Here is a 117,632-nt window from a genome sequence, read left to right as displayed (position 1 = left end):
GTAAATGTTTGAGTGAGTGTCATTACAAGAGTAAAGTTTTTATCATCAAAATAGCTTAACTAAAAGCACTCATTGTGTAGAATAGCTCTTTTTAAACTGTATTGTGTTACTGGGTTATAATTAGGGTCATTAATGTGTAAATCAATTTATTTTTGCACTAGATAAACCAGTAAAGTTTTCAGTTGCTTATATGGTAAATGGTAAATGGCCTGTATTTGTATAGCGCTTTACTAGTCCCTGAGGACCCCAAAGCGCTTTACACATTCAGTCATTCACCCATTCACACACACATTCACACACTGGTGATGGCAAGCTACATTGTAGCCACAGCTGCCCTGGGGCGCACTGACAGAGGCGCCCCAGGGCGCCCCCTATATGCCGAGGGGGAGCTTTAGCAGTAATAATACAACACAAATAAAAGGAAAAAGAAAAAACAATTTTCAAACAATAGAAACTAAACTGAAAAAAGGTAAACCCAGCCTCAAAAGGGACACAAAATGTAAAAAAATAAAATAAAAATAAATATGAATGGATAAAAAAAAAAAACCAAAAGTCAGAGCCTCTTATCTTTTTGTGAATCTACACCTCAGTTTATTTATGAAAAAGGGACTACATAATACCTGAGCGGATTAGATCAGTGTGCAATCCAACTTTAGAGGTCTCTTTGGCGGACAGCTGTCAAACGAGGCAGTCCAAAAACAAGCTGACCAATCACAGCCTCTTTGGAAAAGTCATTTCACTCCTCAGACCAATCAGGGCGTTCTAAATCCAAACGGGAAACCACGCGCGATCCATGTAAAGATTTTTTTTTGTCTCCGCCCACAATTTCCAAAAATAATAAATTAATAAAAGTGTGTCCTAAGGTTATCCTGACCCTATTATTCTTCCATACACTTTATGTGTTTCAAACGTCTCACGTATACATGCGTGGGCTGTTTACATACCAAGCCGGCCGGTGTTTGGGCTCAGTGACTCAAAACTTACATTAGAGTTTTTACTATTTATGTTTATCAGCGTTGATTGATTAATTTCATTGCGCTTTGTGTGCGTTTGGGTATGGATTTGTTGCGATATAAATCGCTTTGCGGTTCGGCATACTAAAAAATGTTTATTTTATAGTTTAATTTGTGTAGAAAAGTGATTTTTACCAAAATGCTAGGCGATGGATTCACCTTGTGAAAGTCGCTTGAACGCATGAAGCAGCTTCAGAAATTAGTATTTTTAGCGCGAAAAAATGTTGTTTTCTGTGTATTATTCATGCCGAATCAAAGAAGTTGCACCAACGACAGGAAACAACTCTGACTCATGCTTTGTGAGTCACCTTTTCAGACTGATAAGGACCGGCCAGCTTAAATCTTCATTATTGTATGCGGAGTACGTCACGGGGCTGAGCCAGACTGTGGTCTACACTCATCTTTCCCCCAGGAGGCTCTCCTTCCCAGCCCCTTTGTTCAGTCTAGCCGGTGGGTTGAGTCAGTCAGAAGAAGGCTGTGCTAACCCAACAAATCCAAATCACTGTGGGAACACCGACAAGAGAAAGAAGAGGCCGAAAAATACATCCACCGGATGACGTTTTTAGTTAGAGGCACAGCAGAAAGAAAAAGGAAAAAGTTGGTTTTGAGTGTTGCTGATGCTGCGTTTAATGCCGGGAACCGTCTGGACCTGCGTGCAAGCGTTCGGCTCATTTAAGTCCGTTATCTTCGCTCCAGTATAGCCGCCTGAGCTAACACGCTGTTAGAGATGAACCGGCAGGCTAAATGCTAACCCATCACCGGTATATTGCTGACAGTGTGCAGTTGTTGCCACCATCCATCCAGTGATCCACGCTGACTCTCCCTTTCAGTTTCTGCTCAGCATCCATATTTGCATCCCAGGGAGTGGCAGCCACTAATCCCCTCTTTTTCCACCCGTGGCTAGGAAATCAAAGTTGGACACCCCCTGAATTTTCTCACAGGATGGTGAGTATTTTCCTGCATTTTTACGCGCTTTTGTGCCATTTTGTGCTTTTATTTCCTCCCTGGGAGGGGACTCGGGGTGTGAAGTGAAGGACAGTCTAGACCACGTTGCCGCAGTAGCTACAACAATGGATCAAACCGGCGTTGTGTTAGATTTTGTTGAGGTGCGCATTATCAGCACATTGCTGCCCTCCTGTTTGCACTGAAATCAAGGTGTGGATTGGGAAATGAATCTGTGCTTTAATGTGGAAGAGCTGAGGAAAAATCACAGACAGAGGCCTTTATTTGTGTCTCCACTCAGATCAAAACCATCATCCCCGGCTGGTTTGCTCTGACTGATTGATCCAAAAATGAATATCCTCTCCATTTTTTTTTTATTATCTGGATGAGTGTAAATAAAATGGAGAATGATTAGGCAACGCCTGGAATGTGCTCCCCGTCCCTCCTAATGCCCAGTGTCTAGTTTAAAAGCCTCAGCCAGATGTGTGTTGTTTATTGTTGGCTATAACGGCATTATATCTTCTTAATGGGCTCTGGGCCATGATTTGTAGGCCATGTTCTACTTGGGCAAAGGCCTGCATTGGTTTTCACTCTTGTTATGACTCTGCTGAAACTGCTAAGTTGATCATGGATGATTTTATGAAGCAGTGGGGCGTAGATGACAGTAATTTACCGTGACACATGTAAATGTGTGTGGATTGCTATGCAGGTGCCAAATAGTTCAACAGATCGACAAAAACACGATGCTCGTGGAAGTTCTCTCAGTGCTGCTTCAGTGTTTGGCTCATGATTAATCATGTCTTGCTCAGTGGCACCCCAGCAGTAGTGTAGCATGAGTAATAACAGTGGAACACATGCATTTCAGTCTCTACTTCAGTGTTTTTTCTGCTGTTGTTAATCAAAGAAGAATCCCACATTGCCAGTGCCAAATTGGAAAAATAAAGCACTGTGCTCTGGATAGAGTTGGAGAAGCAGGTCTACCCTTCTTAAAATGCACAAAAATACATGTGCAAGCTCACCAGGTAAACAAACTCTTAAAAAGTTGCTCTAAACATATTTTAAAGAAGCTTTTTTTAAATTGGAAGTTAAACTTCTAACATCTTTACTATTGCAGTTCAGGTTTCTTTGAGTGCAATGCCTCTCTCTTATGACATAACAAGGCTGACACAATACCAGATTTTATTTACGTAAGTTTATATCAATATCTTTGTCATATCTCCAAAAATGAACTCAAATGATTATTAAACTTAATATTTCTCTTTTTATTTGGCCACTGAATTGCACCCATAATAAATGCTTAAGGAGGTGGAGAAAGTCTAAGTAATTATAAAGACATGCAAAAAGAATGACCACACGGTACTAATAAGCTTTGGAAACACTATATGGACAAAGGTATTGGGCCACACCTCTTCATCTTTGAATTCAGGTGTTTTCAGTCACAGCTGTGTAAAATAAAGTACCGTTTCACCATTTGTGGAAAAAATGGGTCAATCCAGAGAGGTATGATGTGTCAGTGGTCCGGTCTGACTGTACAGCGTGCAGTTCCTTACCATCATTTGTACTCAGAGATGCAATTAAGATCTTATTCTAAAAATTTCTGACCTAAATACTTAAGGAATGGTTCGTTGCACTCTGAGTGAAGTGAATAATTTTATTAGAGAGTAACGTCATGTGTCGCAGTTGTATTTTTTTGAATTGACATAAATAATCCACATTTACAGATGTACACTTTTGAAGTGATAAAGCAGTTTTATGATTTATAGCAAATTATTTTGTGGACCTTTTGACTATGGACTTCTGGGGTCACAGAATTCCCACACTGAGAACCACTGATATAAAGGAAAATGTCCTGATAAACAAAAACACCCACAAGGCCTAAAATCTGCCATCAGCTGACATCAGTGTGTCAACCTGAGAGCTGCTGTCTCCGGGCGTGTATTAATAAACACTATCCATTTATTATTTATAACTACTACCAGTTCTTTAGATTCTTAAAAGTCATCAACTCCCAGTGTGACTCCTGAGGAGGAAGGAAGACCACATATATAGATGGAAGCTGCATAAAAGAAAATCACATTTAGGCACTAAGGCTTTTGGTAAGTTGGAGAAGCTGTTAGGTTAGATTTTCACCCTGTGTGAGCTGGGATTGGCTCCAGCCTCCCGGGGCTGTAAGTTGGATGAGCAGTTAAGAGAAATGATAGATGGATTGTTAGGTTATGGCTTTGTGTGGGCACAACTAGTCCAAACCCAGAAGTGATCTTTGCTTTTCAGATTGTTCGATTTTCAGTGGATTGTAGGGACACAAAAAGAAGAAGAAGTTGAAAAAAGGAAATTTCTGATCTCTTTCAATCCCTGTGTTTCTGCACTGAGCCAGTGTTTTGCATGCAAAATGTTAGGAAAACCTTACAGTGTGTTGGAGAGCAGTACAACAATAACACCCACTATGACCTCAGAAATAAAGGTCAAGTAGAATTATGACCGCTTGGCCAAAAACAACAAAAATCAGTGTGCGCAAAACTTAATTGTTGGTATAAAGCAGCTTCCCTGTGCTGTGTGAGGGCATTAAATTGCAGAGGTGTTCCTGATAAACTTGTTGTCAAACCAGTTTCCATTTGTTCTGCTTCAACAATCTGATCCATTCACTCAGGGTTGGACATCTGATGTCACACTGTGTTTGTTTAGCTGTCGTGCTGTCAGCCGTTCCTGTATTTATCCCATATATTTGTCATCCCCACAGCTAAAACATGGAGAGTGACAGCCACCACTCCCACATCTAGTGCCTGATCCAAAAGCCTTCATCACCCAGGGAGGAGGAACTCTCAGGTCTCCCTGCTAACGTAGAATGAACATGCTCAAGTCCAGTGGACTGAAAATCCCTGGGCGCGGGGCCAAGCATTCCAGCCCAGTGGGAAGGACCTCAGCGGGTGGAACGTCCAGCCCCGTTGCCCCTAAAGACAGTAAGTCACTTCCTTCTCCTGACCCCGTGGAAAATAAAAGGAGCGTCTTTTCCCCCAGTTATTTCTTTTCATCGCCGGAAGTGGCTCAGACCATTTATTTGTGTTGCTGACTCAGAAACGCACAGCTGCATTAGATTACATCCTCATGGTTCTTTATGATAGAAAAAAACATGGAAGGACGATTGGTTTGTGTCTCCCACTTCTTTAAAACATCTTCCAAAGTGTTCCAGGGCAAATGTTGTGTAGCCTTCAGCAGTTTGGAAAGTGATTTGTATTTATCTATCAATGAATGTTTAATTTAGGCCTAGGTGATCATGGGGAAAAAAAGCAGGCTCACAGGCGTCAGGTGACCTGCATGGCAGCCACGTAGAGACCAAAGGAGAGCCGACAGCTCGCCAGCCAACGCCTCAGTCGCACACTGCCAAAAACACACGGGGTGAGAAACCCTCAGTAATCCAGAGAGAAAGTAATCAGCTGTCCTTATTGATCCTTCCACAGATCCACCTGTCAAAACCTTTTGCAACTTTTACCTCTGCTGGGCATCTTGCTGACCAAAGGCCTCCCCATCAGCTTGGCTCAAACTGAAGTAAACGTCGGTAAACTTGAGCTTTTAGGGAGGGCCAAAAACACTGCAGTGTAAAGTAAAGAGGTTATATTGATCTGTAACACAAAAAAAAAACACAGGTTGTAGCAAAAATAATGACAAAAAGTAACCATATTATCCCAAAGACCTCGTTTTTATAAGATAGCCAAGATACCCATGGAGTGATCTGTTCTCGAAACCATATTTAGTCTGGCTAAAAGATTTGAATTGCACTCTTCTGCTCTGAGTGCTGTAACGCTTCATTTCGTTATTACTCACATATTCATTTCTTTCTTTTGTATAGTTACACATGTATTAAAGATTAGCTAGTAAGTGCTAGTGTTTTTCAGCTTAATGTTTTGATTTGACCTCCCACAGGTTTAGAGCTGGTTGAGTTACTCTTATTAACCTGTCTCCAGGCGGCTATCTCCAGTGCTGAGCAGAACTATTTAGCCAAAAAAGTGGAGTATTTGGAGGCTACATAGTCAGATTTCCAATCAGGAGATGGTTGAGACCAAAAATGGAGCAAAAAATGGTGTAAATATTGGATTTGCACCAAAAAACGTAACCAAAAATCAATGATAGTATATTACTCAGTCTGCAGGATGTTTACATTATCATGTTTGTTCAATGCTTAACATGGTAACATGTCAGTGTTACCACACTTTTGCTTTAAAACACTGAGGTCTTACTTTAAATGTAAAAGAGAAGGAACCAAAACACAGCAGCTCTTAAGAGCATGATGCTCCACATGCAGGCAATATTAGGATGCAATAATGCAGCTTTATAATACTGAAGATATAAAGCTGTTAGCTGCACTAACAGCTATTGTTTATGTATCAAATGCATGATAATTGTCATTCTTGTTTACAATAAAGTTCAGTTCCTGTCCAAAAAAAGTATGAAAAATGTGCTTGTGAGCCACACTGTTACATTAGTTGACGTTTTTCTACTTAAATATGACTCGTTTTCTATAGTTTACATCAACTGCAAATCTGCAAAGACCACACAGTTGACGATTCATCTCCTGACGAAAAAAAAGGACTACTAACCTGTACGAACACTCAGAATTACAACCCTTGTTTACTCAAAGTAATCACAGCTGTTTGCACTCTAAAATGCAAACCACACTGTTTATCTGCCCACCTTCAGCTCACACGACTGTCTCGTCTCACCAGCTTTGCACGCAGGTTTGTTCAGTTTCTGCTGAATTACAGCTCCACACCCAGCGGTGAACAGGGCAAAAGAATTCGCCGACCCGATGGTGGGGAGGCCTTTTATGATCAGTGTGTCACAGTTCATGCTGAAAGGAGGAAAAGTTGGTCCGACACTTTTAACGTTACGTGATAACCATTAGTTATAGTTATAGTCATTGTTAGTAGCTTATTACCAAATAATGAGTTAATAAAAATAAGTTAATGAGTGTTCATTCGTCTGTTATGTCACTGTTAATTTTCCTAAGCTTCCTTTTGTTTCTTTAGGCAATAAGTGCATATTAAACTGCTATTAAATACATGTCCTTAACAGAGTATCAAAGTAAGCTTTAGTAAAGGCATAACAATGATATAATAGTAAGTTAAACATTGACGTGTCTTATTAAATTCATTGTATCATGTTAACAAGCATGAGGACTTGTGTGTGTGTTACAGGGACATTATTGTTAATCATCACTGTGGGATTTTATGCAAGTCATTTTCCTGGTTTTACTACAAGTTGCTATTTTATACCATACTCTGTGCCTCCCAGCATATCACAATAATCACTAAACATTAAGAGCTCTAAGATTCCTGTGACAGCTGAATATATCCGGCTCTAATGAAGCTGAAGCGTTACAAATGCCAATCCAGAGCTGTTGATGCCTGTAAGTCTGTGAGAAATCTAAACAACAGAAGCATTTCGGGAGAAAATAAACAAGTCTTTCATTTATCTGCTCGACTTTATGTTTAACCCGGGGCGGTTCTTTTTTGTTCATCTCTGTGTCGGAGCTACGGCGGCTCAGATTTTTGCCTATAATTATCCCGAACGTGTTCATTAGCAGCTCAGAAAGCGATCTCTTAGCGTTGCGCGTGGGACTGAAGCCTGTTGCCCAGGGCTCGTCAGCTGTTACCGTAGGTCGCTGCGACTTCGAAATTCCTGCCTGCGGTTTTAAACTGGTTGGTTCTGCCATATGCGAAGTCATTAGCTTGCTCACATCCTGTTTATGCACAAAATACACAAGCGTGATGGATGTGGCAGTGATTTATTTTCCCACTGCTGCACTTCAACCATGTAAACTTTAGTGTGTGAATGCTGCACGGGCAGCTAACACATTTCTAACAGTCTGACTTCTGATACTAGTGCTAATTGGATTTTGGTGATCTGTAATAAATGTAATTAGATTAATGAGAAAGTAATTCATTTGTGATAAGTGGCAGTATTTTTAGACATACCTTTGATAAGATGGCCTAAGTCTCAGTTCTTACTTGTGCCACATGGTCACTGTTCGTGTCTCCCTGTCGTGCTCCTGCGGTTTTATGTTGGACTTATTATTAAATTTAGGATTTGTCCATTATTTTTCTCATCATTATTTCTGGTTCTTGTTTGATTTCAGTGTCATTCTAGTGGTGTTTAGTGTGTGATTTATGGGCTCCTGTGAAATTAGTGACCCCAGGTTCTGTTATTATTTTCTGTCTCTTCCTTCCTCTGTTATCATGTTTAGTATACATCTTCTGTTTATTTCCTGTTTTACTTTGATGGTTGGTTTTCTCGTGGGTCTTGTCGTCACCTATCCTGATTGTCTTGTCCCTGTTCTGTCCCTAATCCCCAGTTCATCCCCCACATGTCATATATTTGTTTCAGTCCTTCATTTTCTTTGCCTCCTTCTGCTTCTTTGGAGATGTGTAGATTTTTGCCTTTCACTGGTTTTCATCTTTTTGTGCTCTTTTTTGGATTTATTTAAATAAAACAAAACAAAAAAAACATAGATTTTTTTAATGTTTTAAAATGTTTTTAAATATGAAAGCACTGGTCCTGGACTAGCATCCATATTGAAAGTGATGCATGTCTTAATGCATCTTTAGCCATGACGTTGTGTGTTGCAGCACCAACACCCTGTTTATGTCTGCGATATCAGCGGTTTTATGAAATAACTGTACTCAACACCCCGGGAATGACAGCTGTCTGGTTTTAGGTAGGCGGGTACACCCTGTGCAGGTCACCAGACTATCACAGGACCAGTCAGAGTCAAAACTAGTCAAAATACATGACGACACCAGTCAAAACCAGATAAGATTGCTCCCCTTCTCCTGTCAGCATGGTAAAATCACAAAGCTAGCTCTGTAGCTTAGCATGAAGATTGGATGAGGGGAAGATTGTCTGGTAATGAATTGCAGATTATTTAATGTATACGATGCTAGTGTTTATGCTAAATGTGACTGTGGGAATCTATCGATCTGCAGCAGCGATCTGCAAAAATCAGCCAGAGTCCCTGAGAATAAGTCAGCCTAATACTTACAGAGCGCTTGGGTCATATAGGATCTGTTGTAGTTTTTCATATGTAAATATTTCTGCTGGTCACTTGAATGTTTTGTCAAGAAGATGATTGGTATCTTGGATTAAATTGTTCTTATTACCCAAAGGAGGCTATAAAACACATTAATGAGAAATCCCTGGGAGAATATCTGTGCCTCACCGAGGACGTGGAGGGATTACTTTCCTGTCCCAGATAGTTTTATCACTGACCTGCCCTCATACTCCAAATCTCAACCCGCTGTTTGTTGGTTTTAGTCTGGAAGACTGCGAGAGGGGGCCGCTGTGTTGGAAGCTGGCACAGTTTACTTTGCTAAATTTAATGAAGGAAACTGCAGTAAAAGGAGTGAATAGAGGAAAGTATCCAAGCCTTCATCTAGAAACTTTAGATGTGGAAATAACGGAGCTGTGCCACCTCTTGCGATGCAGCATCTCCTGTGACCTTGGAAGCAACAGTAATATCTTGTGTAGACTGCCTAAGTGGAGACAAGCAGCATTTTTTTTCTCTTGGTTTAATTCTCTGAAAGGCTCTGTTCAAGGTTTCCCCCTGCTTACCCACATGGAAAAGAAATAGTAAAAACTTATAAAAGACTTGCATAAGATGTGGCCTACTTCATATAGTGAATCATATAAGGCTTATATGATTCACTCATGAAAGTGGCCACTTTCATATATTGTTTTAGTAAGTATCCAAAACATACAAGTTTCATTTATAGAATTTTTCAAGGGATTTTATATCTGTTTTCACTCTTGTATGCTTTTCATTCAAGTTTCACACAAGACAGATACAAACTTTATAAGATTTATATATATCTTTTCCATATGGGAACTGCTAATCAAAATGTTAATTATGCACTTTAATTGTAGAAGTTATTATAATTAACATTTTATATCTTTGTTTTTCTGGATTTTTCGTTGATATTTTCTCTCCATAAAACTGGAACGACCATAACTTTCCTTATTTTAAATTTTCATTTATGAGCCGAAAATACCAATACTGACATAGGAAAATAGCTAATTATCGGCCAATACATCAACCTCCCTGATATATTGGTCAAAGGTACAAAGGTTAGCTAATAACTTTCTCAAAATATGGAAAATACTGGGCCCAAAAAACAAACTGGTGGCAGGCAAAATGCCAAACTGTGGCTTTAAAATGTGGAAACATTAAGTAGCCTTTAGATTAACAAAAAATGTCTCTTTCAGTATCCCTTGACACTGTCCATTAGAGGGTATTTAGCCATGTGCTGCAGCAAGCCCAAGATTCCCTGTGGTCTGTTGCATGAGGCTAAATAAAGCAAATCTGCTCATTTGTCCTTTAAGTCACAGTTATGACATCTCCCAAAGTTCATATAAAAGCAACAAGTTGATTAAAAAGTCAGGAAACAGGCCCAGGGTCAGCCCCCTCCATCTGTCACATTATGTGCTGCTCAGCCTTACCCAGCTGCCACAGACACCGCTGAAGATGACCACACAGAGTCAACCTTGACTAACTGATTATCGTCCTTTTAAAAGGGACAAAAATAAAGCACAAGTTAGATACTGGAGGTAATAGCCACTGTGCAAGACGATCATAAAGAGGCAGAGTTAAAGAGGCCACGGAAAGCAGGGAGAGATGGGGGGATAATTGGGAGGAGGAGGGGGAGGGACGGGAGGAAGCTGTGGAGGTCTCATTGTGTGCAGCTGATGAATAGTGGGATTCAGATGGTGGTGGGAGGTGGCCAAGCACAATAGTGAAAGTAAGGGCTGTGTTTCCAGTTTTCCTTCTGCCGAGGATCCTTTTACCCTCACTGTGCTGTTGCCCCAGCAACCCAAATCATGGGTTAGCTCAGGTTTTAAACACCACCTTGGGTTTGCTGGCTTAGATCACATGTTGCATTGTTTGGATCTGTGTATCCTGTGATTATTACACTATGATTAGTCACGCTTTTCTTTAAGAAGTGGGGGTTTTCATGCCCTCGCAAAGTTGCCCATCCACGTAGAAGGTTGTAATGTAGATATAGGCTAGCCATTTTTATGGTATGTGTAGGAAGAAACAGCAGGAGAGCAGCATCATAGAGGTTTGCACTCTATTACGTAACGTTACGCTAACAGGGTTCAGTTTATTTTTAACTGCAACGTGTCCCGTGTAGTACTTGGCTTGATCACAGGTCTTTAATTTTTGCACAAAATGAAAATGAAAAGTGAAATTAGTGACTTTTTAAAATCTGTAATAGTCGGCATTGATGTCTGCATAAAAAAAATCCAGGCTATAGATGCTGGATTTTTTAAGATTCAAAATTCAAGATTCGTTATTCGTCACATGCATAGCAGTGAAATGTAACCTGACACGCTCCTCGACTTGTGCAAAAGGGGGAGAGAAGAAGAACATTATATATTATATACATTAGGTGAATGTGCAGTAGCAGCATTGTATGCAGCAGGCAGGTGAGTTTTGTACTTTTTAAAAATGTCTTAACCTCCATGAATATTAACCTTACTTTTTTCAGTCCAGTGAGGTCATGTGATTGTTAAAGACAGATGACTTTTCAAGACTGACCTTATGGACGTTTGTTTCACCACTGAATAAAATAAAAACTGCCATTTATGAGTCAAAATTTCGACTTACTAACTTTCAGAAAATAACTCAGAATTGAGAATCTCCTCAGAATAACCTAAAAATGATCTGGATTGGGTCACAAATTTTAGAAGAACTTTTATCCATCCATCTATTTTCTTCCTCTTATCGAGTTGGGGTGTTGCTGCGGGAGGCAGGGAACACCCTAGACCCTCCCAAATTATGGAATTTGTTGCCTTTGCACCTCTTTCATTTTAAAGACCCACCTCTTCTGCTTTTCTTTAACCCAGTTTGATACATTGATGCAATTTTTACGCTTTTATTCTTTCATTCTTTTACTCATGGTTATTTGCGTTTTTGTTCTGCATTGTTTTATTTTATTTTGTCATTTTTATGTATTTGATATTAATTTTACTTTATTCTGATATATTTTTATTTTATGATCAGCACGTTGTTCAGTGCTTATTGTTTCTAAAGTTCTGTATAAATAAAGTTGGCTTGAGAGATTGACATCATCACAGGGATAACAGAGAGACAGATAACCATTCACTCTCACAGTCATACTTATGGTCAATTCAGAACCACTGAGATAACCTAACACATGCATGACTTTAGACTGTGGGATAAAGCTGGAGTACCCTGAGATAACCCACACGAGCACGGATAGCGTGCACAGAAACTGTTGCCTCAGAATTTCTGTGAGGTAACAGTGCCAACCACAGCATCACCGTGCCGTCCCCATTCTGTCTCATACCTTCCAAAAAACATATCCAGTTAAAACAGGACGTCATCGTGAAGTTCTCACAAAAATGTCACATACTAATTTGGATCCAAATATCCTTTTGGATCATGTCACGCACGCTGAGGAGGGAATTTTCTGCCTCGCAGAGGTACACAGTCTCAGACAGCCCACAAGTTCATGAAAATGCAATAAAGAATCACTGGAATAATCCTGTGCTGTGAGATGAAAGGTTCAATTTCTTATTAAAACCTTTTTAAGAAATTGAAAATCAGAGAGAGTGTCGTGAATCACAGAGTTTAGGAACAAAATTCAGAAACGTAGCGCCGTCCAAATAAACCAAAAGCAAACCTTAATGTTGGCTGGTGAAAATAACAAGAACCATAAAGACAAGCCAGAACATTGTGCAAGCACACAGGCTCTGCAACAAAGGACAGAGGAAGAGTGGGGCTTAAAAAAACACACAAGTCATTAGAGGAAGTGGACACAGGAGGGTAACGGGGGGGGAAAGACCAAAGGAAAAGAGGGAAATACAAGCTGTAACTGAACCAAAGGATTAAAGGCCCACGTTATTAAGCATTAATAACGTGGGCTCCTTGTACCTGACCATTTTCAGATGGTTTGGTTTTTAAGCTATAGGACGCTTACCTGTGAATCAATAAGCATAAAAAGGCAATGAGCTAAAGGGATGAACTGGTGTTGTGTCTACACATAACAGACAGCTTAGCAAAGAACCCATTTTAAATGGTAACTTTGGGCCGTTTGTTACTAGCAGCCTGTTCCACAAGCACACAATTGTTTGCATTTCTTTAATTAAAGATAAGAAAAATGCTAAAGATAACAAAGTTTGACAGAGATTAAAAAAAGAAGTTTTAAGTACCTCCTTGAAACTTTGAGGACTCTGGACAGTGATAATGATCCCAACACACTGTAAAGCATACATAAATAGAAAGAGCACACAGTTGAACACTATCAGTCGTGGACCGGCTTTGGCAGAGCCCGGACGTCAACATTATTGAAGCAGACAGCATCCAAAAAAAGAGCCTTGAATGTCCTTCGGGAAGCCTGGAGAACTGTTCCTGAGACTACTTAAAGAAGTTACTGGAAAGCTTGCCTGAGAGAGTTCAGGTTGTGTTGAACAATAAAGGTGGTGATACCACATCTTGACATTTGAGCTTGTTAGAATCTTATTTTATTTGGAATAAGGAGGCTGGACTGCAAGTGTTTCTCAACTATCTTTGCTGTTCTGGATGTGCTGGGCTTCACAGTTCAAATGGGATAAAACACTATACCAGGAGTGTCCAACTCCAGTCCTCGAGAGCTGCTGTCCTGCAGCTTTTAGATGCATCCCTACTCCAACACAGCTGAATCAAATGAATGGCTTGTTACTGGGCCTTTAATTAACTTGATTGCATGCTGAAGAGGTAATCCAACCATTTGATTCAGCTGTGTTGGAGTAGGGATGCATCTAAAAGCTGAGGGACAGTAGCTCTCGAGGACTGGAGTTGGACACCCCAGGACTATACAATCAGAAATGTGGGTCAAACACAGACTGACTGATGGTTGATGCTGATGCTAAATGTCAGTTTACCCTGGGCCACATCCATTTTGACACATAATTGATTAATGACCATCGTCTGGTCAATACTTTCAGTTCAGCTGGTATATTTGTGTGAAATGGTAAATGGTGCTAGATGCCTCGAAGCCTAAAGTTTGTCCACGGTCAGAGAAAAAAGTAACTTTTTGAAAGGCATCCATCTTCAAGATGATCACTTCTTGACACTGAACAAAATTATCAGTCAGTCATCAGTTTTCCCCAGAACAGCAATTTACCAGAAGCAGCACATTCCTAAAAGCTTCTAAACTCTATAATCAAGTTAAATCCCCTTTGAAGTTGTACCCATTTTCATTTGCGGCTCACATAGCAGCATATGGAAGCAATTGGGGCATAACACGCATAGAGCACAGCCACTGGAGCCCACAAAGCCCCGGGCCTGCTCTCAGGGTGTCGGGGAGACCGTCCTGGCACCAACCACTCCTGCACACAGACATAGATAAACACGCTTTTACCGGCAGCGCGGTGCACCAGACCGCGTGCCAACGGTGTCCCTCCCGGTTTACAGGCTGTGCGGATAAGAACAGACATCCAGCTCTTCTATGTGTCAAATAGGCGATATCACAGGGCTGATGGCAGGGTTAATCACCGGCACATCACAGATACCGTCTCTCTGACCCACTTTTCAGAAGGAATTAGACTATCGCCTAATCTTGCACAAACTGCTCTGTTGTGCTAGATGCTGCCACACAAGCTTTTTTTTCTGCTGGCATGGCACGGTCAAACAGGATGAATAGTGTGAAGGCGATTCTGCTGGACTGTGAATGAGGATGGCCTCACAATGTACACAGTGTTCGCAACTTAAATCAGAGAGGAGTGTAATGACTGTAAGAAGAAATGACACAGTTTCCATGCACCTTTTAGTTTTAATGCATTTAAGCACATTCTGCTTTTGTTATATGAATCCTTGTGCTGCTCTGCAACATGGCAGATAACTGTGTTTCTGTGTTTTTTCCAGGTGCTGCGCTGAAGCCCACCACTCCAACTAAAATCTCGGAAGAGGGCGACGATGTTTTGGGGGATTACACCGTTGGCGAACAGGTTTGGGTCAACGGTGTGAAACCAGGAGTTATCGCCTACCTAGGGGAGACCCAGTTTGCTCCAGGACAGTGGGCAGGCGTCATACTGAATGACCTAGTTGGCAAAAACGATGGTTCAGTGGGTGGCGTGCGCTACTTTGAGTGCCAGCCCCTCCAGGGAATCTTTACGCGACCCTCAAAGCTCACCCGACAGCCAGTCGGAGAGGGGAGCGACAGCCACTCCACCGACTCAACCCAGAATCAGACTCAGCAGGGTGGCGGCGGCGCCCCCGCCGGCCAGCGGGTGGTGGTACCGCTCAGAGAGGGCCTGCTCAACAGCGCCGTGAAAACGGGAAATGAGTCTGGGTCCAACATGTCTGACAGTGGTTCGGTTAAAAAAGCAGGTGATAAGGATCTTCGAGTTGGAGATCGAGTTTTGGTAAGTAGACCACATGTAACACTACCATTATAGCATGCAGATCATGGGGGTCAAACATAAGACCCAGGGCCCAGAATAGGCCCAATAAAGACTAGTCCGAGCCTACCAGAAAACTGGAAAACACAAAAGAAGGTATAAATTTTGGACTTTTAACTATTTGAACAAGTTTTAAAGCTTTATTTTAATCTTTATTCGGTAATTTACATTTTAATTCTTCCAATTAAAGCCAAAGAGACATGCAATTTCTTTCATTTGCTGTAGAAGCATTTCATTATCAGGTAGAAAATGAAATGTGTAGTTGTATTTGCACTTATTCTTTTATTAAGGTGCTCAGTGTGTAATCAAACTTCTTTAGACCCACAGAAAGGCGAGCGTCACTGGTCTGGCCCACAATGTAAAATGAGTTTAAGATCCCTGATGTACATGATGGTTTGCAAAGCTCTGTTGGCGCCACCATTGCACAAACATGTCGGGTGCTTTACAAGCCACAGACAGAACTGTGTTGACCTTCCCGTGTAACCACGTTCCCATTTGCCGTGTCTTTAACAAATACGAAGATAAATAATTTCCCTGCCCTTTTAAATGTGGACGGTTTTAACTTGATTATATGTAAACATTTGAAATTAACACAATTCCCAGTAGAAACTGAGCAGTGACTTCCTAATTAGTATTTCATGCAGGCCTCAGTAAAACTGGATTGATGCAGTGTAATGTGAGACATTGACTGATTCTCTGGGGAAGTTCAGTTTTTCCTTATTTGGTCTTAGTGCTAGGATTTAACCTTCACCCAACCTCTCTTGCATCTTTTTCCTTTTCCATCATCCTTTTCCATTCTCATCAGCACCGAAGCTGGTGAGAATGTCACTAAACCTCAACAGGAAGAATATGTTTATCTGCTTCTTGCATTTTCTTCCCACTGGCTCCTGTTAGTCTATACACTGCCTACTGTATGGGATTATCGGGTCACGTGGATTTCCATTAAGTGATGGACACAGGGGATAGCTACATCAGATCCTGCGCCGTCAGAAACGGGGAGCCCGAAAGCCTTCCTCCTGGTCAATATTGTAAATCACTCCAGATTACTTTCAGCACTTAAGAGAGGAGATACCACTGCTGACACATTGATCTGTGAATCCATCATTTTCCTAAGCCTCTCCTGTGTAATCCATCTGACTGCGGCGGCTCGGATGTGCTGCCATGCAGTTGTGTCACATTTGGAAGTACAACACCGCCTCCAAAATTTTGTGAAATGAGCAAAAACTATGAGCTGTATAATACACAGTGGGCCAAAATTCAGATTACACACTGTGGACAAAAAGTCTATTTTTCTCCATTAGGTATTGAGTTATGTGATAGTAGCAGTCGACACTCTGGGGGCGTCTTTGCCAGAGAGCAGGGCAAGGCCCTGACAGAACGCTAGAGTAATACTGAACTAAGGGCAGACTTTGCTGATGTGTGTTTGAAAGTTTGCCTCAAGAGAATGTCACACAGATTTTTATATATATATATAAAAAGATGAATTAAAGAAGTGTTTCCCAAAAGAGGGGACAGCCTCAGACCCTTGGCACCTTCGAAATCCGAGCACCCATGGGAAGTTCAGAACTGCCTCTCCTTTGTTAGCTTTAGTATTTAACCAGAGGCTGTCCCCAGAGGCCATCTCTGCTACTGGAGAGATCAGCAGAAGTTAAATGAGCCTTTTCTTCCAGTGGAACTGCATGTGATGTGGCTGCTGTTTATTTGAATAACTCCAAAGCCACTCAAAGGCATGCTAGTCACTGAACTTCTTCCTGTTGCACAATCGCAAAACCACTATGGTATTAGTAACTGGGCGTATATGGCTTCTTATTACTATGGTTTTGAGATTTTAGTGGATTATAGTCCATTGGTGTATACGCATTCACTTTTGACTCTTTATCTCTTTGAAGTCTACTAGGCGTAACTTTTGAAGCTGTTTTCTGAACTGAGCGGTTTCTGTCATAGCTACCTTGGAAAAACCTAGAAACTTCTCTAATGGTTGTTAAGACTCATCATTAAAGGTACAGGGCAGGTCGTCAGATGTCAACCTTAAAAGAGGGTAAAGAGTTTAAACCTTCATTCAAAACAGAAAAAAAATAATTCAGCGTTAGCTCCACCGATTGTTTAGCTGCTGTCTTTAGCTTATATTCCAGGCTTGGTCATAGACTGTAAATAAAAGATGGATGTTGGCACTGTGGATCTACACACTGCTTTTGAATCAGGTGTTCTGAAGCCTTCATGTTAGTACTTTGGCCTTTGCCATGTTGCTTTTTTGGATCTAGAAGCGACCACATTTTTGGCATATGGTTGGTGCTAGAATATCAGGAAAGGTTAGCAAGCTTGGTTAGCTAGCTAAATTCATAAACACACACACACACACACACATATACTAATTAAGTCACAACCTAACAAAATACTGTCGGCCTTATAAAGGCTCTGAACTGACAAACACAGGTTCGAGGTCCAGTTCAGTGAATTGAATTAGAGGCCTAGCAGACAGTTGCAGACTACAGCTTGACACAGTGTGTGCAGGCTAATGATAGGTTAATAAGTAGTGCATTAGCCATGAAATGAATAATCTAAAATTAGGACTTTAAATCCTGGAGCCAGCAGACGTAGATGAGAGGGGTTCTTTAAAGTAAAGCACTTATAATCCTCTCTGCAAGCTTGTATCCAGAGAAAGTAGAGATAAAAGGTGCAATATCTAAAAAGGCTTTTTTTATGATATAAAGTTTATGTTTTTACATGTTTTTACAAAAACTGCTGTTCTTGCATGGCCTTTTGAGACCCTGCTACAGGATAGAAATCATCCAGTAACCAGCTTGTATGATGATCTAGATGTAAGGCTATATGATAACCTGACGGGCGGGGCTGAGATAGATTTTGGTCACCCGACCGGAGATATCGCTAGCTCCGACTAGCGATTTTGCAAGCCCTGATACTTAAAACTAGCAAATCTGACACAGTGCACTTTTACACTCTCTGATTTACTTTCATGTTGAAAAGGTTAGCAGGTGTGCTCTAGGTGTGAATATATGTATGCTAATCGGAATGCGCAGGTGCCAGGTTGCTATTGTTGCTGCAAATTGGCAGCTAAGGGTGGGTGATACAGCCTCGAAACTATATCTTGATATTTCAAGGAAATTTGCAAAATTAGAGTTACTGTCACTGATGACAGATTACCTGAGTCAAAGTGTGAATATATGGCTACAAGGTGTTGGCTGCAGTATGCAAAAGTAGTGACGCAGAACTATACACAGTGTATTGACTCACCAGGACTCAAAGGTGAGAACAAGAGCAGCCTAGGTAGTGTTTTCCCTGCAACTTTTGAGTAAAAGTATAACTTTTAAGTATAGCTGCGTAATGGTCATGTTCACGTATGGCTTCTTCTTTGTATGGTAGACAGCCAGTGATAGACAGTGAATTCTGGAAGCATTCTGGAGTCCATGCACTGACTTCCATGACATAATCACTCCTGGTTTTAACGTAGCGCTGCCTGCAGGGCCTAAAGATTACAGACATTCAGTACAGATGCTCAGCTTTGTCGCTTGCACTCAGGGATTTCTCTAGATTCTCTGAATCACTGATGAAAAATATTTGTTTAATTGTTGCAGTTTCTTTCCAAAACTGGTGAAACTCTGCCTCTCTAAGATGCTCTTTTTATACTCAGTCATGTTACTGACCTGCTGCCAATTGCCAATTTGTTTACTTTTCCACTCTTTTGTTGCTGCAGTCCCAACTTAAAGCATGTTGCTGCCATCAAATTAAAAGTGAACTTTTTCTTAAATTGGCACATTTTTCAGCTCATTAATGAATCTTGGGATAATTTTGGCCTTTGCTAACCCTGATGCTAATTTCTGCTCCCAAAGTTCTATAAACCTGCTGCGGTCAAGTATACGTTTATTGTACCATTTATTATGTTTTAACAAGTTGTTCCTGCGGCTGCTTGAGGTTTGGCGTAAATGGATTCTTTTCGTGTCGCATCATGATGTGGCATAAAAAAAGTAAGACTAGTTCCTCGTTGATGTTGGGATTTAGTCGTGTAGAACGGTTTTATCTCGAATACCTTGGAGTGAAGCTTTCAGATGACTTTGAAAATAAGAGGAGCCAAGATTGGGGCTTATGCTGATTGGCTGCTTTAGCCCTGCTGGCATTTTAACACAGAGTCACTGAGACATCACGCACCCCAGCAGACAGCAAACCATCTCGGTTTAATAACTTGTGACACCACAGTGTTTCTTGGCACAGCTTCCTCTTTGGCCTCAGTGGTTTAAGAGAAGGACAGAGTCAGCTCAGGAGTGGAATATTAATTTGACAATAGCGGAGTGACTCACCACGCCTTATTTTAGTCTGTCCTTGTCTTCTGTTTCATGCTGAATCCAGCCATGTGTAAAAATATTTTATAAGAGACTCTGATGGACTCCAAAACAACAATTATGGTTCTTAAAATGTAGATAAATACAGAAGCATCTGTTGCTCTAAGCATTTTTCCACCTGTTCAGTGCACTGGGAATGGGAGTATTGTAATTGAATAATAGGTAAATAGATACAGATGGAGATTCAGGTAAATGAAATTAACACAAAGGAGATGAATAAAATGTAACCATGTTGCTTTTGTCATCTCTGACTGTAGCGTGCTTTCTCTTTAAAGGCTCTCCTAAATGCTGAGTATCTGTGCACGTCTGTGATGGTTTTTGTCATAAATGTGGTCACCAACTGTGAAGGACAGTCCTCAGCCATCGGTTTAGATCATCTTCCTCACAGGAAACCTACTTTTTTCTGACTGGAAAATACAGAATTGAGAGAAGTGAGTGAAGCAGAGTTCACATGTATTGAGTTAGCCTAGTCAAATATCTCATTTCTAGAGTAAGTTCAAACAGCTGATTAGCCGAATGATTGAAAGTGAATAAATAACAAGGTTAGGTGCTGATGGAAGCAGAAAGGAAACGTTTCTGTTTTGACTTCTATAATTACAAACTGGATTCCTGGAGGATTTTTGTGTTGAGTGTTGTCTTTGAACTTTTTTAATATATTTATAATGACAGGAGAGTGAAAATTCTATGCAAACAAAAGCGTAAAAGCATGTTCACTTACTGTACACATCCAGAAATATCTGCAACAGACACATCATGTTACAGATCGATCAGAGTGAACAGATTCTGGCTTACAGATGTAGGTCCAGTACTGGTGTATGCTGGCAAATAATGACCCCCCAAAAAGTAGGTTGAGGTAGTGGAGTGTCACAGCTGTGCAGATAGAAAGACTTTGTGTACTTTTCTTCTGCTTTAACTTTGTTTTGGGTTATTTATGTGCCTTTGTTTCTACAGCAGACATTTTCGCTTATTAGAATATACATGTCCCCCAAAAGCATACCACTTCTCTATATTCAAGTGTCCAGGTAAGACAGTTTGACAGGGAGCTTAATGTTATTGTGTGCACCTCTACGTTAGAGAAACAGAGACTCTGCTTATGCCCACACCCACATATTTACCGTCTCGACCGCAGGAAGGAACATCTTGAACAGAAAATGCTAAAATTACACCGTCATGGCCATAACTGCTGACATTTCTCATTAGAAGAGCATCCTGTGTTTGTGATGTGGAGCCTGACCAGCACTGGAGTTCAAGGCCATCATTAGAAAAGAGATATTTGAGAGAAAAAAGTACACCTCGACCAGTCTGTTTAGAAGCTTTTAAAGTTAAACCTGAGCACAAAATTCAAGAAACAGGGCACTGCTTTCATCTTCACGTCTAAAACATCTTCAAACACAAATATAAATATTCTCTTTCGCTCTGTTCATTGTACCAGCTCGATGGCTGTGAATGAAACTTGTAGCAAAATACTCAATAGCTGTGTGTCCCTCCACTGGCGCGGGGTTTTCGCTGTTTTAGATGCTTGTTTGATGCGATAACATGTTTTTTGTTCGTTAAGTTGACGCTTTTCCTGAAGCCTTCGTTACCGTGTTTACTGGACACTTAACGATAAGCAATGTCTTAATGATTGCATGAACGTGTTCAGTGGATCTTTGCAGACTTCTGAGGTGACTTTGTAAAATTCACGTTAGCAACTAGTGCATCGTTTTTCTTTTCCTCGATGCGTTTGTTGTCCTGCAGTTTATGGTGTGTTTTCAGGCAGTTGAGTAAAATAGTTGTGTTGGACTGTTGCACATGCTGTAAATCCAAAGTGTTCCCAAACAACAGTTGATGATCCGCTTTTAAAAGAAACATTGTTTCATAAATGACTCATTTATTGATTGATTGATTTGTGATTGTGAAATGAAGCAAGTTCAGTGGAGTCGGGCTTTCTTTGCATTAGCTGGCTTGACAAAACCTAAACCCCCAGTCAGAGATAACGGGTATCTCAATGATTGTTTTTAACTTTCTTTGTTAATCCAGGATCTCTGCTTACTGTGACTCTTCTTCTCTCCTTCTAGGTGTCCTCTTTCCATAAGTGTAACTTAATGAAAGTCTGCATGTGCTGTGTTTAGGGGAAGTCTGTAAATTGTAGCACCAGTTACTCACGTCACATATTAGAATTTACAATGAAAGCTCCATTACAGTAAAGTCTGAAAAAAGTAAAGGATCCATATATTTCCTGACTCAACTGCATCTTAAATAAGTTAATAGTAAGGAGAGCGCATCAGTAGCAACGGTCTCTATCTTACAGAGGCAAAAGGGATTATGGGAACTGATGTGTGAAATTACATAGAGTCAGATTTGATAATGATGTTAAAGACAGTGTAAAACTCAACAATTTGACACTTTGTATTGAATTGTTTGTATTTAAGTGTAACTGATTTCTTCCCTTTGTTGTTGTTGTCAGGTTGGAGGCTCGAAGATGGGAGTCATACGCTATATGGGGGAGACAGACTTCGCCAAGGGCGAATGGTGTGGGGTCGAGCTGGATGAGCCTCTGGGGAAGAATGATGGGGCAGTAGCTGGTACAAGGTATATACAAACACTATGCATGCCTCAAGATCCCCAAATTCCTGCTCTCTTCTTACCCTAAAAGGAAATCAAGGGGAGGGATGTGGATCCGTCCGCTCGGAAGTTTGTGCTCTCATCTGTTTTTCAACGAAACAGTTTGACATTCTCGCTCAGAGCTGCTCTGGACTGTTTTTTATCCTCATATTTACTCCTTCAGACTCTTGCTTAGCCCGCATAGCACACATCATTCCCCTTTCAATCATGGGAAATGTCTTAAAACATTTGAAATGTAGTTCCAGGCATTTTGAGGTGCTGGTGGAATTTTAGAGCCAAGCAACAAGAATGTAAAACTAACATTTTTTTAATGATACTCAGGATCCAGTAGCACACATTCTGCATCTATGCTAGATTTTTCTGGATAGGTTATTAGTTTGTTGAGTTATAAATATTATACAATAATACTTATATCATTATACCCAATATCAAATATAGATGGACAGTGAGGCGATAAAACCAAAACCACGTGTTCCATTAAACTTTAGTTAGAGGGGAAAATAACACTACAGCATGAAATAAAAACACAACAAAGGCGTGTTTGTCTTGTTTCTTAAATCTGTCATAATTTTATAATTTTTGGACCCAAAGATCAGACTGTGACCAATATAAAGTCTATAAGTCTATAAAGTTTTGTTTGTGAGTGAGTGTTGAGCAGTGACAGACTGTGAGGAAATGGGGCGTCCTGAACACTGCTGGTGAATCTGGGTGGTGTCTGTAGAGAGGGAGAGCTTACAAGTGAGGGGTTTTTTTTACAGGTAAGGTCTGACTTGAGAATGCAGGAGAAAAGAGATTGGGACAGGGTACCTGAGGGCGGGCGCGTGAGTGGCAGGGTGGTCCCTGAATCCACTGGGAGCCTGGTTGTGAGCTCATGACTCCTCAGGGATACACTTTTCAAGGGATGACTTTTCAAAGACGAGGTAAAAGGCTTCAGGCAGACAAGTTACCACCATTGTGGATGCAATGAACTGGCAGAGAATAACGTAGTCACAGCAGGCGTGGAAGTTCAAACCCAGGAAGACCAGCTCCACTCAAGGGAACAACACAGGGCAGCGCAGTTCTCCATCTGAAAGAACAAAAAACCTAAAGCCTTATAAATTCTTAGCTAGAGATACTTAAAGAAAGGTTAGAAAAGTCTTTGCATTCCTGTAACTTAATGTTCTTTTCCTTGTTAGTTAATGAGCAGGTAAATGAAAATATACTCACTGTCCTCTATATATGACAAAGAAATCCAACAGATACTTTGCAGCTGTCACCATGTTGGCCTTTTGAATCTAGAAGAAGTTATTAGCTTAGCTTGAATTCTAGCTAGTTTTGTTAGCAAACTGCAGATACCAGCTAGTTAGCGTAAAACAGTAACAGAGACAAAATACTAGGATTTAAATAACCAGACCCATTTGTTATCTTTCAGTACAATTAATCCTAAAGCAGGTCATATTATCTATAATTCAAACAGATAATCTCATAAAAATACCATAAACATATTTTAGATTGACTAAAGTTAGCGGAGGCCTAGCTCATAGCTAGCTGGCGCCACTTCAAATGGTTTTTTTTAAACTTTACACACTAAAGAAATGTAAAGGGGTAATTATATAAAAAAAAAATCCCTCTTTGTGTAATATTAAAATTATGATGATCTGATAATCTGAAACATGTAAGCGTGACAAATATGCAAGCCACTAGGAAATCAGGAAGGGGGCAAACACTTTTTCACACCACAGTACTTGTCATGTAGGGGAATTGGCTATAGAGAACAAAACTGCTTCTGGTACCTGGCTATAAGTGTATTTATTTATGCTATAGATGCGGGCCTTAAAACACGGGAGGCCATGTTAACATGAGTCACTTTTGGATTGAGCCTCAAGTGGCCGCTTCAGGAACTGCAGTGTTTGTCATTCATGCGTCTTCATTTTTCACCCTGGGAGGTTGTTATGATGTACTGTATGATGCAGCTGGCCTCCCGACTCTTTATTTTATTATTTTATTTCTGTTTTTATTCACAAACCAATTAAATGATGTTGCAGGAGCTGTAAGACAAATTTCCAATGTATCAATATTAAAATATATTCAAATACTGTTACTATTTATCAAAAATTCCCTTCTCTACATTGAGAAATGTAAATCCATGTGCCTAATACACTTATTTATATTCCAAAACTGAAAACCTATTGCAGATACATGACTGTAAAGCTGCTCTGTGACTTCTAAATAATATCCTCGTCCTCTTGCATCTCCCCCTTCTTCTCTTCCTGCAGATACTTTCAGTGTCTCCCTAAGTTTGGCTTGTTTGCTCCAGTCCACAAAGTGATCCGCATCGGCTTCCCCTCCACCAGCCCGGCGAAGGCTAAGAAGAGCAAGCGGGTGGCAATGGGAGTTTCCTCTCTGGCCCACAGCCCCAGCAGTTCCTCCATCAGTTCAGTCAGCTCGGTGGCCTCCTCTGTAGGTGGACGTCCGAGCCGTGCTGGACTGGTAAGACGACTGCAGCGCGCCTCAAATCCGCCCTTAGAGTGGGTGGATTTGAGGGCGGGAAATGCACTTATTTTCTTTCTCGCTGTTAGATAAGAAGGTCGACACCACTCTCATGTCTCTAAGATTCCTTTGAGGTCTCAGCCAGTCCTGATGTCTTGTCGTCTTTATAGTTTAAAGTGGACCTAATCGGCTGATTTTCAGCTTCATGTTTCTTTTGAGACACAAGTGGCTTAAGGTGAAAATTCAGATTTAAAAACTTGCAGAGCAGAAAAATTATCATATTTTGCATGTGTGTGGGGCTGTCGCTTCCTGAAATGACCATATAAGGAAATCCCTGCCAGCTGACATCAGCCAGAGCCAAGAGTAGAAAAAATGGTGAAGGATTTATATTTATATACTCATGCTGTTTGAAACATGTTTAATTCACATATGTTTAACAGTTTGGATATATTGTAACAGTATATATGGATATAGTTATGTAAATCTCTAGATTGATTGATAGATAGATGAGAGAAAGTGTATCGCTAAAATGCCAGTCGGGGGCTGTTGTATTGATACTTACCCTAATCAACGCATGCTTCAGTGAATGATCCCATTTGTCGATTTTTGGCTATAATTCAGCTTGCACTGCTGACTCAAATAACTGTCCTCATTGAGGCAACAAAATGAAATAGCCGTAACTATTGCACAGTAGCTAATACAAACCACGAGTTTTCATTGCAGGTCCACTTTAAGCAAAACAAAACTTGTAGCAAGTGAGTTTAGAGGAGGTGGGCACATTTTTTGTTACCTTTGGACAGAGCCAGGCTAATTACATGCTCCTGAGCTGAGCTAAGCTAACTGACTGCTATCTATGGAGTAATCTTTACCATACAGACATGAGAGAGGCAGAAATCTTCTCATCTAAGTGTTAGCAGGCAAGCAAATGAGAATATTCCCTAAAATGATCCCTTTAAAAGTCAGTAAGTAAACATGACCTCAGGGTTCATATGTATATGCATATAAAACCCATATCCCTGTTAGGCTTGGCAAAGCATCTCACTTCTCAGCTGCAAAATATTTTTATCCAAATATTAAAAACATCCCTATATTTTGAATTTTGTCATTGTCCAAAAACCTGCTTGACCTAACTGCAAAACCCCCCCCCCAAATAATTCACAGGAATGATTATTAAGATTAGGAACATCTGTTTATTAGTTGCTCATAATTCTGTACATTACAATGTCTGAAAGTCTTTAAATCTAATGAAATATCGTGGCCGCAGATTCAAACAGTAGGATGATGAAGTAGTTTATTGTACTGACACTCGCTGATCTGCCAAGTGGTTTATGTTTTCACTTCGCTGCTGTGCAGTGGGAGACTCTGAATGTCTGACTGTGCAGCTGAAAGTGAAGTCAGACATCTTGTTTCACGCACTGCGTCTTTAAGACTAATATCCTCAGCAACAGCTGGCAACTGACTGAAATGAATGGGACATCAGGGTATCTCGCATCGATTTTAGCATCTGGGTACGGGCCAGGTCCTGATGGCGAACACTACCCTTTACTTTCCTTAATTGTTGGCAGCACTCAATGGAACCTTTGTGAATTATCAGTCTGATGGCACAGCACAAAATTGTCTTTCCTAAAGACGCTTCGTCCCGCACAGTTTTAATTTTCTTAAGTGGTTAGAAAGCAGGCGCCGTTTTTAATTTGGATGGTGAATTATGGGCACAAATTTGCACAAGGATCTCTGATTCACTGTGAACGTATGAAGCTTACTGTGAGTCTATGTGCTACATAATAGTGTTGCCATCATAAAAGCATGAATTTGTTACCTTACAGGTTGTCAAATACACAGGTATATGACATTAAATTGAGCCTGACTGACACCTTTTATATAAAATATCTACACATAAACGTGCAGATGTAATGTTTTATGTGCAGAATGCTTCAATCTAGCTTGTTATTAAAGAAAGTTCCATAAATGCTGCTGAAATGAGATGAGGTATAGAGGGCTGGTAGAAATCCTGTCAAAGAGCATCCTCTAGTGGCCAAAGAGAATACTGCAGCATTCAGTGTGATTAAATGGTTGTTTTTGGTCTCCCTGTTGCAGATATTCCCAACCAGCCAGATATTTCCTCAGAGAAGAAGGACGTATATTTTTTTAAAGCCTTATGTAGCTAACAATTTAGAAAATAAGTTTAAAGTTTGCTATTATTTTTTTAATATGACTTATTATGAAAAAGCAAAGACCTGTCATGTCACAGACAGCTGATTTCCTGTGATCACAAAGCAGACGATGAAAACGATGAAAGTCTGATGTCAGAAGCATCAAGATGTTGGATTCTGTTGGATCTGAAAGGGACCTGTGCGGCTAACAGGATAAACGATGTTTCTGAATGCATCAAGCCCAATCTGCATTTCCTTTCTGTTCACACTTTCATCCTCTTCTTAAAGTCTTATCTCCTTTGTCCCCCTCCTCCCCGCCTTTAAAGCTGACGGAGACATCATCGCGCTACGCACGGAAGATCTCGGGCACCACCGCGCTGCAGGAAGCCCTGAAGGAGAAGCAGCAGCACATCGAGCAGCTGTTGGCCGAGAGGGACTTGGAGCGGGCGGAGATGGCCAAGGCCACGAGCCACATCTGCGAGGTGGAGAAAGAGCTGAGCGCCCTCAAGGCTCAGCACATGCAGGTACGAGGAAGTAGGGAAAACACAGCTCGACACTTACTTGGTCAGGCACAACGTCATGTCTTAGAAAAGAGAGGCCCGAATACAGGACACTGGCAAATGTAATAGTAACGGTAAACAGTACTTAAGGAAATAACTTAAGGAAACATATGAAAAAAATCATAGAACAAGAAGTAGAAACACAAGGATAAATCCTTGTCTTATTTCACTTGTGCATCCTCAGTTTCTTTCCTCACCTCCTCTCCTCCTGCCTAACAAAGTGGACAAAGTGAGGAAGGGATGAGGAGAGAGGAGACATGACAAAAACCCTCGCCTTGGATCTTCATTTTAAGAGATTTTATCAAATTTCAGGTGTGGTTCATGTTCCACGTGTGATTGCAGATGTTACATGAGCCGGTTTAGTGGTCATTATATTTAGGGCTAGCTTTAATTAAATTCACAGCCTAGCGCAGCGTGACAAGATACACAAACTCCTACAGTTAGTTAACTAAAAATCACATAAATGCTTTTAATCAGTTGATAAACACTTGTTTGCAGAGACAAATATTTCTTCCTCTATTCTCACAGCTTTCGTATCCAGATGCATTCTAGGATTTTAGGCCTCCATCACGGCACACTGAGGTTTAGGGCTGACTGAGGGGTTCAAGGAGCAGAACAGAAGATAAAGACAGGAAGTAAAACTGTGAGGCATGGATTCAGAAAATTAGGCAGAAATGTGAGGAAAAAAAACTGCACAACACAATGAAAACTAAAGAGACTATAACCATTTTAATACAAGGAATGTAGTTATATAGCTATTTTACAACTGGAGATAGAACAAAAACAAAAACCTACAATAGTCTGTGTCAGAAGGGGCAGGTGGGGTGGTTATACTTGAATTTTACTTAAAATTTATTTATGTTAATGTTGCTGTCTGGTTGATTTCATGGGAAACAAAAGCACAGTTTGGGTTTAAAAAAAAAATCACCATTTCACACACTTTTAAAGGCAGTCGCCCATTTACAGCCAGCTTCTCTGACCACAATTAAGCACATAGTAATGGTCACAAAAACCGACCCCGCATCATCTCGTTTCACGCTGCCCACACTGTGAAAAACGACGCCAAAGGGGCTTTTACAACGTGACGCCTGCGTGTCCTGACTGAGCGTCTGTATGTGACGACTTGAGAGGGAGAACGGGTGGAAAAGGAAAAACCTTTGTGGGTGTGAAAAAATTTAATTTGTGTCTCCTGTTTGCAGTATGTGACAGAGAACGAGAATGGTCTCCAGCAAGTCAAAGCCATGCTGGCCAGCACACAGAAGGATAAGCTGGAACTGGCCAATCAGCTCGAAGAAGAAAAAAGGTAATCGCTCACACATCATTCAATTCAGTTTTATTTATATAGCACCATATCACAACAACAGTCGCCCCAAGGCGCTTTATATTGTAAGGTCGACCCTACAATAATACATACAGAGAAAAACCCAACAATCATATGACCCCCTATGAGCAAGCACTTTGGCGACAGTGGGAAGGAAAAACCTTTTAACAGGAAGAAACCTCCAGCAGAACCAGGCTCAGGGAGGGGCGGGGCCATCTGCCACGACATCATGGGCTCACTTTCACACAACAGTGTTGCCACATAGTTGAAATATTCATTATTGGTAAGTGTTATAGAGTGATCTCACATGATGCTCTTTTAGCTAATAATCTGGGATTTGCTTTCATTTTTATAAATATTATGAGATGATTGAGTTGCTTAGCTTAGCATTAAGCCTAGAAGCAGGAGTAGATATCCTGGCCACAAAACCCTCTCCCTGCGCACTCTCCCTCTAAACAGCACCTTAAAAAAAACCTTAAGTGGAAGTGGATTACGAAATTCCAACACTGAGTTTTGTGTCCAATATGGAGAAAGCTCCACACGCCTAGTAAAATATTTCTTTCGCATTTAGTTTTAGTTTTCAAATTCACTTTTTGGTGATCAAAATATCTATTCTTGATTCCTTTGGATAGAGGCGATACTGTCCCAAAGCTTCCTGATGTGTTTTTATCGTACTCCTGAATTAGTCGCCCTCATCAGCCCCAAGTGGGACTCCTCGTTGTCACGGAGACACAAAGTTTAGGGTTTTGATCCATATCTCAAAGCTCAGGAAATGACTTAGCTTCCTGAGGTTACCAAGCAGAAACTGTTTCTGCTCCTAAAGTCAGATATTATGCATACATGCATGTGACGTGTACAGAGGACAAAAAGCAGGTAAATGCAGGCTAATCTTAGCTTCCTTTTAAATATGAATAAAAACAAATTGCTTAGAATGTTTGAACTTTTCCCGGGAGACGAATCTGTCTGGTCCGTCTCAACCAATATGACAAAAATTGTTCTCTCTCTTCAGCAAACTGCTGTGATTGTCTGCAGTGCCGGTCGCTCCCTGGACACTGTGTGAGACTCGAATACTGCTCAGCTAATTGCCCCTTCTTTATTTCCCATAACTCTTTTACAGGAAAGTGGAGGACCTGCAGTTCAGAGTAGAAGAGGAATCCATCACCAAAGGAGACCTGGAGGTATTTATCAGAATTAATAGCTGAATGAAAAAAGCGTATGTGCCTCACAATGTGAATCACCGTAATATTACAGGTCCGTGTTAGTCACAGGAGACTCTGTTTTCATGCTTTGCAACCCTGAAAGCTCTGTCAGCGTAACGCACATCCTGGACATCGGGACAGAAAGGAAGAGGAAAGGGAAGAAAAAAAGCATCTGGGTGCACAAAAGAAACCTTGATGTGATAATGTGCAGAGTTCCTGAATTCCACATACGCGGCTATATAAATACAGAGAGGTCAGACTGGGTTTCTAGTTTAACAGGGTGTGCGGGTCGGGATGTCCTCAGCTGATGTCTCATGAGTGGTGATAGCACAGAAAGACAATATTTTAAAACTGATATAAAACACGAGACACACAAGCTTTGTGTAAAACAGGAGTTATTTTTAGTCAAATACTTTGATACTTGATTAGCGTGTGTGTAACAACTCCACACGAATCCAAAGCTCAGACGGCTTTTTTCCCTCCACATGTATATGCATAGTGTCATAGACAGCAGATATTCTTAATATCCGCTGTTTTGAGCACAGCTGCTGTTCAAACCTTTTGTTTGTGAGGCACAGCCAATCAGAGGACAGCTGGCTTAAAGTAAGGAGAAGCTAAAACAGCTTGATTCAGGCAGAAAACAAACTTAGAGGCTGAACCAAGGTGCAGAATAAGATAAATAAGGGAAAGTTATGTGCAAAATGATTTAATAGAGTTCAAGAATAAAACTATGTAGTTGGATGATGATAATAATAATAATAATAATAATAATAATAATAATAATAATAACAATAACAGGCTCAAAAAGGTGAACATATTTGTTCACTTCAGGACTGAAAGTTTTATTCCAAACAATTTTATCTCTTAAAAAAAATGCAGATCACATTTCAAAAATTATGCGGGTCTTTGTTGTCACATTTAGAAAATACCATAATGTTTCCACAGTGAGTGGAAGCCATGTTTATTTGCCAGTCACCATTAATAGGCTTAGACATGCTCAAAGTGCAATTAAGACGTTATCTCCTGTAACAGGGGAAAAGAAACTGTGAATACCATTGTACCGATTGGTTAAAGGATGAGGAACCTACAGGGATAAGTTGTATTTTTTCCCCACTCTTTGGATAAAGTACTTGTTTTTTTAATATATTTGCCTTTCATTCTTTCAAAAGATTTGTTGACAACAATAGGATGAAATTTCAGCCTTGACTAAGAAATCAGATGTTTAACAGTCATAAATGTGACTCTTAATGCCAATCATGTTTATTTACTGTGTTAGACATAAAACAGTGTATATGAATGCAATCAAACCATGTGTTTTAATGCTTTTTCATGGTTTGCACAGTCTGAGCTGCTTAATGCATGACGTGCATTAAGCAGCTCAGACTGACGTGTCTGTGAGCCATCTGCAGGTGCAACTCTTGTGTTCTCTGGTCATGTACCTGTGACCACAAAGTTGTCCTTAACTGCAAATTGCACTTTCTGTGAAAGTGAAACGTAACCTCAGATCTCCTCCTCAGCTTGTGCACCCTGCTGCCGTCTGCAGAGCTGCCCTTTCATCATCAGCTGTCAGCCGTTTTGATCACCTTCTTTGATCTGTATGGGTCTCTTTTTCCTTTCAGCCTCCCTTTTCTTTCTTCTTTGTATCTCTCTTTGTCTCTTCCCGTAGACTCAGACGAAATTGGAACATGCCCATATTCGTCAGCTTGAGCAGAGCCTGCTCCTCGAAAAGTCGAGAGCAGAGACGCTCCACAAAGAATTAGAGAAGCGGAGGGTAAAAAACAAAAATACACAAGCAAACCTTTGCCTGTGGCCACTGTCCCGTGCGCTTCTGCACCTGTTTGCTTCTCTGTTGATGATAACTCACATATCCCACCTGTGGCTGTGTCCAAATGTAGTTTAGATATATGCAAAACATACTTACAGTCAGTACGCCTCAGTATACCGGCCCCATGTGACTACACTACAAGTATTGTGGGCAGGAGGATAGGCCCCCAGCATGCAGATGCACGCTAACAGGTACAGGTGTGAACTCCACAACAGTCACAGAATAGAATATGAGGATAACTTCACCAGAATAATTTCAAATGACTCATAACTCTGTCGTTGAGACTTGTAATGAGTGTAGCGAGCTGAGTGAAGTGTTGTAGTTTAATGGATTAGGCTGATGTTTAGTCCAAATCCCATAAAAAAAAAAGACCAAAACCGACAAACAGGCCCAAACTTTTGGTTCCACTGATGGCTTGACTCGTTTAAAAAAAGTTAACATAACTATCTTTGTAAAATCAAACTATAAGTAAGTACTGTTATAATCTGGAAAAGAACTAGCTTTAGGGGTTAACATAAAAATTTATTTATAAAAATATAAATAACAATGCAACGCAGGGCCTCTTTGCAGTTACATGGTCCAAACCTTTCCCATTGCAGCCCACTTGTTGTCATGTGGGCATGAAGCCTTCTTTAATGGCTTTAAGCACTTTAATTTTCAGTGGGATCTATTTAATAAGTGGTCAAATCCAGTAAAAACCTCTTTAAAAAGTCTGGTAACTTTGACTTTTCTCCCTGTACTTATACTGTGCATACACAGTTTTGCTTCATTGATGGCTCAGCGTGCTAGCCTGATCAATGAAACTGCACGTAATGATCGAGGGGGTCATTGTACGATCATATGGTGATAAATTGCAATAATAAATCACAATGGATTCCCTCCTTTTGCAACTGTAATGAGGTCTGTGTTGTACAAAGCTCTCATATTTTATTGAGTATGACTTCAAACTAGCACCTGAGACCTTGATCTCTGACCTCAGTAAACACTCGTGATGAGTTTAAGTGAGAAGTAGAGACATTTTCCCCATAGACATGTATACATCTGGGCTTCTTTTAACAACCAGAGCAAGCGGGGGGGGAATGGCTTCACTTTTCAGATGTTTTCTGTAGTCTCTAGTTTGCATTCTCTTAATGTGAATAGTACATGCATGCAACATACGTATTTTTTTAAGCCTTTTAATGTGAATCAAACTGAAAAAAAGCACAGTTTGTGTCAGTCATGGCTGTTACATCAGCTCCCACCTAACTCAAACCCAGGATACATAAGGTCTTAGTAGATCTGGTTTTGGTCTTTTCATGGATTTGTTTATAATCAATAATGTATCTATGGAATATTATCAGCTTTATTATTTAGAAATAGATGGGAAAGTAGTGGATATATGAAGTGTGTTATTTACTTAAAATGATAGTGGGTGTTGGTCACAGCTCTTCACATTACACGATCAAAATCATTAACCAGACTGGCTTCATTCCATCGCTTGTAATCAGAAAGCCGAGGCTCGCAGCTGCTTCAGCTTTTCTTTTGTGTAATGTTGCAATTAGCTGCCATTAATTTTTATTTAAATGGTGTTTTTCCCCCCTTTAAATCCAAAGGCTGGCTTTCAGATCTGTCGCCTGCTGCACTTTGAGATGTCGGGATGTATCACTCGAAACGGCCCCCTTACACTTAAGCTGTGGAGGATGAATCTCCCCAGGCGCCACACCAATTTTTGAGCAGTTATGTAATTAGTAACACATGAGAAGTCGCTAAATTATTTACGGGATCCATTACGGACGCTTCGATAAATTTTTCAAGACAAATCATAGGCGGTGCCGCCCATTTTAGTCGGCGCCGCTGAGGACGTCCTTTACACCACTTTGACATGCAGCACTGCGCTCCACGTAGACAGACTCTTTAATAATAGACCGCGGTATCACAAATCAAACCGCGCAAGCTTTCAATTTTCAGCCATCAAAAGATAACAAAACACTTTGAAATGCTTGGATTCGTATATGCAGTAAGGTCTGCTTCTGCCAACAGGGAAGATGCACTCATGAAGCGGTATCCTTGAGGTTGGGTAAGAGAACCAAGGTGAAAAAAAAAAAATGAAAAAAAGATTTGATCTTGTTTTGGCTTTGATCCTCTCTTGAGCTATCTCAGTTCCTGACTTCAAATCGACTTCAGATGCTGTTGAGGACATTAACCTTGCATAGACTCTTTTACTCCTCTGTGTGCGTGCGTGTGTGTGTGCGATGTCATCTGAATGCTACTCAGGCAGCGTCTCTGGTGTGAATCAGCTAGTAACTCTGGTCTGGTCAGCTGGGATCTGGGTTGAAATTAACATCTGTGCACTGTGCAGCAGGTCCTCCATCTTAATCTCAGTTTTTTTGGCTGTTTTTCCTTTTTCATTCTGATTGGAAACAAATGTGTGGAGGATGTTTGCAGCTGTGCATATGTCACTGTTGAGGTTTGCTGTATTATATTTGCTTGGCTGCTTCTAGAAGATCAGAGAATGGCTGCGCTCTCCTTTCATTTTCCACCTTTGGTTTTTGCACACTGAGCTCCACAAATGTTTGGACAGCGACACGTTGATCCTTTTGGCTCCTCGCTTTAATTATTTTGGATGGAAATGATACAATGGCTTTAGCATTTAAGTGCAGGCTTTCCGCGTTATTATGAGGGCAGCGTAATAATTCTGATGGTTTATTTGGACTTTGATCCCGAGTGAAATGCAAACCCTGACTGGTGCCAGTGTTTTCATGGTGTTCCTCTAAAATTACGAGTGACTGCAGTTGTGAACAGCCAGGGAAAGGGGAAAAAAGGAATGGCAAAATCCATCCGCCATCTGTAGAAGACTTAAAGCTCTCTTAGTCAATATTTTAATATAAACAACAGATTCAATGACCCTGCAAGTGGTTGCATAACCCACGCAGAATTATTGCCCAGCTGTCTGTCCTCTATGCTCGGCATTTCAGCGTCTCCTTGGTCATTATTTTTGGTTTTTCGGCCTCAAGCAGAGCAAGGCAGCTATTATTAGAGAAGTAAGTTCTGATAAGTAGACGGGTGTGTCAGCTACTGATGGCAAACTGTGTTCAGCACTTTTAAAAAGCCCAGTCTTTCCTGACAGAGTTGGTCGGAGACAGAAAAATGATTAAAAACCAAGCGACTATTGGCAGATTCATTAATAAGCAACGCTCGCTAATGCCCCAGCCTAATTTATTAAAGATATTTCACCTATATTAATTACACCAAATAAATATATTACCACTAAGTTCCCAACAGTATTTTCATACATTAAGATTTTATGTCCACATGTTCCACAGTTTCCTGCTTTGATATTCATCATCATTAAAGTTACCAGACATCTTAATATTAATGGGAATCTTGAGGAGCTTGTGGGTGTTGCATCACTCATATTTATGTTGCAAGAGTGAAAATCTCAAACGCCCTCAGCAGGATAGGGAGTTAACTTCTGTTCTGTCTTTGTGTAACGTGTTTTTCCTCTGCTGTATGTTGGCTTCGTGTTATTTCTGACAAAATGTCAGTTTAGCCCTGAGCGACTGGGCCGCTCCAGTCAGCTCTGTGAAGCTATCTGCACCCAAATAAGAACATGAAGCTTCATCAGAATTCTTTAAGAAGTTAAATGAAAGGAATAGCCCTCAGTTGGCTTATTTATAAGTCTTGCCGATATTTGCTCTCTTTTGGACTTTATTTTTGTTTTCACCAACTCCTGAAAATGTTTGCCACAAAAAAAAAATTGGTTGAACCAATAGATACTTTGCAGTGAGGCAAAGTGGAAGTATAAAAAAAAAACCCAACCCTCTAAAAATCAAGGATATCTTCCTAAATATTAAGTGATGCAACTAAAACCTTAAGGTTTTAAAAAGTAAACAAGTAAAAGGTCACTGGTTCCATTCCAGACACAAAAATCGCCGTTTGGTCAGGAGGGGCGTCCCGCGTAAACTCTGCCAAACTAAACAACAGCTGCTACCTGCTGTGGTGACTCCATGTGACAAGGGAGCAGCTGAAAGTTTTTATTTTAGGATTAGACACTAAATGGTCTCCTGTGTTCACCAGCTAGTTGCATAAGTCTACCAGGTGGTGCCGGGTAGCTTGGTACAGAATTCTTAGGAAGTAAAGGGGTGGGGTGATAAACTTCTGGGCCTAAGCTGGAAAAAAAAAACTACTAAATAAATAAAAATCGAAGGTCATACCGGATTTAAATTTGGCCCATCACCCCTTCAAAGTTTGCATTTCTGGGTCAATTTAGGCACAGCTGGAGTTTTTAGTGTCACGTTCTCATCACCTGGATTTACACATGTACAGTTTAACCATGGACCTCAACCTCTTACACAGATCAGCCTGGTCCAACCAGCAGCAGTTTTCAGCTGAACACTCTGCAGTATCCAAAGCCTGAAAGCATCACATCAGGTTGGGAACGTGACCGGGACGTGTTTGTTCTTTTGATTTTGTTGCAGGGTTTTACTATAACTTCCCGACGTGTCTGAGGGAGAACATTCAGCATAAACGATGAGGCGCACCTCATGCATTGTCTTCTTGCACGCAGCCCACACCAATGCAAAATTCGTGCATCATCCGTCCTAATCTCTAAATCTGCTTCGCCTCTTCCACAAAATAAAATTCAAGTTGATGGGCGGCTGATTTTACACGTTTGCACAAACAGCATGCGCACCGGTCTGAGTGGTTAGAGCAGAGCATTTTAAAATTTGCAGCCACACTGGACGTGGTCCAGCGCTATCCAAAGAGTTGAGACTGAAAGCGAAATAGGCCAGATTGAAATCAGATATGGTTTTTCATTTAATGGCAAATTAGTTAGGACATCATTCTCCCTGGCTGCACGTTTTAGCAGCAGTAAATCCCAACAAATTACACCCTGTATGCTCACATCCAAACTTTGTTTGCAGTTATGTGTTATAACTTTCCAAAAATACCAATGAGAAAAAAATACTCTGAGAGTCATTGTAGCATCTTCACTGGGAGCCAAACTGTTGAACAATCTGTTGCTGTCCACATACTTTATGTCACTTGTTTGTACTGTAAATCCTCTGCAATGCACTTGGTCATCTCCAGGACCTGCATAGATTTCTCCGTTTTCCTTTTCTTATGGGCTGATTTCCGCTCTTCGTCACGTCACCTTTCTTTCTTTGGAATGACAGTCTGTTGCAGGGTCTTCCACCTGTTGTAGTAAATACAATTACTCTATAGAAAGAACATGTTTCTCCTTAGAAAAAAAACCTTTCAAAAGCAGTGCTGGGTTCTTGCTTTCTTTCTCATCAGCAAACTACAGTTGAAGAGAAGAGCCGCATCATGCAGTTGGAGGAGGAGCTCAGCCTCAGGAGAGCCGAGATCACGAATCTCCAGGTCCAGCTCAAAGGGGCTGATGCAAGCTGGCAGAAAGCTGACCGTGTTGATGCGGCCCAGGGGTCCGACGCCCAGCCAGAGACCCTCCTGCTGCGCGAGCAGCTGCTGTCAGCGGGCCGGGAGCACTACAAGGAGAGCAGCGAGCTCAGAGAGAAGTACAAGACTGCCTTAGCCGCAAGCCAGCAGGAGATCGACTCATTGAAGGCTGTCGTGGAGAAACAGAACGTGGAGATCAATGAGATGAAACAGAAAGTTCAACAGGCTACCAAGGAAAACGTGGAAATGATGGACACCTGGAAGGTACGCTGCTCTGTTTTTTATAACTGTCTTCAAGTCAGCCAGAGTAGTGTGGTCATGTCAGTGCAGTTATGTGTTTTAGGAATCCTTCATTTAGAGCAGGATTCAGTTTTTCTTACAAAATTTCAAAGGATTTACAAAAAGAAAAAGGTAAATCAGGGTGGCTATAACAAGAATAAGAATGTTACATCTAATCAAAATTTCTTCCTACTAATAATTTGAGAAGTCTCTCTGTGTCCATCCCTTCTTCACTCATCTCATCATCCGTACATTCCACCCAATTCAAACGTGGCAGCCTAACCTAAACCTAACTCTAACTTCAACCCTAAAACCAAGTCTTGAAATTCAAACAGGCATTTAAAGCGGTGTGAAAAGACACTTGCATTTGTGGTCGTAGGTAAAGTATGACCACAAATTTGGGGTGGCTGTAGCTCAGGTGGTAGAGCAGGTAGTCTACTAACTGATCGGAAGGTTGGTGGTTCGATTCCTGGCTTCCCCTAGTCTACATGCCAAATATCCTTGGGCAAGATACTAACCCCAAATTGCTCTCCGATGCATCCATCGGAGTATGAATGTGTGTGAATGTTAGCTATAAAGCACTTAGAAAAATGTGCTTGTGCGAATGGGTGTGAATGGGTGAATGCACAAGTTGTGTAAAGCGCTTTGAGTGCTCAGACGAGTAGAAAAGCGCTATATAAGAACCAGTCCATTTACCATTTACCACAAACTGAAACATGGACTATATTGCCAAAAGTATTTGCTCGTCTGCCTTCAAGAACATATGACATCCCATTCTTAATCCAGCCCACCCTTTACAGTTATAAAAGCTTCTGGGAAGGTTTTCCACAGGGTTTAGTGTGTTTATGGGAAGATCTGACCATTCTTCCAGAAGCAAATTCGTGAGCTCAGACACTGATGTTGAATAAGAAGACCTGGCTCACAGTCTTTGCTCTAGTTCATCCCAAAGGTTTTCTATCAGGTTGAGGTCGGGACTCTGTGCAGGTCAGTCAAGTTCTTCCACACTAAACTTGCTCATCCATGTCTTTAAGGACCTTGTTTGCGCAAAAGTGCACGGTGACGTTGGAACAGGAAGGGGCCATCCCCAAACTGTTCCCACAAAGTTGGGAGCATGAAATCATCCAAAATGTCCTGGTATCCTGAAGCATTGAGAGTTCTTTTTACTGGACCTAAGGGGCCGATTCCAACTGCTGAAAACCAACCCCACACCATAATCCCTCCTCCACCAAACTTTACACTGCAGTCAGACAAGCATTGTTCTCCTGGCAACCACCAAACCTACCTACACTCATCCATCAGATTGCTAGGCAGAAGCGTGATTCATCACTCCAGAGACCGCATCTCTGCTGCTCTAGAGTCCAGTGGTAGCGTGCTTTACACAGCTGCATCGGCCATGGCAACCCATTTGATGATGCTCCCTACACACTGTTGTTGAGCTAATCTGAAGGCCACATGAAGTTTGGAGGTCTGTAGTGATTGACTCTGCAGAAAATTGATGACCTCTGCGTGCTCTTCACCTCAGAATCTACTGACCCACTCTGTGATTTTATTTAGCCTACCACTTTGTGGCTGAGTTTTTGTCATTCCTAATCACTTCCACTTCCTTATAATACCACTAACAGTTGACTGTGGAATATTTAGTAGGGATGAAATTTCACGACTGGACTTGCACAGGTGCCATCCTGTCACAGTGGCACGCTCACTGAGCTCCTGAGAGCGACCCAGTCTTTCACGAATGTTTGTGAACGCTTATGTGTTTGATTTTATACACCTGTGGCCATGGGAGTGATTAGAACACCTGAATTCAATGACTTGGATGGATGAGTGAATGCATTTGGCAATTTACTGACTCATAAATCCACAGGTTTGCCTTTACGTTCAGCTCTCTCTTCACCACAACAGACCAGTGAGCATCTGCAGCACTGCAGATCCTGCACCAAGCCGTCTGCACAACCAGACACAATCACACACAATGAGATTAGATTTAACTATTCAAATTTTTAAAAGCATGCATGTTAAATCTTTGGGTTGCATTATCCCCTGAATGGGTACTAGATGATTTGAATTGATTCGTTTCACAAATGCAGCAAGTATGGCCTAAAACAGCGATCTTTCTCACTTTCTCTTGCAGGCTAAATTTGACACTTTAGTCAGTGACCACCAGCGATCCTTGGAGGAACTAAAGGCAACACTGAGCAGTAGTCATACCGCTACAGAAGGTCAAGAGCAGGACACCCAGGAGCTGAGAGCAACCCTGGAAAGCCTGAAGATGGAGCACCAGCTAGAGGTGGAGAACCTCAAGGCCAAACATAAAATTGAAGCTGCCATCCTGACAAAGGAACGAGAGGACCTCTGCGCTCGTCTGCAGGAGGCCAAAGACCAGCTGGCTGAAGGCAACCAGACATGGAGGGCTGAATTGGGAGCCAAAAGTGGAAAGCACGCGCTGGAGGCAGCTACGGATAAGCTACAGAAGGCGGAGCAGAGGCTGGCAGATATGGAGACGCTTCAGATGGAGCAAAACAAAAGAGCGGAGGAGCTGAGGGAGAGGCTGGAGCTGTCAGAGAAGCAGATGACGGACTACCAGGCTCTGCAGAAAGCTCAGGAGGCGAGCCAAGAAGAGATCCAGAAACTCGAGGAGAAGCTGAGGGTGACGGCCAACCAGCTCCAGGCCATCCAGGCCGAGCGCTTCACATCTAATGATGCTAATGTGAGTGGCTGAGGAGAAAGAGGCACCTGCAGTGTTTAGATACAAATTCAGCACCTGACACTTTCTCCTCTTTCAGGTGATAGAAGATAATGAAATTTCAGATGAGAAGATGAAGCTAAAACAGAACATAGAAGGTATGTTTGTGTTTATCTTAATCCCGACTACAGATTCATGAAAAAAAGCACACCAATCACACACACTTCAGCTGATCTGCTTTCTTAGTTTAATCACGTTTGTGCTTTTTGCTCCTTGTTCTTACGTCCCAGTGATTCCCAAAGTGTTACTTCCCATTGTTCTCGTCATATTACCCATGTATGCACTCGAGAGATGAGAAGAAATTAAAAAAGGGACGTGACAACTTAAAAAAAAAAAAAAAGAGCTCAACATTTTAGGAATAATGCCGCCCTCCTTGCTCCTGAGAATGCGTTGTAAAAATAATATTGTATAGAGACCACTTCTGCCTATTTCCATCTGCTTTTCACCACTAATTCCCTTTTAATCTTGTAATTTTTGTCAACATAAAAACACCTTTATGTTTTTTGACTAGTCCGACACATTTCTGGGAGTTAAGCATCAACTACTCAGCAGGGTCTGGTAGTTTTTGTCATTCAGATACACTTTTTCCCCATTATTTTTGGGAACGCATGAAAACACAAACACCAGACAGTCATTTCCACACACAAGCAAAGCTGAGATGTGGATTTTGTTGCTCTGCTGAAGCGAGCCAGGCTAGTTATTTCCACTGTTTGTGCTAAGCTAAGCTAAATGGCTAGTGGTTACAAAAGGGCCTTGTATTTATAATAACAGTGGAATCAAGCTTAAGAAAGGAAAAAAAAAAAAAAAAAAAATAGAAAGCAAATCAGTTCCCTAAACTGGTCAAAAATATGTCAAGTTAAAATATCCTATATATGAGGTTATAATGTATTCCGAGGTACTAAATACTGACCAGTACTCATTATGCGTATGTCTTTGTGAAATAAAATAGATTTGAGTCACAGTCTATAAATAAAGACCTCACAAGCCTCTGTCTTGTTACATAAATCGCACTTAAGCGTCTAATGGCTAAAAAGCTCGAGAAAATCGCAGCTCTTCTGGTACACAAGGGCGTCTGTCCACTAACTTCATAGGATTTCACTGTATCCTGCCAAGTGACAGATAAGGAAGTAACACAAAACTGTGGAAAACTTTGTGGCACTCCATTCACAAATCACTGCACTGATTTGGATCATCGGCGCGTTCTGTGAGCGAGGCGTCTCATGGCTGTTATGTTGTTTTTCTGCAGAAACAATGGAGAAGCTGCTGAAAAGGGAAAAAGAAGTCTCTACTCTCACTTCCCAGGTTGAAGCCCTCAAATCACAAATGGGAGGTAAACAAGCGCGCAGCGCCCTTTTCCGAGCTCGCCGATGTCTTTGTTCTTTCAGCGCTTTCGTGACAAGATATCCTGAAATATTGAGTTTCTGCGGAGGCATTGTGTCTTTCACGTACAGGTGTTTCATTTCAGGATAAAGAGAGGCGAAGCTTGATATTTGCCTGCAGCATTTCCTTCAAGTTTAGGTTTTAAACTGAGAACTTGTCAGCTCTCTCTCAATAAATAAATAAATATGCATGTTTGTGCGGCGACTGGAGGCTTTATTTTCCGACAGTCACGGCGAGTTCATCGCGCGGGGGAACGTGTTCTTCACCGTTACACTCTTTGATCGTCACCCAGAAATCTTTTGATAAGTTTCATCACATCAAAAGCACCCAAACACACGCTTTATGTACTTCAGATAATCAAATTGACACACTTTGAAGAATGAATGTAAATAATTTAAAACGAGAAAAGAAAAATATAAAACTCCAAGGATAGTTGTATTCGTCTCTTTTTATTCTTTTTTTTTTTTAAACTCTCTGAGGTCATCGGTGATGACCCTGATCTGTAAGAATTTGCAAACAAAAACTGCACAAAATTTAGATCAAATATTAAGACGACTTGTTTTACTTGTTTCCAGATTTAAAGAATGAAATAGAAATTGATTTTTGAAGATGGTAAGGGGAAATGAACGTTAGACATCAGCAGCGAGAGATCTGAAATATCTAAAACACTATTATTGCGGTGTCTTTACCTTACAATACAAAGTGCCTTGATCCTCTTGATTTGGCTCTTTGTGAATAAAACTGGATTGAATTGAACTAATAATAATGCCTGCGTCGTTATCTTATTCGCTTGGCATCATCGGAGAAAAACGTGGGGTGTTTCAGAGATGAATAGAAATGGCAGACATCTCAAGTGCAGCATTATTTGAAATGAACTGCGTGGGCATATAAACATGCTCTAAACTGAAACATCTTTGTCCATCACCGCTATATTGAGACAATTAACGCGTGTTTTTCGACTGTAGCTTTTGGAAGTTCAACATTCAACTATAAAACGCATTTTCATCTTGTTTTTAATCAAACAGCTGTGAGCAAAGCAGGGAGGGCAGCTCATTTGCTGCCAAGGCTACACCCAAGAAATTGTGAGCCACCCCCACACAGAAACGCAAGATTTCAGCATTTCAGTAGAATTTGACAAAAATGACCAGGAAACTACTTACCTGATGGAGAAAGCTGGTTTATGGTGATTCACAGAGTTTAAAGAGAGTATGACACGAGCCTGGATATCAGGATTTCTGACTCCCTCCCAGTGTCATTAAACGTCTCACAGAAATAAGCTGTTTGTCCCTCATTCACCTGATCACCATAATGGCAACTACTGAAAACCTACTATATATTGAAATAAAAAAATACTGTTGAGCTGAACGAGTTGCACTGAACAAAAGTGGAAAAAAGCTTCAGAGTTATAAAAGAGCAGCGTTAAAAGAAGAGCTGATGAAATAGAGGTAAACGTGCCTCTTTTTTGAAGCTCGTTGCAGGCATAGAATTAAAAGTGAGCATATAGAAATTTGTCAGAAATAATCCTTCCCAAATGTGATCGCCTGATCTGATTTAAAATGCATTTATAGCATTGATTGAAAATAGTAAGTTCTTTATGATCACAGCTGTGTTAAAGTTATTAATAACTAGTGTTGCAAACTATCGATTTGTTTTTAGCGCTGGAGGGCAAAGTTCGCAGCGGGGAGAAGAGAGCCGAAGCCCTGGCCAAGGAGAAGACGCGCGTGGAGGCGGAGCTAGAGTCCATGACCAAGAAATCCCATGATGCCTCTGGGCAGCTAGTGAGCATCAGCCAGGAGCTGCTGAAGAAGGAGAGGTAATTTGACATTCTGCCTCAGCACTTTCTCAATAACAGCAGCGAAGGATGACACCGTTGTATTATACATGCAGACACCACCACTGATTTTATTGCATGACCTCGAAGCACTGCTCCTCCTTCCTTTTTGCTTTTCATCCGGTTGTTCTTGCAGTTACTCTGATACTAAGAGGTTTTGATTTATGATGTATTTTCTCCATTTTCTGGAGAAGACAAAGAAGTTTCTGTGGTATTTTATGTAATTTTTGTTTGTGGTTTGCAAATGTAGAAACCCAACAAGAGACACGGGTTGGAAACTAGCAATAGCTATAACCTGTTTCGTAATCCATATTTTAACTATGTTAAAATGCATCATGCCTTATAGTATGTGTGTAATTATATATACACATACATATATACACACACACACACACACACACACACACACTTTGGAAGCAAAGATTTTTATTTTTCACCTGAGTGTAACAAAAAATGTCTGAGATGAATCACAGACCTTTTTTTACATTTCACACCATCATTCGGCCCAGTGATAAAGCAGAAACACCGACGCAGCTCTAAAGTGATGGATGACCGCTCGTGCTTCCGTCAGAAGCTTAATGAAAATATCTGACTTTGTGCCAGCACATACGGCCGCTCCGCACCTCCTTTAAAGCAGTGCCTGAAGTCACTGAGAGCAGCTGGCTGAGGTTTCATCTCCAACAAAGACCTGCCAGATGGCCACCTCTCTATACTGAAGAGTCTGGTAGAGTTACAAAACATCCAAGTCCTTTAGTGCACACTGTCCAAAAAACCCCCACTCTGCTTAATATAGTCATTATTTAACCACCCAAGTGTAAAAGGCAGTCAGTGCATCGTTGCAGAGGCGCAGGGTCGCTCCTTTGTTCATTAAGCCATTCAGAAAATGTGTTTTTCTGCAGCGCTGTTGAAAAAGTTGTTTTCCATTATTCTGACATTATGCAGTCCCTACATTAGTCATGATTATGATGTTAGTGAACCACCGCACTAATTAATTAGAGTTGGGTATACATTAGGGTCCTCAGTGATAAAGCTGCTAGTTCATGTGGCATACACTCGCCTGCCACTTCTTTAGGAACACCTTTCTAGCACCAGGTTGGATCTTTTGCCTTCAGACGTCCTTTAATTATTCATGACACAGATTCAACAAGGTGCTGGAAACATTTCTCAGACTTTCGGTTTATGATAGCATCACAAAGCTGCTGCAGATTTGTTGGCTGCACATTCATGATACAATCCCACCACATCCCAGTGAAATCAGTGTCAAGTTTAAGAAAGCAGTTTGAGATGATTTGAGGTTTGGGGCATGGTGCCCGCTGCATTACAGGGGTAATCGGTACGGACATGATCAGCAACAGTAGGGACCCAAAGAGTGTCGCGCAAATATCATCCACTCTGTCATACCAACATCCGCAACCTGATGGTAGCATGCAGGATGGATATGTATCTGAATGTCACAGCAGAAATTGAAACTCAGAACAGACCAAGCGGCGTTTTTCTAATTTTAGTGAGCCTGTACAAAATTAGTAGGCTGGAGTGGGACCCAGTGTGGTCCTCTGCTGCTGTAGCTCATCTGCTTCAAGGTTTGAAGCACGATGTGTTCAGAGATGCTCTTCTGCTTGACTTGATTGTGACAAGTGGTTATTTGAGTTACCGTTGCCCACCTATCACCTTCAGGCGGTCAGGCCATTTTCCTTTGAGCTCTGATATCAACAAAGCATTCTCACCCAGAGAACTGCTGCTCACTTCACGGATTCTTTGTAAACCCTACAGTTGGTAGTCGAGGAAAAGTAGAGTAGTAGATCAGCAGCTTCTGAAGTACTCAGACCAGCCCACCTGGGTCAAAGTCACCATGCCTAAATGCATCACACTGAAGTGGCCAGGGAGTTTATACTTCTACAGGACACATAACTAGTTCGCTGACTCAAAAAAATTAATTAAAAAAAAAAAAAACACAAGAAAAACAAGAAAAATTAACTTATTTAAAAAATAAACTGAACTAAGTCTGTCACAGCTTGGTAGAATTTGGGAAAAAAGGGGGTTGCTGTAAAAGATAAAACGGGAGCGCCTCGGTGAAGCGAAATGTGGCGCGGTAATAGTTTTGTAATTGTTTTAATGATCACTGGAGGCCAAAATTGTAATTGAAAATAAAATTAGATTAATTCCACAGCCCTGCTTCCACTCACTTTAAAACAGGCTTTGAACAGACTTTTGATATAATGATGCATCTCTCACCTCATAAACCTGCCACACCTCTTAGCAACAGACTCACGTTACACCACAGCACATAATCTGTTAATGTATTGATTAGACCAGACGGAAAAGATGTTCTTACAGAGAAAACACCCGGAGCGCTTCTTAGAAAGATGAAAATAACACTGTTATGTTGAGATGAAATATTTCCACGAGTGCAGGAAACATGTTAAAGTTGCTAAAACCTTTGGCTAGCATGCAGTGCAAAGGTACAGAAAACTGTTCCCCGGTGTAAATGTGGTTTACTGATGCAAGTATGTCGGCAAACAGCCAGTGTACTTAAGATGATGTATACTTGGAGTAAGTAGCAGGAGCAGTGCCGCCTACGCTATTCCCACCGGCCTGTCTGCCTGACATATTCACATACTGTGAATGCTTTTGGATAATAATGATCTTTGAGCAAGGTCTGAGCAAAGCCAGTGATTCATATAATCCTTGACAGTGAAACTGTGGTGCTTTTACCACCTCTGAGGAGTCCAGTTCTTACTGCATTTCTGCAGGTCAGGAAACCAGAAACACAGACACAAAGCAACTTTTCCCCTCTGTGTGTGTGTGGTTTTTTTAAATCACAGGAGTCTGAATGAGCTGAGGGTGTTACTCCTGGAATCACATCGTCATTCCCGGGATATGGACAAAGACCTGAGCCGAGAGGTCCACAAGGCTGAGTGGAAGGTCAAGGAGCAGAAACTTCAGGATGACATCAAGACGCTGCGAGAAAAACTGCTTTTACTGGTGAGAACAAAGCACCGTGGAATGATTGGACAACACTAAACCACATGTCGGGCCCACATTTTGAGGCTTTTCTTTTTTGTTATTTAAATTAATGTTAAAAACTACGTTTAGAAATACAGGAGAGTGCATATGAAATATAAACATTGGTTGAAAAGCCTTAAGATAACCTGGATGATAATTTACTGACAATAAACTCGCTGATTTCTAGTTTTCTAATAAAGAATTTTATCAGGGTATACAGTGTGAACTAGGGCTGTTCGATATGACAGCAACAACGATGGTAAAACCATTGTGTGGCTCCGCTTGATTATGTTCACATAAACCTTTCACAATAAAGCTGAAGATCCTGTTGAGGTTTTTCAAAATAAAGTGAAATGACGATTACCTCAAATGAATACAAGAAGTAACTATAAATGGCGTTTACAGTCACCACGTGGATGCAGGCACAGAGAATACCAGCATGGCCAGTGAAGATCAGGCAGAACCAGGTAGTTCCAAACAGAAAGACCAGTCAAAACAAATCCTTAGTCCTAAACGAGGGGCTACCGCTGTAGCATGGACATGGTTTAGTTATGAAAATTCTGACATGGACCAGAAAACTGTACTATTTGAATTATGCTGCAAATCAGGATAAGAAATATTTTATATCAGGATGTCGGTGAAGGTTCTCAGTCATCTAGGTCATTGTAGTCTAAGGAGCTTAGAAAGATAAGCGTCTGGACTTCTTTAAGTTGCTTGAAGACGTTTCACGTCTCATCCGTGAAGCTTCTTCAGTTCTAGTGTCAAATGGTGGAGAGTCCCAGATTTAAGCCCTGTGGGAGTGTCCCCCCAGGAGGGACAATAGACCCCTAATGATCCTCTACCTAATCACATGAGCCAAGGTGTGAAAACGGGTGTAGGTCACAATCAGCCAGGGTTTCAGATGAGCTCATTGGGAAACCTGGCTCCACCCTATCATGTGATTTCCTGAGGTCAGATGGCCCAGGGTGTGAGTGGGCGTTAAGGCGTCTGGGAAGGGATATGAAATTTTGGTCACAGCCCTACTGTGAACATACCCTAGATTCTCAGGTGCTTTTCAGTCCATGTTGGTCTGCTGCAAAGACGGTTTTGGGTTCATGATGATGAGGAGGAGAAGTTTGCTTTGTTAGTATGTTTAGTTTATTCCCATTTCATTATCTCAGATGAATGACTTTACAGCATTATTTCTGGAAGTAACCAGCTTTCATACTGAAATTACCTCAATTTCAGTCTGTTTTATAAATTTGGATGTTGAGCATGCTCAACTTTCCCTGGAAAGATCGTTTAACACTGAAGGTTTAATCTTTCATTTAAAATAAAGACACCAGACTTTCTGTCAGGTAAAGAAATAATTTGGTAATTTGCACTGAAATACAGTCACTTGCCTGCCTGAGATTTCATGTTCAAAACTGAACTTATAACAATGGACTGTTTTCACAAATTGATCACCCTTCTCAAGGGGAACAGAAAGTATTAGAGCTGTTTTTTCAGGTGAGCGATTCTAACTAGCAAACATGCTGTTATTTTATTTTGTAAAAGCAAAACATTTTTTAAACTTTGTGCACTTTGGGTTTTTTCCTGCAGTTAAATTCAGTTACAAATATGTATTAAACATTTATGGCACCTGCTACAGAGGCTTTTCCTTCTAAAGGAAAGTTATAATTATAAATACATAAAATAACTTTTTAATTTTTAACATTTTTTATAAGACGGGCATAATGTACACTTTTGTTTATCAAATACATTAAAGCATTTGGGAATCTTAAATAAGCTAACACTCATGCTTACATGTGTACCTTCTCCACAAAAAGTCAATTTTAACCTCATTTCTGAATTTGCCCGTAGAATTTGTCAAACTCAATTTTTATAATAATTTCCTTCAAAATAATTTGCTCACCCACTAATGGATTGATTTAGGACCTAATCCATATTTCAGCTTGATCTGGATCTGACTTATGTTGTGTCCACAGAGTACTGTCTAAAATATGTCACATTTGACCTCTGACCTCTCCTTCAAAGTCAATAGATTGCTTGGAAGGTTAAAGTGATAATAATAGAGCTATTTAAAGAATAGATTGGTATGACTTTGAGTATTATCGATTCATTTTATCATGACTTTATCTACATTAGAGTAACAGATTATAACGATTTAAATACATGTATAAAGTTTCATGTAAACTACATTATGTAAATCCTGTAAAATGGGTAATAAAAGCCTGCTCTTTGCACTTGTTTCACTACAAAGTACTTGAAGTGCGTTAAAAACAAAAGAAATATATACAAAACCCATAAACCTAATACAGTTTGGATGATTTAACTTACTTACCAGTTAGCTTGTGTGGTTCTTTCAGGGTCGGGAACGATCCTCCCCTGACCACCGGCGGTACTCGATGCTAGACCCCTCGGCTCTGGACTCGGAGGTGACCCGTCTGCGCCAACGGCTGCTCAGCACTGAGGAAGCCCTGAGGAACGCCTTAGAGCACAACCAACAAGTCGACCAGCTGGTCCAGGCCATGCGGAAGAATCCAGAAAAAAGCCCGGTAAATTTATTTTTTTATTTTTTTAAAACAAGATGGAGAAACAAGCAACCACACATTCACATATCCATACTACAGCTAGTTTGTGTTTGGGGAATAAACCCAGGCAGACATAGGGAGTACGTGCAAACACTCCACAGAAAAGCCTCTGCAGGCAGCAAATGCAATCACGCTTTCGATCCCCACCTAGACTGCATGCATGCATGCAGCCAGAACCAGAACGTTTCTGGTACCAAATCCCATCAGTCTCCTACAAATGGTAGCTATTAAGACTGTTTTAAGATGTTAAAACCCAGGTCACCTGAACAGGTCTTCTAATGTCTAATCAGGCCAAGAACAGGACTAAAATGATCATTTCTGACTGTTTTCCAGGTCCACGGTGCAAATTCGGCTAATGGAATTCACCACCAGGAGTCACACAGCGCTCAAGATGTTGGTATTCTTTCCTTTTGCTTTTTTCAGTCATTGATTTAATAATAAAAATAATACATTTTAAGGAAGACATGCTTTACGTTTTCTTCCCTAGGAACAACACTGATATGAGCAGAAGCGATGAGAGTGGGACGCTGACGTGACCCCGAGTGAACTGGGACGTGCTGAAGTACATCTGAAACGTCAAAGTTTGGTCCGACGTGTCTCCCGATGCTGCGGTGGACGCCTGAAACATTTCAGTTTACAGTTAATACCAAAACAGCGAATCTCTGTCTCAAGTGAATATATGTGTTGTTACAGAAAGCACCTATTAGCCAATCATGAAGACCACTTAAAAGTACTTTAAACAGGAAAAAAAATAAGAAAAAGAAATATGGACGTGAAGAGATTATCAGCTCAACAACTGCTGAGAACTGGCAGTGTGGCAACTTTTGATGCTTTACATTAGTTAGAAAATTTGAAGCTACAAGTTGAAGTTTTGTCATTCGCTGAAGTCTGAATGACTGCGCTGAATTTTGACGAAGAAAGCAAAAAGACTGATGGACGACGAGAAGAAAAACTGGGTCTCAGTCGCTTTGTTTTATTTATTACTTTTATTTTGCTCCTTGGCTTTGTAATAATCCTGTCTGCTGTACGTGAGCTGATGGCCTGATTTTGTTTTTATTTTAAAGGAAGTTTGACTCGTGTCTCACCGTGCTTGATATCTGATGAGGATTGGTAGCAAACATTACCCTTAATCCAGAATCATTTGAACTCAATTTTTGTTACACTGCACCAGATCAAAACAAGTCATCTCAGGGCACTCGCCATAGTAACTACAACATTACACTATAATAATAGCATCTCTGCTACCAACTTTGTGAAAATAACCAGTTTTTACAGTCACTTTTCAACTTTTTGTGTTTTTAAAAGGAACATGAACACTGAACAAATACAAAAGCAACAGTTTGTTGCAATATAGGAGAAGATGACAGAGAAGGTGGAAGAATAGTACAAAGCAATGCTGTCCTGTCTGTAGACCGAGTATGTACTCATCCAGCACAGTGCTGGATGTTGACCTGAGCGTTTGAAAGCTTGGCCATGTTTAATATGAGCAGTCACCATGATAACAGTATATACATAAGGAAAGGTGTAATAAGCCCAATGTAAACAGAATAAAAGGACAGTGAAGGACGTGCTTTACTGAACAGTGAGATAATTTCTATTCCTCTACAGCCACCGCCTGGTCAACATTTGTTTGCAGCAAACAGGAAAAATGCCCTTGAAGTTATGAAGTTCTCAGGTAGCTCCTCAGAACCATTTGGTCCCAAAGCGCCTTAATGTACGTAAACTGGTAGAAGCACGATGAGCACAAAGTTAGGTTCAGTGTGGTCGTTTAAATGTTGACTGGAGCTCTTTTAACGGTCATTTCTGATCCAAGGATAAAATACAAAATCAACCTCTTCCCGTCTTGGAAGACCCCGCCCTCCCTCGCCAACACACATGAAGAGCGTCATCTGTTACAGGACTGATGGTGATGATGTTACTACCAATCCTCCCTTAAGGTGTTTGTTAAGCTTTTCAGCCATTTACACATCAGTGGACTCATTGTGCAGACTGAACCTGGGAGACGTTGCAGGACATTTGTAGTACAAATACAGTGAACCATTTCAGACTTTTTCATTGTCTAAAACTGTCTGACCGCGCATCAATACATCTCTTTCTCTGATCGGTGGCTTTGTGTTAATTTACTATATATGGTACAAAATACAGTGTGAGCCCATTGTAATGGCCCTGGATTTCTTTACTGACCCTTTCTGAAGTCTTCTGAAGGGCTTTCCCAGGAGGTAAAACCCAAACAACAGTGTGGGAAGTTACGTTCATCCTTCCCTGGATCGAAATCATCCGGATTTCATTTGCCTCTAACATTTATACTCTTAAGTCTTCCAAATATTGTTTTTAGCCATTTGTCAAACTGAACTAAGGGGGGATCCTGTTTGTAGTTGGTCACAGGTTGCTATTGCTTCACAGGAGACACTACACAGAGGTGGGGTGGGGGTGTGCAGAAAGGCTTGAGTAGTGTCCCCTGAGAACACATGCAGGGCAGGCACTGGTCAGCTCAAATAAAACCTGAATTTTCCACTGGATATTGTACATGGCCTTTACAGCTGGAGGGTTCATACCCTTTGGAGTATTGCTGCGATGGTTTTGGAGATTGAGTCATTAAATATTAACAATGCAGGCAAGGGCTGCTGGTGTTTTATTTCACACCCTTTCATGCTTATACGACTTTCAGCATGTTTGTTTTTGAGACCAAGCGCAGCAGATCGGAATATTTCTGCAGAGCTGGTTTAAAGCGGTGGTGTCGGATTTAGGGGCTCGGCGGTTTAGGAGATTCAGCCAACAACCATAATGTGCATGGCTAAATATTTGTCATTAAATAAAACGCAGTGGTATCAGCGAGAAAAGATGGCAATAAATCCTTCATGAGGGAAAAGTTGCCACACGGTGGAGATGAGACATCCAGACGCTGCACACTAATTTACAATCTCTAGATTTCTAGCCTCCAGATATATCAGTTCTATTTGTTGGCCTTGGCAAATGTCAGGGCTTATCCACATGTCCCAGTTTCTGCTAGAGGGCTGATTGGTTATGCAGGTGACATTTTGAATAAGTAAGAAGTGACTTATTTGTAAAAGCACAGCATAGATGAGGCACAGATGTAATTTTTGCTCTTGGTGAAACAGAGTTGAACACAGCAGTTAAGAGGAAAAGTAACTGAAACTAGTGAGATTGCAATGGATTTAATGTAAATAACTTATGATTAAAATTTAATGGTCCAAGTACTTTTATAAGAAACGTTCCCTTTTCCTCACAGATGGGGTGTCAAGCTAATGTTAGTTTACTGGGCACGTATAACCAAACTTGGTATTAAGACGGTTGGACAAGTTAAACGATTGCATGCTGATGTCTATTTAATGTAATAAAGCAACCAGTGCATCAAAAAAATAACCAAGTAAACCTATAAGTTTCACCATTTATTACGTTAAATATTAATAAAGCCATATGAACAGTTTTATTTATATTTAATATAATAAAGTAACCAATCAATTTATTGTGTGTTTTAAAAAAAATAAGGAACCAAGTAAAAAGTTACACTTGGATTTACTTGGTTCCTTTTTTCTTTACATTAAATATAGTGCAGCTATTTATATAGCATGTTTCAAAGCATAAGCTATAACAGACATTCTAGCACAATCCTTTTTTTTTTACTAAAACCAGATAAAAAGCTGGATGTAAATAATATTACCCATAAAACAAATAAGTGTAAAAAATATATATAACTTAACATTAATAAACACTGTAGAAATAAAATGAAGTAAGATCATCAGTAGTCCAATGAAACTAAAACAAAAATGAAAACAATCAGAAATTGGGAACAATTACATTTAAAACCAGCAACTATAGACTAACAGCTAATGGCTAAACAGGCATGTTCCTACTTTTAAACTTCTAATGGTCCAGTGCACCTAACAAGACTTTGCAAGGCATAAAACCTAAAACTGGTTTCATTACCATTTGTTGTGACTCGTGAAATAACCTGATCCTGCTGACCCGAGGGGTCAAGCTGGGTCTTAGCTTACTGGCAAATCAGAGCGATATTGATGTCTCAGACCGTGGAGCAAAACAAAAATAAGAGTTCAAATTTTAAAAATCAATTCTAAAGCTAAAGTGAAGCCAACGACCTTACGACAGCTGTTAAAAGGTCATAGTAAAACTGACTTTTTTAAGACTAATTAAACATTCACAACCATTTACATAACAGATGGCCAAGACTGGGATTATAGTTTATAAATTCAGTTCAACTTCTACAATATATTACATATGCAGATCACAGTGGAGCTAGAGAAGCAGAAAAACTTTACATATTGAGGTTTGGGCACTACATTTTAATTCTGGTTAAAAAATTTTGTCAGAATCTAGAAACTTTTTCTTATTTTTAAATATTCATATATTTCCACACCTGCATGGAAATGTAAAAAAAGAAAAGCACCTCTTCTCTAGGATCTGAACTTTACCCTATATCAAACAGACATGAGCTATTTTGGGCAATCACTGCAGCTATGGCATAACTTCCACGGCCACGAGATCCATGTAGCTGCCATAGATCCACTTTGGACAGATCCTAATCCTAAAAATAATTTGGATACTGCGCAGCTATCGCATCAAAGCACCTACACGCAGTCTATGAAGGATTTCTTAAAGCACAAAGTAATGTGTGAAGTTGCTGTCAAGTGGCAGACGGTGATTTAAATAGCCACAGTCTAAATAAAATATATGCGCGTTTCACTATTATTATTTTTTTAAGGACATTCTCCTTTCCGTGTACATTTTGCTCTCTGAGGGTTTTTCCAGAGGTTGCTCCGTTAATCCTGTATGTAAATTGCAGCCAATAGATGCTGTTGTTGAGTTGGGCTGGGATTAGCAGGAGGCGAATGAGTTTCAATTTTACTGGATTACAGAACAAAGAAAGGGGAAAGGGACACCCTGCTCTGTTAAGGGGAAAAAACAGACATAAAACTAAGAAAAAAAAAATACACAAATAGCAGACAACGGGACGTGAGCTCGAAGTCGTCGTTGTGATGATCCGGATTACGATGTTTTAGCAGATGGCACAGCTACATTGTGGATGGGAATTGTGAGCGTTTCTGATGGATTAAAACGGGGGAATAAACCTATTCCGGGATTGACAGCAGCAACAAGGCTATTTAATCGCTAATTAAGGTGAGATTTCGATGTCCGTTTTGACATTATTGAGGAGTTACGTTCTGCGCCCTCGCGAAGCTTGTGGCTTTTGTGATTGTGCATTTAGAAATTACAGATTATAACCTAATTTCGGGACTGGGGGAGGAGATGAAAGGAAAGTGCTAGCGCTAGCTAGCATAAAGGGGGCTAGCGCCGCACAGCTAGCTCAACGCTCTAATGCTACCGTTAGCTAATTAGCCAGCGATTATTAGTTAGACATATGGTAAGAAGCGGAGAAAGGTTACCGATAGTTAGCAGGTTTCAGGGACTCCTCCCTTTAACCTTGCGAGCGGAAAGCTAGCCTCTGTTTGTGACTGGGATGCAGCGTCTGTCTGCTTGGCAAATTATCCCCCATATTTCTTTTTAACGCTATCACTTACCAGAAGGTTACCCAGCTAATACAACAAAGCCAGCTAGCCGCATTAGCAAGTGTAAGAAAGGAAGCTACACATTTCAACTTTCAGCCAAAGGATTTGAATAACTAACAGCGCTGTCGACTTTCATACCAGCCTCGACACACAGGCACTGCGCCGCAGTTAACTTTAACAGAAATTACTAGCCGTCCTATAATTACACCCAGTTTTAAAACAGCGTTCGGTACTCTAAATCAGTGTTTGCATGTATCCAAACAGCGAGCGTTTAATTTGGACATTAGGGTGTCTCGTCGTTTTAACCTCAGCTGCTTTCTTGTAGACGCAGGTTAAAGTTTGTTTTTAAAAACAGCTGACTGGAGTGAAACTATCAGCTGTTGGTGTTTGGAGAAATTAGCTGAGGGGAAAAAGTAGACATCCCATCCATGTCTGATATGCGATTTCACTGCTTACCTTTCCTATTTACCTCAGCTGTGACGTGAACTTTTTAAAGAGCATTTAAACAGATGTGCAGTATGAAGACAGCATCGTGCCAACTCAGTTGAAATTACTGTAGTCGAAATCTACTTTAATTTTTCTTTAGTAAAATACAGTTTAACATAGTTGAAGTTCTGTTAAACTGACCAGAAAGTGAAGCTTCTGGTCAGATAAAGGTTTATCAGTTTCCTTATATCACATATACCCTTTCTTACTCCAATAAAAAGGTTTTAACCGAGTAAAAATCAAACCTCTGCAGGAGTCATTTTAAGTTTAAGGTGTTACAGCCGACTCGATTTTCAACTTTTAACTTTGGAGAAGGTTGAGGTCGGGAAAAAAAAATAAATCACACCAGTGGTGACTTACAGCTTCTGACACAGCAAACAAAAGGATTGTCTGCTGCTGGAAGGAAATGTTAGATAACATCTATCAAACCACACCCAGACTTACAGCAAGGTGCTGTGCCTTTCTATGAAAAGGGACAAAAAAAACAAAACACTCTACCCTCAATAACTTGCATATAATTCTTCTAGCAGGATGAACTTTAGACTAAGCGTTGTTTTCGCTTCCCTTTCCCAATCAGACACCTTCTGAGGACTGCGCTTGATTGACATCTTTGTTACACTCCCGAGTTGGCTTGCACTTCTTTGGGCCGGTGAAACTAAAACATTTACAGACTCTTAAGTTGCACACCACCAGTTGGAACGATTTCAGTCCGTTTTCGGCTCAGTTTCCTCACACAAATATGCTACTTATGCCAGCCTGAAACACTGGCTTTTTGAGCACAGCACTACATATCAGCGGCATCATAAACGGCACAATAAAAACTCAGTTCACATTGCTTTTTCTGGTTAGATCCAAGGCGAAATTGACCCCCATTTGAAAACATTTCAAAGCTATGAAAGGATGAAATACAGAAAATAAACTTTGTTTACAATCAGTTTCAACCTTGAGTAGTGCATCACAAACTAGCTTTCGATGCTTTTCCCACATCTATTCTTCACAAATCTGTGAACAGGAAAGGATTGTTTAAAAAGCACCTCCATTACCTGATGTTGGCTATAACACAGTGGAAATTTAACATCGCAGGACACACCCAGTTATTTTGGTTCACGAAGCTTTGCCATTAGCTTCAACCTGAGCACAGGCCTAATCAGCCACAATAATTGGAGACACCTGTGTGGCTAAGCAGGTGTGCTGGAAACCCATCTCTCTGTGATGGTGACCTTGAGTGGTATTATTATGCTACACCATTTAGGATTAATAGTTAGTTAGTTATATATATATTTAAATATAATTGGTGTTTACCTGCAGGCCTTTTTATTTATAGTTTCTTTATGTAATTTGATCATTTTTGAAACACACCTTTGTGCCACAAATACATGAAAAGATGTCTACATTTGTAAGAATTGCAGTAGACCAGGTGCTGTCCCTACACCACATAAGTTCTATAGGAGCACCTCGTACTAAAATATATCTATCTTTAATTCACCTTAGTCAGCAAGAAACATTGAACCTTATGAGTCACACTAACATTAACCTTGCCTACCTCTGATGCAAGATAGAGGTTTAGTATTTATTTAGGGAATTAAAATCTAAAGTTTTAGTGCCTTCAAAAACAGTGGCTAAATATCTTAAAGGAGACCTATTCTGCTCATTTCCAGCACCATGTATTTATTCTTTTTACACTCAGGAGGTAGAGTAGGTCATCTTCTAAGAGGAAGGTTGACAGTATAATCCTGGATACTGGACCCTAATTAATCCATCAGGGTGTGTGGAAACGTAAAAGCGCTGTATAAATGTATGTATAAAAGTCCTTTAGTGGTTAGTTTGAGACGACAAGCTTTACATAAGTATCACCCCGAAAGCCAACCCTCCCGATTGGCTGCTTCTCACAAAAAGAAGGTTTGAACAGCAGTAGGAGGGGCTTCTGTGCTCACATCAAGAGCTGTGTGCCGGTGATGACTGTAAAACATACAGCTTAACTCTTAATGACATCATACAGAGCAAACAGTAGGAAGAAACGTCAGTTTTAAAGCAGTAGGAAGGCTGAGTTTTAGGCTCACAGGGATTACTTGTACATATGCTGACTTCATTGTTTGAACTTAGGTTATGTTTAATATAAGCATCCATTATAGTACAACAACAGCATTGTATATTACAGAAAATAAGGGGTTTTGACTTGATGTGGCTATGTTTCTCTCTGTTTGTAGAAAGTAAAACATTAAGACTTGAGGTATAATAGCTACGCTGAGTTTTTTGTTTCATGTGATCATAAAAATGTCTTGTGTCAATTAACAGTTGAGCACTACAGACTGAGTTTTGGTTTTGCATTAAGCTGAATTCATTATATTCATTTACCACTTGCTGATGATGATGCTCAGGCAGTTTGCAGAGAATCTTAACACGCATTCGAAACACTGCAAGTTGACTAGATCATAACCAGATTGAGAGAAAGTCGTATGTCTTTTGTGTCATATTGGGTTACTGATTATGTTATAGGCGAATTAATGGAATAGAATTTTCATTTAAAAGTCAATTGTGGCTTACACCGATGATAAAAATAAAGTTTTTCTTTAATTTGTGCGTTTTCCCATGCAGCATGTTCTTTTCCTTCATTTTTGCTCTTTCATGTAGTCCCCATTTGCTCGTTGCCAGGCTGTGGCTACTTTAATTCAGGTCACATTCATTCATTTAGTTTATTCATTTGAGCTGCTATCAGAGTTACTGAAAACTCACTTAATAAAAAGAGTTTTATCTTTCTTCCTTTTTTAAATTGAGTAAATCCACCATTTTTCCAGTGTATGTGAACATTTGTATTAAATAACCATATTGTCAGTACTGGACAAAAATGAATGTCATTAAGAGTTTTGCTATAATTGAGCAGCCCTATCAGGCAGGACCTTTATCAATGGCTCAAAATTGTTCTGTCCAGGATAGGGCTGCCACAAACGATTATTTTGATAGTCGACTAGTCACCGATTATTTTTGCGATTAGTCGACTAATCAGATCATGCATCCATTGGACGTAAAACTACAGCTTATTGCACCAGCAGCATCTGCTCTTATATAACTATCATTAGCTTACAGCTTTAAGTGTTTATGGTATGTGCTAACTAAAAATAAAGACAAGATGATAGTTTATTAAATTTTAATGAAATCTGCAGATTGTTTAGGTGAAGTTTAATAAACTCAGCCGTCTGCTCCTTGCTATCTAAAATGTAACAGGACACCGGAGTATATTCTCGAGCATCTCACACTTCTGATAATCAGTTGTCTGCTTGAGGTTTATTCAGCTGTGCAAAAACTAACTTTAATCTCAGCCAAATCGATTTACTCAGGAACAAATAAAATACAAAAAAAAAGCCAAACAATAAAATTTTTAAGTTATCTAAGTGACTTATATATGTTTAACCTGAGTAGCAAAAGACGGCGGTGGGTTTGAAAACGATTTGCCGGGAGTCCGGTGTTCTCACGGGCTCTAGTGAGCCTTGCCCCCGGCTAGCTATCGAGCTAGTGGGTAACAGAAGTCTCCGAAAACGTCGGAGCGCTTTTGAAAATATGTGGTGTCTTGATAAACTGAGCAGATATTTGAGGTTTACGCAGCTATATTCTCACCTGAAAATATGTTAAACGTTTATTTTGTGACCCAGAAAGAATAATAAGAGTAATATTAAAACTAACTAGCTGCTGCCATTGTTGGAAACTGAGCTGGGCTGCGCTATGAATTCTGGGACACAGTTTCTTCTTCTTCTTCGGGGTTTAACGGCAGCTGGCATCCTTGTACATGCAGTGCTGCCATCTTCTGTTTCAGTCCGTTGTTACATTCTTAAATCCTACTACTTATTCCTGCGTCTTTTGGGATCTTACAAAGCTTCAAACGACGCGTCGACTATTAAATTAGTCGTCGACGATTTTGATAGTCGACTAATCATGGCAGCCCTAGTCCAGGATGATTTTGGACCTTAGTACAACTGGTCCGTAGATGGTTAAGACAAAGAGTCAGTGTAGCCTTACTTTAAAGAAATCTCCACATTTTCCTGTTACTTTGAGCAAGCTGGGCACAACTTGGGCACAGTCCAAGGACAACCCCTTTCTGGTGGGCGGCATAGTTTCTTTACCTTCAGGAAAAACCCCTGTTATGTTAGATAAACTGCATGACTGTTGCTTATACTAACAACGATCGTAAGCCTCTTTTTGCAGGCTTAGAGTATAATTGAGCTTTTGTAGAAGTGACTGTCTGGATGAAATCATAGTGAATAGTCCCTGCATGCCTGCAAAGTTCACCTCATTCTCCATCAACAGCTGGATTTGCAATAAATAATCTTGGCTTTCCTTTTTTTTCGGGATCATATTAGACTCATTGATTTTGAGCAATGCTTTATTTATGAAAGCCGTTCCATGTTGAACTCTTCAATAGTCACTGAGAACCATAACAGCACTGTGACATTATGCTTGAGCTTCCTCTCGCAAAGCAATTGACATGGCATTATCCCGAGCCTCTGCTTATCCCCACCGTTTGTCCCTCTCTCTCTGCTTCCTTTGCCTTTTAAATATGCGAGGGAAAGAGGCCATCTATTTCCAGGCCATAATAATTTAGGAGGGAGGGAGGGGGTAATGTTTGCTGTGGCCTCAGGGGATGCAGATTTAGATGGCCAATAGACTTGGCACGTTCAAACTGGTGCAGCTGAACCCCACCACACCACACCACACCCACCCTCCTCTTCCTCCCTCTGCCTCTTGTCTGTCTCTCTGCCTCTGTGTCCTCTCTCTCTATTGAGTCAGTGGTTTGGGCTTGCCAGAGGCTAGTATAATGGTTCCCAGTGTCTGGAGAGATTAAAGGCCAGAGCTGCATTGTTCAAATGCCCCGAGATTAGTTTCCAAGGAGACGGGTTTCAGTTGCCATGAGAACATAGTGCCTGGCTTTAGCCGAGCAGCTTTTCTTTAACACTTCCTGTCTGTTTGCAGCTTTGCTTTTTTTATTTACATGGCCCGTTTTTTCTATGCCTTCCTTCCTTGATTTAGCTACTCATACAATACGATGCTGATGCAGTTATTTTGGAAACATAAGGACTCATTTTAATAATCTGTAACCAGTACCAGTAAAGTTTAAGGTCCCAGTGACAGAGTGTATGGTTGTATGCAGCGTTGTGGTGTTTTCAATCAGGAATTAAACAGGAACTGGCCTGTGAGTTATGACACCCGAAATGTATCTGGTTTTTTAACATAATAGGTTTTCTACTTCTAATAATTTAATTACAGTGAACCGTGGCTCATATAGCTATATGAAAAACATTTTAAATAATACAAATATCCACAAATTACGTGTTTGATTTAACAGAGGATGAAAAAATGTCTTGACAGTGATGACTTCATTGTAATTTTCTTGCATTCAGCTGAGACGTATGCAGAATTAATTTCTTGCACTCATATCAACATGCAGCAGACTCTCATTGTAACGTCTTCTGGAGTTCATGAGGTTAAGAATTGAGGCTTTACTCACTATGCTGTATTAACGGAATGGATTGAATGGATTTGATTGATATCTGTGCCACTGTCAGTTCAGTTTGTGGGTTTGAGTCTTTCTCAGTTCACTTACTCTGGTCTCTTTTTTAAAAAGAGTAGTCCCAAACAGGTTTTTCAATGTCAGCACGACTGTTTTTTAAATCTCTGTGCCTAAACACAATGTACAAACAAAAGATTTGCAGGTGACTCAGGTGTGCCAAAGCTCCCATGCTGTGAATTTACGTCATTATCTTGTAGTGCACATAAAACCATTATTGAAAAGGATTTAATAAGCTTGGAGGCACTCAGTTGGACAATTTGGAAAATCTGTAACCAGGATAATTCTCCTGGCACTCATGTTCCACAGAGGATGAATCCCGATTCCCCACCTCTGAAGTTCATACTCCTTTAGTGAAGCTGAATTGTGCAAGTTGCATCTGGCAGATGGGAACGGTGGAGCAGCATGATGACTTTGGCATGGATCTACAATTGCTTCTTTGCTCTGTAGACCCCCCTGGGGCCCCTAAGAGAGGTGATATTAGAAAGAAAGTAGAGGGGTGGGTGGACAGGGCATTGAGAATGAGAACAAACAGGCGTGCATGGCAGGAATCCATTTATAGGCATATAACAGGAAAAGAAGCGTCTAAGGTGTGGTCCTGCTTCTATACATCAGTTAAAGCGGTTTCCAGTAAGTTTCTCTTCTGCTTTTTGTTTTGTGTAAATGTTAGCATGCTGGCACATTAAAGATGGTAAATATATCTGCTCAGCAATCATTTTAAAAGTCCCAGCAAGACATCCAGCCTAATGAGGCCTGTAGACTCGTATTTGTGTGAAACAGGTGAAGGAAACCCTCCCTCCCTTCTGAATTAATTAACCTTTCAGAGCTCAGCGTTCTGAATATGAGCTTGTATTTGCTTAAAGTCAAACCACATGATGTCAGCAGAACCTGCTTTGAATGCAGGTCACTGCAGCATGTGTACAGGAATGCATCCTCAGACACATGCAGGGTTTGTCTGTGTCGCTCTGTGGCTGCCTGTCTAAACTGTGTTCATCCGGTCCCCGCAGAGGCATGGCTCAGATCAGGAAGCTGGCATGCGACGGAATCAGGACGAACTCCCGCGGCGAGCCACAGGTCCCGCTGGTGTCAGCCAGACAGGAGATCCTCACCAGCCTGGTGTCTGCCCTCGACTCAGTGGTATGTTCATAATCAAGGGTCATACAGCGTCATTTCCTGTTGGAGATTTTGACACGTGGGGCCAAAATGACATTTTTTTCCTAAACACTTCATGAAATCCACCATAAAAGTGTTACTATAGTTTTTACTTTTTCTGTTTATGTGAGCATGCATTGAATATAAGGGAGGTATAGTGTATTTTGCTTAATTCCAAGAAAATAAGGACGCAGTTCTTCTAGTAATATCACGATTGTTAATAATTTTTGTTAACGTGTTTCAAGTAAAAGCCAGTAAATGATTCCTATAATAACTCAAATGGAGGAAGTCTTGCTCCATACTAAGAAATGCAAGCTTATGAGAAACAGCAAAGTCATTGTCTCTGCAAATTAAATAACTTCATTGGTCTAATTTAACTGTGTATATAGTTTGGGGGAGGGGGGGTCACCAGGCGTGTTGTACACTTACAGAAGTCCTGCGTTTATTCTTGGATTCATTTTGGCTAATAAATGAACCGCCATGCGTTGACTCTTACAGTTTTGATCAGAAGTAGTCATACACTTTTACACTTTTACACTCCAAATTCGACAACTTCAGGGTCAGCTGAAATTTGCAGCTGCAAACCTGGACGAGCCAAATCCCCTCTGGAGAAGTTTTATGGTTATACGAGACAATAATTTAGCTATTTGGTTACAGTACAAGAGTTATAGTTGGAGGACCAAAGGTTAGGCTTTCAAACTTAAGAAAGGTCAGTGTCAAGTATGGAGGTGGTAGAATCGTGCTCTGGGGCTGTTTTGCTGCTAATGGTAGTGGATGGAATAATGAATAATGAATGAATGAGGCAGAGAGCTTCCAAATTCTTTAACCTAACCTCAAATCAACAGCCAGATGGTTAAAACTTGGACACAACTGGGTGTTCCAACTGGACAATGATCCCAAACACGCATTGAAGCTAGCTTAATATTCGGCTTTTGAAATGGGCTTCCCTTAAAAGCCAAAAATTACAAAGATTCATGCCCAACATGGAAGTGTACGTAAAGTTCTTCACCACAACTGGCAGTCGTCACTGACATTTTCATTTTGTTTGTTTAAGCCATCAGTTTACAAAGTGTTTCGGTCCTTTGTAAACCTAAAAGCTTCCTTGTTTTGCAGTGCATGGCGATGTCTAAACTAAACGCCGAGGTGGCGTGCGTCACCGTGCACGAGGACAGCGTGATCGCCGTCGGCACAGAAAAGGGGAGAGTGTTCCTCAACTCCAGGAGGGAAATCCAAACAGACTTCTACAAGTTTTGCCGTAAGCACCGCTCTGAACGTCGTTTCCCATAATTCATTCAGTCTTAGTAGAACATCGATCACTCTCATTACAGCCGCAGCTGTGAGGCCGTTACTTTAAATACGCTTGTGTCACTTGTGCCCCCGAAGAAATCTTCGTTTTGTGCTTGCACAGATGCAGATTATCTGAGAACTTTAATAATCACGGCAGCTTACCTCAACATCAAATGATGTCGCCATGAAATAAATCACCAAAGCAGATGCAGAGCCACATTTTCCCCCCTTTTTATCCCAAACAACAATACATCAGCAAAGTGTCTCATCATATCTTATTTGGCAAAGCCATTTGATGAATTATGTTTACAAATTTACTGACAGTACTTTATAGCAGTCCTTTTAAAAACCCACCGTGCATTTGTAGGAGGAGATAGGTTAAATTAATATTCCATGTTTCTATTAGAACTGAGCAAACTAATGGAGCGAACAAACATTTTCATAACAGTTCTGACTCACACCACAGGTTGTTTACAACAGCAATTTGGCCAGTAAATGATACTTTGTTTGTTTTGGTTTTTTTGCTATAATTTATCACTTCCTTTTGTGCCGATGCTACAAATAATGTTTTTTAAAAATCCAACTGTTCACTTAGCCAGCACAAGATTCATGTGACTCAAGAGACCCTAACCCACAGACATATATTATTGTCATATTTTTGGCTGGAAGACCAATATTATCTTGTTTTTTTGTTCTATTTGGTTTTTAGTGTATATTTATTGTTGATTTTGTGTCTCTTTGTGTCTCTTACTCCTTCATTTTACTCTCATTTCCATTAGCTATGCTAGCATCCAAGGTTGTAAGTTGAATATATTTTAGAAGTTGGCATTGGTCCATTTAGCCCCCTTTGTTCACCTTACTTGAGAGGTAAGGTGAAGCAACAGATAATACACTCAGTTCGCAGTATATCCTCCCCCGTAACCATGGACAGTTTAAAAGATGGACGTAGAGTCCAGGTCTGAAAAGTCAAGCAGTGGACAGCTGCCTTTGGCTGGGCCAGGTTCTGTTGAAGGTTTTTTCCTATTGAAAAGCAGTTTTTCCTTCTCACTGTCGCCCACTGCTCATATTGTATGATTGTTGGGGGTTTCTCTCTATTAATGTAGGGTCTTTACCTGACAACATAAAGCACCTCGAGGTGATTTGTGTTGTGATTTGGCACATACTGAATATTAAACTGAATATTTGAATGCTTTCATGGTCAGATCTATCCCTGTCTTGTCAAGATGGCGACTGCTAAAAACGCTACAGGCTTCACAACAGGACATCAGAGCCCACTGGGTGATGTCACGCTAGCCCCGTCCTTCTTTTATACTGTCTATGCCCGTAACACCAGTTCATCAAGTTTAATTTTCATCAGGCATCTGTTACTGAGAACATTGGCTCAACTTTGCTTCGATTTATTTAAGACTCAGGCTGAACGGCTTAATGTTCCCCGCTTTATTGGAGATTATATTCATTTATCTAGGCACATTGTTGGAAAAACAAGTCATTCATTTTATATGACACTATTTTTCAAAAGGTGACATAGTCATTAGTTTTAGGAACCACACTCTCAGTCATTTGTTTTTTGCTTTGTTTTGTTTTTAACCTTCAAAGACAAATGAATGACTTTGTTGGGGTAAAGAGTTTACTTAATCCTAAATCATACTGTAGCTCATTTGGACATTTTTAAAGTCATTTCTCTTTTATTTGGGGTCAGGGGTGCCATGCCTGCAAAATCTGACTGCAGCAAATTCCCATACCAAAGACCAGGAGGGCGATCTCAGCAAACTGAGTAAGGATGCTGAACATGGGAAACCGAGAGCTCCATCAGATGCCCAGTCCAACATCTTTGTTCTGAGGAAGATGGTGGAGGAGGTCTTCACTGTGCTCTACAGTGAGTAGTCCCTTTTTTTAAACCAGATTTTTTCATAAAGCAGTGCCGAAGCAATCCATGTTTGGAGCATAGGGAGCCACTTTTATATAGTTTCTTGGAAGTCAGGTAGCAAAACTCAGTGCGTCATGCGGTATGCAGGTGAGGCTGTGGGAAAGAGCAGCCTGGTCCCTGTGCCTTATGAGTGGATCCAGAAGGACCCTGGCTGCGTGGTGGCTCATGGTTTGCCTGAGGGAGTCGCCCTGAAGAAGCCCTCTGAGTATGACACCAAGACACTGATGAAGATCCTGGAGCAGAGCCATCGCATCCACTTCACCGTGAAAAGGTGAGTCTGCAAAGTGAGAGACTGTGAATGGTTGGATCACATTCTGAAAGCAGTTGTTGCATTTCTGATAACTCCAATGTGAAGATGAACTTGTGTTAGTTGCCCTGATATGTTTTCTTGTGCAGTTTTTAATTGGAAGTGAACAGACTTTGGTGCATTCGTCGTAGATAGAGTTTTAAAAGATACATCCAGTATTTCCACGTAAATTGATTGTATTTGTGTACAAACTTAGTAAATGGAGGTGCACGCATGTTTGAGTTTATAAAGAAGAATAAATATGGAGCTATAATCAGCTGCCTCACCAGTAAGTCTCCATGCCCACCGTGTCGGACTGTAGCGTGCAGTTGGTGCTCATTCTTCCAGCTCTACATAGCGACATCAGCTTTGAATGATCCTCAAGCTGAGAGTGGCTCTACTGAGCAGAAGCACTATCATCACCAGCTCCACTCCAGTTGGTGTGGATGGCCGACCAAGGGACGAGAGACTGCTGAATATCATAAACAAGAACAGCAGCTTGACTGGCCTTCCTATAGCAATCAAACAGAATAAAAAATTAAATGGCTACAAAAAAGAAACATTTAAGGCGTGTTTTAGTAGTTTACCTTTAATCTACTTGGTCAGCTGCTTCTAAAAAATGATATTTTAATGTGTTTCATTGCTTTTCATGGGTGACAAAATGTTGCACAAATACGGCTCTAATTGTCGCTATGCTTGTGTAGGTGGATAAAGTCCAGCTGAAATATGTTCTAAATAAAGTTAAATGTACACAGATTCATGTCATTTGGAGAGATGCATGTAAGCTACAACATGTGCTTATCCAAAAACAGCTATGCTGTTTTGTCCTTAGCCTTAGATGTGGTGCAGATGTTCTGCTTTTGGTTTCAGCCACATAAATAATTAACGATAGCAGGCACATAATTGTTAGCAGTGTCTGAAATATATTAGAGACGCGCCTTTCAAGTAGACAGAATATTGAATTTGGTGGTGGTGGCTGTTCGGCCAGTCTTTAAAGACTGCTCTCAACCCAAAACTGCTCTCAAATGACTGTGCATAGTTGTGGCAGACTTGTGAGCTTTACAAGTGCAGTTTGTACATATTATTTAGAGGAGATCCACACAGTCCTGACCGCTGCAGTCGTCTTTAGCTTTGCATGTTTCTTCTGTTTGCATGTTTTTCTCATGTTTTGCCAGCTAATACTTTGTAGTGCATACTTCTATTTTTGCAGTTTTGTCGTGGTCCGCTAAAAGCAGTAGTAGCGTGCTACATCCTACCAGACATTGATGAAAATGATGGAATATATATATATATATATCAGGCAGAAATTAGTTGCATAAACTGTTCATGTTTCACTAAAACAGCTGTCAGCGCTTGCTCCCCAGTGAACAGCTTATATTGCAAATGCTGTATAGTGGGTGGTTAAACAAGTGGACTGTTTGAACACAGGCCCTGTAACTCCACAGAGGCTTAATCTGATGCCGTTTTTCCCTGAATTCACTGCTTAGCACATATTTATGTGGCATGAAAGCAATGATTTGTGCCCCTGCCCTGTTAGTGGGCGTGTTGAACTGTGTAGCCAGCTCTACAGTAATCTCCGCTGAGCTGGATACCTGTCCCCATGACAACAGTTGCTCTGTAGCACTCTGTAACAGGGTAGTATGAACTCTGAATATCAGCTAAAGTACTTGGCAAGAGTTCAGACTGAGAACAGTGCTGTATTACAATAATGAAAGTGGCTGTGTTATTAATCAAACACTGTATAATCCAAGAAATCCACTTTGAGTAATAGATCCATTAATTTAAAGGCTTAACAGACACCAAAACTCTGCACAGCATTTATTGCAACACGAGAAAGGATTTTTTAAAAACTTGGAAAGTCAAAACGGCAGAAATTATTTCATCGTGGTTTGTGAGTGTTTGTGGAAGAAGAAGCACTGGTGCTGGAGCAGGCCAGGATCAGCAGTCACAAGACTGAGGACCACATTCTTTTTTAGCTCAGTCTCATTTATTCATTAAGACTTTATTTGATCAAGCAGCTGCAAAAAATAATTTTATTAGGACGTATTAAAATTTGCAACATGACAGTTGTTTCAGACTCTGTTCTGTGTGTAATAAAGCTAACTGTCACATGTTTGCCCAAAACAAATTGGGGAATTTCCTCTATCTACTACTGTATAACGAAGCTAAATATGAACATGCAGCACTGTGAGACTGTGCAGAATTTAATTGGAGTTTTGGGCCTGTTTGAAAAGCAAAGGGCTGGAGGCAGCAAGTAAAGAGACCAAATGATGTTATTAAATGCCTATTATTTAATTCTTTTTGGTATCAAGGATGTTCTAACCAATCAGGCAGCAAATCATAACATAATAGTCTCATGTTTGTAGCCCTACAAGTTATTTCCCTTTTTGATTTTGTTGTTGTCTTTGTGAACAGGCAACCGGAAGATTTGTCTCGAGAAACCAAGTCTAACACTGATGTCAATCACAACGCTTCCACTGCGGTCATGACGCAAAGCAGCCACGGCCCAGCGAAGACGACTGCGCAAGCAGTCACGTCGTCAAGTCCCGCCACTTCCAGCAACTCTGTTCTGTCAAACTTCCTGTACGGCATGCCCATGTCCTCCAAACCCCACCCAGACGGCAAGCTGGATTTCAAACCCATGTCTCTCCTCAACCTGGGCAAGGACAGGCTGGCCAACTGGACACCTGGGTCAGAGAAGAGCACATCTGCGAAGGACAGTGCTAACACTGGTAAGCTAACATACAACATGTGTAAAGGTGGATTTCAGCAATGGAATAGGGGCGAGGTGAGTTGTTGTTGAGTCTCGGGGTTAATAGTATATCCAGCTAGGGGGGACGTGTTGCTGGCCGTGCCTGCTAGTTGGAAGCAGCAACTGGAGACAGTGCTGGCTTCCAACCTACTGAACGCAGCTGTTTTCTGATCTTTGCATCACTAAAGAAAGCACCTATAGGTCTTTGTTTTCTTTTACGGACATTACCTCAAACAGTGCAGATGAGGAGGGCACAGAGTAAGAAAGGAAGAGACTGTGGTTCATTTACAAAAATAAAAGATGCCACATGCAGAATAAACACTTTTCTTGCTTCTGAAATGGTGCTGGTGTGATTTATAGCCGTGTTTTTAACAGATGTTTATGATGTTTTGTGAAAGATGTCTGTGAAGCTGATTATTCATAGTTTAACAGTTAACTGTCCCCACCGACTTCTCTACATTCAGACCTTCGGCTGGTGCTGGCACTACTAACTAGGAGTGTAACAGTCCTCCTAAACCATTCAAAGAAAATCATTTTGCTGCAGCTCTGATCACTTGATCATAATTAGATCATAAACAAATATCCGCTGCAGTATTGTGATGCATGTCCAGTTCACTTGTTACCTGATGAGCCACAGTCAACAAGCTGATCTGACACGTGTGTGCCACACATTTAAGAATGGGATTAAAGGCTTCAAATTGCTCTTTATTACACATGCAGTGTTTGTAGGGAAATGTTTAACCACATTCATTAGAGTGGGCTCAACTGTTTCATGCCCTTATGTTTTTCCCCCTTCCCTCTGAATGACCGTCACTAGTTCCTAGTTATACTCGCATCTTAGAGGAATCATTTCATTCATAGCCCTCGGTATTCAGTATGTTCACTTAGGTTTGAAATGTCAGTAGTTTTCTCATAAATGTAGACAAATATTACAAAACACAGTTTAAGTTTTACTCTCAGTCATGTTAGTCATGTGTGCAGGCAACATGTACACCCAAAAATTAAGACAAGTTCAAATATTGGTGACCTTGACTTCAAGGTCAAGGTCAGGTTTTCTGAGACTAATTTGAGAAAGATCTCACCATAAGTGTATCTATTAGGAGGCTGAGGGGAATCACTGGTTATGTGCATCTTGGCAGTGAATATAAGCATGACAAGTTAACATTTCTGCCTGAAATGTGTTTATTTTTGCATTTTTAGATGAGACCACAAGGCTACCTGGTGAGCAGGGTCAGAGCCCTACTGGCATCCACATCTCAAAGAGGCTACTCTTCTCCATCGTGCATGAAAAATCAGGTACGTTTGAATTACCGAGACGATATAGGCATTTGGCTTCATTTTAAATGGCTGTGGTAATTGCTAGTGCTGATGGGTTTGAGATTTCTTCATTGATGCTATTTTGTACTTGACAGCTAAACAGAAGGATTTAAAGCTCATGTGAAATATTTCAGCTATACACATAGTCACAATATTACCCTTATATTTCCTCTCATTAAGGCTTCAAATTTGGGTAAAAGGCTGTCACTGCGCTTCACTCATATTATATCACAACTAGTTCTTAGCATCAACGCTCCTTTTTTTGTGGCTGCAGCGTAATAGCAGTAATGGGTTTTACAGATTCATCGGATGAGTTGATTAAAGAGCTTTTTCTTCCATTTTCCAGTTTCCTAACTTATTCTCAGCGATTATATAAATACATATAGACTTGAGAACAGTACATTGTCCAGCACTGAACTGAAGATGTGTTTGAGGTCGTTAGGAAACCATGACGACGCCGTAGTTTATCAAACCGTGATCACAGACGTGTAATTTTCAGGCTTAAAGCTCAACTCAGATTTTATTTTATTAATAACGAGGTTCAAAGTTCTCTTAAAATTATTCCTGTTACACTATATGTCATGACAGGTTTGGATTTTACTTAAATCTACAACCATAGAGGAGACTTTGCATGCTGTTATTATTGCTCCTGCCGGGATTTGGAGGCTGATATGTACAGTAGCCAAGCACTGTTTACTGAACTGAGGCTGACCTGTGCGAAAACTTAAACAAGAAGGGCTAAGCTATTGAGAATAATCCTTTAAGAAGATTGCACTGATTTACCAAGTTGTTGCTGAGTAAATGGAAAAGATTAATTTCAGATCCTTAGCACTACAGTCAGATAAAACACTTTGAGAGGCTAAAGCTGCAGTAAACTTTGATGTAAGGACCGCATTTCCTTCTCTCTGTTTTCGTACAGAAAAATGGGACGCGTTCATTCGGGAAACAGAAGACATCAACACGCTGAGAGAGTGTGTTCAGATCTTGTTCAACAGCAGATACGGTGAGGAAGTCCTCTTACTACACAAATGGCTAAAAAAAACCAGCTCAACGTGAAGACGTGTGCAGCGATGATGCATTAAAAGCATGTAAGGATGCTCGCAAGCAAACCAGCTGCAGGATCCTCGTGCTGTCTTTAATAGAGAAAAGCTACCAAATGCAAAAGTTCACCATTTGGAATCAAGTCAAGAACTTTTTATCTGCGTAATTTGAGATGATGGATCAGCGTTGCCTGCCCTAGACACACACACAGATTTATTTGACAGACAGCAGAGATACGAAGATGAACTTGTGTGTATTTGCATGGTTCATCAAGGCAGTTTAAGAATTAGTCATGTCACCTCCAGTCTAATGATCCGTGTTTCTGGATGCAAATTTCCCACCCTCATGGGATTTTTCATCAGTTTGCTCTCAAATGTACGGATTTGTGTCCATGTACACAAAAGGGTTGATTGATACTTTTTCTCTGCAGTTTTTTAATTTATCAGTGAGAGGATAATTATCATTGTCTCAATACAAGGAATGATAATTATAGTTTAAATATAAAGACTCACAAAAATCAGCAAATTCCTGGAAATTGCTGAAATTATTGGAATGGACGTGTGAGAATATACAAAGAAGTGGAAAAACTGTAGGGAAAAAATGACCACAACAAAGAGAGGGAACCCAGGAGAAGCACGTCCTGAAGTTTTGTTTATTTCTTTTGTAGCTGGGCAACGTTGGCCACGTATGTATGTTACGTCGTAAACTCTACAAAGATTCACCGCAGAAGTCTGAATCAACCGTGATGCTCCTGATGGTTCAGATATCAGATATTATGATGTATATTATAATCATAATTATATTACCTAGGGACTATGTAGCAACAATGTAGCTAACACGACGTCTTTTTAATATTTATGCAATTAAAAAAGCAAATGTTTTACATTTCACAAGAATAACGATTAGTTTATATCCACAAATCTTCTCTTATGCATGAAATATTATGATGCCACCAGGTTGCCTAGCAACCACCTAGATAGATATGGGCTAAAATCATTGTTTTTTCCAACTACAAGACCTAACAAAAGCATCACAACATCCCATTTATATCCACAAAAGCTGAATTTTACACCACATATTATAATTATATTATAGCGCTCATATTGCCTAGCAACCACCTAACAACAGGCTAAAGTAAGTGCCATTTTAACGAACAGGCCAAGAAATGCAAGCACTGGCAGGGACTAGTTGTTGCTTTGGTCATCTAGTCGTCTGCATACATGAATTAATGCTATTTAATTAATAGTGATGGTATTGGTTTAATGCATTAATGAGCTATAAAAAAAAATCCCCCTGATTGACAAGCTATTTGCGATCACTCTGATCATCAGCTGTGCCCGAGGTCCATCACCATAACCCCACTGGAGGCTGCTAGTGCTAACGAGTTAACTATATTTTGTAGATTTAAAATTTAAGAATTTTCTCTGTTTTCTACCTCCAGCTGAGGCATTGGGTCTAGATCACATGGTGCCTGTCCCCTACCGCAAAATAGCCTGCGATCCAGGGGCCGTGGAGATCATCGGCATCCCCGACCAGATCCCCTTCAAGAGACCGTGCACATACGGAGTCCCCAAGCTCAAACGCATCCTGGATGAGCGCCACGGAATCCGCTTTATAGTCAAACGGTAACAAATGCTTTAAGACAAGAACCGGTGAAAGTGCATGACATCATTTCTTGTACTCTCACTGTCAGAGTGTTGTAGTTAGAACAAAGAAGCACCTGGATGCATATTTTTTTTTACAAACGTCTAATTTACTCACTGACCAGAGATCCATCCAGATTTACCCACTTGATGCTTAATTATCACCAAACTGCAGAATGGCGTCCCTTCAGAAACTTTAATTTGGGAAAGATTTTTTTAAGAAGCAGCTACCAGCCACGCCAGCCTATACCATCTGTTTGTTAAATGCCTGTTTCCTTCAGCACACTACGTCCCGCTGAGTGGTAAACCATTTCCATTCATGTCCCAAATGACTTTCCCTTGCCAGCGCATTGCGCTAATGGCTGCTCTTCCATCCATTTGTTTGAGCTAATTTAAATGAGCCACCATGCCTTGTTTGAGATAACACATCTTTTAACGAATCCTGCAGGCAGCTCATTAGCCTTAATACAATTAGGAAAGATTGAAAATGTCATTAATTCAGATCAAATCACATTCCCATTGTCTGTGAGAGATGTTCCAGATGCAGGCAGCGATGTGCTTTTTTGGCATCTTCTCTGTTGTCAGTCTATGATCATTTTTATACAAACAGTAGGCTCTCTTAACTGTAACTGAAGTGTTGTGCTCATTTAGTTCTGCAGCCATGCTATTAATTATTCTCAGATGATGTCCCGTGTAATAACCACCCGAGTTTCACTCGTCTCACGCTTCACTTTGTGAAAAGATGCTGAAAATATAAGAAATGTAAAATCCCGTCAGTTTTAGGTTAACAGGATCACTAAACTGCTGACATTACTGAGAATAAGGTAGTCATTATTAACTATTATTAAGTCCTTTTTTTAAATACAAATAGTAGTCATACACACTTTATATGGTCTATATCAGCGGTCCCCAACCTTTTTTTTGCACCACGGACCAGTTTAATGTCAGACAATATTTTCACAGACCGGCCTTTGAGGTGTCGCGGATAAATACAACAAAATAAAATGATACGACCAAGACTAAAGCTGTGGTATTTTGCAAATATAATAATAAACAGAAATTCACTGTGTAATTGTGTAACTTTGTTAGCAGTGTCCTCCTGAAGTGCGTCAACAACATTGAGAGTAACATCCTCCTCTCTGCCCCTTAATGCTCTCTGGTCGCTATGGTAACGCGTAAATATTTCTTTCAAAGTAAGACACACAACTACAACACGGGAAAAGACCCTGAAAACCATACATTTCACACCCGAGCCTCAACTCTCGCGGCCCGGTACCAAACAACTCATGGACTGCCCCGGGGGTTGGGGACTGCTGGTCTATACGGTCATCAAGGCAGCTCTGTGTTTTTCTTCAAGGTGGACAGCCAATCAGAAGAAAGATGGCTTAAAGAAAGGTTATTTACAGAATTTCAGAATTTCATCTCATCAAGTGTCTTCCTCGTGTTGAAAATCGTAACACTGTGGTGAAGACCAAACTGTCTTCACTGCTAATGGGTTGGACTGAAGACGCGCGTCGTCTCGTTAGTGCTCCTTTTATATTGTAGCATCAACTTCAAAATTTAAACCTGCCTCACACTTTATTAAATAATGTCTATAAATTCCCTTCAGCCTCAGTTTAACATGAACACCCTTAGATAGATTCACAGTCAAAAGAGCAGGCAACCATTCTGCCAGCCGTCAGACTTGATAATATTCACATAGACAAAAAGTGATGTGGGCTTCACTAAAACCACAAATTCTCTCACTAAAAATACTATAAAAAATCTGCACAATTTGCTTTAGCTTATTCAGATGATTAATATCAGCTGGGACAAAGTTGTCTCTGTCCTGTGAGACCACTAACGTCCATCCAGAGTAAAGAAGCTGAGAATCCCCACATAAGGAGTGGGAGTCATTATTGAAATTGAGCCAGTCGTCCAACCGTCTGCTATACAGACACTTAAGGTTAAGCTGCGATTTACCGATCACCTTCCCTGACCAGTTCACAGTTTGGATCAGTTTGTTCCGATCCTTCAAAGATGGCTTACCGTACTATGACACAAAGGAATAGAACTGACTCAAGAAAAGATCTAAAAAATAAATAGATAGTGTCGTAATGGTCTTATCAGTGTAACGGGAGTACAGTTTCCATAAACAGAACAAATTTTGATGACCCTTTTTTCTCTGCTTCACAGTTCGTACCAAAATTCAGTCTTGAATCAATAATAGCTCCTTGCCAACGATGTCACACAAATACAAATACCATGATATGATGAAAAATACTCATAAATGTCTTTCTGGTGTCTAAACTGTAATATTTTGCCCTATTAAGACCTTAGAACAACAGTGTAGTTTCTTAAGTTTGTAAATAAATAAGACCCAAGATTATGATCACGCAGGAGAAGAACGCTTCACTGGCAGGCAGAGAGTGGCAGCATGTGCCAGAAGGAAGGGGAAGCAATCCAGGAGTATATCACAGTTAATCCACAGTTAATTTTAGTCAAAGGAATTCAGGGCTCACAAAAGGAACGATTCAGTTATGTTTGATTATGTTTGACTGATTGTTTAAAGAGCAGCTAATGTGCTAAAGCAGCCGTTAACAATGTTCCACTTCTACAGTTTTTTGCAACTTGAGTTTTGTCCTGAGAGCTGAGGTGGTCTTTAAACAGAGTCGCTCACAGCCTGTGTTTCTTTCTGTCTTCCAGAATGTTTGATGAGAGGATCTTTACCGGTAAGAATGTGATTGATTCTGTTTCTTTCTTTCCCCTTTCTTAGAAGAATAGAAGTTGGGGTCATGTCTCTAAAAATACTTAAAACAACAAGAACCTAAACATCGAATGTGCTTGTACTTTACTAGTGTATTTACCTGCTGCATCTTACTTTAAATGTAGTGTAACCCTCATAAGAATAGGATCTACTCACTGCCTTAGACCCCTGTTATACTGGCCTTGCAGTGTGCACCCTCACATCTGCTGTCGCTGTAACCTGGTGCCACTGTGTGGAAGACATGAGTGTCACTTTTTACCACTGTTTTAATAATTTATCTGTACAGAAGCTCAGAGATTCACAGATTATACAGCGGGAGATGCTACAACAGCTTGAAAAGATGACGCTTTGTGGAAAAATCTCTGAAATTTCTTTGCTCCTGGGTTTGACTTGCGCTCCTCCTACACCAGCGCTGATGCCGAAGTTTTGTCTGAGTGGCGACACCTCATCATTCAGGAGAATACTGCAGTGGGTAGCTGTGCCGTAAAGGCCGGCAGAAATGGATGTGTGCATGATGATGTAATCGGTGGTGCATGAAGTGGCCAGTGAGGCGGGTGTAATGACCCCATCAGTTGTAGCCATAGATAGCTTCTGGGTCTGTGCTTAAAACCCACAATATTTTTAATGGCCAGCAGGGGGGGCAGTACCTGTCATTGCAAAGAGCAAATGGCCCTCAAGTTTCGATCTTGATGAGATTTTGTGTCGTACTGAATAAAACATTAAGTCCAAATTAGTAAATGTTGGCCTGTGTATCAGAACGAGGGAGAATCCTGTATATGCTCACTAGCTATCACAAGCCAATGACCATCACATCCCATTTCAAAATGTCAAGATGGTGAAAAAGGCTAATCTCAAGTCCACATAACAAGATGTTGCCGAATATCAAAATCCATTTTTAATACTGTCTGACGAATGCATTAAAACAGCAACCCCACTGTGTGAGCTCATAGGTATTATTTGGATTGGTCCACGACTGGGCTACTGTGATACCACATTATCACTTAGCAGTTAGCAGTGCATGCAGGTTGTGACAGTCTGCAACTGCTTAAAACCATAGGAAATGAAAAATCACCCAATTATTTAACATATGTTATTTTTTAAATATCACGGTTCCCTTTAGCACGCAGTTAGCTTGACTCTCATGCATGCAGCTGGTGACTTTTCAGCACCGATGACTAAAAGTGAGAGAAAATTTGGTTCGTTGCCTAAAAGCAGCCTGAATTTTCATTAAAACATGAATATTCTCCATCTTCTCAAAGGAGAACTTTTGGCATAATGTAATTGTTTTTGGTAGCTTTCCATATGTGCTTTGTTAGTGACCTTAGCTGTAAAATATTTGTCAAGACCCTTAAACTTTATCACAGTAACCAAAGAACACTCCGCCAAGAGTTTATTTATATACTTACACCACACAGATGTTCTTCGCTAATGGCGTGTGGTGTTTGTTTATCTTCTGTGTCTTGTTTGTTCAAGCTGCTGGCAAGATTGCAAGGGAGGAGGGCAAGCACGACCTGGGCTCTACGCCCGAAGACAGCTTCCCTGACAATCTGAGCATCCCGCCCACGACAGCCGAGCTGGTCAGCAATCCTCACAGCAGCAGGTCAGAACGTGGCCCACACACACTCACACAAACATGGCATTACCCTGCAGACGTTGTTTATAGTGCTGGAATTTGAGCTTAATGGCATGCAGCCAAATTGTGCCTCTGCATTCAGTGGTATTACTCATAATAATTAAACCGCTGTTTACGGATTTTAGTTACATTTATATTACCATGATGGGACTTTCTGTTTCCTGAACGGGCCTTGTTACATGATTAATGTTCAGTTCACTTTGCTTTATTTTTATTTCTTTCTCTGCGTCCTGTCTGTCGAGTGCATTAGCAGAACTGAACATTTCTACTTCAACTTGCCGCCTCTGATTCGGCTTCCTAAAATGACAGGAGGCCAAGCTGGAGGTTGCAGACTTGGAGATGCTAAGATTTTTGTTGGGAGTGACCAGGATGGACAATAAGTACAGCAAAGGGACGGCTCAGGCTGAGCGGTTGGAGACAAAGGCTAGGACAGTTTGGACATTGAGGATGAGGAGGGATAGTGGATATATTGGTCAAAGGATGCTGAGTATGGAGGTGCCAGGGCAGAGGAAAAGAGGACCACAGAGAAAATTCATGCCTGCAGTGAAAGAGGACGTGCAGAGGGTTGTTGGTTGACGCTGGGGGTGGAGGGTAGGATGGAAGCAGATGATCTGCAGCCGATCTGATATGGTGTCGGTGCTGTTCTTACATCATCAGAATAATGTATTCAGCCAAGACATTAGCTAATTCTTTTAAAAACTATCCCTCACAAGCCAACCCAGGTTACCTAAATTCAGCTAACAGCAAGGCTAACTTGATAATATATTTGTAATATTGTATATATTAACTAAGAAAAGAGTTAAGAAAAGATTATTATGATGATGATGATGATGAAGAAACACTATATTTACCTTCTAATTGATATACTGGACAATCGAGCCGTTATTAAAAATAATGGTTATTCATTAGCTATTTTTACACATGAAATAATGAAGAAGTTTGAAAGAAGAAGTAAAAAAGAAAGAACCATGTAATATTTATTGTTCCATGAAGCAATCAATAATTAAAGCAAGTGATGATTTATGATTTATTCTCTCCCGCTGGTATAAACATGCTACGTGTTACTTGTACTAATATGGTGCCTGTTCTCACACTTGCTTTATACCTGGTTCAAAGAAACAATTTGAGGCAAGCATCCAGCCCAAGGACACTTTGATGTGTGCTTTTGAGCAGCTGGGATTGAACCAGTGACCCCAGATGACAAGCTCTGACTCCTTAGTCTAAATCCCTTCATGCTAGAAGTGAGAAATGCTTCCCCGGTGTCTCCCTCTGTTCGTGCAGCTCAGCGGTTCTGTCTGTCGGTGCCACCGCACAATAGGCGATAAACACTATAGTGGGCGGATGGCACTGCATGAATCAGTGATAACGTGTATGGAATCTCTGCCATTGGGGTTGTGACTGTGGTGCTAACAAGTGTGGAAACCATAGCCAGTGTTTAAAGATCCCCAGTGTTGGGCTCAGAAGTCATTTAATTTCCCTTTAAAGGAGACAGATGATTTAAAATATGCCACAAAAAACGATTTTTCTGTTTTGCAGGTATTTGCAAATCACCCTTTTTCTATTTGATTTTACCTCACAGATCAACCAGTGCTTGTGTGAGTCCCTTGGCTGAGTGCGAAGCAGGTACGTGCTAATAAATGAAGTTCAGCATAATAAAAACGCTCTGTGATATTCGGCTGTGTGAAGTTACAAATGATTTGAGCCCCGAGTATTGAACAGAAGTTTCCCCCGTCCCCCGGAGTCGCTTTCATATCCCGTTTTGCAGTCTGATCCCTTCCAACACGTTCTATCGTCTGCTTAAATCTGTTTTTACACGACCATAAAACACAGTGCTGACGGGAACTCGTGCAGAATGAACTATTCAATCCCCGCAGGTCCTTCAGGAGATTGCATTCCTTTGAGGAGGATTAAAACAGAGCCTCCAGACGGGGAAATCATTCAAGTTACGGTGCCAGGTAAGCGAGCGCACGCTTGGCTGCCATTAAGTTTGAGATTCGTTTCGTTTTTTCATTTGTAGAAAAAATACAAACAGAGCAGACGCGGGTTTTCTTGCATTGTCACTGAGATAGAAGTCACAGAGACACAGAAACCTGGAGACTGTTTTCATCATTGGTGCTGTCCCTGTTTGTGATTCCCCTTCTTTCACTCCTTTGTTCGCCTGACAGTTTTGCATTTGCCAGTTTTGATTAGTCGGTTCCTGTGGGTGAGCACTTTCTGTCAGTAGCCAAATCTGATACCCAAATTTGTTTGGATAAATTCAAATGCAGCCAAAGTGAGGAATCACAATTAGAAAAGGGGGATTCCCCGGTTAGCCGAAGCCAACCTTGGATCATAAAAATGAAGAGAAAGCCTTGGCTACCATTGCATTTACTCTTCTTATTCGATTTTAAAGTTTAAAAAAAAAAGAAACAAAACAATTTTTGCTTGAGTCTCTCAGTGAAAGGCTTTTTCATTCGTTGAGAGTCAAAGCTCTGCTGTTTTGAGCAAAATCAGACATTTAAAATAAAAACTTAAAAAGAATAAAGCTTCATTCATGTTTGTAGTTCCAGATTCATTATATATTCTTCATTTTTCTTTTTTCTTTAATTCCTCACAGTGTAGTGTGTTACACTTTTGCTTAGTAAGTAGAGGTGGGAATCACCATACATCCCACGATACGATATTATCACAATACTTAACTCACGATACGATATTATTGCAATTTTTAAAAATATTTTGCGATATTCAGATTCTGTACATAAAGGTAAACTTTATCAATATTCATTTTATCTAATATCAAAGTCTCGCACTCAGTCTTTCTCTCATTTCAGTCAGTTTTATTGTTGACAAACTGAACGGTTTGTATTACAGTCTAGTCCAACTTAACTGAATGCAACCATCTGGTACAATTATAGCTATTCTGAACTATGCAATTTATGAAAACTATGCAGCCCATTCAGCAACTGAAGAATTTGAAAGTAAATTAAAACAAAATATAATTTTACATTAAATAAAAAAGTTTTAAACTTAATTAAAATAAAACATGTCTTAAATTAAAATAAGTAAACTGTCATGTTTATTGCTGCCATAAAAAAAGTTAAACACATTTGGACAGTGAAGGATTCTTGCTCAGAAAAAGGATCAACATGCTCTGAAGTCAGAGCACAAAACCTTTTTTTGTAACAAAATATCGATTTCTGCTGTCCCTGTATCGATACATTATTAGCAAACAAAATATCACGATACTACACAGTATCCATTTTTTCCCCCACCCCTATTAGTAAGTGAAAGATCCCCAGTAATCCTCCTTTCTATCTCACCATGTGCACCAATGCCTCCCAATAATTGTTGTGTGGACAAAAGAGAAACATTTTAAGATGTAGTTTCATTATTGTGAAAAACTTAAAAACAAAAATAAAAATAAAGGATCAATCTATTAAATCCAGCTTGTTTACAATGTTTTAAAAGGGAACTTTGTTGGGTGTGTGAAGAGTTTGAAAGCACTAGCTGAGGTTCATGCTTCCATGGAAGTTTTCAAACATATTTTGGTTTTGCAAGATGAAAGACTTTGAAGGTGGAGGATAAGTGATTGGTTCTGTCAGTTCAACTTCCCCTGCCCAGTTAAAAAGTATGAAGTTCCTGTCCTAAATTCTCAACTGTTGAAAAACAAGGCTGGGTGATTTCAAGCTAACATCAGTAACAGGAAGCGATGAGATAACAGCAGGAATGCAGCAGCAGTGCAAGAAATGTTGCAGCTCCACTGTGTCCTGCTGCTCTCACGTCTCCGTTGCACCACAAGCTGAAAACCTGGTGTGAATACTGTTTGTTTCTCCAGATGCCGGCACGAGTGGGGAGGAGCCCAGCGAGTCTGTGGCCGAGCCCGTCGCCGCCGCACCGTGTCCAGCCACAGCCTCGCCCTCTGCTCCATCTGCCTCGTCTGCCCCGCCCCCCGCTCCTTCGGCTCCCCACCACTCAATGGAAAACCACGCAGGTAACCTCTTCCCCGTCAGCCCACACCTCCATTGTCGCCTCCCTCCTCACACTGTGGCTCCTGGAATGCCAGCTCCTACCAAGGCCTCCACATACTGTTTTGTAGGGAGCTAATTAAGCCACAGCACGTATGAAACCACTTTTCTCACGTTCTTTATCTTCCACTCTTCCACTTCCTTATGACCAAACCTCCCCAATCACTACTAGCCACACCCACAACCTTAAATATACCTTCTCTCCCCAACTCTGACCTACTGTAGCTTGTTTCTTCCTCCAGCCTCACAACGACGATCTGTGAAATGCACCCTGCATCGACTGCAGCTTGTCAACATACTCTTTAGCTTTAAAAACTGGGCATGCGCATAACTGTCAGTGCGTTTTACATGCACCAACTGGTCGAGCGTGGTCGGACTCCAACCGAAGTGTGTGTTTTTTGTTTTGCCTTTTTAAATATTTGCATCTGATGACCACAACCAGCCACCATCAGCCAGGGGACAGTAAAAAAACAGGAGGAAAAGTTTGTTGTGAAAGAGTAGACATCAGACCATCCTAAGGCCGCGTATGGCACATAACTCAGGACGCCTTACAGCAGTGACTCATAATGCCACAGCCAGTTCATTTTCATAGACCTTTTTCTACACTAAAGGTTCTCTTTTAATCATCTGGGTAGGCTGTGCTTGATTTCAATTTGTGTCACTGCAGCCAGAGCTGACGCTGGGTGGCGTAACAGGTAGCTGCTTTGTACCAAATATTCTCAAAAACTGACCAGGACTTCTGTTTTACCTTAATTCAGAAGGTAGGCGGTTTTTGAAGTGCTCCCACTTCACCTATGAAGCACCGGCTGCACGGAAACATCGCCTCATAGGTGTGTGCTGTCTTACAACACTTGAGCTGGTTGTTAATTGTGTGCCCTTTGCCCTTAAGAGTCCAAACTGAAACGTTTCAGTGATTAGCAGGATGCATGGTGCATATTTGCAGATTTTGAGTAATTTTATCCACTAGTCCAGTTTTAGAGAGACCAAACTTTTCCTCAAAGGTCTTGTTGAGACTCCTAAATCCTCCTCCCCGTATAGAACTCGTTCTCTCCCTTAAACCTTAGGTTAATAGAGTAAGGTCACCAAGAACATCTGAGTAGACGCCACTCTCTTTATCAACTGCACCAGCCTCATCTACCAGGTGCTTCTATAATGTGCCGGGGTCATTCAGATTGCAGACAAATGCATGCAGATATATGTCTGAGGTTTCTGACTGCCCCGCTGTGATGGAGGTGAAGGACATTTAATTGTGCAGCTGGCAGCATTTAAAGATTAGACTGAGAAATTAAAAAAACAGCAGCATTTCTTTGCTTTCAACAGTTTTCTCTGTTTCTGGGCAATCCACTTCACTTTCACCAGTTTTCATTCAAGCTTTTCATTCAATCTTGTTAAAAGTGCAAGATTTCAAAATATGATTTCCAATCTCCTGTGATCAAATTCCATTCACACATTCTGTAGTAGGATGGAAGCAGAAATCTCTGCCTCTACATTTTCTTGAATGGACACTTTAAAGTTTAGGACTCTATTCTTTCTCTGGAAAATTCCTGCACTATCAATTACATTGTCCAAATGTCAAGTGCAACTTTCTTATATATAAATTAACATATAAATGAGGCCCTTTTTGAACATCTGAAGGAGGTGCTGCTACAATGCTACAGAGAGTCTGCTCAGAGTGATCTTGGCATTAAGCATTCAGTGCTTTTAGGAGGCATTTTGTTTTCTTTTATTGATTTCATTGTGCTTTGTTTAAGTTTTCTTTTCTTTCACAAATGACCTCTAAAGGAAAGACAATGAAGGTAAGTGCACTCAGTCACATTTAATATTATTTGCACCTCAGTCATTTGTCAAAGTATTTGAATGATGGCAATTTGCATTAATTTTCAAGGTAAAATAGGTCTGATCAAGACAATAATCCCTTTTGCATGAATGACATATTCGTATTGCACATATGAGAATACCCAGTTCACTTTCCTGTAGTTACAAATCACATCCTATTTTAAAAAGTCCTGTTTGCCCTTAAGTATAGTGAAAGGTTTGACTTGATGATCTTCACAAAACTGCAGTTCCACTCTCAAGTATTCCTGTGTCATAATAATTGTCCATTGGCTTCTTCAGCACAGATGACATACAGGATCTTTCCTTTGACAGTGTTTTTTAAATTTTACATTATTGTTCCCACTTTTATCTCAACAGGCTGGATTTTGATGCTTTTTGAATTTTTTATGTTGTGTTGGGCAAAGGGAGCTCTGTTGTGAGTCTGTTGTGGTTGCATCATATTCCTTTTACAGCTTACACAGATCCTCCGTCATGTTATGATGGAATAGCTACACAAGCTAGATTTATCTTTCAAATAGTATTGCTTTAAGTTGTCTTAGAACACTCTCAAAGTAATGAAACATGGCTGTTACCAAGTGATGAAAACTGTAGTGTTCAGTTTTTGCAATGTATTACAACAGGACCAAAAAGTATGGCTTAAAACGGTTCAACGTTCCAGTAGTACGCGAGTATGTAATAATCATATGGATATTCAGCAGATTTAGCAGAAAGACTCATAAGCCCACATTAAACAGACATCCTGGTGGCTACTCTGCAGCCATCTTTATGATGCCACTGTCACGATCCTGGGTCTTATGACCCAGTGTTTTGAGTTTTAGTTCATTTTGATGTTTATAGAATGTTTAAGCTCATTAGGTCTCCTATGTTCATTTGCTTATTAGTTCCCCCTTGTGTTTCCAACCCACGTTAAGGCTCCCCTGCTCTTCATGTGTTTCATGTCTGTGTCTTACGTTGTCAAGTTCTGGTTGTCATGTCTGCGTCTCATTATGTTTCCTATTTTATTTTGAAGAGATCTTGTGTTTTTATATTATGGTTTATGTTTTGAGTCCTTTGTTGTACTGTTTCTTGTTTCCCTAGGTCTCAGTTATGGTTATCATAGGTTTAGTTCTTTGGCTTTGTAATATGGCTTCCCTGTGTTCCATGTTGTGTCTACTGTGACATTTTTGTATCCATGTTTCAGGTTCCTATGTTCTGTCTCCCCAGTTGCTGTTAAGTTTACATGTCTAGAGTTCAGTCAGTGTGTTTCCTGTTTTACTTTGAAGGTCCGTGTCTCATGTCAGTGTTTCTAGCTTTGCTTCCCTTGTCTTGTCCAGCTTGATTACTCCCAGCTGTGCTCTCCTTCTGTGTCTTGTTCCCTCGTTATCCCTCTGTGTATTTGAGCCCTGTGTTTCTCTTTGTCAGTGTCGTAGTCTCCCTCATGGCTGTGTTTCCCTGTGTGTTAGTCATCCATGTCCCAGTTTAGTTTTCCATGCCATTCTGCAATAAAGCAGCTTTTTGAGTTTAATTTCGTTGTCGTGAGTTTTGCGTTTGGGTCCTTCTCCTGCCTGTACACAGCCGAAACATGACAGACACGTTGTTTGGAATACTCAATCGTACATGGTTGGAGAGAAATTCAGTTCAATTCAATTTTATTTATATAGCACCAAATCACAACAAGTTGCCTCAATGCACTTTTATATCGTAAGGTAGACATCCTCCAATAATACAGAGAAAACCCCAAATGTCTGACAACCCTCCATGAGCAAGCACTTTGGCGACAGTGGGAAGGAAAAACTCCCTTTTAACAGGAAGAAACCTCCCACAGAACCAGGCTCAGGGAGGGGCGGGGCCATCTGCTGCGACAAGTTGGGGAGAGAGAAGGAAGACAGGATAAAAGACACGCTGTGGAAGAGAGACAGAGGTTAATAACAAGTATGATTCAATGCAGAGAGGTCTGTTAACACAGAGTGAGTGAGAAGGGTGACAAGAACTGAATGTGTGTGTCTTGGGTCTTTAAGTAGACACCCATGGCAACAAATCCACACAAAAGCGCCTACAGTTATCCAGGATCCTTTTTCTGTGAGGCAACAGTGCTGACCTCTGCGCTCCACCGTAATTGACTTGCTGAATGCTGGAAACATTCATCACCTTGGGCCGCGTTGCCGGCAATAACTCAGCCTCGTTCCCAGCTGGTGTTGGACTCGCCCAGGGCTGCCCTTTGTCTCCGTTTCTAGTGGCAGAAGGCTTCCACTTTGGTGGCCTCAGGATCTTTTTTCTGCTCTTTGCAGATGATGTGGTTGTGTTGCCTTGTTCAGGTTGTGGCCTCCAGTTCACACTGAAGTAGTTCGCAGCCGAATATGAAGCTGTGGAAATGAGACCACCCCGGGGAGGAGTGCTGGATCAGGGACTGGCCCAAGTGGAGGAGTTTAAGTATCTCAGGGCCTTGTTCACGAGTGAGGGGAGCAGGAGATTGACAGGCAGATTGAGGCCACGGCTGCTGTGTTGCGGATGCTGCAGCGATCCATCGTGGTGAAGAGAGCTGTGCGTAACAGTGAAGCTGTTGATTTGCCGATCTATCTACATCCCTACCCTCACCTATGGTCACGAGCTTTGGGTAGTGACTGAAAGAATGAGATCGTGAACATGAGCAGTGAAAATGAGCTTTCTCCGAAGGGTTGCTGCCCTCTTACTTAGTCAATCAAGAAAGTTGAGCCGCTATTCCTGCACATTGAAAGGAGCCATCAAGCATCTAACAAGGATGCCTTGGACGCTTCCTGGGCGAGGTGTCCCACCACATGTCCCACTGGGAGGGGGCCACTGGGTGGACCCAGGGCACGTTGGAAAGAGTATATCTTTCCATCTGATAAGCTGGAGGTGGAGCACGGAGCTGTGGGCTTCTCTGTTTAGGCTGTCCCCCCCCTCGACCCAACCCCGGATAAACGGAAACAAATGGATAGATGGGAAAAAAAGATTTTATAAACCAGTTTCTTCCTCCTGTTGTTGATCAGAGATTTGAAAGTCCTGCCCTGCAGACTCCACACATAACACATCACGAAAAAAAAAAATCACATTTCCACCTCTGCTTCTGGGCTAATGGCAAAACAACACCCCCACCGCCCATTCTCGTGTTTGTATGTTTAACACTGAGCGGCGATGTTGAGTAACGGCCTTGGACAGGCGGTATGATATGTGTTCTTGGCGGCAGTTCGCCTGGAATCATTAATTAAAGAACATTCAGCGTTGCCCTACTGTAACAGTAATATTCCACTGACAGAAAATGGACAATAACATTGAATTATCGCAGTCTCATATGTTGCACCTGTTGTTTTGTCCATCCCCTGTGTGTACTGAGGGTAGACACGAGGTGTCAGATAAAGAGTTTAGCCTTCACAGATGTAATCATTGCTGCACAATGATGTTAGGCATGCCTCAAGTCAGAATAGGACCAGCGTTAGTCTCTGATGCAGTAAAGCAACAGTGTGACGACTCAAGAGATTGATTGACACAAATAAAACCGTGCATCTTTGGATAAACTGTCATAGAAATGTTTTACAGTAGCCGTGCGCCACTGTTCTCATGCTTTTCTCGCATCTTGCAGCTGAAGCTCTGTCACCCACTGCTGCCCCGCAGAGCACAAGAAGATCTTCTGAAGGTAGGGTGGAGTGACTCATTCAGGATGTTTTTCTGCACAGTGCATTTGGCCCACACTCTCACTGTGTGATTGTCTGTAACCTTGCCAAAGAGGCAAATTAGAATTAAATAAAACTCTAACCCAGCATCCTCACCTTTGGAAATATTTCTGTTTTGCTGTTTAGTCTCATTTTTGCACCTTCGCCACTCTGCCTCCCTACATCCATCTGCGGTTAATGTATCACACTCTACATTGACCCGGTAATAACACAGTCAGTTTGTCATTACCGGGTCAGCGCAGAGCAGGTAGAATTTATCAAATTGAAGTTGGCAAGTGGAGATGTAGTAATGTTCACAGGTGGGAAGCTGCCTAACCCCGTCGACCCCAAGTAATAATTCTCTTTCGGCGCTCTCGGCGCAAAGCTGTTCGTTTTTCATTTGCTTGACTCTTTCAGCAGGGAGCCTGGTGGAGGACATCAGTGAAATGATTCTTCAGCTGCGGAGACAAGTGGAGAGCATCTTCAGCATTAAGTATGGTAAGCTACCTGTAGCGAGGGAGCTTTTATCCTCATCCGCAGCGGGGGCAGGAAGTTATGCCAGGGCTATAAATTTTGCAGGAAGACTTTGATCTCTCCTTAACCAGTGTACAGCAATTTAAAATCTAAGCTTTTAAAATCTATCTGAATATTAATATTGGAACATTTAAGGTTTTCAATAATTCAGCACATGAGAATGAATCTGTTAAGTGTGGGGCAAAGGATGGGGCATGAAAAGGAAGAATCTCATTTTCACATCAGAGGAGTTAAAGCATAAAGACACAAAGTATTAGTCGCCTTTTAGAAGGCGGCATGTCACAGCACGCCAGCGACTCTCTGAACATAGACATGCGTGCGCTAAGAGTAAGTGTGGGTAATTTTAACACGGCAATGCTCAAAGTTATTAACGAGTTCTTCTTATTCCCTTTAAATACAAAGAAAAGTTTCAGTTCTTAGTTTCAAAAGGGTTTTAGTTCAGCCGGCCGAGGGACTGATGAGCTCATGACAGATGAGGCGAGACATCTGCCTGTCCATCCACACATTACAATAACCTGTGAGCTGGATGAGCTTTCTACGTCACGTTAGGTTAATGTGTCTGGAAAAGCAACGTGAGCGTGAGACTGAAAACGAGCTAAAAATCGGGTTGTTTTTGTTATTTTTTGATTTTAGTTTTTAAAGCTATCGTTTTATAATAGATTTCCTTGAGTTTAGAAATATGGATGATGCTATCGCAACATTTGTCTCATGGTGGGTGTAGCCATGTGACCGTGTAGCTTTTTAGTTTGCCGGTGTGACAAACGAGGGTCGGATCTGACCGAGTGACAGGGGGACGGTGCAGATGCCCCCCGAAGCTTATCCTGCTTTGCCCGTGTTGACTTTAAATTATGGGGGCCATCATTTTCAAAATAAATGTCACTGCCATGGCTTTTTGTGTTGACTCTTTTGGACTTTGATCAAAAGCTTTTGAATAAAACTTGCTTTCTGTTTTTTTTTGGGTTTTTTTTATTTTTAACCCATATTGTAGCAATCATGTTGTATTCAGTAAGGCCTGGAACTACAGAACAAAATCATAAACTTTCATCTTTCCATCTGTCATATGTTTGTGTTATTCTAAGAACAGAGTAACAGGAGTATTTCACTCAAAAATGCACAAACATTTGGACTCTTTGTTAGTGTAATTAATCTGCACAGCTTGCTATAATATTTGTGAGATAACTGCATTAAACTCTACAAATGCAAGAGGTCCAGTTCAGCGACTCCTCACAGCTATGGCCGCCTGTATCACCCACTTAAGCCTCAGTAAGGGTACTTGTGTAAAAGGTGACCCTCTCTCTGTAGCTGTTAGAAGGCGTAAACTAACCACAGAGATCGAAACTGTCGAGCCAGGCTGAGATGGCCATTTGAGATGCAACTCGACACTTTCATGTCGGCTCCTTTATTGCTGCTTGGTTAAAACTGTCACACAAATTTGTCGAACTTTCCCTGTTTGGTGTTTTTGCAATTTTCCCCAGATTTCAGAAGATGGAAAGAAATGAGATGAATTGGAATAAGACGACTTGAATGAAATAGATCAATAAGCTTTGTGCTTGTTTTTCCTTATCATCTTCTTCAGCTGAAGCCCTGGGCCTTCCTGAACCAACCAAGGTGCCGTACTCCAAATTCCAGATGTACCCTGAGGATCTGTATGTAACCGGGCTGCCAGAGGGAATCTCTCTCCGAAGACCCAACTGTTTCGGAGCCGCCAAACTACGCAAGATCCTGGCTGCCAGCAGTCAGATCCAGTTTGTTATCAAAAGGTGAGAAATAATTATATATAGAAAGTCATCTGGAGAGTGTAGCGGTGCGTGGAAGTGTGTGTTATTTCAGTTTTCGCTCTCTGATTTGTAAATATCGTCACAATCTTTTGCTCATCTCTAGACCCGAGCTCTTAGCTGAGCAGGTAAAACAAGAGATGCCTTCCATCCCTATCTGTGATTCAGGTTTGTCTCTTTTTATACTTACTTTCTCATCAGCAGCATCTTCAATCCAAACTACTACAGTCTTATTTTTTTCTCTGATCGCACACATATGCAGTGTTAAATTTTGATATGTTTGTTTTGTCCTCTGCAATGCACAGTTGAAGTTTTAAGGTCAAATACAGTTCACAGGCTATTTTTAAAACGGCTCCTTTGAAGCACAACAGAAAGTCCTTGCAGGGATTTTTCTGCAGCTGCCTCCTCTTTATTTGTGACAAAGCTCCTAACGTTTGCTTTATTCAGTAAGTCTTAAGACGACAAAAGTTTAACCTTTAAATGTTTTTCTCCAAAGAGCTGGATGCCAAGGATGCAGCACCAGTAACGGAGGACACCGCGGCTGTATCCAAGAGACCTGGATTCTCAGGTACGGTCGAGCTGCATCGGTCATCTTAGATTTGCCGTTAACTGTTTAAACACGAATCGCTTCTGCTCGCTGACGTTGAAAGCCAGATGACATATATTTTAAAGCGTCTTCGTCCTCTCGTCAACAGAGTGCTTGGAGTCCAAGCTGTCCAGAATCGACCTGGCCAACACGCTGCGAGAGCAGGTCCAAGATCTCTTCAACAGGAAGTATGGGGAGGCATTGGGCATCAAGTACCCCGTCCAAGTGCCTTACAAAAGGATCAAGAACAACCCGGACTCGGTCATCATCGAGGGCCTTCCCCCCGGCATCCCCTTCAGGAAGCCCTGCACCTTCGGCTCCCAGAACCTGGAGAGGATCCTGGCTGTCGCTGACAAAATCAGCTTCACCATCACCAGGTGAGAAATGCTGATCACTCTAAGAGCTGATTAATATTCTGATTGGTAATGATGCACTTTCCCAGTATATTCATCTGTGGTGCTAAACCAAAAATAACAAGCTACAAAATGCACAAATTCAAATGTTTTCATCAAATAAGATCCATATCTGTCTATCGGTCTTCCTTCCTGCAGTTAATGGCTTGGATATTTATTACTGTCTTTAAATATATGTCGGTTAATTCTGTTCATTGTGCTTGTTTCATTGTGTTGCATGCAGACCATTTCAAGGACTTATTCCAAAACCAGGTATGAGCACACTGCGCTTTGCTTTCATGACATCTGATTTATTACGCAGCATCTATCACAGAGAGCAAAACAAACAACATTTAATGTTACTAAACATATTTTTCGTTAACTTCATCAGCACCTCGACGAGTCACTTTACTAAAGAAGGCCTACGCTTCAATAAATGGTGAGGAGAAAATGCTTTGATAGCGTCCATTACAAATGCTGCGGCTTTTCTTTTGAATGCTGTCTGTGACCGATTCTCTCCTCCTGACAGATGATGACGACATTAACCGCATGGGGGAGAAAGTAGTCCTTCGAGAGCAAGTCAAGGAACTCTTCAACAAGAAATACGGTAAATAGATCCGCAGCGTGGAGCTGTTGTTATCTGTACAAGACAGATAACCTTTTTACCATGAACCAGTTTCATCTGCATGATGGGTCCAAGTCGTGGGCGTGTTCAGTTTAATTCTCACAACACAGGAGAAAAACAACACGTCCCTTATTGCTCAGGGTGAGCCTCCTAAATGAGACGTGTGCCTGGAAATTTAAATCCAGAATGTTCGTCCTACTTGTTGAAGTAGGGGCAAGTCTTATAAATGCATGCCCCAAATTTCACTCATGAAAGGTGGCTGTTAAAATTTTGTGGAGCAATTTCAATACAGCCTTCACACAATTTGGTACAGAAGCCTGAAGGGGAAAAAAACAAACAAAACAAAACAAAAACGGTGCTAATGTCACAGCAGTGCCTTAAAAATACAACATTTCCACATGCATAGGGTCCACGGGTGGAAAGTCTGCACGGTAAACAATAAAAAACCTCTTATCAAAGTGGTGTCTATAGAGAGATGTAGAGCAAACTGATTTATTTTAGTTTGTGTGGCAAAGAAAAACTTCACATGTTGAATTGTTGTGCACCTAACAAATTTCAGCATTCTTACTTCTTATTTATTGAGGACCACAGGTGTAACAGCTCTGCGATAGGCCCCGGGGCTGATACGCTCTTTCATTTTGGGCCCTTACCACCACGCAGTGCTTGAGCAAACATGTTACCTCACGTTCTCGCTCACACGGACACACAAACAAATTTAAGTTATAAAATATTATCATGTAGCAATAATCAGTAACATCTGTAGGATCATTCCAGCTTTGAATCAGCACCACGGACAGCAACCGCAGTCAGCGATCTTGGGAGCAGACAAACATCTTCTTCTTCAGCCAGGCTAACACAGCTTTGGTTGCTAACTTATTACTGTGATGATTGCAGTGTATAAAGTTCCAACTTTGTTCAGGTTATAATAAAAGATCTCAAAGGGTAATAATGCTGCACCTGCACCTCTGCTTAAGAACTTTTAGCTGCTGTTATCAAAATGAATGAAGAACGCTGCATTTCTATGCACGTTTCATACCTACAGTATGTCAGTTACAGGCATGAGTTTCTTTATTCATGTGAAAACATGTGCCTGCATGCTTCTTATTTTTCACAGGAGAAGAAAAGGTGTCACACTGATCGTGCCGTTGTTGTTTGTTCTGTTTAGGTGAGGCTCTGGGCTTAGATCGCTCCGTCGTGGTCCCGTACAAGCTAATCCGCGGCAGTCCAGAGTCTATAGAAGTTAGTGGCCTTCCAGACGAAATCCCTTTCCGAAACCCAAACACCTACGACATCATGTGCCTGGAGAAAATCCTTCAAGCCGCAGATAAAATAACATTCAACATCAAGAGCCAGCTACAGTGAGTGCAGCGACACCGGAATGTTCAGCAGCGCTAGCCGTCACCGCACCGTACATTTCAGCGGGAATTTAGGGTTTTGCTTCTCGGTAGTTAAGCTCATTATGGTTTATTTATGCTTTGGATTTAAATCCAGCCTCTAAGATGTCAAAGAATAAATCTTACTCAGCAAATGTAAATAAAATGAAATAGAAAACAACGTTTTGACATCCAAGCAGTTAAGCTATGATGAAAGAATGAAGGCAAAGCTTTAAATCGTGCACAATTCAGGGATTTTTTTTTTCTAGGTATCAAGTAAGTGCAGTCTGAATAGAGGGCTAATTAGAATTCCAGAATGTTTTTTATAGTTACAAAAAAAAGATTGTATCTTTAAAGAAACAAAAATGCAGCTACATCACCTAAAATGACCCGGCCTTTTCTCTCTCCTGTTCAGACCTTTTGCAGAAATCTGTAGCCAAGCTTGTAACACAGGTAAGTGTTACACAAACAACCTTCTGTTGATGGAAGTGAGGCTTTCTGTGCTGCGTGTGCCTCCAGAGTAAAAGCCTTTGCTTTGTGCCTTCAGTAGGAACAGACGCCTCCACTAATCGACGGAAACGCAAGAGAGTCCAGGAGAGCAACCAAGTGCCTGCCTCCTCCGACCTGGGAATATCAAGCAATCAGATTCCAGTGATGGTACATTAAATAAAATATATATTTTCTTCATCATATGAAATCATAAGCTAGTTGATGAATACTAGGACATCTTTATTCTTCTGTTCTTACTCACACAGGTCCTTAAAGACTCTTAAAAAACCTTAAATACACTTTGATTTCAGAGCTACAGCATGCTGACCTGCTGTTAGGGCAAAAATGCACTTTATTAAGGAAGCCCCCCTTTACCTCGAGTTAACTGTAGCTTCGATCAGTCAGAGAAGCTCAAGCATTTAAGACGCCTAACAGAATGCGTATCAGCTTAAGTGCAGTGTATGTGGAGCATTTAGCTGCTGTCAGACGGCAGCCTCTGACATGTAACTGCAGCCATCACCAGTCCCGACAGGTGGCACAGCCTCTCTTCCTGTGACAGGTAGGTTTATAGTAGCGGTTTTAGCAAAGTGGAAGGTAAGCAGCGCAGTTATTCGGGGGAAACGGGGAAAATTTCGATGATCCATCATAACAGAACAAAATCCTGGCAGCAGGAATTAGGACAGGAGTTCCTCGTTGAACTTCCACGTAGGCTTCATGTATAACTGCGAGAGCTACAGCTCTGCTTGTTTTCTGTTCTTCTGGTGACTTGGCAGCATATTTACCAGCTAGAGTTTGTGAGCTGCCACTGTTTCTCTTTAATGTCTGGTAGATGTTTTAGAAACAACACACTATTAGACACAAATAGTTAAACTGATGCTCCCTGTTAATGTCCCAGCTCACACGTTAACTAGCCATAACCACAATGGTACAATGATAACTGAACAAACGGAGAATGTAGCAACCAGGTAACAGTTAAATGATGTGGTGACTGTTTAATGGTTCAGCGTCGTTGTACCAGGAACTTTTACTGACCTCTCAAATCCCTCAAAGACCAGGATGTCGGCGTTTACGATGCTTTGCAAAGGTTGTTTCAGCTTCGTTGCCACCACTTGGTTGCCTTGTTTGCATGCAGGCTTATCTGCATCCTCGGCCTTTCCCTGGCATTTTGCTTCATATGCAAAGTTTATCATGCTACGCCAGCTCACTGACTGTTGGTGTGTTCAGCTGCTAGTGAGGGGAGGAGCTGTGAACTGGAGAAGGCAAAGATGGCACTGTTGGTGTTTTTTATTGATTGATTGATTGATTTTTTTGGGGGGGGTAACCTTATTGTACCCATTAATTTTATTTTTGTTACATCCCACATTTCTCTATAATTTATTCCTCGTAGTTTGTTTATTTTAAACAAATAAAATCATTTAAGGGGATGATGATGTAGAGGTCTCAAAACTCGTGGGTCAAATATGATACACTTCGCCTTATTGGGTTAAAGAACATCTAATATCAGATCAGTAAAAAGCTGATGGTCCTCTCCCCATAAGTTCACGTTTTCTCAATCTTCTTAATGCGATAACTTCAAAACAAGATGACGTAGGATTGTGAAATTGATACCACAGGTGCGTCTACTCGGAGGCTGAGGAGTGGTTGCCAGCATTTTTATGAGTGTTTCCTGTCTTTTAGACTAGTCCACTAGTTTTCTTCCTCTCTCCCTCTGTCGTTTAAAAGACTAGTAAATTAGTGACTAGGCACATCCTTCATCTGTGGTGATACCTCCATACAAATGGGCAGGCTAAGCAAACCAGAGAGCTGGCATAAATTGGATAATTTAGAAAAGAGCCAAAAGATAATGGCGAGAAAGGCAGGAAACCCCGGTCGCTGATGGAGTCAGAGTCGATAAAACACCTTAAACTGCAGTAGATGACTGTGTGTTCAACTGTAAGTACTGAAATGTAATATTAAAAGAGGTTTAGAGGCAAGGTCAGCAACATTTTGCAGTAATGAAATCATTTTCTCCACCATTATGCTTCTTCCCTGCAGCAGTGGCCCATGTACATGGTGGACTACAGTGGAGTGAACGTGCAGGTTCCCGGGAAAGTCAATTACTGAAGGAGGAACTGGGGCGGCAGCAAAGGGATTCAAGGAGGAGTTTGTCAACACTCGCCACTCTTCCACAGTGCAACACTAACACTTTACCAGAGTGCTACAACTCAACGATCTCTCCAGACTGAATACAGAGAGCTGCAGGTTTGACTCTGAGAATGATGCCCGAATGTTGAGGAACAACAGAATGTATGTGGGTCGAAACGTTGCAGGGCAGATGTCAGCTCGACGGGACTGCTATCAGCTGGCCGCGACAGTAATCTTGTTTTTTTAACAAACTGCAAATATTACCGACGTCGTGTTATTTGCCCTTGCATTTTATAAAATGAGTCATGCTGTTGTTTTCCAGCATTTGGTTGCAATGTATTACTGACAGAAAATGTCTTTCATAATGATATGGTTCCATATTATTCAGATATTTGTACTTTTTATTTATTATATTTATTATTAAAATATAACATTATGTGCAGGGATGTAAAATATATTATTCTGTTACACAGCTCTTCGAGGAACTATCACAACACTAACAGATGCTACTAGCACTCAGTAACTACAGGTAACCGCTGAAAACATGATTAAAATGAAGTGTCTTAATTGGGTGTTGGGGTGACGGCAAGATTTTAGAAATTAAAGGAGACAAAACGGACTCAGAGTCTGCCCCACGGAGCAGGGAAAACCTCTGCTCGCATTGAAAACGAGACACTCGGTAAACAGCCTTTTTTATGTTAGCACTACATTAACGATTTGTAAAATATTGTCATTTTAAGTCAGCCTGAATGTATCATGTAAAGAAAAGAATGGTATGTTATTCTGCGGTGACTGTCTCTGGACTAACAATATTTAATATGCTGTACCTTAATGCCAATTAGGCCTTTGAAATAAAATGTGTTGCCTTGCACTTTCATTTTGTAGTAGTTTGTTTTGGTGTAGGCGAGGGGGGGTAAGGGGGGGGGGGGGGGGGGGGGGTCAACTGAATGAAAATGAAGAGGAGTGTAAAAAGCAAGACGGTGGTGAGTTGAGCCCATAATGAGGATTAAATATAATGACAAATAACTAAAAGCTGTTAGTCTAGGCTTAAATGTCAACAACAGGAACCTGAATATTGTTACTGTCGCTAGCAAGTAAGCAAAATTTGTATTTATATTGTACCTTTCAAGATAAATATCACAAAGTGTTACAGAACAAACCTGCCGGAGCATAAAAACAAAAGGTCAAAAATATGCTTTTTTAAACAAAGAGTTTTTAGCTGCTTTTTAACAGAATTACAATAATTCAAACGTGACAAAATAAAGGCATAAATAATAATTTTCAATTCAGAGTATGACACAGTGGAAGTCAACTTGGCAATGTTTTTAATTGGTAATTATGTTAGGTAACTATGAGAGAGCCAGAGATTTAATGTGAGCTTGCAAAGTTCTTCATTGAACATTTAAGAAAAGTGGCAAAGGGACCTAAAATTTCCATTAGGCAAAATCTGTCAGGGCCCAAACGAGGGCTCTTGTTTTTTATTGAGTCGGAGAAGACTGTCTGCTAACCCGTGCTAGGCTTGTAATATGTAACTGTAGGCTTGACATATACAACTGAATGTCATCTGCGTAGAAGCAATAAGAAATATCATTAGAAGTCCTCCAAATGTGCTGAAGAGGGAGCAGATATAACAGAAACGATAAAGCCCCCAAAACAGAACCCTGTGGCACACCGTAGGCAAGAAGTGTATCTGAACTTTGAGGCAGCCATGCAATATCAGCTGAAAGCTCAGACACCGGTAGTTAGAGCATTAACACTTCATAACCAGCCACTTTGTCTCAGCCATTGTTACCAAAATAAACATGGGTTCTGCTGTTTCCTTGAGTAATGTTTTACCTGTCATTTTAGGGGATTGTTATTATTATTAATAACATAATTGTGATGAATGTTGGTTGGAGGGGTCCCAGCAGACTCTGGAAGTGTCACTGCCTGCAGCAGACTGGCAGCCAGACCAGCATGTACCCCACCTCTCACCTAAAATCAGCCTCACAGGCAGCAGTGAATCAGCTGAGACAAGAACTGATGGTTGGCTGATCTGCAGGAGTCCAAACATTACACAAATCTATTGAAAGAATGATTCAAATCTGTATGTGCACGATTAAAAATGAAGAAGAAACTGCTGCTCATCATGACTATTGGCTATTTTCACACAACAAAAAACAAACAAGCTGATTTTGTAGTTTCTACTATTTACTCAGTAGACAAAAATTCATCCATCAGTATTAAGTTTAATAGCTCAGTAAGGCCCATGGATATTTCTATTATAAATAATGATATAGTCATATTTACCAATCGAAGTTCTCATTTAAGCAGCCTTATTTTTTCAAAGATAATATGTCAGTCCTTGATTTAGGCGAAATTGCTGCATATTTATGTCCTAAAGATTTCCTTTACCTATTCCATATTTAGGGAATGGACGAGCCACGTTTAAAGCTCTATTCCCAGATTAAAACAACTAGTAACTTTAGTAATTTTAGTATTTTGGAAGAGCGTTTTAAACACTACACAAATAATGATTTTCATTATTTTATTATTTTTATTTTAGTACAGTACAACTCCATAAATGTGGGATAAAATGGCCTCAGAAGTCATTGAAAGCCACAGTGATACATATGGCTGAAAACATGTGTCATTAGTAAATAAACATTATTTACTAGGAATGTTGGAGTTTGTAGTTTAGCACGCCGTTTAGTTTCCCACATTTGCTGTTATGTATTTAGTTCTGGTGACTGCGCTGGTTTTGTCAGTACTGGTTGGAAGGCCTGCTTTGCTTCCTCCTTTTCAGGTCCTAATTAAGAGCTGCTCCCATCTAAAACAGGAAATGATGTCACCGGACAGACTAGACATCTGTCCAGGGTATACCCCACCTCTCGCCCTATGGGCCAGCTGAGATAGGCTCTAACCCCCATGAACCTGAACTGGATAAGCAGAAGAGGATGGATTGATGGATGGACTTCACCTGGAGCCTATTTAAGTTTGTTTCCTTCCAACATGGCTCTCTCTCCTCCTGGAAGGCTGGAACTTTTCAGGCAGCCAATTTGGTTTTCTTTCCACTTTGCGTATCATCCCTAATTTAAGTTGCGTGTTGGTTGTAGGTTAGCACCAGTTTTCTTTTCTTCTTTTTCTCAGTTTATGATTAATAAAACGGCTTGGTGGAAGCTGTTGTTGTGTGGCTCTCCCTTCTTTATTATTTCCTGCATGAGCCAGACAAAACAAGCTCGTTCACTGCAAATCTGCAAAATCCTTTAAAAGAGCCTTTAAATACTAATATTACAGCAGCACCATTCCACCTCCCTCTAAGAGCTTTCCTGATGCTGTGATTGGATGTGTGCAAAGTCTGTTAGAGACTGTAAAAAAGTGGTGAGCCAACTTTGTTGTAAAATTAGGAGTGAAATCCCAAATATTGGGAACATTTGGGATTTCCCAAATATTGGGAACATTTGGGATTTCACTCCAGGAACTGTAGTTGCGTCCAACTGTTGGCTTCACTGTTCACCCGGAGAGGTCGCTGCCTCCTGTCTTCCAAATTCCTTTCAGTACACTCCACTTATCCACCAGCCTTCACAAAAATGTGCCCCAGTAGTTTTCACCTCATCCTGGTAAAAAAAGACAAACTGACTCACAGCAGCACAAACCTAACCTTCTTGGCAGGGAAACACAGGATATTATTGTTGCTATCCATAATTCTCTGCTTGCTGCAGGTAACTTAAAGCAAAAAAGCTCTTCTGTGCACTTAAGAGTCCATTAAGACAGAGTCAAAGTGAAATACCCTGCCAAGCGGTCATGTTCTCTCTTAACATTTCCACTAGAAATAAATGTTTGAGTGGTTAAAGGAACATTTATTTAGCAGGAAGCAATGGGTTCGTGCTCTGCAGCTAGATAACTAAAACTGCTCAGAAGGCACCGAGCAGTGCACTGAACACACAGGGCATACATAAAGACTCCTCGGCAGCTACGTCCTAAAGGCTTTGAAAGCACTTCTTGTTTAACAGCTTCTTGCTATGAATGATGGGAGCATAGAGTCACAACTAGAAAACAGAGATCTGTATTTGTGTTTCTTTTTAGCTCTTCTCGGTGGAATAAGCAGCCGTGGGATTGGGTGGCTGGGACTGAGCTATGTCTGAATCAAAAAGTCATGGCAGATGTTGTAACAGGAGGGGCTGGCTTGGTTTCTTAGCAGCATGTGGTGACCCGGGACCAGTAATAACCTCCAGCATTTCATACCCAGGGCCAAGTTTAAGCCCTAAAGCTGGCCCGTGTTTAAGCCTATTAATAAACCTGAACTCATGCCACAACTGGTGCCTAATGCAGGCACCTCACCTCTACTTGACCCATGCCTATTATTGCTTCATAACTTGGAGTGTTTCATGTTTAGACCAGTCAGTGGAATCTGATCAGAACACATTAACCCAGTGTCTGGAGTTAAATTGGAGGGGTTAGGTAGATAAAGCTTTTACATCCCCACTGAGCTTTAAAGGTACTTTATGTAATTTCCTTCTGCAACTTTAGATATAAAAGTCACCACCAGGAGGTGATGTTTTAACACAGTTTAGATCTGGGTGTCGAACTCCAGGCCTCGAGGGCCGGTGTCCTGCAGGTTTTAGACGTGTCCTTGATCCATCACAGCTGATTTAAATGGCTAAATTACCTCCTCAACATCTCTTGAAGTTCTCCAGAGGCCTGGTGATGAACTAATCATTTGATTCAGGTGTGTTGACCCAGGGTGAGATCTAAAACCTGAAGGACACCGGCACTTGAGGCCTGGAGTTGCCCAACCCTGGTTTAGATTATGGGTGTCAAACATAAGGGCTGGGGGCCAGATCAGCAAAGTCAGATCAGCAAAGACTCTAATCCGGCCCTACTTAAAAGCTGTGAAAAACTTTTAACTGTATTTTCATATGTTTTACAGCTTTATCTTTGCTGATAAAGATCTCCCCCATCATACACCAAAGTATTTAGGTAATAGATAAAAAATTTAAATGACAGAAAACGTCATTTTTTCCTTTTTTTTTTTTTTTTTAAAACAATGGATACACTGTAAAAAATAAATAGGACAATCAATGAGCTACAGCTCTGCAATTTTACATGTTTTTCTTACAATTTAAGAGATCAACTAATTTTTAAAAATGGTAATTTTTTAAAGAGTTTCACTGATTTCTTTTCAGAAATTCATGTCAAAGTTTATGGGGATAATGTGTGGTGATAAAATCTACTTTTAAAGTAGACCAGTCTGTTACTTAACTCACCTGATGCTATACTGATTTAAGTGTTGCCTTAATAGTTGGTTTTTTTTAGCTTCACGGACTTCAGGTACAAAAAGAAAAACCTTACTTCCTCATCTACATTATTCTGTATCCTCAAATGACTGAAGAGGTGCTCATGCTGGAATTTCATCGTCATGGCAACGGAGAAGCAGCTGATACACAGACTCATTTTATTGCAGCTCTGCATCTTTACCAGGTGCAGGTGAAGGCTGAAGATAAGAAGTCAAGGTGATAAGCGTTGCCAAAGAACCTTTACCTCCTCGCTCTTTGATATTTGGAGACTCTTTGTTTTGCTGGCTGATGTATGTAGACTTGATGGACGTCCATCCCGTCCAGCAGTCCATCCCTGCAATCCCCGATGTGTCCTAGTCAGATACCAGAACCACCTCAGCTGGTTCCCTTTAACTGGAGGAGCTCCTCCAAGTGTGCTGAGGCCACACTCCCTGCAAAGGAAACCCAGCTGTCGTTTCACCATAACAAACAGAAGCAAATAATCAGGATAATGCGTTTTGCTGTGACCACCTACAGCACCATCAGACATCTCCCACCTTCATCTTCTTTCTGCCCTCTCTGGACGTGATTAGGTGCCAATCTATAATGCTTCAGGGAGCCATGTATTGAGAGCCATTATCCATGATGATCACCATCGAGTGGTCATACAGCAGCTAATTAGCGGGGGTCGCATACAAGGACCTGAAGCACCTTAAAGTACAAAAACTGCAAACCTACCCTGCAGACTGAAGCTTCGTCAGCTCAAACAGATACTCGGATACAAGAGACGAACCAGGGCTCGTTTTGCATTATGTCTTTATTGCAGATATTTCCCCCCCCCCATTTTTTCTTGTTTGTATACATGTCAAGACTGAGTTGAGCGACTGTACTGCAGTACTGTGAGCAGAATAATGCATGTGAATACAGGAGGCGGCAACCCGCAGGATCTTTTTTTCTTTAAAATCGAGACGAGTCCGATGACCTTGATTGTCACACTAAAAATGTTCTCATCCAGAGCCGTTGTTTTGTTTTTTTGTTTCATCTCGGCAGCCGTTTACACCTGTCTGGACAGGAGAACTGAGGTCGTCGGGGAGATATACACCTTGTCCCCGTGTCACACACGGCAACACAAACTGTAAAACATTTAAGTGAGCGAACCTAACGTGGCGTAGGTTCTGCACATCCGAAAAAATAAAATAAAATAAAAAGTAAAATCAGACTGTTGTGAGTGCTTCTTCTCATCAAATTGTGTTAAATATATCACAGTCAGATCAGAAGTAGTGTTAAATGTTTTTTTAAACATATTTTTGTCTAATTCTTTTTTTTTTTTTTTAGATTTATTTACAACAGTAAATATTGCCTCTTCTCATCAATACGGAGTTTGCTACGAGAGGTGTCCAAGTCGCTGAGCTAAACGTGAACGTTTTCAGCAGAAACACTTTGGCATTAGTTACCAATTTAAAAACAACAGAAGAAGAAGAAGAATTGCCCTTTATGGGGAGATCGCACATCTTGCCAGCTAAATGCAGCGTCAGAACTAAAGTGCTTGTGAGACTTTTTATCCCCAGCGTAAGCTCTCATTCTCATGGAAACCGAATGAGGGGATATAGATGAGGCTTGATGAGAAAAAGAAGAGAATAGAATAAAACAAACAAACAAACGGACGAACAAATAAACAGAAAGAACCTCCAGCTGATGGAGGTTTGATGGAGGGCTCAGTCAGTGGAGCCCTGCTGCTTTTTTCTTGTTTTTTTTTTTTATCTGAGTCCAATCTCCTGTAACACGTGACGCAACCAAACAATTCTACTCCAACTGTGTCTCCTCTCAAAGAAGATTCAAGGCTTTTATTTAGCTCACTTTCCCTCCCTTCGCTCACTCCATGAGGTTTGGGTGGACGCTGACATGAATTTATTAACACACAGATGTTGCAGGAAGTCCACCTGGGCACAGAGCAGAGGATTCAGGAGGGTTAACTCTCGGTGGGTTAGCGGTGAGTGGAAGCGTGCGAAGCTCGGAGCTGAGGCCTAGCTGGCGCCGCTGCCGCTTCCTGGGGGTTTGAGGCAGTCCTCTGTCACGCCCTGAGAGGCCAGCTCAGACAGAACATTGTCCAAATAGTTGGGGTCAGGGTAGCCGTGGCCCGACAAGTTGGACATCATCTCGGTTTTGTGGTGGATGCCGTTCCACACCACTGTGTCGGGCTCTCCGGTGGTGCTGGACGTTCCCACGGTGAAGATGAGACGCCGCATCCACGCCACCTTCAGCAGCTCGAGGACCTTTACAGCAGAAACACAAGGAGCGCTCATGAAACACGGCTGGATTTGAAATTTATCATCTCATCGTTTTCCAGCCTTTAAAATATAGATTTGTTACTTTTGTTTGTGTTACTTTTGTTTGTGTCACCGAATAGTTCACAGCTCAATTAAACAATTGTTCAATAACTTAAGATGAGTCTGGTTCTGTGAGAGGTTTCTTCCTGGTAAAAGGGAGTTTTTCCTTCCCACTGTTGCCAAGTGCTTGCTCATGTGGTCTTTAAGTGATGACTTATGAACCCTGCTACCGGATTTAAACTACTCTGCGTTTATTAAGGCCGTTGTTTTTTTTTTTAAAAACATGCTTTAATGCTTTGTATCTTGTTCTATTTAATCTGAACAAGCCCCTAAAAAGAAAAAAAAAAGAAAAATCAGTGATAACTGTCGGCCTCTCTCGGTTTTATTTACCATTATTCATCGGCAGCACGTTTGAAAGCTCAGTTTTTAAAACCTTACGATGTAACTACAGTCCAGCTGTAATATTAATGACTAACCTCGTATTATAGATGGATTATCTCAGTTGTTCTCCTGACTGAAGTTTGGTCCGTTTACAGCATCCTGCCATGCGATTGCATTTGTCCCTAACCATCAGGAACCCTCACGTTAACTTAAAAAGTTAGCGTTCATCCTCCAGCTTCACTGTGTTTATGTTATGCTAACATAGCTGTGTTGCTAGCGATCACGTAGCACATCATTATGTACCAGCTAGTCCAACTTCAGTAACCCTACAAACGTCACTGCTGTTTAGTTTTTTCTTCATTTATGTTGGAAGTGACAGGAGTGCTGTACGTTTGAATTTTTTCAGAAATCCGTCAGTCAGAACATGCTATATCATGTTTAGGTGGAAACTAGCGAGCCAACTTCCTGCTAATTGTGTTAAATTTCATAAAATCTGTTTTTATGGATGGATTTTATTACAGATAAAATAATTTAGACAGTTTGTAACTTTCAGTAATGCTGCAGTGTTCCTTTGACTTTGGGACCTGAAGTGGAGTTTGGACACTAATGACATCAGACTTAAAGACCAGATGGGGGTTGTCTAATTGTTGGGGTTTTCTCCGTATTATTTTAGGGTCTCTAACTTTTACCTTCTTTCCATTCTTGGCTTATTTAATTATCTGCAAGCAAGCTGGTCTCACTGCAGTCCAGACCTGAATCCATCCATGTATTTCATTATGGCATGAAAAACAAAATACGTCATTGAGGTCATGACGTGTCCCCAACGTGGGGATATTTTCATGATCTCACATCCATGCAGTGCAGGCAGCGTTCACCCGCCAGCGTCTGCTGCTGGAAATGAGTCTGCGGCGCGGCACAGATAAACTACAACTGGAATAATTTAATCCAATTTTCCATTAGTGAATTACACAAGAGATTATTTATAGACTCTAAAGAGTACGACTGTGGTTACCAGTGAACACGGCATGAGGCACTGATGCACCATGAAAACAACACAGCCCTATAAATGAGCACAACATTAATGAGAACAGCGTGCTGGAGTCCTCGTGGAGCACTACGCCGATGTTTGGGTAGATGACGTTCGCCTGTCGAGTTCCGGCAAGTTGATGTTCTTACCTTTCTGCCCTTGTCGTTGTCTGGCAGGAAACAGAAGCGAGGGAAACCTCTACAGGTGTACGGCTGGCCTGGGTTGGGATGCTCGGGACCCTGGTGACAAGGACACAAAGTGACTGATGTTAAGTTATAAAGTTTAATACAACAGAGAGAGAGAGAGGTCACTCGGAACAGTCGGATAATCTAATCAAAGATTTTGCAGATTGTTAACAGTAAACCAACAGATCGATACAAACCGCATTTAAGTGCTTACAACTTCAGGCCGGCTGTATATGTGGAGGTTATAAATAAATACATAAAAGTCAGATTTACAGACAGAAGAAATTGCGAACGAAATTGGGCTTTCTTTCCTAAAACGCTGTAATAAAAGGAGGAAGTAACTCTGAGCCGTTCACAGCAGCATGCAGGAAAAGGCTCTTTAGCAGCAAAGCCGAGCATCAGACTGTTAAAACTACTTTAGAAAGCCCTGGCTAATGGTGAACAAGCTGTCGTCCAGGCAACAGTTTTTCTTCCAGTCATCCTCTAATTAGACGTCCAAATGTGCTGGCACAGACACAGACAAACATACAAAAACACTCCTGAGTTCGAGATTACCCTCATGCTTCTGCTCCTAGTATGAAACTGAGGAAAATTCATCGAGACACAACAGAAAGATGGTCTTTCCTCCTTTTTCCCCAGCTCTTGTGGAACTTGTGATCATGGCCCACATTGAGGATGGTCTGACAATGGAGTTGTTGCAGGAGTTTTGACCTTTTTGTCTTGTTATTGTAACATTGTATAACATCAGTAACTGGTCTACTTCTAAAGTACAAGTTTCTATGATTCTGGTTCCTTTTAACTATTCCAGGAGCTTCTTTTCTCCAGGGACAGCAGACGAATCTGTGCTATCGATTTTGACAGCCTGTCAAGTCTAGCAACAGCAGATTGTGTCCAGTATCTGAACAATCCGCCTGAACATGCTTTTTCGGCTGGTGAGGATCTGCTCTGATGTATGGTTTGGAGATGATGTAGCTAACAAAATAACAGGAGGTGGAGGTGGCAGAGTTGGAGATCAGGAGATTTTTGCTTGGAGACCAGAAGGGAGAGGATTAGGAATGAGTACATCAGAGGGACAGCTCGGGCTGAGACACGTGGGACATGTGCAAATGGGGGACAGTGGATATGCTGAACAAAGGATGATGATTGAGGAGGAAAAGAGGAAGACCTCAGAGAAGATTCGTGGATGTAGCGGAGGAGCACATACAGAGGGTTGGGGTGGAGGGTGAGATGGAGGAGAGAAGGAGCAGCTGAAAGAAACAGAAGCACCAGCAGCAGTACCTGTATGCCGGGTGGTATGCTATAGATTATCTGGATGGTGCCGCAGTCTGGGTGGCCTGGCAGCGACTGTGCGATGCTGTATATTTCCATCTTGCCTTTCGGCTGGGTGCCCGTCTTCTCGCCGTAGATTGTCTTACACGAGGGGCACTGCAAGCTGCCATCCTGAGGAGGAGGAGGCGAAGACACCAGAGAGCCACGTCAACCAAACCATCAGTAGAAACAAGCAGAAACACTCAACAACTTCCTCATGAGTGGATCATGATGCAAGAGCAAGTTTGAAGGTGCAATCAATGAGCAGTAAATGAGTCGGCCGGTCAATCGAGAGAAAATTAATCACCAATTATTCTGTTTGTGGCGGAAAAAAAAAACCTTATTTCAAAATGTGTTGACTCACCTCACTGATAAACTGTTTTTAGATTTAGAGCTGCTGGTCATGTTTGACCATCATGAATGTGGGCAGTTGTTTAAAAGTACAAAGATTGAACTTATAGACTTTGTTTCAGGGTATTATTCTCTGAAGTAGAAATTCATCCTAAATGCTATTCCACATATCTGCATTTGAAATGACCTGAAACAAACACGGCAGAGGCGCTAGTGCTGTAGCCAGGACCGGCTTCCTGGCCATCAGACTTACAGACTCTTACAGTCGGCATCTTTCCATCTTCGGCCTTAGCAGAATCAACACCAGTTGGGAAATTGTTTTGTTGGTGATGTTACAAATGTTGGTGATGCTGCTCTACTCCCCCAAACCGCTGTCACTACATGTTTGTGGCCACATGATGACAGATGTACCTACCAACACGCCTGGTGATACAGAGAAATTAGTACGCCCATAAACTAGGGCCAAATCCATTAGAGGTTTTCACACTGAGCCGAGATAAAGCTGGGGCGAACAAATAAGGTAATCTATGGGTGTGGGTTTTTTTTTTTTACTTCCTCTGGCTTCCTGTGGGGTGGGGGGTTTAATTTATGCAACTTCTGACTGTACTGCTGTCTCTCTTGGGCAGGACACTCTTTTAAAGATGTTTTTAATCTCAGGTTTTTTTTACTGGTTAAATAAAGATTAAATAAAAGTCCTCACACGGTTGTGGGGGTTTTCGTCCTTCAGATCTGAGGCTACACTGCTGATAAAAGTCTCTTACCTTCGTTCCATTGTTGTACATGGCCAGCATGCAGAGCATATGCAGGGTGTGCCCACATTTGATGAATTTTCCCACAGTGTCTGGCTGGATGTTCTGGCCTCCCTCCTCTGTGGATGGGGTCTCGTAGCCAGATGGGTTGGACAGTTGGTCCATGCAGATAATACAGTCCTGAAGGTACATGAGATATGTATGCTCAGAGCAAAATTACAGAACACAAACTCACTTCACAGAAACGTATTTACCATTTGGCTCAACAATCACTATCGAACAAGACAGCTGAGATAAAACAATTTTTGTGCTGCATTCAGTTTTGAATTGTGGTTCTCTATAAAGTCCAAACTCAGTGTTTAGTTAAGCTTGAGCCGAGACAGCAGAAAGTCTTTTGGTCTAGGAGGACACACAGAAACAGCTACAGGTGTCACAACACAGGATACGGTGGAGCTACAGGTGTGAGAATTAAAAATGTTAAATTTTCATTTGGAGTAACCGAATTGGGAACATTAGAGAGATAGCTCAGGTTGAGCTTTGGAAAAAAGTTAGAGAGACATGACTGAGATGGTTTGGACATGTGCACAGAGGAGGGATGGTGGATATACTGGGCAAAGGATGGGAAGAAAAGAGGACGACCACAGATTTCTGGAGTGACAGAGGAGGATGCTGTGGTGTGATGATCCGCTGTAGCAGCCGCTAAAGGGAGGAGCGCTAAGGAGAAAACAAAGTCTGGGAATAATTCCCAACCAGATTATCTCTTATACTCTTCAAGTTAAAGACAATTTGCGTGGACATGTTATAAGACGTGGGGCTTGAACCAACGTAGAAGTGGTAAAGGGTTATTTACTCGAATTACATTTAAAGATGATGGAAATCCAGTAACAAAAAGACTGACGTTGAGTGTTTAATGGCTAATTGTGTAAAATATTTTTGACCTCAATACTGACCAAAGAATCATTAATCCGATTCATGCAAGAATTGTTCATCAAAACAATAAATGAACTTTTCTTTCATTTCTAACAGATCTGGGAGTAGACGGGGGGAAAACGGAAACATTTACCTCGTCTTGTACTCCAGCCACCACCTCCATGTAGCGCTGAATCACCTCCTCGGGTCTCTGAGTTGATGCTGAAAGAGGAACAAAAGGAGAAAATGCAAAGTCAATGAGCGATTGAGTCAAAACAGGCCAGTCCACAAGCATACAAGAAGCAGCAAGAAGAGATTCTGATGAGATGAAATGAAATGTTTGTGTCACAATCTCAAAATACAATTTCAGTCAAACATTTCCCATGTTTAACTCCAGCTACCATTAAATTGTGTCCAATTTTGACCAACATCCTCCAATCAAGAACCAGCCGATGTAAATATGTGATGCAGAGGGAAGACGTGAATGCTTAGCAGAACAACGAGCATTAAATGTTGATTGGCAACATGAGACATTGAAACAGACACTGTCCGCATTTTGCTAACATATTCTCTCAAATGCACAAGCGTGAGTGTCAAGTCTGTTTAGGAAAGAAAACTCTGCTAACTAAACGCTCATCCTCATCGTTTTACGTTTATTGCGTAAGACAGCTCCATTTAAAAAAAAAATTTCAAAGATCGACTAATTCTTCCCAGCTGAGAAACACAAAAAACAACAACTTCACTGACCCGTTTCCAGACTCGCTGTGCTTCTAATCGCTGACACGTGACCTGTTTATTTTAACAAGCGGCTGTGACAACATAGAGAAACAAAGAACGGCAGCAATAATGTGAAAGTGACAAGTAACATATTAGCCGAGTGACACCAAACTACAGAAAATGAGCAAAGCCCATTTAACACACACCAAATCAACCTCCAGCAGCTTTTTCTTTCAAATGTCGTTTTGCATGAGAAGCTGGAACGGTACCAACATTCTGTCCTGATGTCATAAGCACCTAAACGACGACCTGCTGCTGTAATAAATATGTTACAAATGAAAGCAAATGCCACCATAAGCCGAGAGAGTCGTTCCACTCTGAGCTGCTTGGCAAGATATTCCTCTTATCTGCACTTACTGCCCCCCACACACTATTTACTCAGGTTTTTCTTCCTGTAGTTTATCACCCATATCTATACACTTGTATTTAGAATTGAAACATTCTGCCAGAGAGCATCTTTTTGCCGCATTTAGCCAACTAAAGGCAGACTTAAGAAGGAAGTTAAAGCTAATGAGGTGCAGGAGTTGAAGAGCCTGAATGACACTGGAGGGGGAAACAGCAGAAAAGCCTGTGACAGTTGAATCAAAGCAAACACAGATAGTCAGTACACTTGCGTGAAAGTGAGTCAATGCAGGATTTAATGTTCCTCAAGCGTGTGGTGCTTGAGGATGAAAAGCAGATCACAGGATGACGATGATGTTGATGAGAGGGGAAAAAAAAAAGGTAGATTTGAGGACTGATGGTGTGGTAGCTACCTCTCCTGTGCTGCCTCTTTGCTCTCCTAACTGAACTGCTGGTGCTGGTGCTGCTGCTGCTGTGGGGCTTGATGGGCCTGCTGGCTGGGGGAAGGAGAGGAGGAGGAGGAGGAAGAGAGAAAGGAGCAGGCTGCTGATGCTGTGGCGGCGGATGCTGCTGCTGCTGCTGAGGGAGAGGGGCAGAGGTGAAGTGCACGCCGAGTCCCACTGCTGACATCAAAATGGAGGCCATGCCTGGAAGTGGAGGGGGGTAGGGTGGGGGTTGGTTTAGGTTGAGGCGGGATGGGACAAGGCAGAGTGGGGCAGGTGAGCAAGGCAGGAGGCAAGTGGAGATATGCAGGAGGCAGAAGGGAACAAATCAAGAGGTAGCAGCAGCTGACGCGCCCACATCGAGCCTTGTCCATACACACTTACAAAAAACATCACACTCAGACGGCAGAGATTTTCAAATTAAACCCATACTGTTCATGTTCAACAAATTAATCTGGTTTACTGTGGCTGTCCCTCGTCTTAAATCCACTGTGCTGATTGCGAACACGGCTAATGTTGCTGCAGTGGTGACATAAATCTCATCAGCTAAGGGCAAAACCCAGGGCGTCCTGGAGCTAGGAAAAGATTCACTGGGAATCGACAGTGCCCACAAGCTCCAAGTCTGACCAGTCGGGCCACAGGGAATGATTTACAAGAGCACAATAACCCTCTGCAATGTGGACTAAAAGTTTCAATTCTACGATTAAGTGCGGTACCGTTTAAGGACAGGCAAAAATAGAACTTCCATTCTCTTACAAATGAAGAAGTCAAACTCAGAAGAAACAAAAGTAAAACACTAGGTTGAGTGCAGTCAACCGTTCTGACAGGTACAGCCTGACTTGGGCTAACTATTAGCAAAACATGGGCCTCCAGTTGTGCTACAGAACTGCTGCTGCTCAGGAGTTTTCTGGTCACTGAGTCTCTTTATTCTGATACTAATTAACAAGAATATTTAACACAGTTAAACTAAGACCTGAAGATGTTGGTTGCTGAGGACACGATGAAGGCTACTGCACGCTCATGCATTAGCACACCCTGCTTTAGCCACCTTACTCTAAATGAGACCAAAACATGAAAAATCAACATCATGACCCAACTAGACTTCAAACTAGTGACTGAGATTACAAACTCATCACAAAAGTGTTTACTAAGGCCACAGATCCAGTGAGTGGTGGGTTAGTTTTACCATAGACATCTATAGACTACAATTGTTTTTCCAAACAGAAGAGTCGCCCCCTCCTGTTCACTAGAACGAACAAATGTTAACTTAACTTTTCAGAACTGTGGGCATCTTTGAAATGCAGCCTATAGCTCTGCTCAAAATTCCATATTTTATAAATGTATTTACATTTTTTTAAATCGGCCAGCTTTTCCTTCAGGTTGTCTCCTTGGGCACCTCTGAATTACTTCCAGCCCACTGGAAGTCCTGTTCTTACCACTTTTAATGGGCGTATATGCAATTTCACCACGCAAGTCAAACTTATCTCTGCTCAGTAGCATCCTTGGTGATCAGAGCTGCATCTCCAAAGATTGACTGTCAATGTAGATAGAGGCTGGCATGATTTTTGAAGAATATGGATTGTCACCAAGTCATTAAAGACAAAAAAAAAAATCAAATCGTTTATGGATGGTAGGATGACTGCCGTGAAATAACAAAAATGGAAGACGACACCAAGCATCAGACTGATAGAACATGAGGTAATGAGATTAGATGCCACTGAAGATGATTACAGCTGCCAACAAGTCTTAAACATTACTCCACTACATAATTAATAGAAAAGAAACTTGCCACTGGTAAAGCTAGCATGTCACAACTCATAATTAAGCGTTCATCTTTGAAGAACAGTTCACTGGTTCCCGGTGAAAATCCAGTAGTATTCTTTTGTATTCTGGCTGTACTTTAATATCCTGAGAAATCTGAAGGACAAAATTAACTGCAAACTATCCAAACTGTAGCCCCTACATGCTAACACCTGATCCACAGAAAACAGGATCTTTCACTCCCACAAAAAAAAAAAGAAAAAGGTTATTTGAGATCCAAAGGTTCAAAAATCAGGTGTGCAGGAAGAGGTGCAGCGCTGCTCCAGGAGACAATCTTGAAGCAGAGACTGATGCCTTTACAGCTTGTTCAATCTTCTAGCTCCCCTGATTTCCAGTATGAAAACGGCAGGCTAGTGAAAGCCAAAGCAACGTTCATGCAAACAGCTCCATGTGTTGGTCATTTGATGTAAAGATAATTTAATTTACTTTAAGCTTGTGTCTGCACCAGTCTGTAACAAAGCTAACGTAGGAATGAGTTCGAGTCAATCTCAAACCAGGAAATTAATACATTTGTTTATTTTATATTCTTGACAAAACTGTACAAACTACAGTTCTTATTCCTATGAATATTCATTCCTGAACAAAGACCATTAAAGCTGTACATTTGGAGAAGAAACTGTAAGAGTGACCTTCCATTTGAAACTATTTCCTCGGGTCTCAGTTCAGCATTTTCACTAATGAGGTTCTGGTCCACTTGCTTCTTCCGGGCTGATTGTATCGATTCAGTTTATCATAGCACACAACCTGACTCATAATTTTTAGGAGTGAGCAGCAGAGAACAAAATAATGCATTGCTTTTCATTTCTGCCATTTTATGACAATTACAACCTGCTGATGTACTACATCAAACTGCACTCAGATTTTACCACCTCAGGAAAATCAATGTGCTAAAAATATGTGCCAATGAGTCATTCATAAGTGGGAAATAAGGTGTGAAACACTATGTTCAAAGTTTTATTTATAACATATTTAATAATGAGAAAAAAAGAGAGCACACCACCTGGATTAGACAGGACTTCACAAGTGTTAATAAGCCTTTGGCTGCAAACAGTCTTTCGATACCTTCCAATTACATCAAACAAATATGATGGTGTCACCACTTCTTATGTTTATCTACTTGTTATGCTGGAACCAAAGGCACCAACCACAAACACAGCTACTCAAATCAGCCGAGGTGAGTCCGAGGTGGCAGCTAGCGGCTGTTGGCATGACAGTGTGGCTGTGACCCTTAATTAAAAACAGGTGATTGAGAAAGAAAAGGCCATCCTTTACAGTTGTTATTAAAGAATGAAATCAGAGACAGAGACCAAAGCAGCTCATTATAACTGGGCTATAAATCGTTGGAAGTCTATGGAGGTTGACTCTGTTTTGTAGAGCCCCAAGTAGCCATTAATAAATAGTCAGAGTAAATTATTACACATAACAAATGTTAGGAATATCTGTTTATGTTTAATGTGCCTGGGGAAAAAAGGCTGATATATCAGATTCTTAAATCAAGAAATATCGGCATTGCTTTTGGTCTCAAACATCCCTTATCAGTTGGACTGTAGTACAGTTAAATCGAGTTAGTATTCTGGAGTCAATCAAATTTTCACTTTAGGATTTTTGTAGTCTGAAAATGTATGGTCATAACAATATTACTCCACCATCTATAGAAAATGTGGCAAAGACCAGCAGTCAAATTTAGAAATTGCTTTGAAATACTGGCCTTTTAATTAAACTCAAAATACAAATACATGGATGTAAGAGTACCTGTACCTACTTCTGATATTATCATGACATGATATCAATTTTTCCATTTTTTAATGCATGCTTGTTATTAGGAGCCTAGTTTCACGCAAAGTTGAGTGTGCCACAAGAAAACAGTCTATAAGACATGAAGCATGCAGATATTTTGTCAAATATAGCAGGATTCTGCATTTTCATTTTTGGGAAAATACTACAGAAATTATGAAAAAAAATTATTATACGTGGTGATCCTGAGTTTGCTTGAAACATTAAGTCAGAGATTCACCACATTTCTTCTTTCAGCTGCTCCCTCCATCTCACCCCATCTCTAGTATCCTCCTCTGTCAGACTGACCTTTCGCATGTCTGCCTTCACTACAAGCTTACCTCAAATGAAACACATTGGGCCCTGTCAAAGTCAAGCAGGGTCTCTACACATGCAAGCAGAAGAGTGTGTGTTGCCTTAGTTAACAGACGTTTTTCTGTCCTTTCTGGCCATTTTAAAATGAATTTTTAAGCTTGAATAGTAGTGTGTTCTTATCACAGTGCTGGTGGTTTTCCTTTTGGTAGAAATACAAAACCTCTTTGCTGTGCACCAAAGTTTTATGTGCAAGAAAAACCCTGCAATTGCGCATTGAACTATTATGTTGTTAGAGACTTAAGAGATCAATCAAAAACCAGAGCTGGGTGGGGTTGTGGGGGTCCACAGCTGTCTTATAGGATCAAGTCTGAATGCTGAAGTTAATCGTGCTTTTGCATCCAGAGCCAAATGTTCTGCACAGCATGAGGAAACTTGTGTGAGCTCACACTCACACACAAAATAGGGCTGTTTCAGAAGCTGTTTTTAGGTACACTGCTATGACAAATGGGATGGTATCAGTTAAGCCTCTCTCTGATGTTTGCTTAACATTTAGGGTGCGCACATTTTTATTTTTACCTCTCTCCTTCAGGCTTTTCTTGGCACATTTTTCCCAAACAGACGGACACTCACAGGGAAAACAAATGCAGTGGAGTGGCATCTAAAATACTAACAGTCTACTGAATACAACCTGAAACTGACTGAGAGGTGTACTGAAGGATAGACAGAGCAGGGGTTACGCTGAGGATGGATGGTCGGTGACCCATTTACCTGCTAGGGCAGAGCTCACGCTGGTGGATCCATTCAGCTGCACAGAGATGGAAGGAACACTGGAGGGCAGGAAACAGAGACGGTGACATTCAGTCAACATAAAAATAAAGCAACAATGAACCAGACAGGAAGAACAAAACAAGAACTAAGAACCATTTTAGTTTTCAATGCAATCAGAGAAAAGGAAAAGCTTTGGCACTAGATCCAGAAGCAAGAAAATTAAACCTGTCAGGGAGTAACTGCATAAGGCTTATTTACCTTTACTGACTGTCTCCAGCTCAGTGAATGACTAATTATCCATGTCTAAGACTGATTAACAACAACTCAGCAGTGACTGCATGTGCACAGAGCAACCAGGGAGCGTGACTCTGCAGTCAATATACAGATGGATATGTGCCCAATGAATGTGTTTACTTTGCAACAGGAGAAAAAGAAGCAGCTGTCAGTCCTCGATAGGGCTGCCACAAACGATTATTTTGATAGTCGACTAGTCACCGATTATTTTTGCGATTAGTCGACTAATCAGATCACCATCCATTAGACGTAAAACGTACAGCTTATTGCACCAGCAGCATCTGCTCTTATATAACTATCATTAGCTTACAGCTTTAAGTGTTTAAGGTATGTGCTAACTAAAAATAAAGACAAGATGATAGTTTATTAAATTTTAATGAAATCTGCAGATTGTTTCGGTGAAGTTATTAAACTCCTTGCTATCTAAAATATAACAGGACACCGGAGTAAATTCTCGAGCATCTCATACTTCTGACAATCAGTTTTCTGCTTGAGGTTTATTCAGCTGTGTAAAAACTATAACTTTAATCTCAGCCAAACCGATTTACTCAGGAACAAATAAAATACAAAAAAAAAAAAAGCCAAACAATAACATTTTGAAGTTATCTAAGTCAGCGGTCCCCAACCTTTTTTGCGCCACGGACCGGTTTATGCCCGACAATATTTTCACGGACCGGCCTTTAATGTGTCGCGGATAAATACAACAAAATAAAACTAGTACCGGTAACGAAAAAAAGAAGATTTATTCATAACACACGTGAAAAGACCCAGGAAAACCGAGTAAACGATAAAAACGATAACAAAATAACGCTGAAAACCGATAAAAACCCTGAAAACTATACATTTCACACCTGAGCCTCAACTCTCGCGGCCCGGTACCAAACGACTCACGGACCGGTACCGGTCCGAGGCCCGGGGGTTGGGGACCGCTGATCTAAGTGACTTAAATATGTTTAACCTAAGTAGCGAAAGACGGCGGTGGGTTTGAAAACGATTTGCCGGGAGTCCGGTGTTCTCACGGCTCTAGTTAGCCTTGCCCCCGGCTAGCTATCGAGCTAGTGGGTAACAGACGTCCCTGAAAACGTAGGAGCGCTTTTGAAAACATGTGGTGTCTTGATAAACTGAGCAGATATTTGAGGTTTACACAGCTACATTCTCGCCTGAAAATATGTTAAACGTTTATTTTGTGACCCAGAAAGAATAATAAGAGTAACATTAAAACTAACTAGCTGCCGCCATTGTTGGAAACTGAGCTGGGCTGCGCTATGAATTCTGGGACACAGCTTCTTCTTCTTCGGGGTTTAACGGCAGCTGGCATCCTTGTACATGCAGTGCTGCCATCTTCTGTTTCAGTCCGTTATTACACTCTTAAATCCTACTACTTATTCCTGCGTCTTTTGGGATCTTACAAAGCTTCAAACGACGTGTTGACTATTAAATCAGTCGTCGACGATTTTGATAGTCGACGTAATCGTGACTAGTCGACTAATCGTGGCAGCCCTAGTCCTCGAGTATGATGGAGCGCTAAACTAAATCCAGTTAAAGGGCTGCAAAAAGGCAACACTGACTCAGTGCTGAGGTGGTACTGGTCTATTTCTGTAGCCAAAGAGCTCTGTGCACTACAGTCTGAACAACATATTGCTTGAATGAATATGGGCTATGACAGCATGTCCGCAACTGTAAAAATAAAGATAGTAATACAATTGTTCATTAGGTTAAACATACGTGTACAGTGACTGACCTTAAACTTTTAAATACAATTCAAATGAAAAACAAAATAAAGGAATTGAAATAGAGGTGAGGATGATGGTGGTTCCAGACTAATGGATGTTTTTGACCATGCAGTTCATGTTACAAGGGCACCCGCCAGGAAATTTGCTGGCACAGATGGGGCGAAGCGAGCCCCAGGCGGCACAGTGACCCAGGAGAGCCACACAGTGAGCAACAGAGAGCTGAAGCCGGCTGCCAAAGAGGGAGAACACCACAGGCAGCCGTGCCCCAAAAGGGTGGAGTTACTCAATGGACAGGACGCTTGCAACATTTTTTTCAGTCAAAAAAAATCTTGGCAATTAAAGTACTTGAAAAGGAGTATTACGATGTACTATTACACAATAATAATAAATTTTTCCATGCATGGGTGCGCCTCCTTTAGCATCCACACCCAGGAGTTAAAAAAATTAAATTAAATACATGGCAACCATTTCTCTTTTTAAAGCATACACCTCAATGAGAAATGTGAAAGTGTGGGCTTTAGTGAATGTAAACATTCACCGCAAAAATTTAGACAATTCTTTTGTCTACTGAGCAACCATGTTTTTAATACACTAGTTTTAATTTCTAGTGGCTAAAACTCAGCGTGCAAAAAAATTAAAGCCCAGAGAAGCTGCAAGTGAACTAGATATTTATTATTCCACTGAATTAAGCACTTTGTCCTGTAAGTAAGCTTTCTCTGCTAGCTGGAACAAAAGGAAGGGAGGTCAGTGATGACACAGACAAGAGTCACAGGAAGTGAGCCAAAGCAAACATACCAATGAAGTACTGGAGCTACAGATCTGTTTTTTTTCTGCCTTTCCTGTTTTACAAGAAAGGTCAACACTGACAGAGGCAGGAAAGACAAAGAGGAAGAGGAGGAAAGCAGATAGAGGACCTTGTAACATGAACCCTGCACATCTATCCAAATCACACAATCTACGATAGGTGTCAGATACCAACCTTAACCCATTGGCACTGGTAGAGTTGGTCAGAGGTGCAGAAAGTTGACTGCCAGATGTCGGTGGAGCCCAGGGGCTGCCCCAGGACATGCCACCAACTGAGAGAGGTCTCCTGGGGTACGGGGAGTAGACAGAAGTAGGATGAGCCGCCACAGCCCTTCCTGTGCCTTGAAGGCTAGGCCGGTTCAGACTCCCTGACGAGAAGGAATGTCGCGAACGGCTCGGCATGGGTCCGGTGCTGCTGTGGCTTAAACACTGCTGGCAGGAGCAGGCGGGGCCCGAGGGGATAGCTGGGGGTCCGGAAGAAGCCAGCGGGTAGGGGAGATTGCACTGGCGTCGCACCTGGCGTCTGAAACCCGTCGATTTGTTAACCTGCGCCAGAGATGTGAGATCCACTATATAATTGTATCCATGCGGGCCCAGATCTGCTGTGCCTTGGCGAGCCTGATAGCTGTGCTCCAAAAGGATAGAGGTTCGCGTCTCATATGGGGTCCATCCTCCTTCATCGTTGGCCCATTCCCAGTAAACACCACTACCAAGGCCGGAGGACTGGGCAAACAGAGACCGGCGTACTGACCGGGTCTTACCTGAAAAGAAAAGAGGCACATTGATTTTTAGTGAATAAACGGAATTAAAACTGCAACGTTGTGTGTGTGTGTTATGTTTTTAAGACATAAACGAAAAGCCCCTTGTTCATTCACTTGTATGCCAGAACTAATGACACATTACATACATGGCTATGACTTAATTTAAAACACACATACAGACACACAAAATTATGACAGTTTAAGACACACCAAGCATCTTTAGATGTTAATCTCACAATGTTGTGACGTATTTCATGATTTGTAGCTAGGTTCACGTAAAAATGTCGCTAAAGAACTGTAACTTTATGGATACTTCTCCGCTTATATGAATCATAACAACAGCGCCCCTGCAAGCTAATGCTAGCCGGTTAACGTTACAGCCAACCGGGCCTGTGAGGTTTGAGGCAAAACCGTTAACGAGGAATAAACGTTAAGGTCATGCCATGACGTGTTAGATATGTTTACCTGTGTCCTGTCGAAACTGCTTCAAGCTTGGTATGTCAATGAGGTAAGGCGACAGGCTGGGGTCTGATTGTCCGAGACAGATGCTCGTAGAGCCGGGTGCTCCTCCTCTGTGGCCCCGCGGTGACAGACACCGCTCGATGTAGGCGCTCACCTGGCCGCTGTAAGGCCGCCAGTAACCCTGGTCATCCTGCCATTCCCACACGGCTATCATGGGCTGAGACTGCCCGACAGATCCAGAGGGTGTAGCTGACACAGGAGGCCCGTTTCTAGACCCGTTTACCCTGGCACAGGACCCAGACACAATTGCCATATTCGCCAAAACTAGCCCGAAGCTAACAACAACTCGTTCTGGTTAGCTAGTCAACCGTTTGTGGCTGCGACGAAGACAAAGTGTGCTAGCTGGGCTAGCTTGGCTCGTTAAAAAATCCCATTGTGAATGTGTTAACGCGCCTTTGAGGAAGCTATGAGGTAGGTATCAGTTGGCAAACACTCCAGATAAACACCTAAGTACATGTTTGCGAAGCTGATGCATTCACACGGTTTAGCAGTACATGGTTAACGTTAGCTTTGTTGCGGCGTTGCCAGGAATCCGTCCTTCCTCTGCCGCTGCGTTCAGGGACCGTCGCTAATATCACTACTCAGCTCGTCTCAATCTGAAACAGAAAACGTACAGAAACCGTAGGTTTCCCTTTCTGAAAGCTATATTTATTTTAGACCACAGTGACACAGACTATGACTGTATTTAATATCCTTTTTTGTTGTGATGTTTTGATTAATTCTTTAGGTTAAGTATTAGATTCATTTTTTTATTTATAATGTAAAGGGTGGTATATGTCAGCGGCAAGATTTAGGGCAAAAATACAATACAGAGATAGAAATACTTGACACAGAGACAAGCGGACATTCCAGTATCAATAGACACAGGCACCAATGCCCCATCACAAAATTTATATTTTATACTAAGAATTTAGTAAGTAAGTAATTATTGCT

The 117,632-nt window shown here is 41.1% G+C and overlaps 3 protein-coding genes across 8 annotated transcripts; 2 read left to right on the top strand and 1 right to left on the bottom strand.

The window, feature by feature from the left end:
- Positions 1-1,357: 1,357 nt before the first annotated feature.
- On the top strand, positions 1,358-51,709 carry clip2 (CAP-GLY domain containing linker protein 2). 3 transcript variants are annotated; one of them, XM_084940929.1, is made up of 18 exons: positions 1,358-1,958; positions 4,693-4,912; positions 14,872-15,371; positions 22,209-22,333; positions 24,622-24,835; positions 27,312-27,509; positions 28,745-28,848; positions 29,984-30,044; positions 31,732-31,836; positions 37,168-37,551; positions 39,698-40,273; positions 40,350-40,407; positions 41,556-41,639; positions 43,346-43,502; positions 46,343-46,502; positions 48,872-49,060; positions 49,430-49,489; positions 49,584-51,709. In XM_084940929.1, exons 2-18 carry the CDS (start codon positions 4,798-4,800, stop codon positions 49,593-49,595), a joined length of 3,102 nt encoding a protein of 1,033 aa, XP_084797055.1. In that variant the 5' UTR covers positions 1,358-1,958; positions 4,693-4,797; the 3' UTR covers positions 49,596-51,709. The 3 variants fall into 3 exon arrangements, with proteins under 3 accessions (XP_084797055.1, XP_084797056.1, XP_084797057.1); XM_084940930.1 differs by lacking the exon at positions 31,732-31,836 and adding an exon at positions 33,910-33,960 and having other exon boundaries at positions 1,359-1,958; XM_084940931.1 differs by lacking the exon at positions 31,732-31,836 and having other exon boundaries at positions 1,362-1,958.
- Positions 51,710-53,880: 2,171 nt separating this feature from the next.
- gtf2ird1 (GTF2I repeat domain containing 1) lies at positions 53,881-94,731 on the top strand. 3 transcript variants are annotated; one of them, XM_084940928.1, is made up of 27 exons: positions 53,881-54,253; positions 61,693-61,822; positions 62,951-63,092; positions 64,824-65,000; positions 65,139-65,322; positions 67,753-68,069; positions 69,290-69,385; positions 70,326-70,409; positions 71,889-72,072; positions 74,776-74,801; positions 76,310-76,436; positions 78,049-78,092; positions 78,344-78,424; positions 80,284-80,439; positions 85,887-85,940; positions 86,374-86,454; positions 88,067-88,250; positions 88,372-88,433; positions 88,762-88,833; positions 88,961-89,228; positions 89,488-89,516; positions 89,635-89,682; positions 89,773-89,850; positions 91,034-91,226; positions 91,657-91,694; positions 91,792-91,898; positions 93,765-94,731. In XM_084940928.1, exons 2-27 carry the CDS (start codon positions 61,697-61,699, stop codon positions 93,831-93,833), a joined length of 3,027 nt encoding a protein of 1,008 aa, XP_084797054.1. In that variant the 5' UTR covers positions 53,881-54,253; positions 61,693-61,696; the 3' UTR covers positions 93,834-94,731. The 3 variants fall into 3 exon arrangements, with proteins under 3 accessions (XP_084797054.1, XP_084797053.1, XP_084797052.1); XM_084940927.1 differs by having other exon boundaries at positions 53,884-54,253; positions 86,377-86,454; positions 91,789-91,898; XM_084940926.1 differs by having other exon boundaries at positions 53,885-54,253; positions 91,789-91,898.
- A 5,177-nt stretch (positions 94,732-99,908) lies between these two features.
- dtx2 (deltex 2, E3 ubiquitin ligase) lies at positions 99,909-117,281 on the bottom strand. Of its 2 annotated transcripts, XM_084940924.1 has the most exons (9): positions 116,643-117,281; positions 115,592-116,177; positions 112,586-112,644; positions 107,879-108,112; positions 106,501-106,568; positions 105,450-105,617; positions 104,308-104,469; positions 102,994-103,083; positions 99,909-101,382 (listed from the first exon to the last, which is right to left on the bottom strand). In XM_084940924.1, exons 1-9 carry the CDS (start codon positions 116,950-116,952, stop codon positions 101,134-101,136), a joined length of 1,926 nt encoding a protein of 641 aa, XP_084797050.1. In that variant the 5' UTR covers positions 116,953-117,281; the 3' UTR covers positions 99,909-101,133. The 2 variants fall into 2 exon arrangements, with proteins under 2 accessions (XP_084797050.1, XP_084797051.1); XM_084940925.1 differs by lacking the exon at positions 107,879-108,112.
- Positions 117,282-117,632: the final 351 nt, after the last annotated feature.

Source organism: Perissodus microlepis, chromosome 10 (assembly GCF_051167445.1).
Source record: "Perissodus microlepis isolate ML-2025 ecotype Zambia chromosome 10, ASM5116744v1, whole genome shotgun sequence".
Lineage (NCBI taxonomy): Eukaryota > Metazoa > Chordata > Actinopteri > Cichliformes > Cichlidae > Perissodus > Perissodus microlepis.
Note: the sequence above shows the minus strand (reverse complement) of the source record. Positions and strands in the feature narration are given on the sequence as shown.

What these genes read in the sequence shown, in the direction of transcription:
- clip2 (XM_084940929.1), top strand. Translation starts at nt 4,798, where the DNA reads ATGAACATGCTCAAGTCCAGTGGACTGAAAATCCCTGGGCGCGGGGCC. An exon ending in TCACATCTAATGATGCTAAT is followed by an intron (nt 40,274 to 40,349) that starts GTGAGTGGCTGA and finishes CTCCTCTTTCAG; the next exon opens with GTGATAGAAGATAATGAAAT. An exon ending in GCTAAAACAGAACATAGAAG is followed by an intron (nt 40,408 to 41,555) that starts GTATGTTTGTGT and finishes GTTTTTCTGCAG; the next exon opens with AAACAATGGAGAAGCTGCTG.
- gtf2ird1 (XM_084940926.1), top strand. Translation starts at nt 61,697, where the DNA reads ATGGCTCAGATCAGGAAGCTGGCATGCGACGGAATCAGGACGAACTCC. An exon ending in CTCAATGGAAAACCACGCAG is followed by an intron (nt 80,440 to 85,886) that starts GTAACCTCTTCC and finishes CGCATCTTGCAG; the next exon opens with CTGAAGCTCTGTCACCCACT. An exon ending in GCAATCAGATTCCAGTGATG is followed by an intron (nt 91,899 to 93,764) that starts GTACATTAAATA and finishes TCTTCCCTGCAG; the next exon opens with CAGTGGCCCATGTACATGGT.
- dtx2 (XM_084940924.1), bottom strand. Translation starts at nt 116,952, where the DNA reads ATGGCAATTGTGTCTGGGTCCTGTGCCAGGGTAAACGGGTCTAGAAAC. An exon ending in ACCAGTGCCAATGGGTTAAG is followed by an intron (nt 112,645 to 115,591) that starts GTTGGTATCTGA and finishes CCTGCCCTCCAG; the next exon opens with TGTTCCTTCCATCTCTGTGC. An exon ending in ACAACGACAAGGGCAGAAAG is followed by an intron (nt 101,383 to 102,993) that starts GTAAGAACATCA and finishes TCTGCTGTAAAG; the next exon opens with GTCCTCGAGCTGCTGAAGGT.